General features: G+C 41.1%; 2 protein-coding genes across 11 annotated transcripts; one reads left to right on the top strand and one right to left on the bottom strand.

The window, feature by feature from the left end:
* Positions 1-14,017: 14,017 nt before the first annotated feature.
* MRAP2 (melanocortin 2 receptor accessory protein 2) lies at positions 14,018-37,480 on the top strand. 4 transcript variants are annotated; one of them, XM_087775748.1, is made up of 9 exons: positions 14,018-14,238; positions 14,934-14,965; positions 19,974-20,071; positions 20,746-20,908; positions 23,768-23,872; positions 25,114-25,263; positions 30,424-30,523; positions 36,493-36,904; positions 37,195-37,480. In XM_087775748.1, the coding sequence occupies exons 6-8, from the start codon at positions 25,137-25,139 to the stop codon at positions 36,884-36,886; spliced, it is 621 nt and encodes a 206-aa protein (XP_087631874.1). In that variant the 5' UTR covers positions 14,018-14,238; positions 14,934-14,965; positions 19,974-20,071; positions 20,746-20,908; positions 23,768-23,872; positions 25,114-25,136; the 3' UTR covers positions 36,887-36,904; positions 37,195-37,480. The 4 variants fall into 4 exon arrangements, with proteins under 4 accessions (XP_087631874.1, XP_087631876.1, XP_087631877.1 ...); XM_087775749.1 differs by lacking the exon at positions 14,018-14,238 and adding an exon at positions 14,619-14,678; XM_087775750.1 differs by lacking the exon at positions 23,768-23,872.
* Positions 37,481-41,154: 3,674 nt separating this feature from the next.
* CEP162 (centrosomal protein 162) lies at positions 41,155-94,734 on the bottom strand. Of its 7 annotated transcripts, XR_015708893.1 has the most exons (30): positions 94,567-94,734; positions 93,479-93,564; positions 92,545-92,648; positions 87,958-88,096; positions 78,725-78,877; positions 78,268-78,454; positions 77,243-77,292; positions 74,989-75,104; positions 73,977-74,007; positions 73,458-73,580; positions 72,599-72,790; positions 72,347-72,428; positions 69,681-69,945; positions 68,207-68,474; positions 66,325-66,467; positions 65,400-65,627; positions 64,578-64,715; positions 63,503-63,615; positions 62,607-62,712; positions 60,817-60,943; positions 59,821-59,984; positions 57,818-57,922; positions 56,528-56,752; positions 54,702-55,366; positions 53,693-53,834; positions 50,810-50,908; positions 46,461-46,595; positions 44,037-44,259; positions 41,811-41,876; positions 41,155-41,504 (listed from the first exon to the last, which is right to left on the bottom strand). XR_015708893.1 is itself a non-coding variant. In XM_087777109.1 (29 exons), exons 3-28 carry the CDS (start codon positions 92,602-92,604, stop codon positions 44,041-44,043), a joined length of 4,275 nt encoding a protein of 1,424 aa, XP_087633235.1. In that variant the 5' UTR covers positions 92,605-92,648; positions 93,479-93,564; positions 94,567-94,734; the 3' UTR covers positions 41,635-41,876; positions 44,037-44,040. The 7 variants fall into 7 exon arrangements, 6 of the variants coding, with proteins under 6 accessions (XP_087633235.1, XP_087633237.1, XP_087633234.1 ...); XM_087777109.1 differs by lacking the exon at positions 41,155-41,504 and having other exon boundaries at positions 41,635-41,876; XM_087777111.1 differs by lacking the exons at positions 41,155-41,504; positions 41,811-41,876 and adding an exon at positions 90,040-90,170 and having other exon boundaries at positions 41,929-44,259.
* Between the last annotated feature and the right edge of the window lie 31,657 nt (positions 94,735-126,391).

The raw sequence follows: 126,391 nt of genomic DNA, 5'->3' as shown, positions 1-126,391 counted from the left end.
TAAAGCGAAGATTTAACAGAACTGCAGCTTCTTATTCTTTACATTGAAACGTAAGAAAAATTTTCCTTCCCATTGGGATGGGAAAATTGTAAGCTATACAACATACCCCGCTCCTTTTTAAGTGTTATGACATCCCTAACAGCACGGGAAGAAAAAAAAAAAAGGGTCATCCAGAAGTGAATCTAATATTACTCTCCTGTTCTGGGAGGGTAAGATTTGAACTTTCTTCATCAGCACAGCAATGTAATCTGCTCGCTGTCACATGGTGTATGAGCCAGAGTTTTTAATTCATTTTCTGATTACGAGTGCCCCAAAACTGTGACAATCCTCATTGTTACGCATGTTGTAGGAAATGCAATTTCTCCCACCCCACGCATCTGTTTCTTTCAGTAATTGCCATTGTCGCTCTGTCTTCAAACAAAAACATCAATGAACGGAAAGGTATTCTATCTTTATATGTAGTTGGGGGTGACAGAAAGGTGAGAGGCATGATTCATCTTCCTTAACTATCCAGAAGCCAAGTCTAGGGTGTTCAGCTCACCGCTGCTTACAGCCAAGGGGAGAAGGATGGGACAGGGTGCCTACAGAGCATGGTTCACCTAATTGCAGACAGACACGTTTCCACTGGGCAGTAACTCCCATCTTTCCCTCCCCCTTTCCTGTAGGGCAAACCTAGATCAACTGTTCAACTAGTTGCCTAAATGTAGGATTTAGATTAACCCCTTCTAGAATACAGAAGTATTAGTGCTTGCTGAGATCATATCAGTTTTTTAGAAACTTAGATAACTCTAAATAAGTTTCAAAAAATAAGTTTTACATTTACTTCAGAATTTTGTTGTTGTCTTCTGTTCTTGTTAGGACACGATGGGGAAGCAGAGGTCAGAGGTACCCAGTACAGAGCATGGTGACCTAAACAGACCTGGCATAGGAGCTCTTCTGGGAGGCTAATGTTAAACAGCATGTTTCCAACATACACCCCTTAAAGTAACATTCATCTCGCATGGTGTACTGGGTCTGGCTGCAATGGACTTAATTTTCTCTATAGCCGCTCATATGGTGCTTTGTTTTGGATTTGTGACCACAACAGTGTTGATAACACACTAATGTTTTAGCTATTGCTAAACAGTGTTTGCACAGCGTCAAGGCCTTTTCTGTTTCTCACCCTGCATATCCCCCGCTGCCAGTGAACAGACAGGGGGTGTGCAAGGGTTTGGGAGGGGACACAACCAGGCAGATGACTCAAAGTAACCAAGGAGATATTCCACACCATAAAATGTCATGCTCAGCAACAAATGGACAAGAGGGGGGTTAGGGAGATGAGCCATCTTTTTATTGCTTGTGGCTGGGCATCGGTCCACCCATGGGAGGTGGTGAGTGATTGCCTTTTCATCACTTCTTTTGTTTTGTTTTGTTTGCTTTCTCTCTTCTTCCACTTCTCCTTTGCTTACTAAACAATTTTTACCTTGACCCACAAGTTTTCTTGCTTTTACTCTTCCTTTCCTCTTCCACTGGAGGTGGAGGGGGAAGCGAGCAAGCAGTTGCGTGGTGCTTAGCTGCCTGCCAGGGTTAACACACAACACAACATTACTGCATTCGAAAGACAGCTTCCACTTCAAATCAAGCTATGTGAGTTTCTGAAGCCCTGGCTGTACACACCTGTACAAGAATTGAAATAAGCAGAAAGAAAAAAGAAGCTAACAATGTTGATCCCGTGTTACAAGCCCTTCATCACTATGTCTCCGCTGCCCTTACTAAGCATATTTCAGCTAGCACCAGCTGAGATAGAAAGTACACGGAGCACTAGTTTATATCCCCAAAGCTGTGTCTGCACTGAGGTTGACTCATTAGCGTGTCTCTTACTAAGGCTCATTATTCCTAACACAGAGCCACACCAACATGGCTGCAATGTTTTCATCTCCCAGAGGTAATTCATTCCACACTTAACAGTATATGTTCTCCACAGCATCGGAAGGTATAGTAATCATTAGCATGTATATAGCAGATCTTTGAAGCCAAACAACTCTTATATGATGGACCCTACCAGTGCAAACACTAAGCAGCTGTCTTTGGCGAAAGTCATAGAGCTTCTGAATATAAACAGGCATAAGCATCTAGGCACATATGCATGGGTCTTGGTCCTATCCACAGCTGTAAACATTGACTTATAAAGCCCTGGTCTTCTTCTAGTGCTAGCTGCTTTGGGATGACCAGTCATCCAACATGCCAATATGTAGGCCAGAGTCATGCAGGAGTGAGAAAGAATGGTCTCAAGCACCAGCTGGTTTCAGCTCATGGTTTCTCAAGTACCAGCTGGTTTCTGCTCCTGGCTTAGCCATGGACTGCTTGGGCAAGACCCTTCAAATCTGTGCCTCAGCTCCACACCGTCTGCTCCAGTGTTGTGGCAGTGGGAGGGTACTACAGAAAAGCTTAGTATCAGGTTCAAAGAACCATACACATTGTGGCTACAAATAATTTTCTCCTGTGCTTTGAAGCTGACTTGTCCAAATTGCATGCTGAATGAAGGAGGATAGAGAGCTCTTTATCTCTTTTCCCCAGTCCAATGATAAATTTCCCCCCTATGGTTTCGTTTTTGAATTAAGGCAATTTTAGTCCATTGCTCTCTCTCTGCACCTTTATTTCATTTCCTACCTCTTGGCATTTTCCTTTCACTCTTTTCTTCTTCAAAATTTGTCATGATTTTTGCTGTCTGATTAAATTTATTTAGGGCTCCACCTATCACTTGTTTATTGTCTAACTCACTTGCTCCCTTCACTCTCCTATTATTTTAATACTTAGTACACATTGTACTTACCAGGTTTAGCAATCTTTCCTCCACCTTTCTTGGCTGTTGCCCAGTATTTTGCTTATGAATAATTTTCATGACATAAATTCTTTCCGGTGTTGTCCATCAGTGTTGGAAACCTTCGAGTCAGCTTCTCAGCCAAGGAACAGACTTTGTGCTGCCACTCCCCCAGTTTTCAGTACTAGCTGGTACTGTTGTGGCTAGTTCAGCCACCACATTTGTTTCTTTTCTGATACCAAATGCAAGGTTTGAAAAGACTGTTCCCAAAGATAGATATGTATCTCAAAAGATGCAAGTAAGGAAAGTAAGTTCAAATCAGGTCTCGGTGCAAGAGCATTTCAGTGGATTCTGTAACTGGCTGAACCCTTGCCGAATACAGACGATGTCTGGAGATGTCTTGAGAGCTGTGAAAAGTCTCTGCTCTTGCAAACCAACATATAGAGCTTCATCTATATCTTCTTACTGATAGATACATTATCCTGCAGACTGCATGTGAACTACTCACTTAAGCTACATCTACATAGCTCCTAAGGGATAGGAGCTAGTGCTCGTGTTCATTGATATACTATCATGGCCAAATAACTTCTGGGCGACTTAGTGAGCAGGCAGAATATGGTCTTTTTGCATGCAAAAAGCATGTGGACATGTGTTTAACTGGCCTAATCTTCTCCTCATGCGTACTCATTTTGGCTGGGATAGAGTTAATTTTCTTCATAGCGGCTTGTATGATTCTATGTTTTGGATTTGTGCTGAAAATAGTGTTGATAACTGGGATGTTTTAGCTATTGCTGAGCAATGCTTACACAGAGTCAAGGCCTTTTCTGCTTCTCACCCCCCCCCCCACCAGCGAGTGGGCTGGGGGTGCACAAGCAGTTGGGAGGGGACACGGCTGGGACAGCTGACCCTGACTGACCAGAGGGATGTTCCATCTCATATGATGTCATGCTCAGCAACAAAAAGCTGGGGAAAGAAGGAGGAAGGGGGAAACATTCAGACTTATGGTGTCTGTCTTCCCAAGTAGCTGTTGCATGAGATGAGCCCTGCTTTCCTGGAAACGGCTAAACATCTGCCTGCTGATGGGAAGTAGTGAATTAATTCCTTATCTTCCCTCACTTGCACACACAGCTTTTGCTTTACCTATGAAAATGCCTTTATCTCAGCCCATGCGTTTTCTCAAATTTACCCTTCTGATTCTCTCCCCCATCCCACTGTGGGGAAGTAAGCAAGTGGCTGGGTGGTGTTTAGCTGTCTACCGAGGCTAGCCCACAACATGTTGGCAGTGAAATTTCAAGTGAGCATTTGACAGGCTAGCCAAAGTTTTCATAGTCCAAAGAGACTGTAAAGTGAGCTTGAGGTTATGCTTCAGACTTGGAGCGTAAAGGTCGGTGATCTCAGGTTTGAGGTAGTCAGGCTTCCTGAAACATCAGGCTTGGCTTGCAGCAAAGGCACCTTCGTGTGTCACCATTTAGATGAGAGAAAGAAAGGATGCCCTGCCCGCCCCCAAAATCCGAGAGAGGTGTTCTTAACCATGGGGTTGTGCTGGTATCTCCAGGCTTATGTTCTTCCAACATATCTTGCATTTATGCCCTTGTTGCTTCTCTAAAGATGGTAAGAAAATGAAGTTTAAACATATTGTATTCTTATATTTGACTTTTCTCCTGGAAAGTCACAGAAATATTTGATACCAGCTGAAATCAATCAGTGTAGCACAGTGGCAGGACACATCCATCAGCAATTCACCAGAGTTTACTTTCTCACTGTTGATGATGGAGGATTTAATCTTACTCACAAGGTAAGATTTGGGAACAGACTTTCTAGCGCATTTTTATTCTTCCCCCTTGGGATTGATATCTGGCGTGTCTTTCCCTGGACACAAAGTGTGACTGTATTTTTCTACTTTGGGCTTCTCAATTCTCTCTTTGGGTATCTTGCTATAACATCCCCCCTCTCCCATTTAAGCCCTACATGCTTCAGGACAGAGCCTGCCCTGTCCCATGTAGGACTTGTACTATGCGTCCTACAACAAAACTTCAATATCTGGAGGTACCGCCAAGGTCTATGTTAATAAAAAAGCAAATGAAGAACTGAAGTTCTTCAACTTCATTTGGAGTTCCTTAGCTCTCTTTTCTTGTATGTCAACCTTTTTTTCTGGATGTTGTACTCTACAAGCTCAGAGGACATCGGTCACTTTTCATTATCATAATGGACATCGGTCACTTTTCATTATCATAATGGACTTACTAAAAGATGATAAGTTGCTTACCAGGAACTTGAGTTATAAAAAAGATGTAGGGATATTATCAGTATTGTTTTCATTCCCTCCCATGTAATCTAAAAACTAGTCTTCTTGAAGATTATAAAAGTGGCAAGAAGTTAATAATCAGCTCTTGCTGGAGAGAAGCACCTCAGCATTAATTATGTCTCTCATGAGGAGACTTCAGGCATATTGCTTCCACCCACACTAATCATAAAACCAGTACTGTGAATTGTTTCACAGTTATATCCCTGTCAAGCTGATGCCAATTTATGACTGTTACGTTCTTTTAAATACTAAAATCTTATTTTCTTTTGATGAATACAGATAAAGTCTGTTAGTTTTGTTATGAGGTGTATAGCATGATTCCATAAAGTTGCCTATTATTTATATTATGGAGCTGTTTGAACTTCATTGCCTTCTCAAAGACCAGCCTGGCACGAGAACTAGTGTATCAGGCCTATTGTCACTGGAGGGCCTTTTCGTATTTGACAGTTTAAATGTACCTGGTATTCAACTTCTGGCTTAGCTTTCTAAACCATATGCTTGACTATCGTATGTTCTTGTGGCAGTGGTTTTTGTTTTGCTCTTTCTTGGGAGCGGTCATGCACGTGTTTGTCTGGAGTACACAGAGGGCGGCATGGTGCCCGAACCTGGTGGCACCCACCTCTGGCCCTCGCTCTGCTGTCCCATTAAGTTCCATTTGAGAGCAAGTTGCCAGTGAGGATCTCGGGAACGGTGCTGACTTGGAAACACAGTGTCCCTTGTATTAGGTCCGGCAAAGTCAGTGGACTGAGTTGTTGACCTAAGTGAGCTGAAGAGAGGTGTTTTTTCCAAACCAAAGATCTTGAATGGATACAAAATCTCCTTATGGAGCACAGACTTATAAATTCCATACTTGTATAGCCTTTGACACAAGAGACTTTCAGTGAAGTAAGGCTGCATGCTACCTATTGAGGTTTTCAATGCTGCAGAGCAAAACTTTTTCATACTGTGAAATAATCTTGGAACTGTTGGATGATCCAAGTGCCAGACCCTCAGCTAAGAAAGGCCGGCAGGTTAGCAAGTTCAGCCTTTTCGATTTACTACCAAGCCCTCTATGATGGGGGCAACCTCATTCAAAGGAGCAGGAATGAATACTCCTCACTTAGTTCTGACCTCCTGTCCTTGTGGTGGCCAGCAGGATTCCTGTATCGATCATCCTTGTTCTCCAGGCTCTCCATCTGCTGAGATTGTTTGGCCTCTGCAGCACTTTAGTTCTCATCCTGCAGAAGATAAAACAGCGTGTGGTCTTCTCTCTGACACAGTAGGCAGCTTAAATGTACTCTGTTGAACTCAAGAGTCAGATTTGAAGCTGGCCAAAAGTCTGAGGCCTTCAGATGAAGGGTACTTTTTGCTATTCAAATAGCACTTACTTACTTAAATATTAATAGCTATTTCTGAGCCCTATCCTAGTCCAAGCAGAAAGTTTATTTCTTTGAAGAAACATGACTCACAAAGATTAGAGGCTAAAAAAAACAATTGCAGTGGAAGTATATGTAGTTTTATCAAAGGAAACTTTTCAAAGCTGAAGGTAGCTAAAAGCCAGTATGTTACATGCAGACTTCAGTGAGCTGTGGGTTTATATCAACTGAGGATCGAAAATGAATTTTTTAAAACAGCAAACCTGTTAAGGAGCAAAATTTTCATTGGAGGTTAAATGAGAGATGAGTTCATAAGCTATGTTTGGTATTTTAAAGTGCCTAACAGAAATGGAAACTGTTAAGATTTTAGGAGTCTCTACCGATCACCTTGAGGGATGGAGGCAATTCCTTCCCACCAACGATCTTTTCTTTCACTATAGATGGTGATTAACCCTTGATTGCATATTTCTTCCAGGTACCCACCAGTATTGGTGCTATGTGACAACCGTGCATGTATCATAAACAGGGTTTGCTTTTATGATATAGTAAGCTCTATTTAAGGGGCTCCCCAAAACTGTGATGTGTTATCCTAGAGGAACATCCTTCTTAAATGAAAGTTGCCATTACAGTGACTATTCAGTATCTGTACTGATTATGTTGGACGGTTGCTGTTTTTGTAGAAGTGCATGTGTTGGGCTATGAATTTTGAAGAAATCAAATTGCTGCTGTGCCATCAGCACAGAACAAACACCTCCTTACTATCATACTGTCAACATTTTCAGAGAAGTGCTCCTTTCACCTCTCTCATGACCCTCAAGATATTTACCTTAACCAGAAGAGTCTGGCAGGTACAGTTCATAACCGTACTGCATACTGAAAACCACAGACTGAAAAGAAAGCTGGTTTTGTAGTATATACTCCTTCTGCCTACTTCCCGCCCTCCGTTTACCCCTTACAGATCTACCCTGTGAGGAGTAAACTACTTCTCTCTCTTTTTTTGGAGCTACCAACCTTACAGCCTTACGTCTTTCTAGTATCCCCCTCTGCTTTACAGGTATCACCCACCTTTTCTTTCAAACCATTTAACAGATTAACATAAATCAAGTTAAAATCTCATTCAAATTGTACTTAGCTTTGAGGATGTAGCTTCTCCTTCAGACCAGAAGAAGGCCTGTGTGCATGTTAGTTTGCCTGTCCGATTATATTGGTTTATTTAACAAAAGAAATTGTCTCTTGCAGCAAATGATGCCTCCCAGAAAGTATTGTAATAATTTTTTATGGTGAGTTGCGTGGTGGTTCAGTGACACTATTTCTCAAGAGGTGCAGCCCTGGTTGTTCAAGATCCTCTCTCCAGCAGTGAACAAGTGACTGTGCATCTTCTAAGAGCAAACATTTCTGGCAGAGAGTGATACCCACTGTAGGTTATGTGCTCCCCTCTACTGAGGAGCCAACAGGAAGGAAAATACTACAAATTCTAGGCTAAACTGAAGCTTCACAACCTGCTCTAAGGGTTGAGCATAAGATGACAGCCTTTGTATAGGACCAGAGAATGAATATCTGAATGTCATCTCTCTCATGTCTAAGGGAATAAGGAATTATTTTCATGCCCTGCCTTTGCGGTCTCCACCTGTCTGAGCATATGCCCATTTATCCCCCGCAGGAGAGAATGCACCGCTCTCAGGCCCACCTGAGCTATGACTTGAGCTACAAGAGGGAGAACGTGGACTGAGCAGGGCAGTGGGTGAAGTAAAGCCTGTGACAATCCAAACTTCTATGTCAATACCTGCAAGGCATGCCAATATCAATATGCTAGGCAGGTCATCCCTGCCTAGGGAAGAAGCTGTGGAAAGAGAACAGAAGAGCTGCAGAGAGAGCTACCCTCACTAGGAAGGGGAAGCGTCTGGGGATACTTCCAGCAGAGAGATTTCCTCTTCTTCAGCCTCAGAGCAGCCAGTTCCTTACAGACAACTTCAGGGACACTTGAACTGCAGTGCAAGGGTCTGTGAGGACTTGTGAGGCTGATGTCTGAAGGCAGAACTAACTTCGGGTCCCTCCTTCCCTTTCAGTACAGAGTCACTGGAAAGACACACCTGCCTCGACTTCCACCGCAGAACTGCTCCTCTGCGCAGCACAGCAGAACCCGTACAGTAAAAGCAAATTAGGTTTACCTGTTTCTCAGTCTGTAAAATAAAGCATATGTAACCTGGAAGAGCTATTGCTTAGGGCAGTTAGGCATACTCGTGATTTCTACCAGTTGCCGTGGCTTATCAGATACAGAGGGTGAACACGGCTTCCTGGTAAGGCTTTGAACTACGTGCTGTAGCTGTTTAAAATTCAGTGACATGGAGCACATTTCTGTGTTGTTACTTACTAATGCTGGGCTTGGCAGGCACTGCTGATTATTTTGCTAAAGTATGACAGAATCGTAATCTGTAAAAGAAACTAGGATGTAATGCCTGTGACTCATGAGTAGTTTTGTTGGAATAAAGCTGCTTCATAGCCAACATAATATTTAGAAAACAATACCTGGAATTTATTGGAATGAAGTCTGCCTGTCCCTCTCTCCTTGCTTTGCATACAAGAATGAACTGGAAACCTTTGAGGGTTTTTTTTTCCCCTCTACTCCTCCCAGAAACAGGAGCTGTTCCAGGAACAAGAAAAGATGCTCCATAAATTAGGGTGAAACATGAGAGCCGAAAAGATTTTATTCTGTGAGCAAAATACCAAGAAAAAGGGATGCTGTGCTAACGCATTAACAAAAGGACTAGACGAGAGGATCTGTACAGGCAGAGCCTAGATAGTTTGCCACAGGTGGGCAAAAGAGCATAAAGACTGGCACAGGATTAATCTAATAAATTAAAGCAGAGACTACAAGTATTATGGGCAATTTATTCTTTCTTTTCAGAAGTTAAAATTGACTGAGAGGTAACTGCAAATGTTGGGGGGTGGGACAATTGTCCAAGAATCTGATTACTGTGATATTTGCTGGCTGTCAGAGTGCTGTTTGTTTTAACCACTGACAGTAAAAAGAGGCATTGGTTTATTCCAAGCCTAAGTATCACTTATTATTTTTAAGGGAGTTAGGGTATATCTAACAATTATAAATCAATTTTTAAATTAGATAGTTAGGCTCATAAAAATAACTGCAAGTTACATATAATATCTGCACTGTGTTCAGATACTAATCACATTAAAAATGCCAGTAAGCACATATCAGATGGGGTTAGAGCTGGTTCATGTTTTAAACAGCTATCAGTGGCAAGGTAGCACAGGCATGAGCTTACTTGATTTTTTTATTACTAAAAGGTAGTTCAGACCATTCAGTTCGTAGGGAGAGGAACACAGACTGAAGGTCACACATAAAGAAAAAAGGAGCATATGCTAGAAATTTGTGATTCTGAAGACGTTTTAAAGGACAAAACTGTCAGTAAAGGACATAACTGCTGTTATGAAGGAATTATGTCAGCTCTATGCCTTACTTCAAAGGGGAATACTCAGGATCAGTAGAGATGTGATATTTACCTCTCATGTGGCTGATACTGGAATATTGCCTAAGTTCTTGTCTACCTTCATTGAAAAATTGAAATGGGTTACCAAAAGGAAAAAAGGGATGCGGTGTTCAGGACTATGAACCTTATCCAAAGAATGTTAATTTTAATTACACAATTACCATAAGAATATATTGGGAACCAACTTGCTTTTTAACACAGAAATGGTACTAAGAGCTTCAAACTCCAACTGGAAACGAGACAGCGGTTTTCAGTAGCTGAGCGTAAGAGCACCAAAAGATGCTTGTCCTGGTTTTGGCTGGGATAGAGTTAATTTTCTTCCTAGTAGCTGGTTATAGTGCTGTGTTTTGGATTTAGGATGAGAATAATGTTGATAACACGCTGATTTTTTCAGTTTTTGCTAAGCAGTGCTTACACCAGTCAAGGACTGTTCAGCTTCCCATGCTCGGCCTAGTGCACAAGAAGCTGGGAGGGGGCACAGCCAGGACAGCTGACCCAGACTGGCCAAAGGGCTATCCCATACCATATGACATCATGCTCAGTATATAAACTGGGGGAGTTGGCCGGGGGGCAGCGATCGCTGCTCGGGGACGTGCTGGGCATCGGTCAGCGGGTGGTGAGCAATTATATAGTGTATCACTTGCTTTGTATATTATTATTGTATATGATGATTATTATTATTATTACTACTACTACTATTCTATTTCATTTTACTTCAATTATTAAACTGTTCTTATCTCAACCCATGAGTTTTCTGACTTTCACCCTTCCTTTTCTTCCATTTCTCTCCCGCATCCCACTGGGGTGGGGGGCGTGAGCGAGCGGCTGTGTGGTGCTTACTTGCCGGCCGGGGTTAAACCACGACAATGCTCTAATGGAGGAAGGTGGATTCTCCTGCTGCTGCTCTGGGCAAGACGAGTCTCTCAGAAGCTATTCCACTTGCACAGCAGGGAGTTTCCCCACAGTTTTTCTGCAACCTCAACTTAGTATTAATTCCATCTTAAAAATTATCACTTGTGAAAGTGATATGGCTACAAGATATGAACATAGTTCATTACTCCCCCACTTTTTATTAGTGTTACATATATCTGTAAATTTGCATCTGATTTCTACTAATGTGACTGAATTAAAACCTGCACGGGTGGCTTCTCTTAAAACTTCACTCTCCATTCATGGATGTTTTAGTTTTAGCTTTAAATTTAGTTTCATGTTGTAAGGTACATAAAATATGCTTTCCCCTATAATACTATTTCTTTCAAAACTTGACAAACAAAGGAACTCCAGAGAGTTTGACAGAACACCAAAATCAATTTTTGGCAACTTTGAACCCTGAATTTGTAACTCCATTTGCCTATAAACAGCACTGGGAAGCCAACTAGGGCAGGCTGTTTGTAGATCTGCAACCTTGAGAAGTTTCTTTGAGAGTGTAGTACAGAAAAATGGTAAATATGCTGAAGTTTGTTTCTTTATACCATTTTTATTAACATACAAATGCAAACAAACTATTCTTGTAACATAGTCCTACTTGTCATAAGCGGTGCAGGAAAGTCCCTCTGTTGCCTTCCGTTTAAACCACCACAGATCTGGAAGAATCGCAAAGCTCTTAACTCTGTAATAATGTTCCTTTTCAAGACTGCTTTTTTTCTGTGTCAATTCTAAGCAAGCTACAGTGAAGAAGGCTTTTTTTCACTTTGCTGTTGCTTTCTAGATGGCTGCTAAACCCCAGGCAGCTACTAAATACACATGAATCTAACGATTTGGCAAGTGAGAAGGACTGGTAGAATGAATTTCTGCAGAATTTGTGCTTTAATTGTAAATGTGATCTCTAGCTGTGTGTCACTAAACCCTGGGCTGATGTCGCAGCTGCTGAGCCGTAAGAAGGCAGCTGCTGCAGACGAGTCTCCATGCTCATTCTGGTCAGCCGCAGTGTGAATGCCTGTGCTGCCTCTCCTCTTCCCTCAGCTGAATTCCTTTGCCTCTTAAAAGTTCCCATTGCTGGCTTCATTAGGAGGAAGAGTCACTAATGATGTGCATGAAGAGGCAGAGAATGAAATGACAGAAGGAATGGAAAAAAGATTGTGCAGCACCCTTATCTACACTTGGAGTTTGTGCACCTGCAGTTCCACATCTCATCAGGAAAGAACACTACATTTTTTCCGCTGCAATCGCAGCCACGTTGCTATTACTGAATAGTCATTAATTCTGTGTTTTCACTAATAATGTGTTAGAAGCGAAATTAAGAATCTTGAGAAAATGCTACAATTCTGTTTCATTAGTCTAGCTGTGGTTTGTTTTTGTTTGGCCTCTTCTGCATTTGGTATGAAAGCTCTAAAATCTTTCCTTAAAGGACAAAGCACGGGAGATGTGGTGGAAGTGGGGTATTGGCCACATGAAGCTTCTTTCTTTTAGAGGGAATTTGAATGCTAATTTTTTTTTTAAGGCTAAGAAAAAGCGAACAAAAGCCTGAGTCATTCTGCCTTTTCAACAGCAGTGGAATTAGCAGGAGATGGGAGGCTCCCAGCTTCCCATTTTGCTTATTCACTTTTGTGATCATAATCATGGCGACGCATAAGCATCAGTTCTATATTTTTGAGATGAAGATCACAGTATTGACAGCTTTTATGACCATTGCTGGAGAGACACAGCGCTGTCCAAGATCACAGTCCTGCCTGGAAAGAAACATATGAAAAACAGTGGTTTCACAGATGCCCTTACTTGCATATGACCTGCATTCAAGTGCAAGAAGACAAATGGGTATGAACCACATAGCGAGGCTGATGCTAAACAGTAAGTGCCAGAGCACTAGCAAGGATCCACTATAACATTTGAGGGTGGGTATTGCGGCAGGCTGGTGGCTTCGTTTGATAGGTGTGTGAGACTTGTTTCCTAGTACTGGATTGAAAATTAAGTGATGTCATTCATTACAGCACTTGATTGCCACAAAGATGATTAAAAGCCACGAAGATAGTGAAGGGACTGGAGCATGTGACATATGAAAAGAAACTAAGGGAGCTGTGATTGCTTAGCCTAGAGAAGGCTCAGGGTGCTCTTACCAATGTGCATAAATAACTGATGGTGGGAGTAAAGAAGGTGGACTGAGATTCCTCTGAGTGGTGTCCAGTGACAGGACAAGAGGCAATGGGCGCAAATTGAAACAATGGGAACTTCCATTAAACATGAGAAAAATGTTTTTTTGCAGAAAGGGTGATCAAACACCAGGACAGGTTGCCCAGAGATGTTGTGGAGTCTCCATCCTCGGAGATACTGAAGACCTAACTCATGTCCTGAGCAACACGTTCTAGCTGACCCTGTTTCAGCAGGCCTAGATGATCTCCAGATGTGCTACCAACCCTCTGATTCTGTCACTTCCCGTGCTTTGGTAACTGCAAGCAGCAGAGTGAGCTACTGATTTCACATAAAGGTCTCTTCATTTTAAGAAGCTGCAGTTCGTAGGATGGAAGTAGTGTAAGACGCCATGAAATCCCTGTAGTTTTGAGGCACTGCCCTTCACCTCCTGGTGGCTGAGACAGCACCTCTCACAACCCTCACTGCCCCCCACTGGGAGCAGGCCTGGTGCCAGCAGGCCTGGCTGCCCAGGGCCAAGGGCCCCACTCGCAGTGGCTCCCCATGGGGGGCCTTGGGCCTACCCATGTGCAAACGAGCTGGCCCCTCCACTTCCAGCGGTGACAGGCCGTCCTTCTCGGCTCTCCTCACCCTTCAAAATTAACGTTCCTCCTTGAGATACATGTGCTCCTGCGAGGCAAGTGACACGCGGGGATTACCGCCAACTGCACTCTGCCCCTGTCGGAAGCCGTGCAACTCCCTGCTGCGCTGCACTCCCTTCCCCTCCCCTCCCCTCCCCTTCCCTCGACGGCCGCCCGCCAGGCCGCCTCACGCCGACGAGCGCGGCCCGCACCTGCGGCCGCCCGCGGGCCGCTCCCGCCCGCGCTGCCCATTGGCCCGGGCGCGTCACGTGGCCGTGCCATGCCGCCCGGGCGGGCTGGGGCGCCGCGGATGCTGCTGATTCATTGGCTGTGGCGGGGCGCGGTCCGGCTCGGCTGGGCTCGGCTGGCGCGCGGCGCGGCCGTTGCCGCCGCCCGGTCAGGTAGGAGGGCGGGCTTCATCCGCCCGCCTCCTCCTCCGCGCTGCCTCGTCCCGGGGCGGCGGGGCGAGGGCGTTCCTGGGCGGCTGCGCCTTTCGCCCGGGACGGAGCGGCGCTTCGGCGGTTGCAGCGCGCTCGGGGGCGCGGGCAGGACGTGCCCGGTGCGGGTAAGCGCGGCGAGGGGACGGCGCTGCGGCGGAGGGGTGAGGCGGCGGAGGGCGGGAGGGACGGGGCGGCGCTGCCCTGCCCTGCCCTGCCCTGCCCTGCCGTGCCGTGCCCGCTCCGCGCCGCCCCGCCACGCCCCGCGGTAGGGCCCGCCGCCGCGGCTGGCGGTGCGCGGGTGGGTGAGCGGGTGCTCCCGGCTGGGCGGCGTGGGAAACCCCGAGCGCGGCGTGGGGTGCCGCTGCCCCCAGTGCCTGTAGTTCAGCTTGCGCTAACGGGCGGCTGCAGGGTTTCAAAGCCGAGACTTTCCTAAGCCTTAAGGTCTGAAGTACTCCTCTAATTTTTATTTTATTTGAAATAACAAAAAAAGCTTGAGGTGGCACTTTTCGTTTGGGTGCCGTGGAAAACGCCACCTGCGGAAAGCTCATGCCACGTTTCTGAATTGGTAACGGAGTGATTCCTTCTGATGTTAAGAAGTCTGTGTATTCAGAGGCAGAACAGCTAGAAGGCACATAGATTGCTTGGAATACATGGAAATTATTTTCAGTCCCTCCAGATTGTATGTTGTGTTCTGCTCTGACTGCTGAGCATTTGAATAAGCTTTAAAATTTAATCTAAAATGTTTGCAAAAAAAAAAAAAAAAGGCAAGATGTGTTTGTTGTGGTTTTTTTGTTTATTTGTTTGTTTGTTTTTTTTCCAGATGACATCTTTCTTTGTGCTTTCAGGCTGAAGGTATGAATGTTTCTCCTCCATGCAGCCTTAGATTACTTCTCCTATTCTCAGTCTTGCCCTCTTCCCTTTCCCCCATGGGCTCTTCCCTAGTCTTCTGCTGATTCTCATACTCTTCCCCCCTCGCTTAACGGTCTCTTTCTTAACAGTTGTTGTCTTAGCAATCTCTTCCTCTGGTGAGCAGCCTCTGTTGACAGTGACTGGTATGGTGGGCAGTTCAGGTCCCTCTCCTGAGCTGTCTGCCCTTCTTTTTGCTGGAGATGACCACCTCAATGACAAGCCAGCAAAACTTCGCTCTGAACAGTCTCTGTTCCCTGATATTTGCCTTGCTCATCCTGGCGTATCAACCTTGTTCAGCACTTAATGCTGGACAGTGACTGGAAGTGTAAGCACAACATTAGTTTGCCGCTCCTCCTGCGACAGGCATAGCCGTTAGCAGGATGGGACAGCAGTTGCAATGCTGTCATAAACTGCCTCAGCAAGGCTGGTTGGGGTTTGTTGGCAAAAACATTGAGGCACTTCTATTTCCAGGTGTGTTTCACAGCCTACTTCTCTGTTTTGGAGCTGCTCCCTCTGTTCCTGTCTGTTACTCTCATTTGAGCTCCCCAGAGGCTGTGTACACAGGGATGCAGATTTACGTAACTACTGTGGAAATAAATAGATGTTTTGGTTTCTGCTTGGAGATAATCAGGTAATAGTCTCAAATACTGCTTGTTTTTTCTTGTCCATTTGTGGTTTCCTATTCAGGTTCCTAATCAGAGAGTCAAGACCATTTTTTTACCACAGGAGTAAGCGCCTGGAAAGATGCCAGGGGAACGACAACTCCCCATTGGCTGAGGACAGTCTGGCTCCATTCTTGCCAAAAATAATGAGACATTCTGGGTGTATCAATCGCAAGCAAGAATGTACAAGATAAATCAAGCTATTGCAAGAGAATACTGGGGTTTTTTAAGGAAAAAAAATATCCAGAATATTAAGAGCTGGACAGAGTTGTTTACTGCCTGTTCTTTTGCTGGTTGTCCGCATACACTTGGTGGTGGAAGAGGTTTTAAGGTGAAGCACAGATGACACTCTTGCAGCTTGTTCAACAGTTTAAATAAAATTTCCAGTCTTTGAACCAATAATACGAGCTATTACTGGGAAAATTTTAGTACACTTTTTACTACAAATAAATGAAGGCTTTATTCTGCATACTCACTGCAATGGGCCTTGGTTGTACTGTTTTAATGATGTTTCCTCGGTCTCTAGTTACGTGTTCATAGCCTGGTGTAGCACAGAGACATGGCAGGGATTAAGAATGGGAGAATTCAGATGTGTGCTTGTTAGTTGTGTACTGCTGTCTGATTTACCTGAAAAGAAATTTGTATTTGACGCACTACAGTAAATTGTTTGCTTCTTCAGCAGCACTGGAGGGACGAATTAGATCTAAAGACAGGAAAAAAAAAAAACAGTTCTGGTTTGGAAAATCCCCAAACCAGTCTGACTTTTAATAAAACAGCTGTATTTCAGTGACTGACTGAAATTCTCATTGGACCGATGAAGGCAAAATTTCTGCATCGTATTGTAGGCTAACTACAAAAGTTCAGAAAATGTTTGTCATTCAAGTGTGGAAGTTTTCAAGAAAAGCTGTATTTTTTTATTTTATTTTGTTAGTTCTTGAGGAAACGTAATGCATAACTGACTTTTCAAATTGAAAAGCTCAGGCATTACTTCACGTCTGAGAGATTATGGCTTTACAGACCCTGTGTGGGTGAGAACATAAACCGAACGTTTTTCTACCATAGCACAGTCAAACCACAGCTGTGAGACACCCAAGTGTGGGAGTAGCTCTGAACAAATGGTTTATCGTACCGGGGTTGTTTTTTTCATCTCTGCCAGCTTATCTTCCGCTGGCTTCAGCGTAGACTGGGAACAAAACCATTTCTGTGGGGAGAACCACTGAGAAGTGAAGAGGTGCTATGAGAGGTGTGCTGTGGCCTGTACTTCAGACCAGATGGACATTACGTGAAGATGAGAGTCTTATTTTGTAATGGGAGAGGGGCAATGTACTCGGCTTCCACTCTGCTTGTCAGCCTCAGCGCTTTCGTGTTTTTTTCACTGATGCAAAGCTAAAACAGAGCTACAAAATGAGGCCTGAATGCACCCATCCATTATCTTGGCTGTGCAACCCTATGAACATCTGCTCTGCGTTTAAATCCAGGGGCCGGCACGTTGCGATGGAGTGCCCTGCAGGTTTGGTAAGGGTGGCATCTACAGCAGCAGCACCTCCGCTGCGTGGCATAGGCCGTCTTCAGGCCCAGGTAACTGACACGAAGGGAGCCCGGGTAATTTCAGCTGTTGAGCTGCACCGAGTTTCCCAGAAGCAATCACACAAGAGTAGTTCCTTCCTTCAGCCTTGTCCCTGTTACAAATGGTCAATTTAGGTGTGGTTATTTGAAATACTTCCTGGTGCCTCTGTTCTTGGATTCAGTTGTCCTTTTGGCTATGCTGAGTACTATGCTTCCAGTGTTTCTTCATGACTTGTGGACTAGCCAATCTGAGTACATCTAGTCTGGTAACCCTACGCATAGGGTTACGTGCATTGATGTAAATCCTCTTCACAGAGAGATTTTTTTTTTTCCTTTTAAACGTAAAAAGTCTTCTTTTAGTTGAGGCTGCTTTTTAAAATAGGTTCCTACATTATAATACACATAGAAGGTATTTTAAAACAACTCTTGCAGCTAACTCATCTGATGGAGCCATTCCTGTTGACCTGCAGTGGGCTGATCAGTAAGAATGTGGAGGGGGGGAAGCTTTCCTTTCTCTCTACTCAGAATAAGGCATCGGATTGACAGACTTAAGGGTTAGTAAGAAAACCAAAACATCTCCATCTCAGTGCTGAGCTTTCTGTGGGAATAAAGCTAATAAAAAGAGACATTTAATAAAATAAATAAAAAAAAAAAGACTGCTTTGCCAAGCCAGGAAAATTCAGGAAGATAGTGTGGCCGAAAAGCAGAGGCATTCAGGCCAGGCCAGTTACAAACTTGCTCTGTGGTTTACTCTTACCTCATTAGTGGATATGCCAGAGCTCGTTCACTGGATGGTTTTCTATAAAAAATCAGTCTGGGGCCTCTGAAAGGTTGAAGGTTAAAAAATTTGTAGTGTGAAAGGTTAAAAATGGCAGTACTATAAACAGCTGAGGGAAAGACTTTCTTTTGGAAAGTGTAATATACTTACATGTACCACTGATGTTGGCATTTGTAATGTTATAGGACTGAAAGGTCTTGGTACTTTAGTGCTTACTGATAGGGCTGCTTCTGGTCTGGTTGGTCTTGAGGGAACTTGCGTTTTGAAGCTGCCATATGTGCGCATTTGAGAGCTGGGCGACTTTTAGTGGGGAGAGGAAGATGGGCTCAGCAATACCCGGAGCTCTCTTCTGACTGCAGCCTTGCTGTGTCTGCAACCATGTCTGTGAGCCTGCTGCCCTCCAGAAGTAGGTTGAGTGGAGGTTCAGCTGGGGCATGTCTGGGAAAAGACTGTTGAAAGGTTAATCTTCCCTCTTTAACAAACGCTTAGAAATTTAAACCTGTTATTCAGATGCAGTTTTATCTGTTTGTTTTCTCTTTAGAAAAATAGACTTTTCTTTGCTTAAAAGGAAGGTTTAGTCTTGTTTTCTGCTGTGACTATAATAACTGTCAAGTTGTTTGGTTGTTGGTTGTTTTTTTTTTTTTTGTGTGTGTAGAGATGTATTATTTGGGTGGAAGGATGAATTCTTGTAATATATCAGTTTTTGCCATCTTGAATGTCAAAATGAAATGTTTCCTGAGCTCAGCTGAAGCTCAACTGCATACAATGAAGCCAGATGATGGCTTGATTGTGTAAGTCTGCCCTAGCTGCAGGAAATAAATGGAATTATGGCTAACATATCTTTATTATTTGTAGATAATACTGTCTCTTAAGACTGTGTATTCTGGCTGTAATTTTTAAGGCTTTTGGTACTGGAGTTAAGCTAAGCTATTTGCTTCAGTGCGTTTTGGGAGCAAGTCGCAATAGCTCTGTACTAACTGTTCCACATACCTTTACTGTCAGTGCAGGGCTGAAACTTTTTAAGAGCAGAAGGAATACACAGCTTCTGTGATGCCGCGTTAGGTATAATTCAGCTGTCTTCTCAGACAAGGCTTATGAGTGAGCTTATATAATGTTTGCTCTATCTATTGTCAAATCCATATAGTTATCTTTGAACTCGTAGTACAGTATGCTTTCATATTAGTTTCTACTTTACTTCCAGGTGGCCCCTACTTGAGTGGGCATTAGTGCTTGCATATATCATTATTATCTCTTAGGAAAATACTTGGCAAACTGTTTTGGTCTTTTATTTGTTAAATTTTTCTTTAAGGTCATAAAGTCATCGCTTTGAAATTAAGTACTAACAGTAGCTATACAATTAGCATGCAAATTGTATATAATGGTTTGGAGACCTCCTTTTACACTGCAGTGCACACAGTGCAAGACATTAAGCATTAGTACATGGAAAATAAGACATTTTCATGAGAATTTGTGTGTGGTGTATAAGCAGTTTATTGTTGGAGTCTAGTTTACATTGCACAGTTATAAGGATAATAAAATGTATGTTAAATGATGTGTAATAGAGTGGTATGAGGCACAGATGTCTAACTTTGTCATTCCTCATCCGTAGTTCCCAGGATAAGCAGTGACTAAACCAGCATTTTTTTCTTACCATTGTTATAAAGTCCTTTTGTGATGAATGCAACGTCATTCTTGCTATTTTAGTGCAACAGCTCACGCATATGATGCTGTTGGTGAGCACCAATCACGAAGATAACAAACATTAATAGTGGTACTTTCTTTCCTCTCCAAGAAAAGTCCCAGGTGTTATGCACGCACAGTTAGCATGTATGATTGTTTTGGGTTTGGTTTTTTTAATTGTACAGTCAGTTTTCAGTTATCTTTCTATTTTTGTTGTGAAATTTCACTTGTTTAGTATAGCTTGCTTTCCTCTCTTTTGTTACAGGCAGGAAGATTTGGTATTCCCCTGGAAAGACCACAAGTTTGATCTCAAATCCTACACATCTACGATCTTGAGAATTAGCAAGAACCCAGGACCATTTGGTTAAGTATTTCCTGCAGACTCCTTTCTTGTCAGTGGTTGGGAGTCGCACAGCTTGTTTGAAGCAGTAGCCATGTAGTAGGGTTGTAGAAAGATGGGGTCTGTATTACCTTTCAGCTCAGGCAGTGCAGAGTAAATAAGTTTGTGCTTGCTTTCCTTGTTGACTTCTTTCCCTCTGACCTCACCTCTTAGTCCTTGGGATGGAGTAAAAAGGAATGTGGTGGTGGTGGTGAGTGATTCCCTTCTTCCCCCATGTGGAATGTTGTTGCTGGTATGAGGACTTACAGGGTATGGGAACAGCCTGAGTTGTTAACTTCTCATAGATAAACAACTTCTGGGTTAATTGTACTGCCTAGCTGATGGAGCTGATGCATCAGGGTGTAGTGCGAAGCTTTCTCAGGCTAGGACTTCTCACAGTTTTTTTTTTTTTTTCCTGCCTGGCTTTTGGGATCTTCACAGTTCGCAGGGGGCCAACAGTTTGTTCATTTATTTTATGAAGACTGTAAAGTGCTTAGACTCTATGGCAGTAAGCAGAATGGAAGTATGTGGAAAATAAATATAGTTTTTGATTGTAAATTTACCAAGTTGCTTGTTTCTACCGTATTGGTAGTTTCTTTTGCTCCAGAAATGAACAGTACACTGACCAGTCCACGTGGATTTATTCTTGTGCATGCAGGTCAGGTTCAGAGGTGGTTGTTGCTGGTTACATACAAGGCCAATTCCAGATGTACACAAAACCAGATTTGCCTTTGTGGCCCCAGTGGTGGTATAAGCCTTGAAGTTGTGCTTCAGATACAGTGTGTGTCCAGTTTTGCCTTTACAGTGACTCAGTTTGAAAGGTAAGTGGCTGTAAGCATTGTGCCATGTGCTGATGATGTCCAGATTAAAGCAAATAGTCTAACTGTAGCAGTGTTTGATGCCCCACTGTTGCATTTCAAAGATGTGGATTTTGTGCACATATAGCCCAAGGGTCAAACTGGCTTGCTCGGGTACCACTGGCAGGCAAGCTGTGACCTTACAAACTTTCACGAGTTCTCATGAAGGTATAATTCAACTCCAGGAGTTGCAGTCGTGTCTCTGTGGGGAGTGTCTGGGTACCTGTTGACATCCTTTATCTGCAGAGACCAACCCAATGCTCCAGAAGAAGTCCATGAGCACTTGCCCTTTTTAGTTTCCAGGAGACTGACCTGCCTGAATTTCCTGGCTGGCAGCGTTGAACACAGCCCTGCTACACATCAAAGTCAACAGAGGGGTTTTCATGTTTGCCTTAAACAACTCCTGTGCTCCCACAAAAAAACCCTCAGCAACGTCAATTAGAGCAGATCCCTGTTGTGCCTTAGAGCTGTGGGATGAATCACTGCTGTCCACTCCTGGCAGAAAGACTGCTTGAGTGCATCTCCTGGGGGAATTCCTTCCTAGAAGCCCTTATCTGGCACCCGCAGTCCTTCCATGACCTGCTGCAGCCTGGCAGATGCGTGTGACAGGCTGCTAGCATGCCAGCTCACCCTGCTTTGCTCTTCTTTGGGAGATGCAGGGTCTTAATGTTCGCTACTTTTGCTGTGCTGGTCCTTGTTCCACCATGCTAGGCTGGCTTTTTAAGTAGAAAAGGTTTGCTTTAACGTGTTTCAGGCTGAGGTTTTGGAGGCATTTGGACAGACAAAGCTTACAAGTGAGCTGCAAGCTAGTTTGGGACAATGTTTATGCTTAGCTCTACTGGATCATTTAGAGGCATATTTTGTATTTCCCACAAATCCTGAGGCAAAGGTTTAGCCTGGGAGCTGGTGACCCAGGTTTCAGTTAGCACCTCTCCCTCCGATAGTGGCTTGTCTACACTGGAAGTAAGCCTAGAAACGCTTGTAGTCAGGGGTAAGATGCTGGAGATTCTAGTCTTAACCTGAGACTAAAACAAGACAGATTTCTTTGTGTCCTAGAAGTGGCTATTCTCCCTGTAAATCATAAATGGACACTAGTGACTGGATCAGGAGAGATCTGCATGTGGCCCAATTGATCCAATCTATCTGCACTTGAGGTGGAAGAAGAAACATTTTTTGTACTGTTCATATACCTTACTCTGAAGTTTTCTGCCTGCAGATTACTGTTCAGCTCTTTTTGTAATACTAAAGGCAAGGAGGTGACAATGAACATTGGTGATGCCATATGAGGAATATTTAAATGAAAGGCTTCTCTAGAAGGCTATAAAAGAGAAAAGCAGTCCTTAAACAGGAATGTGCTAATAACATTGGGCAAGAGACACATAATCAACAAAACACTGAGGAGAAGGGGGAAAAAGATGGTGGGAACCCTGTGCAGAACCATGTAGTCTCTTAGGACTCAGTCACAATATGAAACGAAGTCTTGTAAGAGACAACTGACAGAGCTGAGATGGGAGCAAACTAGAACAAGAATCTTAGGTTATTCTCTGTGCTTAGGCTTGCTTCTCCCAGAAGGCAGCGGTTACCTTCGTTAATTAAAACCAAGAAAAACTCTGCCTAAAGCTTAATTAGACATTCTTGCTTTGATTCCAGGAAATAAGAAGGTTTTTCTAGTCACCAGGAAAGGAAAGGAGGAACTTTACTCTTAACACAGTCATTTAAAGTTACACTTACCTCTTTCTGTCATGTTCTTTAAGGGTTGGAAGTTGAGGGTGGGAAATACCCTCAGCCATGAACTGGAGTGTCCATTACAGCCATCTTTTTTTCTTCCTCCTCTATGCTTCGGGCTATTTATTCTTGCTGGTAGCTTTCTGAGTGGCTAAAGGAGAGTGAGGTTAATGTGAAGCTCCTTATCCTGACCCAAGCAAATGGGGTTGGTCACTTCTCTCCCTGCTTCCCCCCGCCCTCTTCCTGTTGGGAAGTTGCTCACTGTGAAAACCAAGTTGGTTTGAGTTGAGAAATAGATCCATTTCTTGTTTTAAAGGATTTATCACTTGCTGGTCAAGTTTTGGTATGTGTTTAAGGTTCTAAACATTGTAACTGGGTATGAAGTTTACTTTTTCAGGCATACTTCACTGTTTATTTAAAATTGTTTTGGGACATTCCTGCCAGCATTTACTCATGGTCAAATGGTTGCAGAAAGAACTTTTTTACAAATTTGAAAAGCTGTTCATATTCCCCGTGTGAATTTGTGTTCCTCATTTTGTGCCTGATTCCTGTTCTTTATGTATGGCTCCCTTAGCATTTGAATGATGTGCTTTACTCGCACAGCGTTAGTCAATCTAATTATCCTTAGGAAGGACTGAAGATTCAATTATTTTGGGTGGCATGGCTATTTAGGGCCCTTTTTGAGAAATTTTGTCTGGATTTGACTTTGTTCAGAGAAGTTTCATTGTCCACAGGACAACTAATTGCAACGGTTTTATGAACTGCTTGAAGTCTTCACCCTGCTGGGTTTTAATTGAATGCAAAATTACCCAAAGCTCAGTTTGCTTTTACAAAAAGTATTTTGTAATATGTTTCAAGTTGGATGTCCTGACTCCAGCTGCTGCAGCAGATGTTTTGCACAGAGATGTGCTCTCTTTTGGTATGTATAAAACTGTCTTAATATTATGAAAAAATTACTCTGCAAAATGCAAATCCCTAGTGCAGTGTTGTGGTAATGACAGAAATATCTATCAAGACAATTTAATGATGCTTAATGTTGCATTGCAGTTTTTGTTAATCTGTGGGGAAAAACACTCCTGCTTTATTTTCCTTCAATAGTGGCATATTGAAGCTGTTTATTAGAACAGAGAAATTTAGGTTGGAAGGGACCTCTGCTGGTCATCTGGCCCAACCTCCTGCTCAAAGCATGTTCAACTAGATCAGGTAAATTTTTCCTTGTATCTAATTTAAATTTTCCATTTCCCAGTTTGTGTCCATTGCTTCTTGTCCTCTTACTCTGCACCTCTGAAAAGAGCCTGGCTCTGTCATCTCTGCACCCTCTGACTGTAATTGTAACTGTAGACAGCACTAGGGTCTCGCAGGAGCCTTCTCTTCTCCAGGCTGAACAAGCCCAGTTCCCTTAGGCTCTTGTGCATCCTGTGCTTCAGCTCCTTGACCATCCTGATGGCCTTCCATTGGACTTGCCCCAGCATGTCCATGTCTTTCTGTTATTGGGGGATACCAAAACCGGATAACAGTACCCCAGTTACAGTCTTACCAGTGGTGAGTAGAGAAGAATAAACACTTCTCTTGACCTGCTGGCTACAGTCTTGTTAATTCAGCCCAGTACATACTTGGCCTTCTTTGTCACAAGGCGTATTGCTGACTCACTTTCAGCTGCTTGTCCATCGCTGGTCCTTCTCTGCAGAGCTGCTCCCCAGCGGTCAACCCCCAGCCTGTACTACTGCATGGGATTACTCCCTCCAAGATGCAGGACTTTGCATTTGCATTGGTGATCCTCATGAGGTTCCTGTCATTCTCTTTCTCCAGCTTGTCCAGGTCCCTCTGAGTAGCAGTCTGCTTGACTGTCCCCATATAATCCGGAACTTGCTACAAGTGCACTCCATTTAATTGTCCAGCTCTTTAAGGAAGATGTTAAATGCTATTAGCCCAGTATCAGTCTGAGGGGTACTGCTGGTAACCAGCTGCCAGCTGGACTTTATATGGATGATATAACCCTTTGAGCTGTTTCTCCATCCAGATTTTCATGGCAGCATTCACCCTAAGCTGCTGAGGCTGGTGGGCTTTGGTATTTACTATTTTTGACCTATAAAAGCTATATTCAATCTGAGGAGCCTGGGTTTGATACCTGTGTGCACTGACAGGCATCTGTGTGGAAGTGAACATAGATTCTCTTCTTTCCATTGAAGAGAAGCTCTTGTGTTGACCAGTGACTGGCCAGCAAAGACTGGGGAAGGAATGGGAGGGAATGTGATGGCCTTGTCTGATGGGGCAGTGATACTGGATTTTAAAGGAACAGGTGAGAGAGAGCCTTTGTAAGCATGAATGGCTCTTCTTGGGAACAGTGGCGAGGAAGAGATCCCATAAATAAGAAAGGATTCTGTATAAAATCAAAAGATGCACTAGAAGTATGTAGACTCTATTAACGCATTTCGTATCCACAGGTATATATTTATTGAGGTGCAAGATGTCTGCCCTGAGGCTGATTTCTAACAGAACCTCCCAGCAGGCCTTGTCTAACTCTGATTACACCTGGGAGTACGAGTACTATGAGTATGGACCAGTGTCTTTTGAAGGCCTGAAGGCTCATAAATGTAAGTTCAGCAGAGATACACTTTATTGCAGCTGAGCTTGCCCATCTAAATGTTCCTACTCTTCATTTGTAACTGGTTATAGTACAAAAAATATCTCTTCTCCTAATTTTTTGGATTCTCAGCAATTAGTTATTACTCTGTTTATTAGATTATTGTAATTGTTTATAATTCTATGTCTTTTCATTGGCTGCTTTTCTTGTGCATGAGAACCATGGATTTCTTGCCTGTGGTAGAAATTTGTCAATACTGAGGAGTATCAGAGGATCAGGAACAGTTTATAACAGCAGATACAGCTGCTTCTGGTGACTACTTGGTATGATGCGTTTTGCTCTGTTCTTGTTGCTGTTAATGCTTAAAGGGCAGTGGTGGGCAGCCTTACTGCTTTTGTTTTTCTTCATAGAAAATAAATTTAAGGCTATAAAAGATTTAAAAGAACAAATTTCTCTTTCTGAAGAAACTTTTTGTCATTGAGGCTTCATAGGAGGAGCATGCTAAATTCAGCATTCTGCTAATATGGAGCTGTTTTACAGTAGAAGTAACAAGCGGAGGACAGGGAGCAGAGAGGCAAAAACTATGGGTAGGAATTGAGAGGAAATTTAGCTAGGACAAGCTAGTACAGCTGGACCAACATTTATCTAAAGTCAAGGCCATGGCTTTGACTTTTATGAAATTTCTTTTTTTTGGGAGGGGGAAGGAGATGGGTGTGGGTTAAAAAAAAAGTAACAGAGACTAACTCAGAATTACTGGAGGTGTCTTGTAAGCACTTGAGCAAAGAGAAGCAAATCATTTCGTTTCTTTGTTTCTGAGCTGGATATACTGTGAGAGGGTTTGAGCGCCAGTCTTGAAAATCTTGGGGAAGTGTCTCCAGTGCTGGAGCACTGGGTGGGATACATACTTTCTGCCTCGTTCATCATGATGAGGATTCAGGCTGGGAAAGAGGAGTGCTTGCAGTGGCAATCAGTAGCCCAGAAAGGCTGATCTCCCTTGGCTCTGCACTGTCAGGAGGTTTTGGGGAGAGTCTGTAAGGGTCAGAAGAAACTCTTAATAACTTTTAAAAGAACTAGAGCAGAAGTTGCTTTTTAGCCTGAATTGTACTTCACCTTTTTTCTTTTTTCCAAAGTCTGCTGATTACTGACTGTATTTTTACAAATGGTAGGTACTTGAAAAATATAGGTTAGCTTTTATCATGTTTCTGATATATATTCCATTCTTCCACTTAATCAGAGGCCAAACCTGATTACAAAGATTACCGATTACTAAGATTAGCTGCAGTGTTATGTACATGCCTTCCTTTTAGCTCGGTGTGCCAAAGAGTGTGACAGAAGAAAAAAATATAAGTGATAGTTACCTCTGGATTGCAGAAGGTATAGTGGCAAAATGGATCTTGGATTGCTATTGAAGTGATTGCCATGCTAAGTGTGGCAGCTCAGCTTTGCTGTCTGGCTGTGCTGTTTGTAGAGCAGGAGGGTTCTGGACAGCTTTAATAAGAGAATGGGACAGAAGAAGCTACTTTTCAGGTGGAGCTTCATGTACTGATGAAAGAAAGAGATTAATAGCAGTATTGAATCAGTGACCTAAGAAGTCCCTTCTGGTTGGGGTTTGATTTGGTTTTTTTTTTTTTTTTTTTTAAACTGATAGATTGGAGTTCGTTCTGTTTACTCTGGTGTTACAGCATGCATTCTCAGAGGGCTAGGTTTAACCTAGTAAAGGAACAGTCTATGTCTGTGTTGTGTATGGTATGATATTTCTTGACATGGTATGTTCTTGATATGTTTCTTGTTCTAGCTGTTTCCAGCTGTGTTGAGACTGTTGAGGAATGTGCAGGCAATGTGGTCCGACATTTAACTTCACTGAAATCCTAACCTGAGGAGGAAGGAGGAGAGATTACACTGGGGTTGTGTTAGGAGGGAGACTTTGAATATTCGCAAATCCTCATTTTTTGATTTATTGGCTTTTTTTTGTGGCCATGTAAGAAATCTTAACTCTCATAGCCTTTGGCATAGCTGCAAGTAGGCTTAGTTTCAGCTTCTGCTAACAAAGATAAACTTTGTAGAGGCAGGTGTCACAAATGGTGGGGTTGGGGCTTTGTAGACATATTACCACTTGGAAATACTGTCTCCTTCAGGTGTGCTATTGTAACTTGTAGTAATGGTGGAATTCAAATCAGTAATATAAACTGAGGTGAAAGCAATGAGAGAGGCTGCTTCAGTGATCTGGCTTACAGTGTAAAGTTAAAATGGTGCTGTTGGCTCATAGGTATATTGTACAGTTGTACTGTGAGCTGTAACGAAGCCAAGGGGATAAATGGCCTGGCCAGTTGGTGGGGAGGTGTGTGGTGCAGGGAGAAAATGTCAGTGGTACCACTCCATTTAGGGAACATCAGCTCATCCAGTCCGAGTACTGAAAATTAGAAGTGGCTGAGTAGGACACTTGTACTGTACTGCTGTGAGAGCAGGAAGCACTTTTATGGTGGGATGGTCTTTGAATGCTGTTGGATATATGAATGTGAACACTACCAAAGTCCAGAAAAGAGTCTAAGAGAAAATAAAACAGCAAAAGTGGAGAAGGAGTGTTAATGAATACCTGTAACTTATGTTAGAGAACTTAAAAGGGGAGTGGATGCCGGTTTCAGTGATGCAGGCTGGCAGTGACAGTTGGCCAGCTGTAAAACACCACTGGCCCTTCTTAAAATTAGAGGTGTGTGATTTTTTTTTTTTATTATTTTTTAATTTATTTTTGATACACAAGGTATTTTACCCAACATGAGAGGGCACTGTTTAGAACCATAAGGTAAGATGAATTCCACAAGAGAAAGTTGGAGGCCACTTTTGGATTAATGTTGATTTAATTAATTGTAGGCAAGTGGAGGTTCCTAATAATTTAATGCATATACAAAGGAATTCAGAAGCCTGTTTTCTGAAAGCAGAGAAAAATTTATGCAAAGTGACCTGTGAAGAAAAAATATTCACAAAACAATCTAATATGAAAAAATACATTTATTAAAAAAAAAAAAAGGGCAGATGGGGAGAAGATGAGGTGTTCAGATGCCACAGTGACTTTTCAAATATATGACTGCAAAAAAAAAAAAAAACCCCACCTGTTTTACAGTCAAAAAGTATGTTCTGCCTGAGGAGAAGTGAAGGCAGGAACTAGAAATCAGAAAAATCCAGAAAAGCAGGCACCAGATGCTTTGTAAATTAAAATTTAGAAAGTAAATAGACAAAGATAGCCAGGAAATATCTTTGACTGGCAGAGATACGAACAAAATCCTTTTTTGTGCCTTTGGATCAGAAGAAACCTCAGTAACATTAGAGAGAGGTCAAATAGGTAGGAATGATCAGAACTGCTGCCAGAATGTTATGAGTCTGTGTTAGGAAGGAAAGGAAGGCTGATATGGTAACTTGGGAAAGTCATGGGATACTTTCCCAATCTATTTGTAGCTTGGGACAGTATTATAAATGTTGTCCTACATACCATATTTTTTGAATGAATGTTGTGTTATGTACTGTTTATTTTGAATAAATGTTTAGAAGTTAGTAGGTTTGGATAACTTGCACTTAAATGAGTGAGACCTAAATGAAATACTGAAGAGAACTCAGGCCACCTGCTTTAATTTTAAACAAATCCAAAGAATGTAATTGATAAAGCAGAGGGTTGGAAGTGTGTCAGGAGTCACAATAAAGCAAGGAAGATGTTGCCGTATGTTCAGTAAATTTAGGAATTCTGTTGGGGGGGGAAACACCAAACAAACCACAAGACAGGCTTGTTATTCATGAATTACAGGAGCACACAATGCTGTCAGGTGTGATTTTTGTGGGGAGTAGCAGTTTATCAGAATCTTGATTTATTTTTTCTTTAGTTTTTTTCCTTAGTTGATGAGTTAAGTTTTGCAGCTTGATCAATATAATCTATGTGCATGTTTTTAAGACATCTTACTTGATTAGACTTTACATTCTGGTTATCAATGCAGCTGCATATCATTGAAGTATATCTGACTAATTGGTAGGTAATAATAGCTGTAAATGGTTAAGTGGTGAATTTTTTAATGGGAGTATTTCTTTTTAGATTAAATTTTCAGGTACTGAAAAGTTTGGTAGGATGGTAGGTAATCATGAGCTATTGTGTATTAATAAGGCCAAACACAAGATGCATCTTGAACCACTGAATACAGGCTATACTTATAGAATGACACTGAAAATAATTTAGGGCTCATAATGCATGGAATTACAGAAATAAACTTACACCAGTGTGCTTTAAGCAAAAAGGAATATTACAAATTCCCCCCGCCCCCGCCATCATGGAAATCTATACTCAAACCACCATCTAGTTATTTTACAAAGGGTGTTGGGAGGGGGGGGGATGCGGCAGAGGAGAGATGGAATAAACCTTGCAGTGAGAGACTTGAAATTTAACCTCCTTAGCTTACCAGAAAAAGGGATTGAGGAGTGACTTGGTTGTGATAAAGTATTTTCACAGGGAGAAGATCTCAAGTTGCAGCAGGCACTTTGACTTTGCAGAGAAAGAGCAAATGGTTTGAATTGGTTTCCAGTTTCCAGATCTGCCTTTTAACGTGGAAGATATTTCACTGTGGGAGTGTGATTAACTGTTGCAGTTAAGCAACAGGCAGGATAGTTGATTCCTTGTTTTCTGGTGTTGTAAATGGGCATAGATTTATTTTAAGTAGGACTGACAATTTATCTACAGGTCCATTTGCTGTAAATGAGAACAGTAGGTACATTTAAAATAATTTAAAATAGCAGGAGTTAAGTTCTACAGGGATAGAGGTTTTTGCTGAAAATCAAATAATCCTCTCTCCTGAGTTCTAGCACTGAAGTTGTTTCCAAAGTAATGCTTGGACATGGGCCAGGCATCACAAAGGGAGCTGCTCCTCTTTTACTAACCAAGAGAATTCAGTGTCTTCCCTCTTTCAGCTTGTTTTTGGTTTGTCCAGACATCAGTAAAATTCAGGCTAGAGATGAGAGCTTCAGAGGCGACTTTCTGTTTAAAAATAGATAAAGATAAATCTGATTGTCCTCCTTCTTTGCCATCCAGGAATAAGATGCAAAGTCTTTTGGGTTTTGGAGTCATGCTGCATGTGGAAGGGAACTTTCTGCAAGTGCAGGTGAAATACTGATCATCTTGTTTTCTCTTTTTCACCAGATTCCATTGTGATTGGATTTTGGGTTGGTCTTGCAGTTTTTGTCATCTTCATGTTTTTTGTCCTGACCCTGCTGACGAAGACAGGAACACCACATCAAGAGTGAGTCTGAAAACTGGAATAACAAATCCAGCCTGCTAAATGGTGTGTCTGTTCTTTTGCAGCACCCAAACAAGCAGTGACAGCGCTGATGTTGCACTGACTTAGCACCATCTTGTTCCTCTCTGTTCTTATGAAAGGGTGCTGTCTGTCATTGTTTCAAATAATCTTTGTTCCAAGCACTTCTAGGAGAGCAGTTCTGCAGAATTGTTATTAATGCGTTCCCTATTTAGCAAATAGTCAGTTGGCATGCCGTAAGAAGCTGCATGTATGCGTTTTCATGCTAAAATGGAGTTGGTGGGTAGGCTGCCAAAGGTGGCTTTAGATTACTGTTCTGCAAATAAATGGGGTCATTCTAGGTAGGCTAACCTTATGATGGAGTGGAACAGAGCAATGTGCATATTGACAGAGTATATACAAATAAAATGCAGTGCAGGTGTTAAATTGAGGAAGTTTGAAGTCTGGAGGGTTTCCACATGTTTGTGTGTTCAAGTCCAGAAGGCAGATATTGGTAGTATTTACAAAATCTTCCCTTAACCATATAGCTCCCCTAGTGTCAGAGTGTCTTAGTTTTTGCTGAGAAATTCCAGTAGATGCTGAAGTACAGATCAGCCCACACGTGTTTAACACCAGGGTCCCCTGAAACTCACAAACAAATCTCTTTTTCTTGTTCTTTCCAGCTGATAAGTACGTGCAGACCATGCCTTGCCTCAATCATTTATCTGCATTTGCACAGCACACAAGTTGTCAGCGTCCTTTCCTCTGGGAAAAGTTTGAACCCACGTGTCTCAGGCTTGCATGCCATAAAGTAGAAATAAAGAGGCTCTCTGGAGAGTGAGATTGCTTGCAGGCAGGTAGTAATGATGAGAAACTGATTGTGAAAGGCAATTGTTAGTGCTTATGACTTCCTAAAGCAGCCTGCCTATCTCTGCCTACTCAAGGCCCTTTGCTATTTAGTCATATGTAGACTGGCTCGGAAACTTCATGTAATAGCACATCTCTAGAGGCAGAGCCCTATTAGGGAGGACATATGTTTATTGTGAACCTCTTCTGTGCTCCTAAATTTTTGCTTCTGTGAGAAGGAAATAGAGGCAGAAGAATTCAGCTTCCCAGAAGTGACTTGCTGAATTTCATGGGTGTTTTTTTTTTTTGCCTCCCTTACAGATTGTCATAAAGTAGCCAGACCCTGCTCCCAAATATATTTTTAAAGTCCTTGTAAGTGTTGGTGTGCTGCTGCTTTTCCCTGGAGATCTTGTTTCTTAGCTGAGCATCTGAGTCTGTATCCTACGTGAATAATGAGAGCGGAAGAAGTGAAGAAGTCAAATATACAACAAAGAGAATTTAATACCGATATTTGTCAAAAGTTTGTACACTTGTAAAAATGTACTTTCAGGTAGCAGAGGGCTGCTTGATATCTCCCACTGTGTTTCTGCTTTCTTCATCAATTTTCTTGGAACAGGCTGCCTGTTTCACAGTTTGTGAAACCTCCATCTTTGGTCAACTCTACATTCAGATAACCTGATCTGAGTTCTGAGTTGGCCTTGCCTTCATCAGGGCATTGGGCTAGAGACCTCCAGAGGTCCCTTCCAGCCTAAATCTTAATTTGATTTCTCTTCAGTTGCTGAAGAGAGCCCAGTCATTTCCTTTGTGTATTTGTTTTAAACTTCCTTGCAGCTTTGCGAGCTGTGTGCTTGAATGCTTGCCCACTTATTACGTATGCTGAGTTGGCACCTTTAACAAATTTGAGCACTATTTTTTTTGAGACTTGGTATGGTACTAGAAATAGAACATCCAGGAATATGCTAAGGGCAATAAATACTGTTGTTTCCTGTTTTGTTTTTTTGGTGTTTTTTTTTTTTACACATATATAAAAACTGGAGAACATAAATACCTACCTGTAAAACCAGTGCAGACTGTGGTTTTAATTTGCCTGCATCTTCTGTCTTTAAAGCTGACTGGGTTCTTCATGACTCATTGTTTCATTACTGGGCTGTCTTGCAGCCCTCCTTTAGAAATAGATGTTAATGGGATTCCTAGGTCTTGGGAGAAAGCCAGCCTGATTGATGGACATGTCTCTGACTTCAGTAAGTCAATTTGGCTGTTCTTTAAAGTACCATTAATGTGAGAGATAAGTGTAACTGGGTTCAGATGGATGGATCCAAAGTAGAATGCTCTGATTTTTCTAGTAGCATGCTTTTCTTGGCTCAGTATAAAGGGGTATGATAGCATGTACTTTTCAAAATTGTACAAGGTGTTCAGAGTTGGGTACATTCTCAGACCAGAAGAAAAGGGTCAGGATATGGATGGGGAGAGGTAGAAGTTTAGTTATAAAAATGATGCCTGTTGCACTTCTCTCTTGTTTCTTTGCATATTAGTATGTGTAGAACATTAGCTCGTGCAACAAAAAATTGTGTTGAGACAATCGCTCGGGAGAAGATAGTACACTATGTTTGTTTCTGCATTTAAAAATGTCCTTAAAAACACATTTGTGCAGCAAATGCACGTGTTCATGTAACCTATCTGTACAAAATCTTGGCTGATGTAATCTCAAAGCTTCATGCAGCTATTGAGGCAGGTTGTACAATTAGTTGCAGTAAAGGTGAAATGACTGATAATTTTTTTTTTTCTTTTTTTAAGAAATCAGTTGGTTTTGGCTAAGGATTCTGGGGTGAAATCCACTCAGAGAAATGCAGATCCACTGAAACAAAAACTTCTACAGATACATATATGTGTTTGCTGAAAACTTATTCAGGAAGGTTTCTCAGGTTCATGGTAGCGCTTCTGGATTGGTATTAAGGATCTGTTTAGATGCCCCAAGTTCCCTTTAGGATGCCAAACCCTGCTATTTTGGAGGATTGGCTACTTATTCCTTTCCATGGTTTGCCAAGTACCTCAGGTCAGTTCAGGGAGTGTTGAGAGAACGGGTGTTTAAGCTAGAGAGGAATGTCAAGTGTCAGTCCCAAACCAGTATGCCTCTGGTAGAAGGGTATACTGGGCAAAATGGTCTGTACCCTGACAGTGCACTCAAGTCCAGTGGGCAGAGTCCAGAACTTAACACTGAATCCAGCAGACCAGAACCCAGCATCGTAGGCTGGAAGATTCCCAGAAAAGGGAGCTTGGGTTAGTTCATTGGCAACTGCTTGTTTTGCATGGTTTTCAGGACGTGTGATGCTCAAGGTGTCTGGCATTCACCTTCCTGATCTCTTGTTGGCAGCTTCTGGGACTTTGAGAGTCCCACATATTGCAAAAGGGATTTTGATTGTCCAGGAGGCTGTGCTCCCTTCCACAGTAAAACTGGCACTTCTTATTTTGAGTGTTCTGAAAAGATACACACTGAGGTACACTTGCATACTGTAATGAACAAGACTATGCAAGTTTCTAGTCTACTTTAAAAAAAAAAAAAAAAATTCCTTCCCAAAATACAGGAGGATAGTGGTGTTGTGAATCTCAGAATCTGAAAATATGACTGCGTTTTAGATCATGTGTTCTCTCCTCATTTGATACCCTAGCTTAGGGTATCATGAAGTGCTCACAGACACTGCGTGCACCCACACATAGCGCACGCATGGGGCATGCATATGCAGGGCGTACCACGCAAACCGACATGCTGTTGTAAATAGTTTCTAAAGCTAAACAGAAACAGTAATTTTCCAATTAGCAAAACTACTAACCACTTGTGCCTTGGGAAGGGAATTTGGGAGGGAGCTAAAAGACATGAAAGTGGGTGTATAAGTAACAAACTGTAGCAAACTAACGGCTCTAGCCTTGAAGAAGAGCTAACAGACTGATAAAAGGGAACATCTTGGCACCAAAGACTGGACAGTGGCCAGAGAACCATGACGTTTGATAAAACTGCAGAAACTGGGTGAAAGGTTGAAAGGTAAATGCGGCAAGGGGAGATCGCGACCACTGACTCGATTCAGGACCAAAAAGATTTGCCCCCCCACACCTGAAAGGAGCATGCGTGCTAATTTACATAGCAAGCGAGGCTAATTTAAATACAGTAAACCAATAGTGTATGCAATGTTAATCACTAACCAATAAGTGTAAATTTAGGCAGGTTTATACTAATCATGTAACCTGATAAATATGCTGTAGTTTTGTACGACGGTATGCACGTTAGGCGGAGATATCCCCCATGCATCCAGCGCTGCAATAAAGAACGCCTACTTTCTAAATGCCAAATTCGTTAGAAAGTTTTTTGGACCGGTTTGCGGTAACACATTAGCACAGGATTGTTCTCTGTCGTATGTCCACAACATCCTGGTTCATTATAAAGTTTCTTTGCATCCTCTATTCTTCCATTTAGAGTAGGTTGCCATTGCCAGTTTTGTGAGCCCCTCTCTACAGTCAGCCTTTGCTCTTTCATAGCTCACTGGATTATAAAGCACTTTCCACACCGATGAACTGGTTTTACTTCTCTAATGGATGCATGTTAAGCTTTCTTACAAAGTTATTTCTTCCTAGGCTTATAATGCTTGTCTGTCTTTCTGTGCTGATTTGCCACCTCCATGGACTGTCTGTGCCACAATACTACATAGAAACTCTTGGCGACAGACTTGCAAAACTGTATGCAACTTAAATTCAGAGCGGTGATCTCTGTTGTATTATAAATACGTAAATGTCAGTTGTCAGTTCTGAAGGCTACCACAGTATTATTCCAGTCTGTTTGCCTCTTGGTGTGTATACACTAGATGATTACTTAGTTACTGGTCTGTCTTGCATCAATTTAAACGTTATGCTTCTACATGCTTCACTTCGAAATGCAGAATAAGCCAATACAGTTTTGATTAAACTATAGGACTGCTTTGATTTGAAGGCTAGTGTAACTGATTAGGACAGTTCTTGTATCATGTAAGGAAGTAAATTAGCATTTGAGAAGCAAGGATCTTTAAGTTAACTATCACTGAAAGGCTAATGGTAGGTATCCTGTGAACTGGAAGGTTTTAGGGGCAGATTTCTGAAGGTGCCTTCAGAGGCTTTCAGAAGCATGTAGGCACTTACCTCCTGCTGCAGGCTGGAGGGAATTAAATTACCGTGTTTCTCTGAAAAATCTCTTAAGTGCTGTGTGCATCCTTAGGGGTCCAACTATCTGGCTTCAGTGTAACACGCTACATGTTCACATGTAAAAAGTATGATTTATTAAGTCTTACTTAACAAAACTTATATTGTGAGAATGTTTAGGTTTTTTGCTACTCACCCTCTGAATGCCTCCGCTGCCTTTCAGATGCAAATAACTTGCATTTTGACAAAGAATGTATCTGTAAAACTTCTGTCTAGTTTGAGCTTTTCTCACTCTCAGCTGTTCATGGCTCCATACCATGCATGTCTATGCAGATTGAAGCTGGTTTGAGCTAACGCTTCTGGAAAACTCCCAAGACAGACGTTAAGATGTCCTTCCTGGGCTATGTGTCTGAATTAAGACTGCCAGTCTTTATAGCAGTCTCTAGTTCCAGCTCTCCTGATTTGGAAATCTGAATGTCATTGACTGAAGTCAGTGGAAAAGATGGTTTGATGTCTGGACAACCAACCACTCAAATTATGCCTTTAGTAACAGCAGTGCTGCCTGTATCTCGGAAAGATATTCTCTATCAAAGATTTTTCTCAAAGTGTTCTATAAGCCATTTTAAAAAACTTGTTCCTACTTGATACTACTTGATGTCAAGAGGAAATACTGAAGAGTATTTCTGAGCTCATTCAGTGAGCTGATTATTAAAGTATATTGACTAGAAGTCCTGTTTAAGAGTGCTGGCATTGATAACTTATTCCCATGGAAAATTATCATGACAAATCAAGACTTAAAATAGCTTCAGCGGAAAATAATAAATAGTGCTGGCTTTTAAAGTCTGTTGTTGATAAACTGTAGGGTTTCCTTTCTTCCTGATCATAATGGTTGCTGGAACCAAATTTGCTGTTAAGAACTCTGATAGTTCTACTTTCTCGCTTACTGTATTTTTCTTTTTCCTCCTTAGCAATGCAGAAACTTCTGAAAAAAGATTTCGCATGAATAGCTTTGTGGCAGATTTTGGAAGACCTCTAGAATCAGAGAGGGTCTTTTCTCGTCAAATAGCTGAAGAATCCCGGTCACTTTTCCATTTCAGTATTAATGAAGCGGAACATTTGGACAAAGCAAAACAAAGTCGGAAAGGTCCAGGTCGGGAAAGTAATATCCACTTCCAGGAAGTTCCCAGGAGCAGTGGAATGTTTGAGGAGGACCTAAATTGTCTTACAAAATTTAACATTCCTAACTTTGTGAACACTGAGCAGAACTCTTCACTAGGTGAGGATGACCTCCTCATCTCAGAGCCACCAATCATTTTAGAAAGCAAATCGGTCATGCAATCTTCCCATCGGATCCTTGACTGAAAAGTCTTTTACTTTAAGGTAAACATTCCCATTATTGTCCAGTTTGAAGCCTTTCTTGGCCTTCTGGTATTTTCATAGAGAAGGTATTTCAGACCTATGCTTTTTATTGTATGTAAGACTGGCTGTGCTGACAGAACTGTTCAGACAAGAAGTAAAACACTGAATACTTTATTCTGATGCCTTCTGTGGTCTGAACCTTTTGCCCAGCATTATTTTTGCTTCCTGATTATTTTTTTTGTTTGTTTTGTTCTTTGTTTTTAAATGACTGCTTATGTCCAGCTTCTGAAGGATACCATAATAATTTGCAGGGACTGTGAAGGCTGGAGCCTGGCATTGGGAGGTGTATGAAAACTCCTTGGCCAAGAAAAGTGTAAACCTCGAATTAAGACTGAAGCAAGGAATAAACAGGCAGCCCCTGGGGAGGTTCTGCAGCTTCTGCCGCTCCCAAAAAGGACACCTGAACCTGAGCGGCACAATGGATATCTGCTTGGCGTTAACTTCAATTTCTGATTCCTAACTGCTTTTTGGTGCAGGTTAAACCCAGTTTACAAAGCTTCCAGAGGGAATACCTTGCATATTAAATTGTTTGGTTACAGGGTTTACAAAATACTACCACCACCTGCTGCTGAGTAAAAGCAAATTGGTGTCTGTAATTATAGTACTTCAGAGTGACGTTCTGACAGCTGCCCAGTGATGACCTGGAATGAGTATTCTACACACAAACAGTAATTTGAGAGTGGGTTGTTTGGTGGTTTTCTTTTTTTTTTTTTTTTTTTTTTGTCTCTGTTTTTTTTAATTGCTGATGCAAACTTCCAGTTTGGTAAGTGCAGGATTCAGTAGCTAAATCACAGGAAATCAGATAAAAACTATTCTTCTTTTGCCAGTAGACTTACTATATGCAAATGATGGTGGCATGTTAAGCTGGTGTTATGCTTTGCTTACAGGCTGAACCTTCCCATGCTTTTTGACTCTCTAAATGGCCCTTTTTTTGACCAGTGGGCCAGTGAAGGGCTAGCAGGCTTTGAGTTGTTGAGAGGACCAGCTCCAAAAGCATGGCTGAGCTGCACTTCCTCCATCTTCTTTTTGTACTCAGTTGGGATAGTGTTGCAACCACAGCTGTTCTCCCAGGGAAAGGTCTGTTAAGGGATTGAATAGGTGTCATTTCAACCTTTATTTTTTTTTAGAGAAAGAATAAGATTCTGAACCTTAGCCAGTACTTAAATTACGTTTCAGCTTTCTTCAAAAGATGGTAACTAATGGGCAAGTGGTTTTAGAGCAAGCACGTGTGATGCAGAGGAACTGGGTTCAAATCCTTCGCTGCATTTGGAGTAAGAGTGCTCCGCAGGAGGTTCTTAACTAAAATGAAACTAGTGGATTCAAGATACTGTGCCTAACTGGGTTTGCTTGAAACTAGCCTGCTTTGTATACAACATGTTCGTGTCCGTGAAAATGTAGCAATGGCCTGCTGATACATTCTTCAGCCACTTAAATACTGATCAATTCCTTCTTCCTTCCCCTGGCAAATAGAAAAAATAGTGAATGGCTTGTGCATTTAAAGAATACAAAGAGTGGGGGAAGCCTCTTTTGGTTTTTTATCTCCTGTGCTCTTATAAACCACTTATACCTAAATTTCCTGTTTTCAGATGTAGTTCTTGCACTACTTCCTAGTGTTTAACATAATGGGGTTATACTTAAAGCAAAGCAGAGACTGTTTAAAACTAGCAGATATTGTTGAAAATAGTTCCCAAGAGAAGACTGAAGTGAACACTGTTCTAAATGAGCATAGCCGCATGGGTTGCAGCGCAGGCCTCCAGTGTGCTGCTTCAGGTGCAGTAAAAGGCCTCCCTTAACAGTAAGTACTTAACTGCCAGTATGAAGGCTGTAGGTGTGGACTTTGCTTTTCTCTTCCCAAATTAAGAAATTTGGGAGATCTGCCTTCTGAATGCGGCAACTGCTTCCTGCTGAGGCACCTCGAACAATTGTTAGCTATCTGATGGTTAAGCTTTGTCTGAACTGAAGCTCAATATTGTTCTTGCTAACAAGCTCTGGGACTTCTAAATGTGGCCTTTATAGCCTATTTCTGGATGAGTGAGCAGCCTTCAGTGATGTTTGATCTATTTTTTTGTTTTTTTCCTTTGCCATGCTTGAAAACAGAAATGCTGCTTAAATGAGGGGAAAAGCTGTGTAGAATCCATCTCCTCTGCAATCGAGAAATGGAGCTTAATTTTAAAGCATTTAAAACTAGGTTTCAAAATAATGCAGGTCTGGTTTTAGGAAAAAAAAAAAAAAAAAAAGCTTGCTCTTTCCAGTGGGCTAACCTGAGCTTTTCTTCTGCTACCTGAAATCTTTGTGGCTTTTGTTTGGGTGCATAACTGCTACTTTGGGGAGAAAGGAGAAGTATTCATGTGTATGGATGCTGGCAACACTGCCTAGGTGAAAGTTATTTAAGAAAATGATCAAGGGATAATACCAACTTAACTCACAACACATTTGAATTGCATTCGTAGTGTCCTTCTGAGGCACGTATTAATCCTGTAAAGGTATTTAAGCGTTTGGTTCCTGCTTCTGTTCTTCCCTGATGGTTCTTCTTTCCCTTCTATCTTTAAAAAGTCCTTCATGCTGCTTTTTACAGCAAAATGACGTGGCAGTCCCCACTGCACAGCTCCCACATGACTTCAGAAGCACTGTGGCAGCAATACAGTCTGATGCAGATTTTTGCTCTGCCTCTGCATTAAAGCAGAGTCAAAGGCAAACGCAGAAACTTTCTGCAGCCTTCAAAAGCAGTAGTTTTAAAGCTGTTCATTCTTTCTTCTTCCTTTTTAAAAACTGCTAGACACGATGTTTTGCCTCAGGGAAAAGGGGGTTGGTGTAATAACCAACTTTGTATACCATGTTTAAAAAAAATTGTCTTTTTCCAACCAACATGAGTTGGTTCTCTATGAAGTGAATAGAAGGTGTTTTGACTAGGGTCATCCTTCGAGTACTTGGAATTTAATGGTGTTTGAAAATGGAATTATTGTAAGTTTTCTTACTGCTTGGGCTATCTGCTTCAGAGCCTCTTCTCAAAACTCGCTATAAATCCATCACCTGTGGTAGATTTAACTTCATGGAGAGTTCCCCTAAGATAATTACATATGTTTGCTTGCACCAACGTGTGTTCTGTAAGAACTTACTAAGTCATGTTATGTATTCCATTTTTCAAAGGTGAATATTTGTGAAATGTTCTTCTGTGTAAACAACTTCTAGTTATGTACCTTTTAAAAAAAAAAAAACAAAACCACTACAATGTAAAATCAGAAAATGCTTGCTCATAGAGAAAAGGAAAGGTAAAACCATGAACTTCTCTACTAAAGTCTAGTGATACATGGTCTCTGAGACTAAAAGGTGAAGTAAATGATGTATATTTGTCATGCAATTTAGTATTTATGCACCTGAGCTGTAGATTTTGAATACTTTAATGCTGACAATGCATGCTCCCCTGTGATGAAAAGAACCCCACAGACCTCTTCACAAGCCACTGGCAAAGGAAGAATTCAGGTCTGCTCTTGCCTTCTACTCTGCCCTCTCCTCCTGGCAGTGAAAGATGACAAAGCTAAATAAACCGACTGGAGATACTGCAGAGCTGGACTGAACTTACCTGGTAGCCTGAGGTATCGACAGGCAGCAAGGGCAGCACAGAGCCAGAGAACCACGTGCTCTCCAACAGGAGCAAGAGGCCTGTGCTGTCTTAGTTTTGGACATGAGGTATGTAGTTAGCGGTACGAAAGGCTAAACATTATGGTTCAAAGTTATCAGAGGACTTTCTGTTCAAGAGTCAGGGCAGCCCCTGATGCATGGCCCCCTTCCCTGCAGAACTGGATTTGCACTGCTAGTGCTAGTATACAGATCGGTTTTCCTTCTTTTCTTCCAGAACAGGTTAAATGCTAGATATAGTGGCAGACTTCAAAATGTATTATGTACTATCAAATAAAGTCTTCATCTATGATAACCTATTTAATTTGTTACATGAACAATTTTGACATGTATTTTGGAGAACTTGAAGTAGAACACACTGCTGCTTGTCTCCGCCACAAGTGCCACGATGAGAGCTGTTGTTCTGCACACCCTGTTTTGCTCTCTTGAAGCAAGTGTCTTCTCTGTAATCTAGTCACCCAGCACTCATTTAGTTTCCCAAAAGCTTCAAACATGACAATTCTAATTATTGTACTCCACTGCTTTTCTGTAAACAAATGAATTCCAGCTAAACATAAGGCAATGATTCAAAGAAATGATGTTTAAGATTCTTTTAATCCATCTATTATAATGCCTCCTGGAAATGCACGATGAAAGAGTATGGCATAAGAAGGGGAAAAACGTACATGAGGAGTCTAGAATTCTGTTACTATCTGAAAGATCCCACTGGACTCCTCAGTGGAACACAGTAAAAGGAAATGCCCTGTTTTGTCAGCCTTTGCTCTGTTTCAGGGTATTTTCCCCTGCTGGAGAGTCTACAACTAATAACTTTAGCAGAGAAGTTAAAACTTGAACCTTAGTTCTCCAAAAAGAGCACCATTACTGCAGCCATTCAAGACCAGAGATAGTCTGGTAGCGTGTAGAGCGCCCACTTCATGGTAAATGCCTAAAAACAAAAGACCATGCTTCAGTGGGCATACAACAACATAAATACGTGTGAGAACGCAGTATGAACCATATTATAGCTCACAGTAATGGTAAATAATACTGTCCCTGCTCAGTAAGATAGGCTCAGAGAGAGAATTTAATTTGAAATTTAATTCAAACTATGTAAGACACCAGCATTAAGAATTTTAAAGGGTGTTTGAATGAACAGCAGGAACACTACGGCAACCCCCTCTTGCTGACCTAGGGATTATATGTTTGAGAGAGAGAGGTTCCAGCACCCAGAAATGCTTCCCCTAGGCCTTACCCCTCCTAGGCAGTGCCCCGGCATACCCACATCCAGGACCTGGCCTCTCCGGCAACACAAGGGTTGCTGTAATTTGAAAAAAAAAAAAAAATCTCACTTCAGGTCACACACTTTAATACAGTGTTACACATATAACAAATTGTACAGGAAATAAATGGTAAGTTGAAATTATTCAATTTTATCCTTTTCATGTGCAAAACAGTCTCAAGTCAAGAAAATACAGCACATTTACACATAGCTGATACTTCATATACAAAGCATTATTGTATTTACACATTTTTATGAATACAGATTAATACTTCATTATTGGGGGACAAAACATCCATACTAAAAATACTGAAAATACCTGAATATGAAACAATGAAGATTACTATATTAATTGCCAGCTGACTATCCTTTTTTTTTAATATCTCTATATATGTGCATACACTCACTCTCACTTTATGTTTGTGTATGTGCTGGCTTAAAAAAAAAAATCCTTGCACTTAATTACTGTCTGTGCCTCTATGGTATACGTTGTTACACGATTTTGTTCTTTATGCATGCTCAATCACATGCTTGTGTAAGACAAAAATGCATGTTTACTGCTGGTGGCTGAAGAAGCACGATACGTAAATGCATACACGCAGACCTGAACTCCTCTCACATTTGACTCAAATACTACAAGCCAACACTACAGGGACCTGAAGAGTACATTCGAGCTTTTATCTTCTCTTTGCCCTAAAGACGTATAGCTGATTGAGCCACAACTTCAATTTATGTGCCGTGGAATGCTTAAGGACTTGCCGTGCTGAGACTTCGAACTAGTAATTTCTCCTTCCAGCCACCGAACAGCTATCCATCTTGAATTTCCTCTGACTTACTGCTGCTCCTTCTTCTATCCTTTCGGCGGCAGGTTCTCCATAAGCGACACGTGTAATAGCCATCCTCATCCTCCCTCCCCAGTCTCCTCTCTGGAGCAGGGCAGCCCTGCTGGCTTCAGTGGTTCCTAAGGCTGCAATTTCTAGACTGCTGACTGCCCTTTCCCCTCCAGGCGGTCCATCTCTTTCTTGAAAGAAGGGACCAGAAGCTTAGCACTAAGTTACACATTAGTGATGCAGTAGGACTTGCTCCTATGCTATCTAGTACCTTACAGGCTCTACCCTTAAGCCTGTAACTCCAGCAGGGCATAAGAGGAGAGGGAGAAGGCAACGGTCTCTCTACCATTCAGCTTGTTACCTGCAGTGATGCCTGTCAGTTCAGCAAAGTTACATCCACAGTCGGTATTTGGGTAGTGGGTTATTCCTGCTTGAGCATGCTAGTCATCTTCGTCACTCCTGAAGATTATACTTGTTTGGGTACTTTTCTCTGGCCTCTTTTCCAGCTTGCCCAGTATTTTAACTCTAAATTTGCCCACCAACATATCCCGGCAGTCTGAGCTTTAGTACATTGCCTTCACATTTGACTGGCCTCTTTGTTCTGTCAAGATCATCTACAAAGATACTACTACGTCCGTTGTAAAAAATCTTAATACAGACTTCCCTTTTAAAAGGCATACCAATAACTGCTCTCCCACTGTGTTTTATAGGCTTTTTTCATACCTGCCCCATAACAATTCAGCTAAACCACCCTGCCATCCTTCTCACCAGCACAGCTGTATATCTCTGCAAACAGAGAGTAGTCTGAATTTGAGCATCACCAGAGAATGCCTGCTTTGCTCCAGCCCTCCCATCTGTCACTAAGTCGAAAGGGGTCTTAAGGGAAGGGATGTTTTATGAATTGGAGGGAGAGAAGCAAAATGTTGACAAAGGAGGATTTTCATGCCCTACCAAATGAAAAATAACAACTCTATACAGTAAAAACAGAAGCCAAACAGCATATTACTCAAAGTGTTCACAAAGGAATCGCTATAAGACAAGTTATAAACAAAAGCTTAAAATATTCAGACATGTTCTACAGTATCTGAAAAAGCATCACATGGAATTTCTCAATGGTAATTGAGTTTATGGAATAACCTCAATATTCCTGATGTTTTTTTAAAATTGCATGTAACTTTAGTCCTAACAAAATATAAGACATACAATATGACTGGGGTGTTGCTCAGTGCAAATCTACCTTTGGACAAGCAAGATTCCAGATAAGATCAGAATGTAATTCAATTTACGAGTGTTACATTAATGATTTTCAATAATATTCTCTACACATAACTTTGAATATTAAAATTCTGCTTCTCTAATCAACTCCTACCTAATCATGTCTTCCAACAGCTGTCCGTCATGCTGAATCCACTGGGATTAGGTGCAGGAATAACAACCCCTTGTTTCTGCAGTTCACGTAAAACATCTAACATGGAATCCAGTTCCACTCGGAATTTCTCCAGTTCTTGATTCTTCCGTTGTGCCAATCTTCGCCACTTCTCAACCTCATGGGTTTGCCTTGCTTCAGTAATATGTTGTGTTCGCTGGGCTGCCTGCAAATGAGAAGCAAGTCAGCACTGGGACTTCCTACTTAAATACTCAGCCAGCGCTGCCCCTTTGCAAAAACGTGCCACTTCCTTCCTTCCTTCCTTCCTTCCTTCCTTCCTTATATTTGATGCTCAAAGCCCAGTGCTCACATTAAGTGGAAACAGTTTGTTCTGAATATTACAAAAATCATTCTGATAGCAATAAACTCCTTTAAATAGCTGCGTTAATGACGGAAGGGTAGAATCCATTACTGAGTAATGAGCCTCAGGAGAATTTAACTTATCCTCTCCAAAGCAGCAATTAAAAGTTTGAATATTTAAGACAAAGCTGAGCATATAACATAAATCCCTCTATAATCAAAATGAACCTTTTGAATTGCCATTTAAGTGTGTTAATTAAAAGAACGCTCTGCAAGACAAACCAACCAAACCTGAATGGCATGTTCTGGGCTACTACTGTACTTTTAAGAGCCACAAGTTCTAGGAATTATCAGAAAATATCCTGTAGTCACAAAGGTCTGAACCTGCTGCAGATAAAAGTTTGATTAATTTTGACATGAATCCATGGCACAATCCTATTAAATTACCCCAAATAAAAAGTGTCACGAGGTATCGAAATCTCCACACCACTATGAATTGTAATAGATTCCTTAAGGAAAGCTCTACCACTTAAAGGCCATAATTATTGTATTTGTAGTTTGATGCTAAGGGTAACCTGGTATTTCCTTGGTCAGCAATTAGTTTTTGTACGTTGTTCAGTTCGTTAGCATTCAGTTGGGGGACTGTTTGGTGCCCCGCTGCAGGTGACTAAAGGTGCAAAACCAGGACGAACAAAACCCAAAGCTTAATACATAACAAGGCCAGCAGCACCAGGAAAGATGAAATACTTAGCGGTAATTGTTGCGTATGCTATTTATATATTTTTTAAATACATTGCAAAACATCTTAGTAAATACTATGGGTCAGGTAATGATTTCAGCGGAGACAGATCACAGAAACGGTAGAGAAATTCTCACATTATACAAAAGCAGAGTAGTATATATTTTTTTATACTATACAGAATAGTATAAAAAAGTAACAGTATTACAGTTGTCTTTAGCAGGACAGAATGCAAACCAAAATAATAAAATCATCAGTGGTGGCAGGGTTCATTCTCAATACACAGACTTGTTTTATGCACAGTTCTTTTTGGGAAGAAAATGAAATATCTGATGTAGAAATGCATGCGAATAAAACCTCGTATCACCAACAATTCTGTAAATCAAAGTGTATTCCTTGAGATCCGGTTCAAAACTCTAGAACAAACTCCACAAACTAAGAACAACTACAGGTTTGATTATCTTCCAGTCCAACTGCCCTTCTTTGACTTCATATATTTAAGTAAAACCTAAGTTAAAACACTAATAAAGACAATCACATATTTAAGTGATGAAAGTGTCGAGAAAAAAAAAAATAATCTGTATGAACCTGAAAACTGTTTCCAGATGACAAACTCCCCAGACAGATGAAAAATCAGGATGGAGGCCATGACGTAAAATAAGATGAAAGAATTGATGCAAAATTATTTTACCCATTCAAGGGACACAAACGTCTCATACAAGAAGCCGTATCACAAAGATCCAACAGTCAAAATCCAAAATTTTTAGTTTGTAGAGGATAAAGGCTTTTTTGTTGTTTCACATATTAAAAACGGTATGATGTGGCACACTGCCGCAAGATGGTTCTATACTTTTAATGCAGCTTTTTTGAATGGGACTTCTAGGACTAGAAAATAAAATTACAGTTCACTTGAGGAATATATCCTAGCTTAACAAACTCTGCATTACAAACTCTCGTCAATTTTTCAATAGCTAGCTTTCATTGTGTAACTGAAGTGAAATACCATAATGATACAAGGGACTACTAGAGGTCAGACGGTCCAGCCCTCTACCAAAGCAAGACCTCCTCACATCAGGTTGCGAGGAAGTTACGCACCTGACAGGCGAGTCATGCACAAGTAGTCTTAATTACCACAGCAAGGAGGCGCTGGCTGGCACTGCCTCTGCAGCCACTTGCATCAGCAGGCACCGAAGACAAAACCATGGCTGTATCAAAAAGTACCTGCCCCCCACCAGTGTGAGCTAAACGAGCCTGTGTAAATACCATAAAACTACAGTTAAACCAATAAACTGCTCTTGAGAAGTAAACGCAGATATACTCTGGTGTACCTTTTGAATTTCTTGCTCTCTTTCTGCGTGTCTGGTCTCTATATGCTTGATTTTCTTTTCCAGGCACAAGAAATGTTTCATTTCTGGACTCTGGCTCTCCTTAGCCTCTCTCAGTTCTTCCAACAGTTTTGTCACCTACAGTTTGAGAGAATTGATGAAAATTGTTGTCATTGTGTTAAGTAGTGTATAAAACAGATTCCTTTCAAAGTGTATTTGTGTTGCTTAATCATTCCATTCAAAAGCTGCAGAAAGGAAGACAAAAGAGAAATCTGGATTCAAAAGCTCAAACAGGGGCTCAGGGGCTCAGGGACTTAGATTAGGATCTTTCATTTGTAGGCAGTGGCCTGAGGATATGAAAATGTAGTCCTTTTTGATAAATCCGATCCTGGTCATAATATGTTATGAGGTGATTATTCACAGTCCATTTTTATACTTCTAAACATACTAAAAAATTAATAGAGAATATTATGATTAGACATTCTTACACAACCCCTTCTCACACCCTGGATAAAGATCAAATATAAAATGTACCAGTGTACTTCTAAGGAATAAAGTAAGAAAAGACACGCTGCTAACACGCAGGATTACAAACCCCCTTTGGTCTGATAATTGCCAGGTCAAATGAAATCTACCAGTGGCTTCCAACTGATTTCCTAATCCTCCAGAAATTCAGGTAAGTTTTCTTATAAATCCCTACTGGTTTATTCTCATTTTTTGCCTATTTTGAGTAACTTGATATTTCTTCATGTAACATCCTAAGCCTTTTTTGGTCACTTTCTTCGTGTGTATGAGTAAACTAAAGTGAAAGCTTTGCAGCTTTTATTCTTTTTATGACCTTTAGCTCCCCTTACCCAATATATCTACGAACTGCTAACCCTTTTCAAGCACTCAGCTGCCCTTGGCTCTCTGCTGCTGAATTCAAGTAGCTGGAAGCATTGTGTACTTCATAAGATGTTGCCACTCTTGCTCAGAAGTGTCTCCAAGATGGCTTACTATTCTTTCAATTTTTAATGTGGTTTTCTAAAATAAAAAGGCCTGTAACAACAAAATAACAACACCCGCTTAGTGGATGAGGGGAAGGCTGTGGATGTTGTGTACTTGGACTTTAGTAAGGCCTTTGACACAGTCTCCCACAGCATTCTCCTGGAGAAGCTGGCTGCTCACGGCTTGCATAAAAGTGCACTCTGCACTGGGTTAAAAACTGGCTGGACGGCCGAGCCCAGAGAGTGATGGTGAATGGAGTCAAATCCAGCTGGCAGCCGGTCACGAGTGGTGTTCCCCAGGGCTCAGTACTGGGGCCGGTCCTGTTCAGCATCTTCACTGATGATCTGGATGAGGGGATCAAGTGCACCCTCACTCAGTTTGCAGATGACACCAAGTTGGGTGGAAGTGTTGATCTGCTGGAGGGTAGGAAGGCCCTACAGAGAGACCTGGACAGGCTGGATCATTGGGCCGGGGCCAACTGCATGAGGTTCAACAAGGCTAAGTGTTGGGTCCTGCACTTGGGTCACAACAACCCCATGCAACGCTACAGGCTGGGGGAGGAGTGGCTGGAGAGCTGCCTGGCTGAAAAGGACCTGGGGGTGTTGGTTGACAGCCGCCTGAACATGAGCCAGCAGTGTGCTCAGGTGGACAAGAGGGCCAATGGCATCCTGGCCTGTATCAGGAATAGTGTGGCCAGCAGGACCAGCAAGGTTGATAGTGCCCCTGTACTCGGCACTGGTGAGGCCGCACCTCGAGTACTGTGTTCAGTTTTGGGCCCCTCACTACAAGAAGGACATCGAGGTGCTGGAGCGTGTCCAGAGGAGGGCAACAAAGCTGGTGAAGGGTCTAGAGCACAAGTCTTATGAGGAGCGGCTGAGGGAGCTGGGGTTGTTTAGTCTGGAGAAGAGGAGGCTGAGGGGAGACCTCACTGGTCTCTACAACTACCTGAAAGGAGGTTGTAGTGAGGTGGGGGGTCGGTCTCTTCTCCCTAGGAACAAGCAATAGGACGAGAGGAAATGGCCTCAAGCTGGGCCAGGGGAGCTTTACGTTGGATATTAGGAAAAACTTCTTCACTGAAAGGGTAGTCAGGCATTGGACCAGGCTGCCCAGGGAAGTGGTTGAGTCTCCATCCCTGAAGGTATTTAAAAGACGGGTAGATGTGGTGCTTAGGGACATGCTTTAGTGGTGGACTTGGCAGTGATAGGTTAACAGTTGGAAATGATGATCTTAAGGGTCTTTTCCAACCTTAACGATTCTATGATTCTATTACATTTTTCCTGTCCATTTCTCCAGCAGCTTTGAACCTGTGGGCCAATTTCAGCCACATTTGTCAGAGGAGCAGAAGTCTTAGTTTCATAAGTTCCGTGAAAGTGAGTGGCTACTGCTTGTTTGCTAAGTTGCCCCACTGAAGGAAAGTGCTGATGTGTGATCTCAAGCACGTAATTAAATTAAAGAAAAATTCATGCAGGGAAGATGTTATGAGGGGGAAGAAGCCCCAGGAGAAAATGGGTTCCATATATTTTGCCAGCAACAGAACTATGTTAAATACAAAGCTGTGCTACATGCAAGCTGTTATGCAAGAGAAATATATAGTTAATGGAAAACATTCCTGAACAGCATTTCTGAAATTAATACTCAAATAGCAATCTTTCAGTGAGCCTCAGGAAAAAAGCTTGCCTTTTTTGAGATACCACCATTTTAGACAAAGGACTCTCAACCCTATTACAAATGGCGGTGGTTTCCCCTGTCATGACTAATTAGATTTGCAGGTTTGGTTGCCTTTTTTCAGCTCAACTTATTTAACCATTTAATGCTTAAAATGTATTTTAAAAGCAGCACAGATTGTTATTGAAATATAGCAATCATAGTAGAGGGCAAAAGCAAGGCTTTACTTTGATATTTCTCTCTGTATAGTCCTGCAATGATTTTTGTAACAAAGGCACTCCATTACATTTTCTTAAATGCCAGCATCTCGAACTCAGTCTGTAACGTGTGGGTCAGATAGGATGACCATCCTCTTAACCATCACTGTCATTAATAACCTGTAAAGCAAACAGGCATAGAAGAAACAAATCTGTTGAATAACATTTGTCTCATTGTACTCTCGCCCTGTTTTCCCAGGAGGAAGTATTACATATACACTGAGGTCACTGGAGTGAAACGAGCTTTGTATGGAAAGGCGGCATCTATCATTAGATTCATAATATGAACCCAGCCTTTATTCTGCAAATACAGAGCTTGTTTAATAGGAGATCTTTTTTCTCCCCCTACAAACCTTCACTCTTCTATAAATACTTCACAACAGAGGTGGAATTTTTCATGGATAAGATAAATCCTGAATGAATTTAGTGAGTCTAAGATTAATTATATTAAGTATGTACTAAACACATACTGATAATTCTTTTATTTCTTTTAAGTAAGGGTAGCAAACAAGATTAAATGTCTGGAGTTCTCAGTCCCTTACAGAATAGGAGAATTATTTTTAATAACACTTGCAGGTTAATTACTGTATTATCAAAATGAAATTAAAATTAGCAATGTTCATGCATCAAGGAGATGGTGAAGTAAGCATAGGCACAATGCTAAGACAGGCTATATCCTCCTCCTGACCACGAGGTGATAAAAAAGATTGGCAGCATTTTAAGAACGACAAAAGCATAGCCAATAGTTCAAAAAGCTTGAGCTAAAAGACAGGCAGCTATTTTCCACAATATTAACCCCAAAATGAAAACATGAACAAGTGTAATTTTTAGATTATATGCTACTAATAGAAGTAGAAGATTAGGAAAAAACTAGCTACCTCTCTCACAAACCCAGTGAATTTCAGAACTATTACAACTAACCTCTTCTTAAGAGACCTCAAGTTTCATAGATATCAAAGAAGAAAACCAAGAATATAATTGCTTAAGTCAGTTTTATGGCAATGAAGGATGAAAAGTGGAAGGCTTTATCCGAACAAAGAATTTGAAAACAATAATAAAATATCCTTTTAATAGAGAAAAAGTACTGTGGTCTATTTACTACCCACCACAACTCTCAAAGAAGAGCCTATGAATGCTTGGATTAACCTGCTGATCAATTTTCATACAGATGTCAGACATTTCTAACATAATAACGATGACAATAATAATAATGACAACAATATCATCATCAAAGGTGGTCAAAGGTCCTCCTTCTGTGCTGTGTTGTTCTCTTGTTCACATTAGAAAAATATATTGCATTCTCAGGTACAACTGATGTAGAAGCAACTGACAAAGATACTGTTTCTAAGACTTATTTCCTATATATTATTTGAGGCTTTACAAGGATGAAAGTGAAAACTCTTTTATTAGTATAAGGTACCCCCAATCCAAATTTAAATATACCTCTTTTTGTAAGAGTTCCTCTCGCATTTGTGAAACTAGAAGGGCTTCCTGATGCCTCTGTTGTTCACTGATTTGTTCTTGGAGATGTTTTATTAATATCTACAAAAAGGTTAAAAATAGTCATCATTAACAATATGTGAAGACCTCTACAGGAAAAATACACCAAAAATACAATCAGTATTGTAGTACTGCAGGTATAAGCGATGCATATATTAACAATACTACCTCTAACACGTGTGCATGTGTGTTATTTAACAATCTTCTACGTGGATTGTTAAATGGTGCACACGTACGTACATCGTACATGAAAGCAAGTCTCAGTCTTCAAGTTACTTTCCTGAGTTAAAGAAAGTTCTGAAATAATCCGAATGCAATAGCTCTTTCTACCTTCATAACATTTGTAAAACTTCTCCCAAAATTTTAATGCACAAATATAATCAGAGGCCCAGGTCCTCATGGGGGACTTCAACCACCCTGATACCCGCTGGAGGAACAACACAGCATGGCATAAGCAATCCAGGAGGTTCCTGGAGAGTACTGACAACAACTTCCTGACCCAAGTGACAGAGGACCCAGTGAAGAGAGGTGCTTTGCTGGGCCTTAAACTCACAGACAAGGAAGGGTTTGTTGGGGATGTGAATGTCAAAGGCAACCTTGGCTGCAGTGACCATGAGCTGGTGGAGTTCAGGATCCTGAGAGGAGGGAGCAGGCCAAAAAGCATGATCACAACCCTGGACTTCAGGAGAGCAGACTTTGACCTCTTCAAAGATCTGCCTGAAAGAATCCCATGGGATGGGGCCCTGAGGGGGTGAAGAGGCACCCAAGAAAGCTGGCTGACATTCAAGGATCACCTCCTCCAAGCTCAAGAGTGGTCCATCCCAACAAGCAGAAAGTCAGGCAAAAACACCAAGAGGCCTGCATGGATGAACAAGAAACTCCTGGCAAAACTCAAACATAAAAAGGAAGCATACAGACGGTAGGAACAAGGACAGGTAACCCTGGAGGAATATAGAGACACTGTCTGAGCATGCAGAGATGGGGTTAGGAAAGCCCAAGCCCACCTGGAACTGAATCTGGTGAGACTGGCAAAGGCAACAAGAAGGACTTCTGTAAGTACCTAAGCGGCTAACAGAAGACTAGAGAAAACGTGGGCCTGCTGATGAACGGGGCAGGGGCCCTGGTGACCCAGGACATGGAAGAGGCTGAGGTACTGAATGCCTTCTTCACCTCAGTCTTTACTAGCAAGACTGGCCTTCAGGAATCCAAGGCCCCAGAGACTAGGGGGCAAGTCTGGGATGAGGAAGACACACCCTTGGTGGAAGATGATCTGGTCAGGGAATACTTATGCAAACTGCACATACATAAGTCCATGGCCCCGATGAGCTGCAACCATGTGTGCCGAGGGCAAATGTCACTCCTACCTTCAAAAAGGGCAAGGAGGAGGATGCAGGGAACTACAGGCTAGTCAGCCTCACCTCACCCTGGGAAAGTGATGGAACAACTAATCCTGGAAACCTGGCAGCCACATAAAGGACAAGAAGGTGATTATGAGTAGTAAGCATGGATTCACAGAGTGGAAATCATGCTTGACCAACCTCGTAACCCTCATGAAATGACTGGCTTTGCCTACCGGGATTTCAGTAGTAAGGCCTTCAACACTGTCTCCTGTAAGATCCTCACAGAGAAGCTGATGAAGTATGGGTTGGATGAGCAGACAGTGAGGTGGACTGCAAACTGACTTAAATGGCTGGGCCAGAGGGTGGCAATGAGTGTAATGAAGTCAAGCTGGAGGCCAGTAATTTGGGGGCGGGGGGGTACGTGGTGTGTAAGAATTGTCAGTCCTGGGTCCAATCCTGTTTAACATCTTCATTAATGATCTGGATGATGGGGCAGAGCACACCCTCAGCAAGTTTGCAGGTCACTTAAAACTGGGAGGAGTGGCTGATAACACCAGAGGGTTGTGCTGCCACCCAGGGGGTCCTTGACAGGCTGGAGAAATGGGCTGAAAGGGACCTCATGAAGTTCAACAAAGGGAAGTGCAAAGTGCTGCTCCTGGGGAGGAACAACCCCAGGCACCAGTATATGCTGGGGCCACCCAGCTGGAAACCAGCTTTGCAGAAAAGGACCTGGCTGTCCTGGTGGACACAGAGTTGAACAAAAGGCTAATGGTATCCTGGGCTGTATTAGTATGAATGTTGCCAGCTGGTCAAGGAAGGTGATCCTTCCCCTCTACTTAGCTCTGGTGAGGCCACACCTGGAGTACTGTGTCCAGTTCTGGGTTCCCCAGGGCCAGAGACATGGAGCTACTGGAGAGAGTCTGCAAAGGGCCATGAGATGATGAAGGGACCGGAGCATCTCTCATATAAGGAAAGGCTGAGAGAGCTGAGACTGTTTAGCCTGGAGGAGAGAAGGCTCAGGGAGATCTCATCAATGTTTATAAATATCTGAAGAGAGGGTGCAAAGCCAACAGAGCCAGGCTCTTTCCAGTGGTATCCAGTGACAGGAGAAGCGGCAAAGGCCACAAACTGAAATACAGGAGGTTCTGTTTGAACAGAAGGAAAACTTCTTTACTGTGAGGGCGACCAAGCACTTGTTTGGGTCTCTAAGCCTAGAGAGGTTGTGGAATCTCCCTTCTTGGAGATATTCAAAAGCCATCTGGACATGGTCCTGAGCAGCTGGCTCTAGATTACCCTGCTTGAGCAGGGGGGTTGGACAGGATGTCCTCCAGAGGTCTGTCCCTACCTCAGCCATTCCGTGATTCTCTGAATACAGCGGCACAGGCCCATTTTTGAAACAATAGATCCTACTTCAAAGAAAGATACAAGTTTATAGTAATCTAGAAATAAATATCTATATATGATGAATGTATCTACTGTATTCTACCTCTTGTGTTGAAATTCGGCTGTTTAGTTCAGCTACTTTAGAAGCAGAATGCTCCTTTGCGTGCTGGCAAAGAATCTTCTCCAGTTCCCTCTGATGGGAAGCTTTCAGAGATGCAATGTATTCTGCTGTGTCTTCCTGTATCCTGAACAGAGAGAGACGAAAATAAGATCTAGTAAAGCAGCTACAGACAGTTCTTCAAAAATGCGGCAAAGTTTCTCACTTGAACATATAAAATATCAAAAATGTTAAAGGCAGCATATCTTTGAAATTCCGTAACAAAACCTCGCAAGATAGCACCACCGTTACTTCTACTGCTCTGGAGGCATGACAGGATGGGAAGCCCACAATGTTGGATATGTGCCTCATTTAACCAGAGGCAGCTAGAATACAGAAAACTCAGCCAAATCACCTTTTTTGGCTCCTCTTATAAAAAAAAAAGGAGAGAAAATAAATGCTTTTAAATCATAATTCAGCTCTCCTATTTCAAGTATCTGTTTTAGAACAGAATGTGTTGCAATCTAAACAGGACAATTTCCTCTACTTTGACTATGAAGGGATCTAAGGGAGACTAGGTGAAGTGTAAAGTTTCTACAGTTGGTCAAATAAATCCCACTGAAAGCATACCCCAGTTTGAAGGAAGGTATGTGTACCAAATATTAATGCTATACAACGCAAATACAAAGCATCTAAAATACAATGATTTATACCGAGATCTTTTTAATCAAAACCATGATGAACTGTAGCATTAATAAGAAGGATTAATAGAGGTTTGCCTATAGAAAGAATCGTGACAGTGCACTGCTCTAAAAAAACAAACACAAAAAAACCAAAACAAACCAAAACCAAAAAAAACCCCAAACCAAAAACAAACAGTAAAAATGAAATTTACAGAGAACATTGGCCAAGTATAAGCTAGCTTCACACATGGCTGACATGTTAACCTGTCACTTCAATGCTGTATCAGCCAACACTTTAACAAGGTTTTTAAAGGAACATGTTGAGCATTTACCTTCGTATGTTATTTTCAGAATAAGCCAGTGTTGCTTGAGACTTCACCCTCTGCTGGTTCATTTCTAGAGACAATCTTTCTAGCTCCTCTTTCAGCTGTGCATTTTCTTGCAGAACTTCCGAGAGATTAGAATCGGAAAAGGTATGCGGTTGGTATATTTTGTCATTGTTGAAAATGCTTAGAAAGGCTTCACTGTTGCTGGAATTCCTTTTATCTGAGGTATTCTTTTTCAAGATCTCTGTAGAGTTTTCCTTATTACCAGTTTTATTTCTCAAATTATTATCAGACAACATCATCATCCTTTCTTTTTGAAGTTTCTCTACAGTTTTTGTAAGGTCTTGTATTTCTCTATTTTTGGTGACCAGTTCTTCATTTAGTTTTAGCAGTCTATCTTTTGTGTTACCTTGTTTCATGTGAGAGTCCAGGGACTCTAAGTCTTTATTATCCTTTTTACTTCTGAGCTTTAATTGGGAATTTTGACTTTTAAGGTTTTCAATTTCTGTCTGGAGGTTTTTAACGGTGATCTGATGGGTCTTCTTTAGATTCTGAAGCTCCTGTTCAAGTTCTGTAGAACTGGCTTTATCACCGTTCAGTTTTGGTGATTTGCTCATAAATTTGTAGGCAAGCAGTTGCTCAAGCTCTACAAGTCTTTGCTCATACTGTATCTAAGGGAGGGGAGTGGGAGGAGGGGAAGAAAAAGCAGTTTCCTCAAATGTACTTTTATTATTAGCTCTTCCTATTACTCTTTAAATTACTGCACATCTGAAGCAAGATTTCACAAGACAGGATACACATCAGTATTACTAACAACACTACTCAATCAGTTCAGAAATCAGTGAGTGAAAAAATTATGTGAAGCAAACTTAAGTCTGCTGTAGAACACAATTACTCAAAACATTTACTACAAAGTAATCCTCTACTCACAATGAATGCAGTAACTATGGGAAATAAAATTAGGTTGACAAGAAACTATTTCATTTTTATATAATTGAGTTCTCTTCAGATGTTATCAACTCGGACAGGCAAAGTAACATCTTATTTTAATACAGCAAGAAGTCTTTAATTTTTTAAAAATCTGTCATTACGTATTTTCCATGTGTCAGTTTGCAAACATAACTGTCACATGCCTCAAAATTGTACTTCACATTTTTAAAAACATCTTAAATTGTAACAGGACAGATTTTTATTTTTATTTATTTAGAAGTATGATATAGAAGTATGAATTCAGAGAGACACAGAATCTTTCTTCTTAATGACCTGAGGAAAACCTAACCCTTCTTAATAGCCTGGATAGCCTCCAAGGAAAGCATGATGAGGTATTCACATGGAGAAAAGGAGGAACAACTAGCCAATGCTTTCCCTTCCTGCTCATTAAGCACCTGCGCAGTTCACCTTTTCCTCGAAGTAAAATGCCAGACTTCCATGCTTCCTAACGTTTTTGGATAGAATGTTTAGTGTTCCCAGACGTTCCCTGCTGTCAGCAGACCCTTTGAAACAACAGTCTTTGGTGCAGCAAGGAATTAGGTGAGCAGCTAAACCTGCTTTCATCCTGACCCACAGGATGAAACCCACTTACCTTAATTGTAAGAATTAAATTATTATGCCTCAAGAACTTGCCCTCAGTTTCAATACCACTCTGACAATTTCAATGCTCTTTTTATCTTAGGTGTTGAAGCTACTGAAATTCTGGTTATAAATTCTTTCAATTTTTTTTCCCCTGAATGTGGTCTTTGCCTTCAGTTTTCACCACTACTCTTTGTTAGACCCCAGTAACCTTGTGACTGTTACCTGCAGAGTAGACTACTCAACAAGCCTCCAACTTTTACCTTTATTTTTTGAAATTGTTGTTCCATGGCACGGAGACTTTTTTTAGCTTCATCATCTTTACCTTCAAGTTCTGTTTCTAACTTTTTTATTCTTCTCTCCAAAAAATCAACTGTGTTTGTTTTAGCTGAAAGATCATTAGTTTTCTCAGCAGCAGCAGCAGCATAAATCAAAGCAGGCAAAGAATTTGGATACCTTCTTTTTAGAATTCCTTCCATTTCTCTGATCTATCAAAAAGAAAATTAAGTCGGAAGTCAAAAAGAATAAAGTTCTAATGAAAAGTGAACTAAGTGACAGAATGTTAAAAATGTTATCTACTTAAGCTGGGTGAAGAATAAAAACTAGAAATGCGTATGTTGAGATTTTTTTTACATTGTTTAAATTTATGTTACTGTTTACAGAAAAGCAAGACTCATCATCTCTTACTGATTGACTTATACATCATCTTAAACAAAATATTGCTGTGGACTTCAGATTGTCTTATGTCAAATGGACTTTTTATTTACTTTCTTAGCACTTAAGTCGTATATGGCTCTTAATGCTGTTAAAGTATTTGCCTTTTTTCTGGACTTACATTCATGTTCTACTTTTCCAACTGCTACAGAGATATTTCGTAACAGTATTGAAATTACTCTCCCAACAACAGATTATATGCCTTTTATTTTGGAGTCTGCAATAAAATAACACCTTCCATGCAAGACTAATAACAAGCCCCTCTGTTATCTATCACATTAGAATACCATAGAGGCTCTTTCCCATTTGTCCCACATCCCTACCAAATGCAGCTGCCATCTCCTAAAATTCAGAAAGGCCCACTTCCACCTGACTTTTCCTCAGTAGAAACATGGGTTTTAAGGTCTCTACTCCCCCAGTTTTCATGAAACTCGTAGGAATCCAATAAAACTTAACACCCTACTCTTGAATCAACATCGTTGAAATTGGTCATAACATTAAGGGATGACTGAACATAGTCAGAAGGAGTCTTAGAAGATAAACAGAAAGCTTATGAGTGCTTTTGCCCTCTTGGCCCTTTCCAGGAAACTCTAAACAGTATGTTAATGCTAAAGGATTTTAAAAGGGTTATCAGTAAATAGCTTATTAGAACATACTAGCAGAAGAGCCCTTTCTAAGTAAATAATTGTAGCTTTTTGCATTAAGAGTGTTCCATAGCACAAGTCACTTTATCATAGGGCTTCACTCAATGCTTTATCCTTATGAAAGGGCTGGTAAGTGTTGTAAGAGACCTTATCTGAAATAAAGGTTAAACGAAACACAGTTCTATTATTGCATACTTGTCGCTCAAGATCCTGAATTCTTTTAGCATCTGCTGCTCTATCTTGCAAACGTTTCTTCTGTTGCACACACTGATCTCCAGCTTCAGCTCTGAGCTTCTCAACCTATCCAATTTATGAGAAAATAAATTGAAATATATAGAGACATTGTCCTGTAGTACAAAAGTAAGCATTTCAAACACACACAATATAATGGAAGTATTCTGCAACTTAAAAACGGGTAACAGTAATTTCTGTACTAACTGATTCTTCAGGTTCTTAAACTAAGTTACAGCTTCTTCAAGCCACTTAAGATCAAAGGAGCTGAAACTAGCTACAGAAATCTAGAAGAGAACTTCAGCTCTGGGACATTCTTCTCTTCTGACCAGTAAACCTGCTTCTTTCTCCTATACTTGCAGTGTGCAGGCTTGGTTAACAACCTATAATACAAAGTACTACAGCGCATTACATGAATTCAGGGTGAGTTAAGGAAATAGTTTGTGATTTGCAAGGCTATGCTCCGTGATGAGATGTAGAAACAGCCAAAAAGCAATGTTATGTTGTGCCTAAATAAATGCTGACTTGCAGGATCAGTGGAAAGAACTGGATAGCTAATGCTCCTGCACTGCCATAAAGTCTGGCCACAAAGACTCAGAGCTTTAATCTAAAATTGAATTTCCTACCTTTATCAGCCACTATGATCATTGTACAGGGATATTACACCTTGTATACTTGGAAGTATTCCTATCTTGATTTCTCTCTCACATTGGCAATGTTAGCATAACTAATGCTTTTATGCCAGCATAGTTTGACTAATCTGATTGTTTCTATGAAGTCAAAGCTCTTTATTGTTTTTAAACACCAGTCCATCCTGGAGAAAATGAAAATAAAAATATTTTCTTTCACAGCAATGATACACTGATCAAAGTTTGATATGTTTAAGGGATCTCCTTCCCTGGCTGCTCCTTCGGAAGCACCTCCTTTCATCTTTGATCTCTCTAATAAAACACCATGAAAAAATTCCAAGATCAATTATATTTTATCACTGGTAAAATTCTTTATTTCTGTGAATCCTAAGTCAAATCTACTGACAAGCAGGCGATGCGAATCTCAGAACTATTCAAGATGCGTGTTTTAATTTTTTCTTGCTTTGTATTTCCAGTGTTTTGGCTTTTTCCTCCCTACTACAGCAACCAGAGAACTTTTCTAAGAACAAATTTAGAACCGGTACTTAAGAGAAAAAAAAAGTGTTGCCTAGGCTACCATGGAGTAAAAAGGAGGACAAGAGAATGACAAAAGGGATGTTCCAGGTTGTTAATGTAACCATGGACTTCCTTTTCATAGAATCATAGAATCACAGAATCGTCAAGGTTGGAAAAGACCCTTAAGATCATCGAGTCCAACCGTCAACCTATCACTGCCAAGTCCATCTATACCACGTCTTCAAGCACCGTATCTATCCGTTCTTTAAATACCTTCAGGGATGGAGACTCAACCACTTCCCTGGCAGCCTGGTCCAATGCTTGACCACCCTCTCGGTGAAGAAGTTTTTCCTAATATCCAACCTAAACCTCCCCTGGCCCAGCTTGAGGCCGTTTCCTCTCGTCCTATCACTCGTTACTTGTGAGAAGAGACCGACCCCCACCTCGCTACAACTTCCCTTCAGGTAGTTGTAGAGAGCAATAAGGTCTCCCCTCAGCCTCCTCTGCTCCAGGCTTTTCTTAGTCAAGAAATTCGCAAGTTTTAAGGAAACACAATACTTTTGTTTCCAGAAGCATTATCAAGACGTCCAATAGAAGCAAAACCAGGTTTAAAGCATTCTGCACTCTCACTCTCACTGCATATGGAGTAATATCAATTTTGCATACAAAGACTCCACGATTGATTTAAAGGTTATAAAGAGTTTACATGCTTTTTCTTGAAAAAAATGGGATTATTATGAAGGATAGAATTACATTATATTCATCACTGGAAAAGAAATAATTTTAAGTTCCAACTTCTTAGATAAAGCTAGATATTATCACCTCTAGTTTTAGTTTCTCAATTTCTTCTCTTGCATCTTTAAGACGGGCTGCATCTTTATCCAGAAGATCTTGATTTTCTGCATACCACTGAAGTCGTCTTTTTAAATGAGTAATTTCCTGTTTGTATGATTCTTCCATAACTTTTAATTCATAAGACTTCTCACCTACAAGAATAAAACATCCTTAGTATTGTTTTATTAGTAATTATGTATTGAAGTAGTTAGTCAACACTATCCTTCTCAGCACATTTCATACATTTACTCTTTTGACAATCCTGTTACTGCAGTAAGGTTTTAAAACCAGACCCTAATTAGGATTTTAAATGCAACAGTATTTGAAAAAACCATTTTCTCTCTCATACATAGTAGTACTCAATGGTTCACAGTTTAACATGATCGACAATATAGAATACATGCTTAGGTATGTATTGATCGTACTCCTCCCATTTAGGGGCTAAGTATTTTGAAGAGACATGGAGGTAAATACCACAGGTCTTAGCACTTTTGATGCCTGATATTGGAAGTGAAAGAGTCTGTTTTCTGTCCCTCTCTCATTAAGAAAGCTAAAGTCAAACTGGAAAGAGTTCTGATAAGAATGTTAGAAAAAAAAAAAGTCACAAGGCATAAGTTAGAGGTAAAAAACGGGCAAGATCTACATAGGAGACTAAGATGTAACACAGTTAATCTCTTAAGAACAGAGTTTTCATATAAATGGAATCGTCTGTTTTCCATGCCCAGCGGAAGATGGGCAAGAAATCAAACTTAGGCAACAACAAAGAGCTTTGCTGGATACAAGAAAAGGCTTTCTAACAGAGTGCCAAAGGTACTGTAGCATGTCCTTCACTGTATGCTTTTATTAGAAGTTTAGATGATATTTGGAAATGGTCTAGATGCATTTGACTAAGTAATATTTTAATAACAAAGAAGTTTTAGTTACGTATTTATTTAGTGAAGCACAGACTAGGCAAAATTATTCAACAAAATGAAGGTGCTTTACCTGATGTGGATTCAATCTGGACTTTTGCTAAATCTCTCTCCTTCTTCGCTTGTCCCAAGTCTACCTCAAGAGCTTGCTTATCTTGTTTGAGACATCTTATCTCTTCTTGTAATTTAGTTTCTTCCTTCTGAGTTTTAGAGAAAACAGTAAGACAAGAAAAAGTAAACACAAATTGTCATACAAAAAACCTGAACATGCTTTTTCACCATAAAAATTAAATCACAACAGTTGCGTCAGACCACAGCAGCAATGAGGTTTTCTAGTTTTGGTATTATTCTCAGGCCTTGCTATAGCAGAGCATGGGAAAACTTAAGCTAAACATAAAAAAAAAAATACCGTTTTTTTAAATAAGTCTTACATAACTGTCTTAGAAGTAGAAAACATCTGCCTTTTGAGATGGTCAGTAAAGAAAATGGCTTTACTTATTTCTAAGACTTAAGACTGTCGCTTAAATGGACAGATGTATTGTCCAACAGTTCATCTTACTACATTCTATTTCTCACCATTTTCTGCTGCATTCTGCTCTGTTTGTTTACGTGTGATCACTAGCAAACTTCAAGACTAAGTAGGATGAAAGGTCTCAGTGCCAGTCTCTGGAGACAGAGGCCCTTGGTCCTAGGGATCCATAGGTACAGGGAGCAGCAACGGCGGGGGCGGGGCTGAGATTCTGGGGCCGGCCAGTAAACAGACCAAGAGTCTAGGGCCAGCATGTGCATGTACGTGTGTCACTGCTACTGAACTCCTGTCCTTATCTCCTGAATAAGATCAATCTGTATGTGCTCCTTGTGTTTTGTCCAAGAGTACTGTTAGTATTTCCATGGTGCGAGCAAAGGCACTGCTCTCTCTGTTATCCGTGTGCCTGACTGTGTTAGTGTTGTCTGTGTGCGTCTCTTCATCTTTGGATCTCGTGTTCAGTCTCATTACAGGCTGGACCTAAGGGCAAGGAAGTGTGGCAGCAGCACCTATGAGGCTGGAACTGAGGGAGCGCCTGGAGTCTTAAGAACTCCAAGTCAGCTCTATCAGACCAGGAACGCCTCCGCTGGTCCTGAAGCTAACTGGATCCAGATCCTCTTATCACCTACCTAAACAGTTGTTGTTTGTTTGGGGTTTTTTTGTTGGTTTTTCTTTTCAAACAAACAAAAACAAAAAAAACCCAAAACCAACCAAACAAAAAACCCCAAACAAAAACAAACACACCCCACCCCCCCAACCCCCTCCCAGAAAAACAAACAGAAGAAGCAGCTTTTAATTTCTGGTCTAACTATCAGAAGAAGTATGTACCAGAACAGTCCTGACTTGCAGTAAGCAGAGCAACAGAAGTTCCTGAAAACTTTTAATTTTAACATGATGCTTACCAAACACCCTCCCTCAAAAACACAAGCATCTGTAGGACTACATAAAAAGTTACATGAGTGAATAACAAACAATTCTTTTCACTCTGATGTTCTTTTCTAGAACTTACTTGGGACAGAGCAAGGATAAACACTTTTCTGGATTTGTCTTATGTGGGAAAGCTATAGAGATACCCCTGCTTCCTGCAAGCTCTCACAAGATATTTCAGAATTGCCAGTAAACATGGCAACACTGCACTTCTTTCAGTGAATCTGTGTCTTAGGGGATTACTTCTGAAAGTTCATTTGATGAGACATTTGTGATATACAAGTGTGGCAAATAATTCATACTAGAAGAGTAGCATGCTCTACTACTTAACTTACGTTATTAGCCTACAATATGGATGGTTATGCATTTTTCGTAAGGACACATGACAAATAGGCTTGGTATACACCTACCTGTGCTGCTCGAAGCTCTGAAATCAGTTCTGTGAAACTCTGATTTCTGGCTGGTTCAGAATCCTGCACAATTCGTGAGTGGATATTAGTCTTCTCTATCTTTTCTCTAAACAGCAACAGCAAAACCAGTCATGCAATGTGGTGACTTGGCATACAAACAGTGGTGTACTAAAAAACAAACACCCCCCCCCCCCCCCAAATGGTACCACAAAGTCGATCCGCACAGGCTCAAAACAAAGAAAGAAGCAACTTGGTACTACATCTTTATACCAAAAAATTTCACCTGTAAGGTGAAATCACCTTGCACAAACTTGTTTGTTGGGACTACACAAGGGAGAGAAACAAAACCTACTCTGTATCAGTGGAACTCATCTACAGGCCTCTTCCAAGCAAAGATTTGTAAATTAGAAGTACATGCAACTTCTAGTTTTTTTCCTCATTGCTAGCACAGGATGCAAATCTTACAGAACCTACAGTGCAGTGAATCTAATGGTTCATCTGCTACCAGGATCTCTTGTGGCCCCTGATCTACTGTATCAACAGTACAACAGTATCAAACCATTTTGACACATGTGCAGAGCTGTAATACCAGAACATGTGTAGTACACATATTACACATTCTGATATGAATAAAAGTATTTGAATTTTAGCATTGAAATATTCACCAAATGGAAGACTCTAGTCTTCCCACAGGTCTTCAACACCAGCAAGATGACTAAGAATTAAGTGCCTATAATCAACATAAATCAATTCTCAAAAGACGAAACAAAACCACAAACCCAAGAAACACTGGAAAACCTGCACCTGACAGACTCTGCAATGATTCTTCATAAACAAATTAATAAACACAGCTGAAAACTCCAGAGATTTTAGGTCAGATGTTTAAATGAGCCTACCTTAGGGCTATTAATTCAGACATTAAACACTGATTCTCCTTAAACATTCGTTCCTCATTTTTTTTGTTTTGGATTTGTAGCTCTTTCATTTGTTTGTATAACCTCTCATTTTCCTAAGATGAGACAGACAAAGTTAAAGAATGTTCATAAATTACTGTTTTATCCAGTTCAAAAACAATTGTCTATGACTTGCATAGTTTGCCTACTGGAACAGTGGAAGCAAACACTAAATGTTTGATTACTAAGTTTCTAAAATGGATATCTACTTTCATTATCCTTATGCTAAAGTAGTATACAGTGACCTCTACAATCTCCTCCAAGTGTCTGTTCACTCTGGAGAACCTAGGCCAGTTCCTCTGCAAAGCTATCCCAAACTATATTCTAAAAGCACACACATGGATGGGTGGTGATAGATCAGAGCTCAGCCTGCTCATGCTCCAATCCCATGGACACAAACCGTCACCGATTCGGGATGCTCACAGCCATACCGGCAACACATTGTGCCTATACCAACAAATGGTGCTGAGCACCAGCTGGAAGCTGATTAAACTAACCTATTTGATTTTACAACTGCAAGTATTCGAAAGGATTATTAAGCTTGCATTATCCATTTCTACGCTTAGGACTAAGTAATAAAAATCAGGCACACTAATAGGGTTTCCTTGCAATCAGCTGCTCAGATCCTGTGAAAAACATCTTAAAAACAGAACCTTCCAAATTTCTAATTTTGCTTAAAAATACTAGTTTTCTGCTACATTTGGGGCAAAAAGTTTGTGGTTCTTTATTGGCCATAAAGTATTTTCCTAGTTCTCAACTGACAAGTCAGTATATTTTTACAGTTTAGAACAGTTACATGGAATCATGGAAAAACAGCCCAAACTAAACATGTCTGAAATACTTTTTAAACGTGCAAATGTATGTTTGTATGTACAAAACACGTATGTTTGCCCTTCACACCTAAATTTCATCCACTTTTCAGATAGCAAGATAACCGTTTTCAACAGAAAAGTAGTAACCATTAAACAATTTTGTTTCTGAAACTGGCTAGAACACAGCTCAATATGCTGTGGTATACCTGTTGATAACCTTGAATAATGACCTCTTGATCTTCAATTTCTTTTTGTATTTGTGCCAGTTTTTCTTCAGTGACGGGAACTGTTGCTGTATGATGGGTCCACCTCTTTTCTTGAGTCAGCTCTTCCATACTTCTTAACTTTCAGAAAGAAAAAGACACACAATTAAGAAGAAAGTTTTGTTAGCAATATGGAATTCTCTACAAGACTACACTTTTACAATATAAATAGGTCAATCTTTTAATTAAGATAGGAAAGCAAAGCCATGAGCCAGTCTTCTTATTGGAGTTTTACAGAACGATTACAAAACAGGAACAAAGTATAAAAAGTTTGGGAAAAGTTAGTTTTACCCTCCCTCTTCTATTCTTACGTATCTAGACAGGAAGGTATAGTGGAATAACCCTGGAAATATACCATATAGACAAAACACAATATTGAAAAATGCATCAAAAAATAAACAACATCTCAACATAGTCTTACAGGTTATCTATAACAAGTGGTATCTGTTAATCTCTTATTAATTTTTTTTTTTTTTACATAAAAGTAAGTTAAATCTTTGCAAAAAACCTGCTGCAGAACTCTCAAAATAGCAAACTAAAGGAACTCGGGATAACATAGTTTATCTCTGTAGAAAACAAAAAAAAGAAAAGATCACGTCTTATGGGCGATAAATGTAACAGCAGGTATGCATTTACAAACTAGCAGTGGGTGTGTAAATCTGGATTTTTTGCTCATTAACAACTCATGTAAAATAACATCAATTTAATTTTCAGAAGCAATGTTTCTCTTGTTCTGTAGTAATGGGATACAAGATGATAAAGTACCTTACTCTGAAGAACATAGTTTTCCTGACCCAACCGAGAAAGCTCTTTTTCATGCTGTGTTTTCAGTTCTACTATCTTTGTCTCTATTTCTTTCTCTTTTTCTGAAACCGTGCTGGTTAGCTGTTGAATCAAATCACGAGCTGTGTTCAGGTCCTCCTCTGCAACTTGTACTCGTTTTAGCAAATATAGTTCTCTATCACAACTTTTGATAGGAGAAAATGGTAAATCCTAGTGAAGAGAAAAAAATCAGGGAAACATTACACCGAGCTGAATGTTTACCAAAAATTCCGCTCATCAATTTTATTTAACTGGCTTGTCTGGCTCTTAGCAACCACTTAAGGCACTTGAAAAGAAAAAAACAAACAAACAACATAGCAAAACATCTTGCATTTACTTTAATGAGCTACTTTCTCATTTCCAAAATATGTATGAGGAAAACAAGCCAAAAAAACAACAAGAAATATACACTTCTCATATGAGAGCCAGTACACAGCTACTGGAATTCTTCTATTATGCATCTTACTTTTTGAAAAGCAGTAATGATTTAGGTATTCAATGAATAATTTTTTATACAGTTTATAAGGAAGAAGGAAAATCCATCATGGTGCTGCAAATTCAGTCATTTTGGAGATGTTAGAAGAGACTATTAAGTATTCAATGCAATGAAAATAGAAAAAAAACCCCAAACAGTAGTACTACTTAACATTCATAACAGAATACTTTTACTTAAAAGTTTTATTTAAAAATTTCCCCTTTTCTACCACAAAATAGTAATTTTTAGAAATTAATAAGCATTCCAACTTTAAGTAAATGGAATATTTCAGCATTTTCCAATTTTGTGATAATTATTAAAAGCCTTGACAAAATAGGCTTGCAAACCAAGCTGTACATACCATAATTAAGAGCATCACTGATTATTACTTACATGCTGATACTGCCTGCAATAATCCATAGCCTGGTGTCCAAGATTATTAACAACTGATTGGCCAGACATAACTCTGTTAATACTTCCCTTTGAAGCTGGTTCGTTTGTTGCAGATCTTATTATCCTAGTAGCAAATAAGACTTCTTCATTTAGGCAGAAAGTAAAATAGAACAAAATTAAATTCAGAATTTAATGTCATTTCAAAAAAATCTATTCACGTGATCCACCCCTTAGGCATATAAATAAAGTATTCTACAACCTGAATTTTGAATTAAATACAGAAACCTGAAAGCAATGAGACATCATGGAAAATGTAGGTTTGTGGGGGTTTTTTTTGGTTTTGTTTTTTTTTTTTAAAGTAAGGAACCGATGACAAGATAAAACAAAACCCCAAGGGAACAACCGAAACAAGTAGCTGGATAATAAATCCTTCATGAAACAAGGTTAACCTCAGTTCTCTGCTCGAGAAGTGGCCAGTTATCTAAGTATACAGAAATACAATATATTTCAAGCTATGGTGAAGGTAAGACACAGCAATTTTCAAAATGGACTTTGGAGTGCAGACAGCATACAAAGACATGCAACATTTATTTGTTGCATCAAGTAGCAACCTGTCTGGAAATTAAAAATGAGGGAAGTTTCCCCTAGAGAGTAACTAACATAGATGGAACTATTCACATCTTAAGTCTTCTGAAATACAGATAGTAACTACAACTGCCATTTCATTTCTGCCTATACCAATTTAAGCTAAGAGCTCCAGCTTAGGAATGTCATACCTGAAAACAAACAGGCAATGATCATTGTCCTTAATACTTTTTACATTTCTCACACTATCCCCTCACAAAGCTTCTCCCTTCGTACTGATGGTTGGGGGATTGTTTGATTCAATGCCATTCTCTTCCTAGCTTTAGAGGTCCCTGCAGAATGCATCCTGGTGAGATTAACTCCTCAAGTCACCTAAAATTGCTATGGAGAATGGCTATAGCTAGAGATGTAAGAACATGTTTGAATGAGGCTAGTGGCCTCATTTTTTTGGGACTCATCATTCACTTCGCCACCTCCATCTGCCTGTACACCCTCCTCTTCTCCAGGAAGCGCCACAGCAATGCACTGAGGAACTAAGGTCCCTTAGTTTGACAGCTGCCACTGAAGCATCTCCCCGAGACGGGCAACATAATCTGAAACTGCTTCCCAACACTACCTGCAGGTTTTTTAAAAGCATTACATGCTAGAAGTGTGCTAAAACCTCAGCATCCGTTGAATTATTTTCCCATGCCTCAGAGATAGCAAACATCGCCTGCAAAGATGCTAAGCTGAATTATCTTATGAAACTCTTCAGGCTTCACTCAAAAATAAAAAAGTTCAGTCCTTTACTTGCAACTCAGCTTTCACAGGACTACATTGGTATTCTCCTTTCCTTAGTGTTACAAGAGGCATAAACAGAAAATAGGACTTTCTTTTTATTGCTTTCTTTGTACTCTAGGAAAGCAAAGATAAAAAGAAGCTGAGAGTAGAAATTTGGCATCACACACAGAAGTGAATGTGTCAGCAAATCTTTGCATTTACTGTAATGAAAAATATAACTTGTATATACTTACTTTTGCACACCAGCTTTTTCTATTGTTATGGTCCGATTGGTAAACAATAGGTAAGTCTCAAACATAGTGGTGCTATATGTGAGTGGAAATGAAACAAGACTACAGTGCAAAGCTTTATTTAAAAGTCTCTCTTCCAGCAACTTCATGGTGATATAGAAAAAAATCAGGACTTAATTGCATTTGGGTTTAAATGTCTTCTACATTTTGATTTTTTTTTTTAATGTGAAGCACAAACAGCAAAGCTCTCTGGCTCTTAAAACTCAGGCTTCTTACAATAGAATTACCTTTAGATCTTGCTCTATCTGCAGGACTTTTGGCTTTCACACTGGTCTTTTTGAAAGTTTCTTTTGGTGTTTTCTTTTCATTAACTGGAAAAGACTGTTTTGAGAGTGAAGTGGGTTTCCCATACCCAGAACTTCTAACCACCCCATGAGGACCATATGAAGATTTCTTTTTATGTAAAGGTGCTGGACTTCTCATATTCTTGTATAACATTGGTTTAGTTGTCATTGATTCTGATCTTTCATTCTTCAAGGAACAAGACTGAAGAGCCTGTGATAGAGCACATTTGTTTAAAACAAGTTTTAGGCTCTAGTGTAATCTGAAGGTAGTTTTCACTGCTAAAAGAACACAGAACCAGTTAACAGAATTACACAGCTGTAAGACTCGGAGTGGAGGGAAGCATTATTTTTAACCAAATTAATAGTATGTCATTTTGCAGAATTTTACTACTGCAGAAGTATACGTAGTGCAAATATTTTGTACTGGCTCCGTTTAATTGTTCTGGGAAGTTGTATTACATTACAGGATCTTTAGCTTACCAAAGCAGGTAGCTGGTGACTAAAGGCTCAGTGAACACTGAAACCCAGGGATGAAGAAAGGAACAACGGCAGGCAGAAGAACCCTACTAAGCTTGATCATCAAAACCAGAGCACACAACTCTTAAGACCAGCAAATGAGAAAGCTTAGCCTGTTGGCCCTGGTGGGAAGTCCACCAGGATGAATCAGCCAAACAACCTCTCTCCCTGCAATGCCCTGCAGACAGAGGAGGTGCTTGCCTAAAGGAGTGTGGGGCTAATTTAGGGGATGAAAGGAGAAGAGAATTTGGGGATGCAGGGAGAAGACTTGGGATTATGTAAATCTTGTTATGGAATGTTTGAGAGGATTGTGAGAATGTGCAAAACCTACAGGATGTGTAGGGAAAGGACAAAAACTGGGTAAAGGGAGAGATTAAGGTGGATCAAGCAGGAACAAGTGTGGGAAACAGGGGGAACATAAGATTAAAGAAGCTGGTGACATGACCAGGTTGCTGGTCAGTACACTTGTCTGACTAGGCCCTACATTGATCATTTCAGTCTCTCTTATATTCTTATTGAACTGTATTTCGAACTGTCCTCTCTGTAGGTATGCTCTCTATTCTGAGCCTGTGTGTCTTTATATATGTCACCCCAACGGGAACACGTGCTCAGACTCGCTAATAGCTGCAGCTGGGGACATGGAACCACAGCAGGCTTGCACATATTGGGCTGGGACAGGAAGAATCCCGTGGGTCCCAAAGCCCACCGGATTTGGCTACCTCTAACAACAGCAATGGTAACATGAGAGTTTCAAGAGAGAGAGTTTCATGAGAGTTTCAAGAAAGTTTCAACAGTCTCTCAATTTCTAAACATCAGAGCATAATCAAATGACAGGCAGTCTAAAAATATACACATTTAAAATGTATTTCCATATAATAAAAAACTGGTTGATACTACTTACTTGTTTAGTTTTGCTGCCTTGTGAAAGCAGAGCGTCTTGTACTATTTTTTCTCTTAGTACATCAGGCTGTACTTCACTGGTCTGAATTTCTTTCTCAGTCACCCTCTGCAAGTTATCGTCATTCACAGCTGTCTGCAGGAAGATGGTCTCTTCTCTGTTAATTTTTTCAAATAAGTTTGTCTCCCAAACCATATTATTCTGGTGCTCCTTAAAGGGTGAGTGGCTGATGAGGTCATTTGCTGTGTTGCCTACCAGTTTCACAGGACTACAAGAGAGAAAGGAATAAAGTCATATATAATAAGACTTTTGCCCTTTGCTTTTCTACCACTCCAGAAAAAGTGGGCCATTTTTATCCAGCTGAGGGTGTTGAGAGGGCTGGCTGATGTCATTGCGGGGCCACTCTCTATAATCTTCAAGAAGTCGTGGAGACTGGGGGATGTCCCAGGGGACTGGAGGAAGGCAAATGTTACCCCTATCTACAAGAAGGGCTCAAGGGAGGATCTGGGTAATTATAGGCCCATCAGTCTTACTTCAATCCCCGGGAAAGTTATGGAACAGATCTTCCTGGGGGCCATCATGAGTCAAATGAAGCACGTGATTGGGAAATGCCAACACGGCTTCACCAAGGGCAGATCGTGCCTGACAAATCTGGTAGCTTTCTATGATAAAGTGACCTGCTCGGTTGACACGGGGCAAGCGGTCGACGTTGTCTACTTGGACTTCTCCAAGGCTTTCGATACAGTTCCGCATGGCCTCCTCCTAGAGAAACGGATGCGTTACGGCCTGGATAAGTGGTCTGTGCAGTGGGTGAGGAATTGGCTGACGGGCCGCACCCAAAGGGTGGTGGTAAATGGCTCTTTTTCAAACTGGCAACCCGTCACAAGTGGGGTCTCCCAGGGATCGATATTGGGCCCAACACTATTCAATATCTTCATAAGTGATCTGGATGATGGGATCAAGTGTACACTGATGAAGTTTGCTGATGACACCAAATTGAGTGGGGAAGTAGACACTCTGGAAGGGAAAGCCACCCTGCAGGAAGATCTGGATAGGCTGGAAAAGCGGGCTAACAACAACCTTATGAAGTTTAACAAAGACAAGTGTAAGGTCTTGCACCTGGGAAAACATAATCCAGGAGTGCAGCTCAGACTGGGATCCACCTGGCTAGAGAGCAGCTCCGTGAAGAGGGACCTGGGGGTCCTGGTGGACAGGAAGCTCAATATGAGCGAACTGTGTGCTGCTGCGGCCAAGAAGACCAATAGGATGCTCGGTTGCATCAAAAAGGACATCACCAGCAGAGATAAAGAAGTCATTATCCCTCTCTACTCGGCGCTTGTCAGACCACACCTGGAATACTGTGTACAGTTCTGGTCCCCGTTATACAAAAAAGATGTGGACAGGCTGGAAGGGGTCCAGAGAAGGGCCACCAAGATGACCAAGGGTCTGGGAAGCCTGCCGTATGAGGACAGGCTGAGAGAGCTGGGTTTGTTCAGCCTTGAGAAAAGGAGGCTTAGAGGTGATCTCATCACCATGTCCCAGTACTTAAAGGGGAGCTACAAAGAAGATGGAGACTCCCTTTTTACAAGGAGTCACATGGTGAGGACAAGGGGTAACGGGTACAAGTTACTCCCAGGGAGATTCCGACTGGACGCGAGAGGTAAATTTTTCACAATGAGAACAGTCAATCATTGGAATAATCTCCCCAGGGAAGTGGTTGACTCCGTTACACTGAACACGTTTAAGACTCAGCTGGACATGGTGCTGGGCCATTTCGTCTAGATCGTGCTTGAAAGGTTGGACCAGATGATCCTTGAGGTCCCTTCCAACCTGGTATTCTATGATTCTATGATTTTTCCTTTAGGTATCAGCTGTAAAGACTGCTTGAATTTGAAAGAGCCACTAGGCTCCTTTTAAGAACAACGTTGCAGATTTAGTTGTATAGATTCACTCCTACGCTGTGGAACAAGAGCTATTTCCCAGCAGTGACTGTTTTTGTGGGGGTACCAAACTGGGCTACAAGATGAACATCTGCAAGCATGAAATTAATGCTAATAAAACAATGAATGGTAATTTCTGCTGGGTGCTGCTATGCGATAAGCTCCTGAAACTCATTTGCTAAGCATAACCTATTTCTGATAGTTACAGGGCCTGTGCTTTCTGCTCTAGTCACAACAGTTGGAGCAAACCAGAAGGAGGTATGGAGCATAGGTTAGTAAGAATCACGAGAGCAAGCAGAGTAAGAGGATTTGATCTTAGATTATGGAGGTTGGAGAGCTAGGATAGGACGTGGGCTGAAATCCATGTACGAGGGGAAAGAGCAGAAGACTAAGAAAGCAGAGACCCTAGATGAGGGGAAAGAGCAGAAGACTGAGAAAGCAGAGACCCTAGCTGCGATAGCTGTGAGAGTGAGGAACACTCCTCCAAATGACTTGGCAAACTTTGCTCCTTATCACTCAAACAAAGTTTGGGAATCCCTGTTCTAAACCAATTAACCCTGTATATTCATTTTACAATTCACTGCAAATGCCATAACGCCAGTGCAAGACATGATGACATTTCACTGTTTAATTAGGGAAAGAGACAGATGAGTTATTTAGCAAGCTGTTTTTCCACAGTTAATGGACTTAAGTTATTACAATTCTTAAAATGCATTCTGAAATAAATACCTTTCAGGCTCCACATCAAAACTTCTGATATTACATGAATGTCCTTTAATTGGTTTCATCAATTCTTCCACAGTAGGTAAATCTAATAAGTGCAAAATAGAATAAAGAAATCAATGAATGAAAAACAACTTAGAAAAATATTTGTAAAAGGGGCAACATTTAAAAATGTTTCATAAATGAAGTATTAAAGATATTACTAGTTCATTCATTTTACATGCTTGTATAATACATGCCTTCCTTTGAGGTGTTTACCTGATTCAATAGTTGACATGTTTTTTGAATAGATGTCATTATTTTGTGAAACACCTTGCGCTAAGCATTCCAAGACTGCCATTGCAGAATCATGCAGTTTTTGCTCCTCAGTGTCTCCCAAAGACTGATCAATATGATGGTATGCTTGGTGTAATGCTTCGATGTCACTGGTGGTTTGCCCATAGGAAGTGCCTGTGAAAAATGCAGGCTTGTAAGAGAGACTACAGGATTTTCTGTTTTGGGAAACATCCCACTGGAGCCCATGTTTCAGTTACTAGCTTGGTCTATTATGCGGTGAGAACAGTGATTTCAGTTATGAAAAAAATAATTTAAAATCTCATTTTTACTATAAAAATAAACAGTTGCCAAGTTAATTAGTACATACTAAATAGTCTCATCTACAGTTTGCATGCCTCTCTACCCCCCTCCCCCACCTCAATATTTTATCAGTACTAAAACTAACAGCGTATGTGATATAACTATTTTCAACAGATACCATCAGAGCCATACTCCGGATATAAGTGGCATACACTGTTTACAAAGTTTGATAATAGAAAGTATTTTATAATTGTGTTCAATACTGTCAAAGAAGAATTTTAGCTACGATGAATGACCAAGTGTAAAAGCTGTCTTTTTAGCAGAAACATGACTTCTTCCTGAAATATTTCCTCCTCTTTTCAAGACTCGTTACTAAAAGCTAAGGGCTTCATGTTTACTGATAACCTAAGAACAAATGAAGACATCAGAGCCACCTATTCTACTAAAGTAAGATTTTGGGGGTTGGGTTTTGGTGTGTGTGGTGGGGTTTTTTTTGTCTTTTTTGTTTGTTTTTGTTTGTTTGTTTTAAAGCAACCCTTACCTGCTTCATTCATTTCAATTCCACTGACTTCTTCAGGCAGATAATGTTCTCCAGGAGCTACATCTGATGTTTCAATGGCCTTTTGAAGTTCTGTAGTTGAATCTTGTGAATCAAGTAATACAACTAAAACCAAGAAGATGAATGTTAAAGAAAACACAATTCTCTTATTTATACTCTGTCTACACTGGAATTAGAAGTATACCAAAGCTTATCTTGATGTACTAAACATACAAAAAATGCTGTATAGATTGTTCTAATGCCATTAATGGTAAACTGATTAACTCTTGATTGCAGGCATCAAAATCTAGGTACAGACTAGATGTAGTAAAATAAAAAATTACGTTGATGATCACTTGGAAGTGCTAGCATATAGATTAATTTTTAACCATTTCAGCCCAACAGACTTTCAGTAGAACACAATAAAATCAGGTGAAAAATATAAAAACAGTAAAAACCAGGTAAGAAAGTTTCAAAAAGTTATATTCAGTATTCTCCTACTGATCAAAGTTTATATTTTACCTTTAGCCAGCATGCCGGTGTTTGCTTCTTCCTAACAAAAATAAAGAAAAAAAATTACTTTTTGAATTTCAGGGGAAAAAAAAAAAAATCTTGACAAACTTTAAAAGTTGGTCCAAAACCTAAGAACAGTTCTTAGAACTTAGAACTAAGCAGTTCTTGGTGCTCCAAGAATATGCACTTCCCTAAAACTCTCCTTAGGATGCCAAAAGGTCCTCAGCATCCTGTACTCCAAACCTCTCACAAGTGACCAGGAACTAAATGCTACTTCGCATAAATGGAATAATGTTCTTGCACTTTCCTGGTTCTCTTATGTTGTAATTTGAGAAAAGAAAATAACGTAGCAGTAAGTGCGCTGCATTTCCATTCTATCTGTTCTTTTCAAACATTTATTAGAAATACTACTCTAATAAACTTACTTAAAAAGAATAAAAAAAAAACCATTTACCTATTACAGATGAACATGTCACACTCCATAGACTCCTTTCATAAAAAAAACCAAATCAGAACATGTGCTCCAGGAATGCACCCAATGTGCTCCAGCCACATGTGCTGCAAATCAAAAGACCTGACTAAGCTAGTTGACAGTAATAGCCCCAAAGCTCATACCCTGTAGATTTTGGGACCTCTGTCCAAACTGCTTCTCTGTACAGATCTACTTCCCTCACTCTGCGTCACTTGCTGGTGTAGACACCACCTGAATAGCTCCAAGAGAGAGATTAATCACTACCCATTCTGAGGCTGAGGCTCCAACCTGAGCTCATCATTTGTGCACTCCCATACACAGTTCTTAATTCAAAGGAGGAATAAGCAGGAAACCCTGTGAAGAATTTAATCCTTTCAGTGATTTATCACAGGAAAGTGTATGTCCTTAATAGAACAATATAGTCCCAGGACCACGATATTCTTTTCTTTCAGATAGTACATATTATATAAAGGTTTATTATTTTTACAGTTATACATTGCAGAGCTTTTACAATTCATGCAAGTAATACAAACATTTGGTAAGTTATACCTGTTCTTGAGGACTTAAATCAACTCCTGACACAGTATTTTGATTCATCTGACTTCCCTCAGTTTTAAAGACAGGATTATCATCTGTTTCTTCTTCAAAATCTTCACTGTAGCTGCCTGAAGAGTGAAATAAACATCAAATAGAATGAATATTCAAGGAAAATAAAGCAGTAAGGGAAAGCCATTTCCTCTTCCCCAATCTCTCGTCTAAGAACAGCTACTGCCACTATTACTCCTTTCACAAAGGCAACAGAAAGGTTTTGAGACTGGGTGTGGTACTAAAACTATGGTAAAAGTCACACATAATGTCTCTGAATTCAAATGAAGTTTGTCTTATGATATCCTTTACCTCTGTCTCCTCAAGGCATACTTGAATTGGCCCTTTTATCCAATCACTTTCTCTCACTTAGGGGTAAAACCATGTAATTCCCCCCCTAGTAGACAAAGGACTCTGTACATCCACCGTGACAACTCCAGCAGTTTTCAGGCTCAGAATCTGTTATTCTGCTTCCTCTGACCTGCTTTGGTGGCCCAACAGCCACTCTCAAGAGTAACCATTATTTAAAAACACAAGTATGTCAGAGAATGAATTTTACAAGCAAGCCAAATGCTTTTCCTTCAGTCACCTACATCCTTCCACAAGTTCCAATTCCCTGTTGCCGTATCTCTGCCACTCAGCTCCTGCGGTTACAGGCTTCAGCGTCTGCATTATCTGTAACGCCTAAATCTAGAAGCACTGCAAAACACTGCTTTATAATGTGTTCTTTCTGTGTTCTGTCACCAATACAACTGACACACAGTCTAACTATGTGTAAAACTATGTAAAAACTACTCTATGAAAAGTGACTCTTTCAGCATTCTCTCTGGTTTTGGACCATAAGAAGTCTGATCAGCTGAAAATAGTTTTCTCATACCGACTTAAGACATACACAGTGCTCATACTATTCCTGCACATGTATTATCCACTATTTCATTTGCTATTTCATGAAATAGCAGTTTGACAAAGACTAAACCAAACCACATGTAACACACAGATTGGTCATTAGAGGTATTCCATAGAAACTGTTTTCCTAAAAATCAGAAGTATCAATTTCATAAAACTGATGGTAACAATCAAGTAATTTCAACTGTTTTCCTCAGAAAAAGGCTACCAAATTGTTGTAGCATTTCTGCTACAACTATCATGATCTCTTGCAATCTACAGAGTAATCAAACTTGCAAGGAGAAAAGATTTCCTGCGCTTAATGTTTACAAATACAACCTCTTTATGTTTCAGAAATCCAAGCCTGACAACAGGACCTCTCAAAAGTTCAGCTAAATATATAAATTTGAAAATACAATCTGTTGATTAAATTACAGGAATACATTCTATCTTACGTTAGCAATGAAAAGTGCAATAAAGAGAGATGACAAGTGAAAGACAAATAAGCAAGATGGAGTGTAGCACAGAAATTTGGGGAAAAGATCAGGTAAGAGTAATACTGCAGATTACAGAGATTAAACTCAGGTATGAAAAGACAGCACAAAAATACAGGTAACAGTTAAGCCACTGGAGTAATTCAAACATTAAGATGTATTTCAACATCAGGGTCATTTTTAATTCAGTTCTTGATCGACAGTTGCTTGGGGGTTTTTTGTTGTTTTTCTTTTAGACATCGGTCACAATAGATTAAAAATCCACTTCAAAACAAAAAAGCACAGACCAAAAGCAAACCCCTGAAACCCTCTGTCTGAACACCAGCTGCACAGTCATAATGCAAAGGCAGACTAAAAGGCCGATGTGAGAACTACGGAGAAATTCAAATCATTAATATGAAAATTACATTAGCTTTCAGATAAATAAAAGTTTTACCCACAACGGTCAGAGTGATATGGCAACAGAAGTTTACATATTACTCAGAACAAAAAAGTTCAGTGAGGATGCTGGACGGTCTTGTGAATCTGAAACCTAGAAAGAGTCAAGTTTTCTGACTAGCTCCAAAGCCAACACAGAGTATAGAATAAGCTATGAGACTGTGGTACAATTTCCTTTTTCCAGATCTTTAAATTATATCCCTCTACAAACACGAAGATCCTACGCTATCCTCTGACACCCTGCTGTGAGATTTTCTGAAGACTTTGCATTTGAACTGGAGCACTAATCCACAGCTTTCATTTGATGTTCTGTTTAATGAGGTTCTCACAATTCTTAATGTACAAACAGTAAAAAAAAAAAAAAAAAAATTCAAATTAACGATTTAGAAAGATGGTATTACCAGATTTCTCTTCATGTCTGGATTCTTCTCCTTTTTCACTTTTTTCATTTCTGAGAAACAAAATGAAAATTTTACTCTCTTATTGGACAGCAAATAAATATAGGTTTTTTTTCTCCAGTTCCAAACTTTGATACCTCTTACAATGAGCAATAAAATTAAAAATGTGAATTTGTCCCTCATACCAAATCATCGGTAAGAAAGGTGGATAAATGTCAACAATTATTAAAATAAATATTTAAGTTTTTACAACTGTCCATAGTTAAAATTCTCAATCTAACTCTTAAAATCACTCCCTTTCTGCATTCCCTCCAACATCAACATTAGCTTCTCAAAGAAATTTTTATCATCAGGTTTGCTTCCTTTTCTGACCTTCTTGTTCTGCATTAACAACAAAAAAACCCTCTCCTTTCTTTCCCCTTTTCCTGTAAAGTTAAAATTTTGTCCTTATCTAAAACTCCCCAGAATTCTGACCCTCCAACTGTTTTCATATTGGAAGTTTCCTTTGCACTCAGCATTTTTAGCAACAGCAGCCTGAATCGCCCCTTCATCTGTTTCTCTCACATATGTTTGAGCTTATTTTCACATAATTGATTATAAATGGATTGCACTTGTCTATGAAGATTTTGTATCTTTCCTCTAGATTCATTTGTAACATCATGTCTAAGGGGACACAGACTCTTTCCTGATCTACTTCCTTGTTATTATCAGTTGTTAACTTTTCATTTAATTACACCTTACAATGTTAAATCAACTTTTAACTATTGAGTTATGTACAAGACTGTGAGCTATGTCCACTCATCACCAAGTCAGGCTCTCACCTTATTCCTTTCTTTTATTTATTAAGCTTACTTTGTCCTTGTCTTCAAAAACAAAAAACACACAAAACAAACAAACAAACAAACAAACAAAATGACTGAAATCAGACACGATCTTGTCCCACAAAATCTCAGAGGCCATGGTATTCAGATACCCAAGCCACATGTGCCCACTAATACAGTCCACAACTTTTGTTCCCTCTAAATTACCGTACAAATGGTGCTAGTAATACAGAATCATTGGAATCCAGCTCTTTGTTTAATCTTGAATAATCAATAGTAGAGGAAGCTTCTTGTTCAAGTTTGGCAAAGAAGATGTCTTTTTCGTCTTGTTCTTCCAAGGTATCCAATCCAACTCCCGCAATACTTTGATTAGGCCCAGAAGCTAAAACTGAATCTAAATTTCAACACAAAGAATAAACTAATTGTGTCTGTGCTGTATGTCCACATAGAATAGTCATACTAGTTAACAACAACTATAGACAGACTCACAAAATATTAACAGTATCAAATAGTCACAAGCTAGTACCAAGAGCCTTCAGTTCACAAGATGCAGCTGACAGAAGTGAAGAATCCTGACTTGCAATGAATTAAGGGAAACAGTTTATAATAATAGTTTATTTAGAGCTAGCCAACTTCATGAAATGGCTGCACTCTCAGTTCTCACCATTTGTCTCCAGGCTGTCTCTACTTAAGGAGACAGCAACCCCGTTACTTTTCTGAAGCTGTATCTTTTCCACATGCATATCCTCATCAGTTTCCCCCATGGGCTGTGAAGTGTTCTGTATCTTGACAAAGCTTCCATTGGCTCCAAGCATTCCTAGGAAAAAAGTTGCAATATTCTTGATTATCATCTAAAAGCTATTTGTATGACGCTTCAGTCTTTTAGTCATCTTCCAGAACCACCAATTTTAAGCCCATGTTGCCACTGCAAAGATACCCGGTCTCACAAATCACATTCATCTTCAGTTTCTATTATCAGATATGTAAATCTTGTTTAATTACAATTAATTACTTTATTATAGACATTTTCTTCCCATCCTTCATATTTGCACACAAACCTATAGCTCAGCATGGGGCAAATATAACATCTGTAAAAATTGACTTACTGTAACATTACTTATGGAAGACAATCACACACACAAACCCTGTACAGAAATTAACATTTCTTTGTTAAAAGCCTATTAATTTTATTTGATCTACTACCCACAGACTTTTGAAGACTGTAGCCATTGGCCCAGCACCTCCTTTTCATTTGTTACAAATTAAATGGTTTAAGGAAAAAAATAGTAACCAAAGTTACCTAAAGATCACTGATGAACACCCAGTTCTTCCATTCTGTATGTTTACGCGACTACAACACGCAGTTGCTCTCCTCACTGTAATTTCATCGTTGTAAGGGTTCATCATCACCTTACCAACCTTACATGTGAATTCTGCTCTCAGACAGAACGCTGCCTTATCTACTTCCTTATGGAAAACTAAAAGCCAAATATTTCAGGACATTACCAGTTAAAAAGCAGTACCAAGTCCCTTCTGCCTGCCCCTAAACACACACATCTATACTTAGATTCTTTAGAGGTTCTCTTAGGAGAAGGGCTAGGAGAAAAGCTGCTTATGCATTTTATCCAATGACATAGGAAATGTAGCTGTAGCTGTGTCCTTGTACTGAACATACCAGGAGGGGTGAAGACACTGACAACAGCTCATTTCCTGCTGTCAGGAGACTGCAGGAGAAGAGTACATCAATAGCCTTCAGATCAAGAACACTAAACCAGTCTTCCACATGCTGATCAAGTGCTTCACCTCTGGGCTGTTACGCTGTCCTCTATACAGGTTCAACCAAGTTCCTGTTAAGAAATGCCATATTTGCCTGTATTATGACAATGGAGAATCCTCTCCATTCAGTACTGAAAAAGTACCCAGGGTGAGGCGGGGTGAGGAAAGTAAGAGTCTGAACACCTTTTCCTTCCCTACTGGGCAGCCCTCAGCACGTGCACTCTGATTATAAGAGCCTCCTTGTTAAGAAGTAGAATAGGGTTTTTTTCTTGACTTGCAATGACAAAGTCCCCTCGCACATTTTCTTGAGAGGCTAAGTGCATAAGATTCTACATCTTGGAAAGGACTTCCACATTCCTGTATCTAACTTCAGCTCCGTCCCTGATACAGAGCTCTGACTGACTTGTCTTGCATGCAACAAATAAATGTCAGAGACATTGACTAAAGGTCAAGCTCCACATTGTGTACAAAGTTAATGTCTAAATAAATACATTTTTCTACTACATTGAAAAGTATAAAATGGAAAGCTCGAAGTGCTGAACAGAAGTGAAAAAGCACAAATAGTCCCTTTCTCTGGCAGCTAAATGCTGTAATTTAAAGTAATTTACCTAGATGGCGCTCTATTCTAGTTATCAAGACAGCTAACAGGAGCTTGCAGCTGGGTCATCAGGTCATTAAAGTTTTTTTGCAGAGCTTTAGATTAGCCACAATCCCACCAGACCTCCAGCACCCTGTTTTTCAATGAGAATATGTTAGTAGAATCAAAGATAAACTGTCACTGCCCTCCTGTGTAAGACTTACAAAAAAGGAGATGGGAACATACTTCAGTAAAAAGACAATTACAATGTTTAACAGAACAAAATTTTAGAGAAAAACATTTTCCTGAGTTGTTTTATTTAAGTAATCTCAAACTCAATGAACTTTCTGAACAGAGTTACATTGATCTTGAAGGCTTCATGAGATTTATGTAAGCTATCTAGTATTTCTGAAGTATTTTGCCCATTTAAATCAGACCAGAGCTTTTTTAGAAAAGCATCTCCCAGAATAATCTGAAAATCAAATGCTGTTTTGAAGCCATTCAGTTTTGCAACTCAGCCACTCCCAATTCCTAGACACCCCCCCGCCGATTACAGGAGATACTACCATTGCTAATGAAGGCAAAAATGTCTTTTTACTAGCCCTACACAATCTGAACTCTGAGAAACTTATCAAACTTTGAAAAAATATCAACTTGGATGGATTTCAAAGTCTCTTTTCACTGTGTTTTTTGGCTGTTTGAACAGACCTACTGATTTCTGCGGAGTTCGTAAGAGTGATTTGTTTTTTGGGGGGGTATTTGTTACTTTTCATAAAAACTTATTGAAGCAGCAGTTTTCTTGAACTTCAAAGATTTCACCACCCATATCTTCATATGAAATATTTTGTAAGGCTAATGATATACAGTATTCTTTTTTAAAGCCCTGCCACTTGTAATTCATTAAAATAAGAACCTGAGTTTCACTTAGAAATATTTTTTTAACCAGCACACTTGCAGAGAAAAATTTAAAAACATAAACACAAAGGACTCAAACCCACAGACAATGACAAACATCTATTTAAAAAGTAACTTCTTTTCTCCTTAATCTGACCAGGACTGTCAGAACTGAGTTTTTAAATATGATATAAAATACAATAAATTTGTTACCCTCAGAATTGTCTGGACTGTCAGAAGTGAGGCTTCCTTCTTCTTTGTTTAAGTATGAATCTTTCTTGTCCTTATGAATTTTTTCCAGCATTTTGAATTTAGACAAAGCCTTGCTGCGAGATGCACTGGAAGAAGGTTTAGGGGGAACTACTTTTAAGTGTACACAAACATATATCAGTTTTTATACATAATGGATAGGGAATAAAGAGAAAAGTAAGATGTGAGAATTCAAATTGCCACTTCTGAAAAAGTAATGCAGTTCAGTTTCTTGTAGATTGAACTATCTACAGTTTTCTAGCTATAACTAAAAATTAAAGTTAATATTTAGAGCTTGGAGAATAAAACTCTTTTTCCTCTTTTTTTATGTTTATAATAGACAAATTCCTTCTTGCTCCACATATAGCTTGCATTCAAATACACTCTTCTAGCTCAATATATTACCTGAAAACAAAGAAAACTAGAAAAACTACTTCAACAATAAAAGAAGTTTTGTACTACAAATTTTGAAAGAAAGCATCTAGATCCGTTCAAAGAAAAGTGGAAAAACATAGGTACATAAATGTGAATTACTACTGTCTTTATCACTGTCAGGTACAAGAACTGCATGTTGTTCGATCAAACCGTTGTGAGGACTTGCTTAGAAGCAAACACAACCAAATGCCTTCCATTCACATTAGTAGAATTAAGTTTTAGGTAACAGCACCTATGCTGAAAACTCTGCTCTCTCATGATACTTAGATGACAGTCACACTACATACTTTATATACCTTAGGGTAGCCATATGCACTGTATTAGACTTTTCCTTGTTCAAGTTGTCGGGTTGGAGGCAGCTTCTAAATTGGCTAATTCAGAGAAAACTCTTAGTTACGGGTTTTTTGAATTTACCTTGACACAAGAGAGAGCAAGAGTCATCTAGGGGATCAGGCCAAATACTTATGCTATCTAGAAACAGGACTATGGGGAGATGTGACTGGAAACTAACACAACTCAGAAACATCCAAAATGACTCAAGGAAGCTGGTGAGCATATGGCAGGTGCAATGCGAAAAGAAAAACACTATGAAATCCATGCTCATACAGTGCTCAGGTCCTTTATTCCCTCAACCAATGTCCAAGACCACTAGTGAGGTATCACTTCTCTAGATTTATATTCTCTCACATTTACTGGGAAACTAAAACTGTTGACAGCATGCCTTCTGCTGTAAATAATGCAAGCACCTGATGTCTTTTAAAACAGTAATTTGAAATAACTGCCAAACTCCTATGTTGCTCGTATTTCAAATATTAAGCCTAATTCGAGAAATAGATTCGGTTTTAGCATTTATCTCCCAGACCGAGATGCTTTATAGCTATTCTATGCAAATAAGGCTTATGAAGACAGGGCAGCACATACGCTCCAGAAAGCTCACATAGGGAAATGTTCTATAGGCTACATAGTAGATCACCAACACAATCTAAAGACCAAGTGCCAAATATTTCTTTGCCATGGCTGTCCAAAATATTATTGATCTGCTTGAATTTAACACCAAGGCCACATTAAAACTAGTACGTACAAGTTAATTGCTATTGTCATTCACACAAAACTATTTAATGGATCAATATTTATAACTCTATTATTCTTTGAAGCTTCTCTTCAGATAGCACAAAAACTGACTTCACATAAAAGGCTGAATCTGAAATTATGTTGACTAAAATAACACTGTAGAATAAACAACTTAGTTTGTCATTATTACACCAACTGTACTGCCTCTATTCCAGGGGCAGCACGCACAGAGCAGCCTGCTCGTCAGCAGAGGGAAAAGAATCACATCAATAGCAAATAAATAGAATGCTTCTCTGACTGGAGTCTTTGAAATTAAACAAGTAGAACAGTGAATATTAATATTTCTCGAGTATGAAATACAGAAAGTGTAAGACATCTTCTGTTTACTAAACATACTGACCTTTGTTTATATTTTCAAAGTTATTCTCCCCCCACATTGGCTTACATTCAATACTGTCTGTCCTCCTACATCACTATAGGTAGCGATGCATGATGTAATGATAACTGAGAAAAAGTTCACATAGTTATTACTTTCTTCTGGAAATGACAAATGAAGTAAGTGGCAGCTTGCTTTTAGCAAGAACACTATGGTCAAATGGACAATTTGCAAAGGATTTTCTATAGGAAACACACTAGTAATACAAGGCTGATATTGAATAAATTTAAGAAAACCTATTTAATCAAATACCAGACTGGGAATCTGAATGGGTACTCTTTTGTTCACTATTTTCCACTATTTCAGCATGGCTTTCCATCAGTTTCTTCTCTTTTCTCAGTTTAACAAATCTTGTTTGAAAATCTTGAAAAGTAAGACAAATAGCAAGAACAGACAGGCAAGCAAGACAGGACAGGAATTCTTATTATCCAATTTCTTTTTATCATTTAAACGACAAAAGCAAGTAGAAAGGACATTAGTTAGAGGTATGTCTTTAACCTGTCAAATATGGAAGACAGTATCTTGAATCATAATTTGCACATTTCAGTTTAAAGCTGAAGAACAAAGAGTTCAAACATGCCTAGAATAACAAGTTCAGTTATTTTAAAATGTACTTTATACTGCTTAGCCAAATGAACAGAAATAGTCTATGCTGTTTACCATCAATCTACAAAACCAAGTGAAAACAGGCTATTAGTTTAAATCTCTACCTGTTTCCTGGCACTTGTGCAACAAGGTGCTTTGGAAAAAACAATCAGACAACAAATAAATGTATAGCATATATTTTGTCTTCCAGTTATCCGTCTTGCATCTTTTAAGAAAGCATGATATAGATACTGAAGTAACTCAAAATGAAAACAATTTATCAGGTCAGTGCATTACTCAAGCTAATTAGCCAGTCTATTAATATAACAGCATCTCTATACAGTGCCACCCAAACACAGCAACTCATACATATGAAGCATATATTTGTAATGCAGTGCCACACTGGGGGTGGACGTAAGATTTATACATTTACATAAGTTTGATTCATGTTGACAAAATACTTAAAAACTAATTCTATTAGCTGACAGCCTGTCAATAAGAGTCCTATCTACAACCAGTGTGGAGGTTCAAGACTAGGAGAATAGACAGGAATCTCCAGAAAATTTCAAAGAATGCCAACCTTACCCTTTTGAGAAATAAATTCAGCTTATTACCATATTTGTTATCATCACAGCAATATTATTTTTTTTTAAGCAGGACAACTATTTTGCTATTTAGGCCACATTTAATAACCTTATGAAAAGTTAAAAATCTAAATCATCTCCTTCTCAGTCATCCTGTGCAGTAACTTATATTATTACTACTCTTGTGTTCTCAATTTTATTATGTCCAACTGCCAAGAAATATTGGACCTTTGATTCAAAAAGCATTACACACAGATTACTTTCAATTCTCTGCGAAAAAATCCAGCCCCTCATCATGAAGAGTATGAATACGAACAGGCTAGCTTCTTTTGCAAGTAAATGGATTCCATATTGGCAAAACTGGGTAGGCTCACCTTCTGAATGCTTTCCTGTTAAAGGAGAAGCTTTTTTTAAGAGAGACCTTAAAAAGTTTACCAGAACTCTTTTTTTTTTTATTTTATACGTGAATAAACTGCTGTATTGGGTTTGCGTGGCAAGGTTTTGGTAGCACAGGGGCTATAGGGGTGGCTTCTGTGAGAAACTGCTAAAAGCTTCCCCTGTGCCCGATAGAGCCAATGCCAGCCGGCTCCAAGACGGACCCACCACTGGCCAAGGCCGAGTCCATCAGCGACAGTGGTAGTGCCTCTGGGATAATACATTTAAGAAGGGGAAAAAAGTTTCTGCACAACAGCAATTACAGCCAGAGAGAGAATCATAGAATTGTCAAGGCTGGAAAAGACCCTTAAGATCATCAAGTCCAACCGTCAACCTATCACTGCCAAGTCCATCTATACCATGTCTTCAAGCACCGTATCTATCCGTTCTTTAAATACCTCCAGGGATGGAGACTCAACCACTTCCCTGGGCAGCCTGTTCCAATGCTTGACCAAAGTGAGAATATGTGAGAGGAACAGCTCTGACCAAAGTCAGTGAAGAAGGAAGGGGCAGGAGGTGCTCCAGGTGCCAGAGCAGAGATTCCTCTGCAGCCCCTGGTGAAGACCATGGTGAGGCAGGCTGTCCCCCTGCAGCCCACGGAGGTTAATGGTGCAGCAGATATCCACCTGCAGCCCATGGTGGACCCCACACTGAAGCAGGTGGATGCCCAAAGGGGGCTGTGACCCCATGGGAAGCCCATGCTGGAGCAGACTCCTGGCAGGACCTGTGGGCCCATGGAGAGAGGAGCCCACGCTGGAGCAGGGCTTGTGACCTTTGCTGGCAGGGCTTGTGACCCCACAGGGGACCCATGCTGGAGCAGTCTGTTCCTCAAGGACTGCAGCCCAAGGAAGGGACCCACGCTGGAGCAGTTTGTGAAGAACTGCAGTCTGTGGGAAGGACCCACAGTGGAAAAGTTCATGGAGGACTGTCTCCCGTGGGAGGGACCCCACGCTGGAGCAGGGGAAGAGCGTGAGGAGTCCTCCCCCTGAGGAGGAAGGAGCGGCAGAGATAATGTGTGATGAACTGACCGCAACCCCCATTCCCCGTCCCCCTGCATCTCTCAGGAGGAGGAGGTAGAGAAAATCAGGAGTAAAGTTAAGCCCAGGAAGCAGGGAGGGGTGGGGAGAAGGTGTTTTAAGATTTAGCTTTTATTTCTCATTATCCTACTCTGATTTGATTGGTAATAAATTAAACTAATTTGCCCAAGTCGAGTCTGTTTTACCTGTGACAGTAATTGGTGAATGATCTCTCCCTGCCCTTATCTCAAACCATGAGCCTTTCCTCATATTTTCTCTCCCCTGTCCAGCTCAGGAGGTGAAGTGATAGGGTGGCTTTGGTGGGCACCTGGCATCCAGCCAGGGCCAACCCACCACAACTGCAGATCAAGCATGTTTCAGTTCTAATAGCTTTACCTCTAGTTAAACTGCAAAGCTGGCAAGATATTCTTAATTTAACAAAATAAAAGTGGTAGAATTGGTTTGAATGGGAACAACTTTCTGCGATTACATTATTTCTTCTGATTCTGCTTTGCATTGCACTTGACCCATACAAGCACTGTTCTCTAACACTTGAAATCACCCTGCCCTTTAAGTACCTATTCCAGGGTTTTTTGATTGAAGTAACATGAGAAGCATCAAAGTGCTTTATGGGTTGTCTCAAGCACCTCAGAAAAAACATGGAAGAATGCTGAACTTCTAAAGTCCCCTGAAAATTTTCTTTGATAGTATGTTGAAAAATGAGGTCATGCTAACCGCTTAATTCTCACACTTTGCCCAGCAAGAACACTCTGTCCTTCTGTTTTTTTGTAAGGACATCATAATGTCTCATAATTACCCGATATGTAGTTGCACTGCCTGATAGGAACTCTCTCATATCCATCTGAGTTTTCCAGCAACATCTTAAAAGGCCAGAAACAGATAAGCAGTCCAGACAACACCTGTTAGGGTTATGCCTAAATGGCACCACTGCTGACTAAAATTTGGCTCCTAACTATGACAACACTGACAGGACAGTGCTATGCTTAAAACTGGAGACTACCAGCAGTATCTTAACTCTGTCATATGAAAAACTGATTTCTGGAACTTTCTGTTAAGCTCCAGTTATAAGTTATATAAATCATGAAAATAAGAAGCCACCAATTACTACAAGAACAAGAGGCAATCACCCTGTGGAAACTTAACTACTCATATGCTTTACTACCCAATAAGAAAACAATGAAGAAATGGAAAACTAGAGGTGGAAAGCTTGCAAACAATAATATGTTTTCTTCCAGAAGTATGTGACCAAGTCATCCTGAACTAGCAATCATGTCATCACAGCCCTTTTCCCCCTGAGCCATGGTTCTTGGTAAGTGAAATATTGAGAATACTGACAGACATATGGCTTTGAATCAGCTGCTGTTGAAAAGTTTTTCTGTGCTTCCCCAACCTATTACAAATGTTGCGATTAGCATAAGATTATACAAATTGGTCTTTTTCCTCTCCAGTTTTAAAAACAGAAATCTACAAAACATCAGTACAAGGAACAGGTTGGTTACAATACAAAATATTTCAGCAGAATTCGTAAGTTACATTTTCTAATTATCTTACTATTTATAATGTATTTACTCTTTTTAATAAGTTTTAATAACTTGACAGCTACAGAAAAAACAGCAGAAAGCTTGCTTACAGCTTGAATATGATCTCTTTTAAAAAAAATACAATTACATTTGAGTTTTATACTTCACAAACTTGCATTGTAATGTTATAAAGCACTTGAGTGGCATCAACTTAATCTGAAACAAGGCCTATATGAAGCATGACAAAGAACTAGCCTGACCCCCTGTGGCCAAAAAATTGCAAAACTACATTACTTACCACCATCATCCGAATCTTCCTCAGATATCCACCATGGCACTGAATCCTTTTTCTTCGTTTCTTTTTTCCTGGGCTGTCCCAATGTCTCAAGAATACTGGATTTTTTCTTTGAATTTCCAAGTGAATCATCTGAAAGAGACTGAGTCAATTGGACACAAGATTAAAGACAGCTTTTATATTTTCACATTAACTGTCTTTCAGCCACTCAATTCTGGACTTCTGAGTTCAGATGCCTCTCCTTACTCCCCACTGTCTGCTTTTTTTGTATATGCATAACAAAGTTGAGTAAGAAACAATATCTATATTCATGTGGCATAATACTGCATATCATAATAACCCTGCTGCCAGAATTTGGATATGTTAAAAGTTAACTGCTTAGTAGAGTACATGTTCAAACGAACAGCATAATCAGCTCTCTTTCAATTACTTAGAACATGTAAGAAACAAAATCCTGACTACATCCCTGAAGATAATGAAGTAGAGCAGAAACAGTTTTGCCTTGGCCTTGCTTTGTACATGAACAACATTATTAATATTCTAAAAATAAACCTTCACAAGCAACATTCCAGCTCCCAGCAAATCAGATTTCAGAAATTAATTTTATACTTTGTATTCATGGAAATTAATAGAAATGACAGAGCCATTCCTGCCCAACTCCTTGTATTAAGCTTTCATCATCCATGCTGATTTTGACTGATGGCTTAAATCAATGGAGAAAAACAGTCTGAGTATGAACATCCTATGAATTTAAATTACTGAAGAGTAACAGGGAGGAAAAGACCTACGGACACTTCATAAGACAACAGCACTCTTTTGAAGTGATGCAGCTTTTTTTAAAGAAACTAATCTCTGCTTTTTTTCTTTAACAGAGCTCTTTGGGGCTTACAGCAGGCTCAGAGCCACAATTAGCTGTCCAGACCTTGAATAGGGAAACATATTCATTAAGCTAATGCACTGCAACCTTACGTGTTATGTATTCTTTGTGCTTAAACTCAGTAAACATGGGGCTAAGGGGAGTGGCATACTTTTTATTTTTATCTAATTTTTTAGCCATAATTGTTGAACCCAATTGTCCTAAAGTCTCTTAAAGAACACGGTGAATAGAGTTAGCAAAAGCCATGAAGTGTAAGAAAAAGAATTCACATATGAAATGAATCATACGGGAAAATTTCAAAAGCTTCACTTCTGTAATAGTCACAAATAAGAAAATGTGACAATATAAACAGAATACTAGAGGCAGCAGGATTGTGGGTACTTAGTATGTAAAACACAAGAGGATGTTTTATTAAAACAAGCCTCTGCAGTCCACTGCCTGATTCCTGTTGCATAAAAAGCACTACCATAAAAACCTACCTTTATTATATACTCAATATATACTTCAATTTATATGGGCCTAACAAGAACATCCATAAATCAAATGCCAATTATCCAAAACTACCATTTAAGAAAAAATAATTAGAAGAAAATAATATTCTTATGAATATCTCTGACCAATAACATCTTCAGAGCTTGCAGTTTCACTTGAGAAAACTAAATGCCTGTCATACAGTCTCAGAAAGAAAATTTAAGCGCTCTGAGCCTTGCACTTTAATAAACCACAATTTTAATAAATTATGAAACTGCTAGACAACAGGGTGTATTGCAATTTCTTTAAGTTGCCTCAGTGACGTAGAACAAAACAGTTTTATGTTCTTAATAAATGTCCTATAAATAACAACTTCCTTACACTAGTCACAACACAAGTACTAGCGCCATTGTCCCCAAAGCTCGGACTGCCTCCTGCTAGCTAGAAGTACTGACAGGTGCGTAATGCAAGCTCTGTTATCACTTGCTGTTTCTTTTATGACTAACAGTATCCTCTACTCTGCAAGCAGAACTTCAATGATGCTCATATTCCTTAGAGCACCGTAACTAAAGAAACTGAAACTCCCACAGGTTGTTCTCAAGTTCTGGAAACTTTCTATGTCCAGCCATCTTGTCAACTGCAGACAGTAAAGTTGCAGCAGCTGGGAAAGAAATGCTGACACAAAAATACTAGTGCATTTTCCCCAACATGTCAGTTGTCTCAACAGCAAAACTTACAGGTTTTTTCCTTCCTTTGAAAAGAAGTAAATCAATCAAACAATCAACTTTTTGGACCAGTAATGGCTTTTCAGTGCCAGTAAGTGGCACCGATTTCTTCCTTCCTCTCCTCTATAACACATCCTGTTAGCCTTTCAGGAACACAGATACACAAACAAAAAGAAAAGTAAAAGAAGAAGTGTCAGTTGTTTAATCTCAACTTAAACAAAAGCCAAAGAGTCAGTTTTAAGAACTGGAACAACTACGTGGCACATAATCAGCTTACCACCTCCTATACACATGGAAGAACTTAAGAAAGTAGATAGGTAATACAGGATTGGATCTAAAACACTCAGACTTTCACGACCAGTTGTCCTAATTATTTCATGAAACAAGTCTTTTTCAGTAAAACAAGTCCACTCCAAATTATATTTTTAGTAGAAAATAGTATTTTAATATATATGATCTTTTAATAAAAAATGTTTTTCAAACATGGTTTAATGTGTAGTGTTACTCTTCCAGGTACTATTCTACAGATTTTCTAATAATGATGGTATAGCCTTTCCTTCTGAAAGTCTTCCTTCTCAGCTGTCCATGAATATCAAGTAGAACAAAAGTCAACCTAGAAGACTAGAAGCAGGCAATGGCTTTTTCCTAACTTTGCTTTGCTTGAAGTGTCATCAAAAAAAGCAATTAATTGAAGCACAGTGTATTAGAAAGAGTTCCTCACACTGCACGTCCCAAGGGAACGTCACAGCCAACACTCAGAAAACTCTGTCGTGCCAATATGACAGACAATACGTAAATTAAAGTGACAATAGGGGAAGTACGCTAAAGCAAGATACTGGTAGTGGGGAGTGGAAAGATCACAGGCACACAGACAATGGAGGAGGAAGAGAAGAATTATGGATGACAACAGGCCGTTCTGGCACAGGGTTGGGAATAAGTGTGACCAGGCAGACATTTGTGTTTCCTTTTGTATAATGATAAAAGCCTAGAAATCCTCTTCACTCATAGTGCATACGCCACAAGACTTCAGTTTAATCCTCATATTAGACCTGCATCATCCAACTGCATCTACAGTCTTTCTTTAACTTTATATGTTTTAATTGCAAACATACATACAGTCTTCTCCCCAAACAAAGGCAGTTTCACTAACTACGAGTTATTTAAAAGGGAAAAAACATCCTGCTCCATTTCTTCTCTGAAAGATTTGCTTAAACAACATTAAGTCTTCCTCAAACTACTAAGAAACAGTTTTTGCTGTTCCTGCCCCCCCCCCCCCCGCCATTATACGCTCAACACAAACATCACCTACACAGCAATTTCAAACCATGGAGCACACCAGTTTCTCATGCTTCTAACATTAAAAGGCTGCACATTTTTTATAAAAAACAAAAGCAAAGGGAGGGACATAACAGAAGATGCGTACATATAAAGTAACAGAGAGTAGATAATGTCATTGTTATTTGGGTCTGTATCTAGCTGGCAAAACATAAAATAATGCATGTTTTTAATGACTGGATTGGCAGCGTATGTGTTTACGCAAGTTTAAACACTTTACAAACAGTTTTAGTTTGAAACGATAAAAAACAATTAAGACATGAGTTATTAAAAGTTACATTCTCTGAAACATGCCAAATACTGCTTAGAATAATTCAATACAGCTATTTTGATTTTTTTTTTCCTAACTTGAGCATTCTCAACGTGGGCAATAGCTGAGGAGCAAGAAGAGCATGTCAAACAAGGAAGAAAATACTAGAAGCAATCATATGCAGAGTTTTGTCAGATGGGCAAAATAAATAAAAGAAAACATCTTTCTCTTCCCCAGAGCAACTCCTTCATAACAACAGTAAGTAAAGAACTTTGACAGAAACGCAGAGCCTAATTTTCTATTTTTACTAACATTAATAATTTCAGTGAATTCAAGAATGTTAATTCAATTACATCATCAAATTAAAGGCCAAAATCTACCTTTAAGTTATTTGTGAATCTTAATTTTCAGATGGCATTTTGGTTTTCTATTCTCTCAATTTAGTATTGCTCAGTGAGGTTACGCTTACTCCGGATCTGTAAAAACACCTCACAAGCTGCATGGTCAAAGCAGAGTTACAGACCTACCTGGGAAAGCTAAAATCTTCTTGAAAAAGAAGCCTCTGGTTACTACAGATCTTTACTACATAGTACAAAGTGCAATTTTTATTGGAGCTTCCTGCTACTACATCTGCTACACACAATTAAACTGAAACAAAAATCAAGAAGCAAGGGCTCTTTCTGAAGATAAAATGTAGCAGGAACAAAATATTTATTTAATCACAAAACTGTTCTCTTGATTTCAATACAGCAAATCAGTATGAATTAAGTTTAGCAGTGAAGCGAAGACCTTGCAAAGACCCACACATAAGACAGCTATGTGAATTATGTGATAAAAGCACAGCTGCATCTTCCATTTCATATTCTTCCACACTCAATTTTCCTCCTGTATTTTAACAGGGAAAAGGGATGTGACCTTTCCCTGAAACATACCTCTTTCAGAAACTCTTCAAACTGCTCATCTAATTCTTCTTTTGAAAATCGATGAGCCATAATCTGCAACTGGATGTCACGTTCCAAACAACCGAGTTTAAAAACTAAGATTTAAAATAAAAATAAAATTAATTAAAAGCGTTCTGAAATTAGAGGTAGCCTAGTGATTTGCTGCTTTCATTGAGAGCTATAAGCAAAAAAAAAAAAAAAATCTCAAGAGATGCCAAATTTCATTCCTCCTACTCCTAATCTAAATCATTTATTGAACAAGACAATCAATGCAAACATGTCTGGATTACCCAAATTCCTTATAATCAAAATACTAATTTCCAAAACAACAGTTTCAGCATTTAAACTTTGAGAGGTAAATAAATCACCATCTTTACATTTTTCTTCAAAGGACAGCTCTCTTAGCTACCCACAACTAAGCATTTTGTCAATGATCAAACAAGAATCCACTGCAGTAATACTTCCCATCCATTTTAAGGGCTTTTAATTCCTTTCTACATTTCTTCTCCAAAACTGGAGACATATGGAATTATAAGTTTTGTTTCATCATCCCTGCTGTGCTTAGGACTCAGTAAACAATAAATGCACGAAAGATTAGAGGACGACATTTGGTTTGATCTGCCCTGACACAGAAAGCCAAAGGCACTTGCCCCCATCCCATTCGCAAAAGTCTGTGTTGACTTCTCAGGTATAAAATATGCCCCACACTCAAAACGCTACAAAGCTTTTGTATATCACACTGCTCAACACATATGGCTGCCTTCAAAACTGCATATGTATAGCAGCATTAAACTACCCTAGCATCTTCCCGGCTGAGAAGTGCTATGTAAACATAAAAGGGCTAAACATTTGCAGAAATGCTTTTACCACTAAATAAAACTTCCCCCAATATGGAGCCTTCTCAGTTCACAGGACTGTTACCTACCCAGTAAATTGATCTTGACAGGCGAGTTGTGACAACTGCTTCCTGCTTTCACTCCTTATTCGTCCATAGACCACCCGACACTTTGGCTTTGGCAGTCGGGGGGGAAAAAAAAAAAAAGTTAGAGCAGACTGCCCAGACTTTGAATCAAGTAAGATATTCTTCTGTAAGCACTTGGACAATATCTCTGAAAACATGGTAAGAAGATTTAGAATGTTACCTCTCATGACACACATAATCCAGTATCCTTTTATACTTTTACATCAAAGAACTCTAGATGCCAAACACTAGATGCTTTAACAGTTTACTAGCTGTGCCAACTACTTCATCAAGTGGAGAATACTTAATTCCAGCCTTGCCAGAAAAAGATTCTTCTGACATTATCTGTACTTCTGTCTACCATATAATTACAGCTTTTATAAAAACTAACAATATAAAGCTTTGTTTTCCAAAAGGACAACAAATATGTCAGATAATTTTCAGAACAGAAAATTACAGACAAACATTAACCTTAGCAAATATACCTTACAGCCACACCTTTACAACTGGAGGCTCACAAATGACTTTGCAAGTTGTAAAACAAAGAAGTGACCTGTTGGGATATATGCTGTAACACAGGGCAGAAAGCAGAAGTTTTGGGAAGGCATGGCTAACCCACAGGGAGGAGGGAAAGCTTACACAGCCTAACGCATTTCATGTAATCTTTTAATCACCCCAGGGCTCGGGCCAGCCGTGACCTGATCCTTCTCCTCCTCCGGCTTCCCCGACAGCCCACGCAGAGCCGGCACCCCGGGCAGCAGCCCTGGGGCCGGCGGGCCGTGCCGCCCCCAGCCCCGCGGGAGGCTCTCCTCCAGCCCCGTCCTCTCCCGCCCCGGGCCTAGCGACTGCTGGCGAAAGGCTGCGACGGCCCCCGGCAGCGCGGGGGCTCGGAGACGGGCGGGAGGAGAGAGAAGAGCAGCCCCCGACGAAGAACCGAGCCGGCGGGCAGGGCTCGGCTCCGCGGCCCGAGGAGCCACTCCAGAGAGCGGCGGGGGGACGGGAGAGGAAGCGGCTCAGAGCCGAGCGCTGCCCCGAGGGCGCCGGGAGCGTACCTGGGCCGCGCCGGGCCCCTCTCGGCCGCCGCCGCCGCCTCCCTGGCTGGCGGCGCGGTTGCCTGGGAAACCCCGCCGGCCACCGTACCGCCCGCCAAAACGGACCGCGCGGCGGCGTGCCACGTGACTCCGCCCAACCCGCCGGCCTTCCTCTCGCCCCACCCCTCCGCCGCCGTGCGCGCGTGGAAGACACGTGACGGGAGGGCGCAGCCCCCCGCCGCCATTCCTACCGGGGCAACGCTGGAGGCGGAAGTCGCTGCGCGGTCACGTGTGGCGGCGGCGGCGCGCGTGGGGAGCGGCGCCGCCTGTCGGGCGGCGGGAGGGCAGCGCCGGCGGAGCCCGCGGCGGGGGACAGGGGCCGGGCGCCGCCGCCGCCGCCGCTCGCCGCGTCCGCCGTGAGAGGTCACGGCAGGATAACGCAGCAGCCGGGGCCTGCCCGCGCACCTGCCTCCGGCGAGCGGCGGCTGTCAGCGGGAGGGGGTCTGGCGGCAGGAGGCCGGTGCCGGCCCCGGCGGCCGCTCCGTCCCCCCCGCAGGGACGGGCTGGGGGCCCTCTGGCCACCCGCCCCCGGGCCGCCGGCAGCGGGGAGGCGGGGCGCGGCTGCGGCTGCCCCCCCCCCCCGCGCCGCCCCTTCGGCCGGGGTTGCCGGTGGCGCCGCGGCGTTCCTCTGCCTCCCGGGGCTGGGCGGGAGCCGGCGGGGGAAGCGGGGGAAGGCAACCCAGAGCAGGCTGTTTCTCCGTCTGGTGGCGGCGCCGTGCCGGGCCGGCGCGGAGGGCCAGCCGTGCTCACGTGCGCGAAGCCCGTGGGGCCAGCGCTGGGGCCACCTGCAGCCAAAGCTTCTTCGCCGGCGTCCCGAGGGGGCGCGGTGCCTCTGGAGCCGCTCGGCTCCTCTTCCGCAGAGGCACGACGGGGAGAGCTCAAAGCGCGTTGCGTTCCCTGCCGCCAAGGTCGAAGCCCAACCATCCCTTCTCGCCCTTACGCAGAAACCCCCTTCTAAAGCTTTTCTAACGTTTACAGCCTCAGATGTCGGCTGCTCCGCTTCTAGTGCGTTTGCGCACATCTCTGGAAACGTTTATAATACGCAGAGAAATTAATGGCCCCTGTTGCCCTGACCACTGCCTTTCAAATAACCGCAGAGCAGTTGCAGCCTGTGCTTGCGTGTGCCTTCCAGCGAGGGGCTGTCAGTCGTGTCTGTTGCGAGGATCGCGTTGCTTTAGGGGTTTTTACACCGGCGTTTAGTAAATGGCAAAATAAAACAAGCTCACTTAAGAATACAAATGAACATTGTTCGCACGCGCGCATTTTGATTCTCTGCTGAGCGGCCTTGGAATGAAAAGATTCTGAAAGGCAGTTTTCTTCGGCGAGTGTTGGATGCTCATCGCAAGTGAGAAACTAGTTCAAATCCTATTACTGTCTCTCATTTCCTGTGAGCTCGAGAGATAAAGACCGTGCTTCCAATATGGTCTTTATATATCCCAGATTTTTTAAATGCAAGTATAAATTATAGTTTAAATTCAAAGAAGCAAAGAAATATGGGCTCTGTATTTTCCACCCAAGTCCATAGGAATTACTTTGCTAAAGGTGCTGCAGCACTTCTTTCAGTTCAGGCCTTTTGTCTGCAGATGGAGTATTATATTTCCATTTGCGAAGTATGGGTCATTTATTTCGTCTTTGTGTGCAACTTCTGCTGCTGTCTATGGGAAATGTGGGAGCTGATCAAGGACAGGATGCCCACGTAAACTAATATACTGGAACAATTTGTTAAGCGTGACAGCCTGCTGCTGGTGAAAACATAAGTTTCCAGCGTTTGCTCTTTTCTCTCATCTCATGAAAAATCATGGAGTGAGGCATGAGCATTTAAAGAGGAATATGGAAATTAATTAAGGGATGTCAGTCTGATGCTGCATGCCTTGATCCTGCTCAGATTTAAGCCAATGCAAATTTTGCTGTTAACTTCAAAGTGATAGCTGTGACATCATTCATTGATCATGAGAGTTACTTCATGTATAATCAAATAATCACATCAAGGACTCGGTCCTGCAAGCTGCTAAAAAACTGTTGCACATTGAAGACTTTCTGTTTGTAGAAATAGGTTCAAAGAAAGAGGCTTGTACAAAGTATAGGAAAATGTGCAGAGGGATCAATGCTGGAAACCTCAGTGCCCATATGGGAAGGAAAAAAAAAAACCCAAACCACTCCTGATGACTGTGGTGGAGAGGAGGCATTGCCTGGTGTTGAAATGTCATCCAGTGCATTCAAATGACATGCACAATAGCCACTTAAAAGATTTTCATTTCCTTCTAATGCCAACCAGTTGGAGCAGTTTTCTCAAGAGCTCTTAACGGTGGAGCTTAAAAAACAGAGAGCAGGGCTAGCCCTGAATTTCAGCCAGGAACGTGGCAATTTGGGTGGCGATACTAATAAAGCAGAAGGGTGGTCACAAATTCCGAAATAGATCCTGCTGGACAGAGCCCCAGATTATAAGGTAAAGTTTTGGCTCTGCTGACATGGGTGGGAAGCCTTTGTTGACTCCTATGAAACCAGATTTTGCCACTGTAGTCACTGGCTTCTCATTTAAATGTGTGGCATGTGTACACTCAACACTTTTTTTTTTTTCCTTCAGATTCCTAAAATATAAGGCTTCAGTATTAGTATAATAATTTTAAACAATTAATGGTAAAATTAAAAGGGATAAAGTATCCATACTTTTGTTTTTGCATGTGTAATTTCAGATTCATATCATCCATAAATGTCAATGGGGAAAAAGACATCAAATAAAAAAGAAACAAAACGTCTGCCACATCCACTTTGGCTGAGGCATTGCGTTAGATAGTATTTCAGTACTGAACTTGCAAATATGTGAAATATGAGATTATGATAATAAATAGTTAGCCATATTCTTGGTTATGTTTTTTTAAAGGTTAACAGTTTCATACTGAATGAAAAGCAAACAAACAGTGGTGAATTAAGAAGTTAAAACTGCGTTCTCTGTGCATGCCCACTGTGATAATACTTCCTTGCATGACTATGCAATAAAAATCCTTTCCAGTATATGCATCAGAAAAAGATAAAGCCTTCCATAAAAGTACAAGTTGCACAGAAAATGGAAAAATTATGTGGAACTGTATTTCGTGCAAGAGAAAACAGTAGTCTGGCATTGTTAAATCAGGATTAGTTATAAAATAGTTCACCTAACTATAAGTTCAGTTTAAAAGATCGTTTTATTTCGTTCCACCACTGATTAACCATGGTCCTCAGATCCCAAGGGCCAGATTTATGGTTGACTGTGTTATGGTAGCTAGCCTGAACTCAGCTCAGCATCTCACCTGCCGGGTCCTTTCCACCATGCATTTTCTCCATGAACTGAGAACTGAATTGTGTCGTGTTTCAAATTTTTCCAGAGGCTTAGATGGATCACTAATCTTATTTCTGCTTCAAGCTTGCATCCCTTGAACAGAGCTGCAAGTTTGGAAACTGGGCTGTTACGTTGCTGGCCATTTCTGAGTTCCTGGAAGTTAGAATCATAAAATCACAGAACGCTTTGGGATGGAAGGGACCTTTAAAGGTCGTCTAGTCCAACCCCCCTGCAATGGGCAGGGACATCTCCAACTAGATCAGGTTGCTCAGAGCCCCATCCAGCCTGGCCTTGAATGTTTCCAAGGATGGGGCATCTACCACCTCTCTGGGCAACCCCTTCCAGTGTTTCACCACCCTCATCGTGAAAAATTTTTTTACCAGACATGCAGTGTTTCTCAGACTTTTTGAAAATGGATCCTCCCTTTGACTCCTTTGTGTAAATGCTGTGCCCTGTGCTGCCAACTTTTCAGTTCCTCTGGAAGAGGGAGAGCGCAAAGTTGCTGTACTTACTGTGCTACCGCCAGCAAATGTAAGCAGTTAAAAATTCCTTCAAGACAGTGGATGTTTGCAGTCAGTAATTATAGCTGCTTCTCATTCTCTCAACTTAAAAAGAAGTGTATCTGCCAACGTTTAACACTCCTTTTTCTTCCATTTTGCAATTCTCCATAAACTTGTTGGGAAACATTGCTCTACTGCGTAATCCAGCCAGTGGAGCAGGATCCCTCCTATTAAGAGCTTTCACTTTTGACAAATCCTGGGAAAATTACTGTGCAAAGATAGATACAAACGTGGCTGGTGTGACCAACCGTAGCACATTTGAACTGGCCTAACGATCCTGCCCTATGCCTACTGCAGGTCCGTCTTTGCCAGTAGAAATTCTCAGTACTTGGCATCAGGCAGCACACCTACACACTCCTACTCTCCACGGGGACTGGGGAAACAACTTGAGTCACTTTGACCCCAAAGTCATTTGAACTGCAAGCCCTCATCTGTCATGAATATCTCTTTTGTGTACAGAAACTTTTATAGTAAATTTTTCTCTTTGCGTGAAGACACACCACATATCTTCCAATCAGAAAAAAATAAGGTAAATATTTTTATAAAAAATTCTTAGTGGCTTAGGAAAGATTAAACTCAGAAAACTTAGCAAAGAAAAATTAAGTGTTCTGATTTATTCAAATTTTTCAGATCTGTAAAATCTCTCATTAAGCCTGACAACATATCTGCTTAACGCTGGCAAGAATATTAGCTTTGCATTTCAGATTTTCACTTGGTTATTTTTAGTCCTTCTGAAGCCTGGGAAATAAGAAATATAACCGCTTTGAACAGTCTGAAAGAGCCAACTCTACCAGGGACTCTGAATCTGATTAGATAAAACAACAAAGAGGTTCTGTTAGGGCAGAGGCAGGAAGAACTAAGGTGGGTGGCAATATCTGTCATAACTCAGGGGAAATGTAGCCTCAAAGCACTCAAAAGTGGGTGAAAAAATAACATAAGCAATAGACAACTTTCCCACATCTTAGGTCACTCTCCAAATGCAGTTTGAAGAATTTTCTCTGTGCTCAACTTTTTTTTTTTTTGTATTTTTAAAGTACAATAAACAGCACATGCATGTGTGTTTATCTTAAAAAGCTAATTTAGGGGAACATCATTTCTCTGCAGATAAGTATCTGAAAAAGTGCAGTATGGCAAGTGTGATTACATTTGTCAGTACAGAAACAGCGTAAGATCTTAAGTGATAAATCTGCAATTTTCAGCATTTTCCTCTGAAAGTAAGGTAGATTTAGGGTTGCCGCAGGAGATTTCTCCCTAAAATATAGGTAGTCGTAACATCACATTTTATGCTACTGGTCGAAAAAGGATCAAACCGTTGTGTTTAGTGCAACTGGGAGGTTTTCAGGCTTTTGGGGGGTTGATTTAAAAATGGTCTGTTACTGGAGTGGTGGGAACCCACAACACCCACTTGGCCAAGGATCGTGCTTCCCCACTTCCAGTGCAGGATGGGTTGGAGTCTCTGCTGAAGTGAAGAGGGAGAAAGAAAGATATGCTCATCTTCTCAGGAAAATCAGTCAAAATGTTTTCAAAGTTCCTATGCATCCACAATGTTGAGATTTGTCTCTGTTAGAGGCCAGGAGCGTTACCTGTTTGAAGCCTGGTGGTAAGCGTGCCCCACGCCAGTGATGGCTGCAGCTGAGGACCATGGTGCTTGTTCCTCATATGGAGGCATATGAGAACAGTCCCTCCAACCTGTTCTTTACCGGCGTGTAACTGCTGGCATTTTTCCGGTCACTCTAGGTCTGTCTTTCCTGGGACAGACATGGGGCATAGCAGCAGGTGCATACATGTATGATAACTAACGCTAATCCAATACCAGTTTGAATTGCTCCAGCCCCCATGCCAGGCTGAGGGCATTCAGCAGGCTTGCATGGCTCTTTGCACTGAAGAGCTGTAAGCACCAGAGTCCAAGCCTGATGGGCAGGGTCTACCTGACTCTTTGTGGCTTCTGGGAAAAGGCTTGTTGTAATTATGCTGCTGAGGTAATAATTTCATTAAGCAGTTAGGTACTGGACAAGGTTGTCTTCTGGCTCGGAAGGTCATTACTTTGTTAATGGATCCCTTGCTTTGCCATATACTAGCCTTTTAGAAAGAAAATTTGGAATGACCATTAATTTATTTCCCAGGAGTTTGATTTAACTTTTTAACCAATAATGTATTCCACAGTTTCCCTGACTTTATGTCTGCTATAAACAGTATCCCTGTGAACCAAGCGGCTTGTTAGTGGTATTTCTATGGCATTTTCATCATGCTAAAGGTAGTTACAGTGTACATTTGGATGGGAGAGCTGGAGTGTGAAATTTATCCCAATTACCTTTTTCCTCAAACTTTTTTCTCATTATAATTTCATCCTAAGTTAATCTGCTCCACATTATTTTCTTTGAAACTGTGCTGTGAGGTTCAGTCTTAACATTCCGGAACAGGGAACTGAGCATCAGATCTTAAAAGCTAGGGGGACAAAATGAAATCCTTGCCAGGAATCGTTGCCCGTACAAGTTCTGCTCCCCCGGCTGATCCATGGACTGCCCAGGTGAATGTGTTTCTGTTTCCCAATGAATGGAAAAAAGGTAGATGGGTGCATATGGATAACCTTTTTTGTCTTTGACCAATGAAGGAATAAACCCCCAAGAACTCAGGTTCACACATAATAACAAAAACCCTGGGATGTGTTAACCTGTATCAGTGGGGAGGACAGGGTGACCATTCACAAGTCTGTTCTCTGTGCGAAGCCAGTTCACGTGTTTGTCGATGAGTAAGCTTCTCACTCGTCATCCTCCCACTCGTGGAGGCACAGGCCCTGGTCCCACGCTGTTTGTCCAGATGCTGTTAGCACAGAGCTGGGGGAGGGGGAAGTCAGAGAAATCTGAGGTCTCCTTCTCTACTGCCACATCCCCGGCACTGCTTGGGGCCATTTCGGCTAGGCGCAGATCCCTCACCTACAACACGTTTATAGCACGCCGCCTTTGTTGCCCTGTGCTGGCAGCGTTCGATGGAGAGGTCTCATTCTCCACCAGGTGAAGCAACCTTTCTGGAGTCAGCACTTGTCCTCCTTTTTGGTTTATTTTTTCATACCTGGAAAGAAAGATGATCTAAAATGATTTTCTGTGTACAGAAAACAAAAGCCAGCCAGATAGGTACTATGGAAAGGAAAACCTCACCACTCTGAAACTCTTGTATGTGGACAGGCAGAAGATTTTTTTTTTCCTCGTAAACAGTGCTTTAGGTAGGGATACGACCTGTCATTACTTAAAGATTTCCAGCAGCTGAACATTTGGTGTCTGTCTGCCACCCACCTAGTACCAAAAATGCCACCAAGAGATCAGCTTGTCGAAGGACTAAAATGGTCCTTAAAGCTTAGCCTCAAAGGACTATGACACCTGCTTTCCCGTGTCTTTTCTTTCTCTCCGTATCTACCCCACTAATCGCCTATTAGCTCCTAAGGTACCAGATACAAACACCAGCAGCCCCAGGGTTCAGACAGTGTATTTTAAGACCTGTGAAAACTGCCTTTTGCAAGCATTTGTCTGGAAAATAATACCTAGCTTAAGGATTTAAAACCTAGTGAGGTTCCTTGTTGTTTCAGGCTTCTGGGAAGTGGTCATTTTCTTAATGTGATAAGAAACTGAAACTTTTTCAAAGAAAAGACACTTAGATGTGTGGCCCGCGTGGATTAGTGAGACTGGAAGCTGCTGTTCCATGAATCCCTTAATTACGACAAACCTTCCCTGGCGAGCTGCTATATTTACTTAATAGAACATTAAGCTACAATTTTAACATGTATACTAAAGGTATTTAGGTGTCACTGTATTCTTGCAGTGTAATAATATTTGATTTGATTTAATTTAAGTTTGGATAAGCTTGGGCTTTTTGTTAATTTCCTCCACTCTGAAGGATAAAATAGCCTGGTGCAAAACCCTTTCAAGATTCAACAATGTTGTTTAAGCATGGCATCTGCAACTAATAATAAAGACTATGCAACTTCGAATGAAAAAAAATGTCTAATTATAATGGCAACGGGAAGATGGTTGACTCATCTTCAGTAGTTTGGATTACATGTGTGGGATTGTGTTTTGGATGGAGCACTCCAGAATAGCAACACTCCATCAAAAACACAGTCATGCACCTGTACTCCAAATGGCTGAATAAGGCAAAACACATGTCATCCGAACACTGTGAATCAAATTAAAAAAAGAAAAGAAAAGAAAAGAAAGCTGGAAGAGAAATAAAGACAAGTACCATAACATTGGTGTGTGTGAAGACTTGTTTCTCTAAGGCTTCCTGAGTGATTTATTTATCGCTAAACCTCTGTTCGCAAGCCATGTTTGATTTTGCTTGATGCTGATGTAGACACTGCAACCGGATCTTATGGAAAGGGCTGCCAGCAACTGTTTGATCCTGATAAATTACAATAACAGGCACAATTTACAATGAGAAGCCATTGCTGCTTCTGGTCCTAATGTGTGGTGAGGTTTAAAACGTGGTGGGCCAAAATTCTCCTTACCTGGTGGCCCCCTCAGACCACTTACAGAAGAGTGTAAGAGAGCCATTGAGCAGAAGAAAATTACATTCGCAGCACGAGCCAGGCCCAATTTTATATCAAAGGTGAGCATGTGTGTGTATGTGTATCTGCCTGCATTTGGAGTGAAAGAGATGTTGTGGGGAAAAGAGGTACAAGAAGAGTGTATAATCCACATGTTTGGAAACTTGTGTGTTAACTGAGCAGCCCATTCCCCTGGTTCCTTCTACATGTGTGCACACACACACCCCAACACCCACCACCACCACCATTTAGGCCTGCAACGCATATGTGTTGTGAATATTGAAGTATTTGCTTTGGAAAGTTAATTGATGACTGGCTGCTTATTTGATCTTCACAGTGTCGAGTTCAAAACGTAATAAATGGTAAAAAACACCCAATAGTTGGCCATGGAAAGAGGTGCAAATCCAGAAGGGGATGTGAAGTGATATGAATTAGACCCCCCTGTGTATTTTCTTTGCAGTAGCATTCCCAGACACCTGCCCCTGATTTCAGAAATGTATACAAGACACAGTCCACACCCAGGAGAGTAAAGCCAGATTTCTTCATGTATTTCATTGCCTAGAAGCTTTTGACAATCCCCTCAGATGCTTTTTTGCCTTTATAGGGGACCTGGAGTCTAATCAGATTAACATATGCATTCTTACTCATGTGCCAGGAGTTAGCTGTCTTGGAGACCAATGTTAATAATCCAAAAAAAGATACGTATTAAAGAATGAAGTGGAGTGAAAGGGATGTTGCAGGAAAAAGAGGAACAAGAAAAAGGTATCAACTACGTGTTTAGAAACCTGTGCGTTCTCTGAGCAGCTCATATTGCTGGTGCCTCCTGTAGGGAAGTGTGCAAGGGCAGAAGAGACGATTTCACACACTTTTGTCAATGAAATGTTGAGAGAGGCTTCAGAAACTCTCTAGGAGTAGTGGTGACATTCAATGGATCTGACGGATTGTTTACTAGACTTCTGAAGGACTGTAATGCACCTCTCCCAACACTGGGTTCCTGCCTTCCAGAAGTGTTCAATGAACCAAGACTGTACCATAGCTCTTGCCTGACCTCTCCTTCTGTCAGTTGTCTCATCCAGCTGCTGTCAGGCTCACATGGGATGTGTCCAGAGAGGACCAGGAGAAGTTTTCCTCTACTCACAGCATGATTTTCCCTCGCCCCAACATGTATGCACTCTGGCACATAAACAGCAGAAGCTGTCCCCAGTTCTCCTATATCCACAAACCCAATTTGTCCTCTGCCTTCTGTAGTCTTTGACAAATAAGCTATGCCATTCCTTTGCTTCTCCCCCCTCGTTTCCCATTTAAACACACATATATATTCTACTAACCATTCCTCTTCTCCTTTGAAGAAATGTATGTATACAAGTACCTGCCACCTCCTCTCCCTGCCTCTGCTCCCCCAGCTTTTAGATAGTATCAGTATTTCCCATGTCATCTGCTGGAGAGAGGCAGGCAGAGCTACTGCACGTATTTAAAAAGTGAGTGCATGTGCGTGAACACACATATGTGCACACACACGCTCTTGTGTGTAGGTACGCCCCTGTCTCAAGGAGCGAATGGTTGCCTGGCTCATGGAGAACAAACTGGGAGAGGTGAGCGTGGACTTGTACCTCTATAGAACGGAGCACGGGCTGGGTGCAAGCCTTAGAGAAGGACCAAGTATGAAATATAGGTCTTGAATGCAAAGGGGACAGGGTTTGAGGACAAAAGAGATACATGAAGGGGCAAACTTCTGAGAAAAAGAATCTAAAAATCATTGCTTAACAGGTACCCATTTGTATTAACTATTCTGCAGGAAACTTGGGTATGAAAAATTAGGTTGGATACTTCCAGGACAGGTTCCAAGATTATACGCCTACCAAGGAAGCATATATTAGAAATTGTAATTAGACATGGCAAGTTGATCATAGGAGAAAAAAGAGTTGAAGTCAAAGTATTTTGAAAAAGGGATCGGCCTGAAATTAGATTAATGGTTGCAAAAAGTGGCCTGAATATTCAAAATGAGGGCACTCTATGGGAAATGCCTTAAATGAGTCTGTTTTTTCTGAGCATGGCTGCTCAAATTGCCAAAAATCAGCAGAATTTAAAGGTTTTTTTTTTTTTTTTCTCAGTTCATCCCATAGTGGATGAAGAAGCGTGACTGTCTTTTCCCTTCACTTTTGGGGATTGTAAGTGATGTATCCACAGCTCAGTGGGTTCCTGGAGTATACAGGGTGAAGGTGACTGCACATTGTGTAGTCTGATCTCCTGTCCATCAGAAGTATTGTGATACTGGGATTGGTAACTTCTTTGATGGTGACCTGCCTTCTAGGAAAGCAGCCATAAAGACATTGCTTCCCCTAGTAACTGGTTCTGGTCAGTAATAATGATTACTCCTTTTGTTAAAAACCCATCAAATTCATGACTTAAATGTGTTTGGCTTGAGCCTTCCACTTGTGAGACCATCATCTGCTAGATTAAAGAGCCCTGGAGTGCACTCTATTTCATCTCTGTGAAAGTACTAATACATCGAAGCCAAACCACTTCTTAATCTTCTTCTTGTCCAGTTGTGACTTGAGGCAGGTAGACTCACTTCATACAACCGTGGGAAGCTACCCGTTTCATTTTAAACCAGCCTCTATGATAATATAACAGTGGGACGTGCAAGCCACCGGAGTTTACCCTTCCACCTGCTTGCGCGGACTCCAGCCAGCAAACACAGGCGATAAGAAAGCTAAGGACCAGAGACAGCAGAGCTGGCCACATGCGGTCCCCCCCGTGTGTCAGCTTTGCGTCAGCTGAGCTGACATTGCCACAGGCGGTGTTGTAGGTTTTAAGAGAGAGGTTTCTGCGTGTCCCTTCTGCCTTCTTTAGGCAGCAAAGTACCTTGCATAGTTCAAATTTCACCGTGAGCCGTGTTGTCAGAGATAAGCCTGGCTCCAGAGGCAAATGTTAGCATGGGGAACAGAAATGCCAGCAGTGAGCACATATGGCACTGTTTGTACTCTTAAGTTTGAAAGAACTAAACAAGTTAACAAATACAGATGTTTAAAATCAGTAAGAGTGTTTAATGAAAACAAACAAAATACCGTAGTCTGTAAAGCAAAACCTGTTTTTCTTTTGCTCCTTTTGACCAGCTGGGATTAGTGTTTTTCTGAGCCTGTACCCTCCTTTGACATGTGGGACGTTTTTGAGGGACATTAGTCCCAGCAGATGCTGGGTGGCACTTGGGTGGATGCCTCTGATTTTTAGTTAGTTAATAAATCAGCTTTTACAACCATGTGTATCCTATGATTTAATACATGCGTAACAATAATACTGGATTAGGAAGAACAAACTGTTTCACTGCAAAGGATATTTTATTTCTTAGCAATATTGGATACAATACGAGCTTTTCTGTACCATAAACAAAGGATTCATGCTATTTTTTCATTTAGCCAGTTCTCTTCATCCCCATGGGTCAAATTGTACTCAGAATTGCATTAATACAAATGCAGAGCACCTCTGCTGAGCTCAGTAAAACTATTTCCATTCACTTCAAAGGGTGCTGTTTCAAACCTCATGCAGCCTGCTTTTCACAGGCATCAGCAGCCGCTTTCTGCCTAGCAAACTGCTTAAGTGACGTTCCCTCAATTAAAAAGACTCATGTAATGCTTTACCTAATCAGGAGGTTAAATAGTGTCAGGGTGCTTTCCTACAAAGATCTTTTTCCAGTGTGTCCTGCTCTTGTTTTCACAAGGAAAACTTTCTTTTTAATCTTCAAGCTCCTACTTCAGATATGCGCTAAGCTACTAGCACACATGACATCATCCTTGGCTTCAGCCTTTGAAAGTGAAATGGTATTTAAAAATATGAAATTCTGGTAGCAATGTCACACCCAAAGTTGAAGTTTAAAACAAAACTGACAATAAAATCAACTGCCAGGAAACGGACTATTTTTTAAATTAGACATCTATCATGTCAGCTTTGGGTTAATCTCTGGAGCCAGCTCAAGGATGGATGAGGTAATATTTGCACATGTTATGGATAAGATAGAATGAAAACGGATTTTTTTTTTTTTTTGGCTAATGTGCTACAAAGATTATGAGCCTGATGGTTGGAATCAGCTGTGATTGAGGGGTTATGTGTGAAGAAGCAGATTAGAATTGTTTTAATATGTTGCATGATGATCTCTGGAAGTCCCAAGCTGTGTACAAAGTCTTGTGAATAGGGGCACTTGCAGGAGGTAGGAAGATAAGTGATAAGTGGAGGGTTGACATAATTCTGGAAAAAGCTCTCAGAGCCAACACGTTTGGTGGATAAGTTTAAGGGCTTGCTTTAGTTATGAGTGCCAGAGATTGGAGCTTAACAGAGAGTCAGGACTTGGTGACAGAGCCAGCTAAAAGATGGCTGGACGTAAGTTATAATGCATAAAAGAAAATGAAACATTGAATCATAACCTGTTATAATAGCAACTGCTTTTGCTATTACAGAAACTATCTGAGAATTTGTTTTTCTCTGTGTTAATAGTATTTAAAACACACATGAATTACAGCTGGGGAAGGGATTCCATTAATTCCTGTTTTCTGTGCTTTTTGTGAAAGCTTTTCTTAGCCTTTGTCCACGCTGTTCTCTAAAGCATACTCCTGGCAAAGGCCAACATTTGCTCAGCGTTTGCACCAAACTGCCTGTGAAAGGTTGACACATCTCAAAACTCTCAGAGACCCCAGAAACTGTGGGTCTCAGGTGGCTTCAATTTATCTTGTTCTCCTTTTTCAGTGGCCTCAGTGGTCTTCTGCATAATCTTGGCAGTTCTGGAGACCCAGTTACGTTAAATCAGTCCTTTCCAAGAACCTGCCCAGAGGTCCATGCTGCAGCCTTGTCTGTAGTGAACAGCTATGAATTGCTGGTACTTTGATCTGTTTGTCCACACCACTGGAGCTGCTTTGCACCTCCTAGAAGTGTGCAGGAGTAGAGGCAGGAGAGGACTCCAGGGTAAGGCTCCACCCACCCACAAGCAGTGAAATGAGTTTTGTTGCACCTTTTGTGCCTGTTTCCCTCGTGTCCTCCACTGGAAGAGGACTGAAGGACATACAAGCGGCAGGGAGAAAAAATGTACATTTCCTCAGGAATGTGAGGGCCAGGAAAATAAGTGAGATGTTGCATTGGTCTTTGAATTAGAGAAGGGAAGGTCTGTCCTGCAGCCATCTCAGTTCCTCTTGAGAGATATGCAGACAAGAGGTAGGTTTCAGTCGGTAATATCAGGTTTACGAGTGTAAGAGCTGAACTTTCTCCCAGGTGTTTTTGCCGTGGGCAGCTGTGGGTTTGTTACAATCTTCTGGAAACTCTACAGTCAGGGAAGCTGATGTCTTTATGCACAAGTGACCATTACATACTCAAACATAGTATTTATATGGGTAGTGTTGTGTGCTTGTTGATGAAAGATGTATCTGATGCTGCAATATACTGCTCAAAACATATCAGAACAGTGGAAACATTGACTTTCTTGCACATCCCACCCTACTACCTTTATTTCCACCTGACAACTCTAAATAAATTAGAAGAGTCTGCTTTTAGAGCTATACTTGTAAGGTTATCATCATCGTCACAAGAGATTGCCAAAAATCCCCAAACAAACCATCAAGGAACCGCAAGAGTTAGCCCTGACAACAGCGTGACTGAAGCTCACATTTCAATGTCAAGAATATTAATTCTAAAATTTATATATCTGCTCTCCATCTGAGCAACGGGTCTGAAAACTAATCAGTTTTGTTTAGGGCAAGGACACTGTGCTGCCTAAAAATGCCAGAGGATGCTCAGGTGAGAACCAGCAAAAGGTGAAAGGACTTAATGCCAGCCTTGGCTGTGGACATGACTCAACTGAGGAGCTCAGCTTTCCCCAGCAAGGACCACATTGAAACTTCTTATAGGATCACACAGAACAGGACACAACATAGAGCATTTTCACAGCCAGCCGCTACTCTGCAAATGGGGAGAGAAGTAAAATCATAAATAAAATGCATCAGTGGTTGTGAAGGCTTTGGATTTTTCGATAGAATATAAAATAAGTACACAATATTCACTACTTCCAAAAGAGAGTCGCTGGAGAAAATGAGAAGTAACCATGACTGGGAAGTGAAAACATTTTAAAAAAGCTGCACTCCTCTATGTTTTATTTCCCTAAGGGTCTCAGGTTTTTTCTACATTCATTTTGACTTGTGGAAAGCTGTTTACATGTTATTTATGCTGTATACCTCTTTGTGAAGAAAGTTATACAACATATATGTTAGTCTATGCAGGTGTTTATAACTGTAAATGTTACTTTTGTAGGTTGCCAAATGGAAAATACACCCAATGGCATCTTCTTGAACCTGTAAATAAACTGTTTTCCAGAGCAGCCATCAAGCACATCATGAAAGGAAATGACAGAGCAATTCCACTGACAATAGCATGAGAATTATTATGAACCAGATGTGAAACAATAAAAATATTACTGAAAAGAATACTTTCTGTCTACCCGAGCATGACAGAGCTTCAGAAAACATGTTGATACTGATTAGATGTGCAGTGAAAATAAGTGTGTGATGCTCTGACTGGAGCTGCAGGCTGAAATTCTTCTGGATGAGGTTGCAGGCCACATGTCCTTGATGTGAACACCAACCAAATGCCGCTCATCCCTTCCACCGGGGCCGAGCTTTTCCTAGAACTCCAGCACACTCCCCATGGGGAACAGGTGATGGCATCTCTCCTGGGAGGAAGAGGGCATCAAACCCACAGCTCTTTTCTGCTCCACGGCCACCGCTCTGTTACGAGTGCCTGTAGAGCCTGATCCCGAGGTAGCTTAACAGGTTTATTCCGCAGACACAGGGGACTCCATTTGGTGCTTTGACCTTTGGTGTCTGGCGCTGTTTGCGATGCCACAGGGTGCCCCCCTGGAGCAGCTGGCTGCCACTCGGGAAGGATGCCGATGTACGGAGACGCAGGGACGTGGGGTGTGGTGGGTTGTGCACTGCATCTGCCAGCCCCTCAGGGATGCCTCAGACACATCAGGGCATTTTGAAGGGCACCGGGACCTATTTTTGTGCAGCTGAATTATACCCTAGGTGTTTTATGCAGCAGTAAGATGCCGCCAGCTTGGATGTGAATATGAATAGCAGCACTGCACTATGGCTGAAGGTTGAAAATAGTGCAACCCTGGCATTTCAGAAACAGAAGATAAGGTTTCACTCTGGAATTTACCAGAGTACTGGTGCTAACATGTAAATTATGCAGAATAATCACATTTTATCTCTTTAACTAGGGTTAGAGCTCTTCCTTATCAGCAAATGAAGTATTTACCAACTGACCAGGTTTCTGTTGAGACTGGGTGAGGGCAAACTGATATGATTATAATCTGACACTTTTTTTTTTTCACCAGTGATGCTTCATGTGAGAACTTCAACAGCCCATCTGGCCTCAGTTGGTGGTTTTCTAACTTGCCAGCTTTACTTCAGCGTATTGTGATAATATTATTTCAAAATAGCCACATCATCGAGTATCTTTCAAAATGTGAAATGTTTATAAAAATATATATCCCTGTTTCTGCTTATACAAGCCCTGCCATCCTTTACCTACCAGAACTGTGTCATGCGAGCTTTTATTCTGTTATTAAAAGAGAGATATAAAGTCATGTGGCCATCCTATCACAAGCTTCTGCCAGCTGTAAACCTCATCACAGTTCCTGTAAAGTACATTTCCACAGATCAAGTTACTGCCAGGGAAGACTTTAACAATCTTCTACCCTACTTTCAACCAGCAACAATTAGTATTAGCAAATGGTCCAGGCCACTGCCTGGAATCACATATGATTTCTATTCAAGAAAGACAAACTTTTATTCAAACCAGACCCATAAGCTAAACACATGAGTTTCCCTGCTTAAAATAATGAATCTGAAGTAGTTTCTATCATTCATTTTAAAAATCACTCTCACATTTGAAATCAAGTTGGCTATTTTCCCTTGTCTGTATTAGCCATCTGGTAAGGGTGACTTTTCTAACACTGGTGTCTAGGGCTAGGATTTATTCTTTAAAAAAAAAAAAAAACCTTCCCCTTCCCACCTTATTTTTTTCATTTTTGGATCTTGTCCTTGTAATACGGGCAAAACTCATCCTATCTTTGAAAACAGAGAAAAAAACCCACACATGGCATAACTTCCTCTATAAGATTCTTAATATATTTTACAGTCAAAATGTAGTTTTGTATGTGATGATTTAAGAAGGCACACACATGCTTTCAGGTCATTAAAGTGCATTGTAAAAATAATAGAGACACAAAGGGCTTATTCTCGAGAAATGATGCACACCCTCTTCTCCATGGAATATTGAAGATCTGTTTCATTTTTCAGTATAAGGCAAGTTCAAGATGCTATTTCCTTACCACATACCTCAGTGGTGCATGACCCCAGAAATAAAAAGTGAGGGGATTTATACGCAAAAGAAAAATCTTGGCACTTCTTAACATTTTGCTCCTCTTCCTAAATAAAAGACCTTCAGAACAAATCCTCTTACTGCTGTTGCAAGGGGGTTGTTCTGTCGGACAGCATGCGCCTTGTTCTTTGTGGATGCTGGGCTGAGAGAGCCAGGGAGTTTGTTAGATGCTGCTTTGTAACAAGCACTAATGAAACAATGTGTAGTTAAAACTGCCCTTTATCCATACCCGATGACGGACTGTCCACAATGAGGGTGAATATCAAGCACACACGTAACAGCAAACTGTTCCTGATCGAAAACCTGGTGAAAATACAGAGGATGAGCCTCTGAGGTAGGAGGCACCTAGAAGACAAAACTGAACCCTATATGTGGTGGAAAAACATGGCATCTCCGAGGAAGAAACACCTGGTTTCCAGTGAAAAGAACTCCCTCTGGTTCTTCTCAAGGATTGCTGTGGCCCAAGGCTGTGTTAAAAGCAACCAAGTAAAAGAACAGGCTGGAAGACACTGTGTGCAGATGTCTGCAGCTGGGTGACGTTCAAGATGCCCAAGATTGCTACTGACAATCTTTTCTCTGTTGTTGTCACATGGAAGTGAGAGTCTGATGAAAACCTCAAAGGCTCAGCGTTTTCACAGGAGCATGGTCCACCCTGTGACATTACAGCCACCAGCTTAAGGCTGGTACTTTGCAGAGCCAAGCTTCAGTCCACACCATGAATGACTATCTGGAGGAAATTCCTCCTCCCTATTGAACAGAAGAGAATCATATAGATATGAAAAGGAGAAGCGACAAAAGGAGGTCACTGAGAGGAAACTGAAATGCTTACATAGCTGTGGAAGAGGGATGGTACGTGTGTTATTGATGCACTAACTCTAACAGAATTGGAAGTAAAATCCAAAAGCCAGTTCAATCAGAACATTTTTCCAATTAAATATAGCCCAAGACCTCTTACCAGGTATGTTTTGGCAGAAGGAGGCTGTCTGTATTTTACCACCACCTTTAAAAATATAAAATATCTTGATACACAGAAACAGGGCTTAATAAATTGCCTCTCCATGACAGTATAACATGCACAGTATTTCTGATAGCAGTTGGTCTTGGTTTACTGTCTGTCCTTGCAACGGTTCAGGTCTGCCCTCTGTGAAGGTGTTAGTTCCCCCTGGGTGAATGAATGGGAGAGAATTCAGCTTTTACCACAAAATCACCTCTGCCTGTATTCCTGCCCTGTTAACAGCAGATCAGCAAGACAAATTCTATGTCGTGTGATAACCCAAGAAAGCAGAGCATAATGAAATTTGGTAACAGCAGTCCCTGAAGGCATTCCTGGAGGTGCAGCAGCCTGTGAAGACAGGTAGCCCTTAGCTCAGGTGAGGACCCGTGCTGTGCGTGTAAGGGAGTCTATGACAGTCCTCTGCCTGAGTAGTGCAGCTTCCCCGTGTCGCACCGCTTGTCCAGGCTGCTCGGTGACGCCTCCCACTATGCATCAACCAGCAGCAACCCCGGCATAAGGACAGTGGGAAAGGGCAGTCTGGGGCTCACAGGCACCAGTGCAGGGGGAGGAATAGCCCAGCTGGCACATTTGGTGCATGGTGAGAGGACACTGAAGCCTCAGCTGGGGCAGGGGGAAGGATGTGATGGCTATCTCCATCCTGCCATGAAGGGTGCCCAGCGCAGAGCCTCGAACAGCCGTTCCTGTTTCCCGCTTGTGCAAAAATGGGCTCCTGTGCCACAGACTGGAGATAAGCAGCCAAAAGGTTCAGGCAGGAGGATGTCAGTTTGGTTTCTAGCTAAATGAGGAAATCCTTCTACCATAGGTCTTTAAACCTGCCCTTCTAATCTGAATAATAAAGCAGTGCTGGAAATAACATTCACAACATTTTCATCAGTCAACGAGGCAAGGTTTGTAAGGGGAGGCAATATCTTTTATTACACTAGTCTGAAAAAGCAGACAATCTTTCAGCAGACAAACTCTTCCTCAGGTCAGTAAAGGTACGCCTAGAGAGCCATGAACATTTTGGTTTTGTAATCACTTTTCCGGTAAAAAAATGACCTAAGACGTAAGCAAAATTGAAAGCAAGCTGAAATTGCACAGTGCCCTGGAAGGCTTTTCTGTAACATTTATACCACTTACTGCATTTTGGGAATCTGAAGTTAATCGTAATTTTAAAATCTCTCAAGGATTCCTGATGATGTGAAGAACCATTAGCTCACCAATTAGCAAATACTCAAAAAGTGTTTAGAAACACTTAAAAATATTTCAAAAAAGTGAACGAGTAAATAGACTTACTGTTCATAGAGACAGATGTGGTAAGAGCAGGAAGGACAAGCACTTGCCACCAGCACTCTTGAGCTACACAATGGTTCTTTATTGAGCAGGCATTGCTAGCTATGCCAGATTGTTTATTTATGATGGTCTAGTCCACATGTCCCTGCAGGAAGATGCTGTTCGACTGTTCTCCCCATTGTTACTGGCATTTCCAGCTCCAGAGCTGTCACGGATGGGAAGGGAGTTGAAGAAGATCCACCCAGTGCACACTCCTAGGGAGGACCCTTCTTCTCAGGCTGCAACTGCTGGTCCAGAGCATCAGTCCCACCTGCAGAGAGTTATCTTTGACACAGCAAATATATCTGCCCACATCCTCTCCTGTGCTCTGCTCAGACCTGGGGTGATTTAGGAGTATGGGACAAACACCATCACACACAACAGCCTGTTTTCAGGTGTAGCTGTCTAGACCATTTCCTTGTGGCTTTGGCTCAAGAGAAGCTTTTTCAGTGTGATTGCTGGAGCATGCACTCAGAAAAAACACTAGGCTTTCTGAAAGCGATGCTTTGGAAGTTGAGGGTGCATTGCATGGGGTTCCTGAGAATTGTGCATCAGGGTGTTTCCACTAGAGTCCCCTTCATCTGTGCTTCGCTGGGACATTAAGCCTTGCTGTTTGCTGCAGAGCAAGGAGTTTAACAGTCACCACCACGTCGGAGAAGTTGAGATGCAGTGCCCCTGCAGCCAGGGGCTGGCCCCGAGCAGGCCCCCCGCGGCGGCCATCACCCCACCTCAGGGCTGCCGCCCCACGCATGAGTCAGCAGAGGGTGCTCCTGCAGCAAGGCAGCCCACTCCCTCTGCCGTACACCCCTATGTTAAACAATATGCCCAATAGGAAGTATTGGTTTATAAATTATAACCGCAGTCCTCCGACACACTAGCAGGCTCACATCTGTGGACATTTTATGTAAAAGACAAGTAATGGGAGAAGGTGAGATCTTCAAAGTGTCTTGTAACCCAAGAAGGTCTGTACTGTATAAGCACAGGAGGCAGCAAGGGATTACAATAAGTTGTGTTTGGGCTACAGCAAGAGCCCCTGCTCTTCGGGCCGGTGTTTGATTCCTGGGGCCAGCAGTGCCTTTGTAAGCAGCAAGTTTCCTGATGGCGATGCTGAAGGGAAACCCTGGTGGGAATATTTCAATTGCTTCCTCTCCTTTTGGGTGGGCAGGCCGCAGCCAGGCGCTGAGTATTTGCCAGCACGGCCAGCCGCCGAAGGATGTATGGGGATGTACAGGGATGTATTGGGATGTAAGGGGGATGGGAGGAGGGCTGCGGCAGAAGAGTAGCACGGCTAAGGGTCGAACGCAGAAAGGGGTGCTGCCAGGAGGAGAGGGAGGATAAAAGCAGAAGGAGAAAGCAAAAGAATAAAGGGAGGAAATACTTCAGTGTCCCCAGACACCTGCTGGCTTTGCCACATTTTTCATTTCATACTGCGATTGTTTTTCTGGGCGTTTTAAAAACTACGTGCATGCGTTGTGTGTATGTGGAAAGAGGAGGTTGTAGGGACACTTCGCGATGGGGATCTCTGAGCCTGCCATATGGATACTAGACTAGTTTGATGACTTGGAAGTAACCCCACCTTTGCTGTAGGTGTAGTAACCCCAGATTTGCTGTAGACAGCTGGGTTCTAGGTACTTTGTCATCTTGTTAAAGCCAGTTAATGCACCAGCTGGGTCACAAATACTTCCTTCTGGGTGACATTTTTCTACTTGGTTATTTGCTGGTGTCCAGGAGGTTGGGAGTTGAGGGAAACAAGATTTTTTGTTTCTTAAATAATTTTTGCTATTAAAATTCTCACTCAGCATGTCCTCTTCTTGTCATGTTGAGAAAACCTAGCACAATTACCAAGCATTTGGGTGTAGGCAATAAAATAAAATAAAATAAAAGCATTTTTGTACTATCTCACACTGTTAGCTCCTGAGGGATACTCTCATAACAATGAGGATGGAAACGGACATAAATTAGGCTGTAACTACAGCTGACTAAATAATAGCCAGAGATTTTTGTCAAGTAAGTTGTTCAATTAATATTTTTGCCGTCTTCAGCAGGAAGAAATTACTTGACCAACATAGTTATGTTTTTTTCTGCTATTAAAACAACATTGATAAATATGGTCTGCTTTTCCTGGAGTGACTGGCTGGCCCTGCCTTCATATTCTTTTCTTTTAACCACTTCCTTGAAATACACTTTTCCTAAATGGCTTATATGTCCTCTTTTCAATGAGGTGTTTACAGGTCAGAAGAAAAAAATTACCCAAACCAGATTCCAGACCCTTATAATGAGCAAGGCTTATTCCAGGGCACTTTTATTTCCCCTTCTCTTGACCCATCTCTCCTATCAGGGGTGTATCTGCACCTTTTCTCTGTTTCTCCCTACAGATAGACCTGTCTGCTCCTCCTGGAGCCCCCTGACTTGAGGGGGATGCAGGGTGTGTGTGAGAAGATGCATCTGCCCCTGCAGACAGGGCCTGTAGTTGGAAAGCTATTTCAGTAGTGACCTTTTCTTCTGCTCCACGGTAGAGCCTCCAGCCGGCTATCAGTGCTCTGGGAACAGCAATAGCCACATGCACCGAAATTGAGGTAGGTCAGCACTGACGTGTAGCAGCATATATCAGAAAAGGAGCTGCAAGTCAAAGAATATGTGATAGTTGGGTAAGAATAGGATTATCTGGTGGCTATGAGGAGGCTCAAGTTCGCTATATCCATTGCTGTTGACAGTCTTTTTAAGTGCAGACTTTGAAAAAAAAATAACAAGGTGTAACATCAGTTATCCATTAAATCAGGGACATTTCAGCCCCTTTTTATCTCTTAAATTCCTCGGATTATCTTCACCAGTGACACTATTAACTTGCCCTGCCTTCAAACAACTGCAAATCAGAGCATTTCCCCACACCTAATTCCTCTGGATAGTTCATTATCCAAATGAACCAGACTGTGTGAAGTGGCTTTTTGTTCCCCGGATTCACAGGATTAGCCAGGAGGACGTGTGTTGTGCAGAGTTAGGAGAAAAAGGCCTTTTAAGCTTTTGCAAACATGCGACACCCTCAACTCGAGTAATTTCAGTTTTACCCCCCTTTCAGAGTGGATCCAAGCAGACACTTGCAACTACTGTAATTGTAACATTACAAAGTGAAAATGCAGATTTTGCATGCAGAAAACTTTTTTGTAGCAGAACAACAATGCTGGGATAACCACACATGACACATAAAAGTGTTTTTTCCTCCACGTTATTAGGGTCAACCTGATCCTGGAGTATCCCCCCCGCACCGGTGGAATTCAATGGCAAAATCCCCACGTACTCACCAGGATGGGGCCCTTGAAACCAAAACCTCTCAGTCGCTGCAGTATTCCCACTGAATCTGAGGACTGCTCACATGCATCAAGGTTTGTTTAATGGACTACATTAAAGGACTACTATGTGCGCTCAACAAATTGCAGGATCAACCTGCCTGCCAAATGACTAATGTAGGATTGCAGCTGCTTGACTTGGCGAAATTCAGAGTGTACTGAGAAAGGTTGCTATGAAATGGTGATTCTGCCCTGGGGAGTCTTTGGGCTCTGACTCACACATGGCAGCGGATTAATATCGGGTGGCTGAAGGAGTTTCTGCCCCTGACCATGCACTCCGGCTGGCCGAGGGGGCTGCCTCCCCGCGGGAGCGGGACTGGACCACCACCAGCCCACGGCCAGCTCCCGCCCTGCCACGGCTTTAGGCTTGCGGCGTTGAGGGGGACTGAAATTTGGGCTAATTTCAGACTGAAGTTTATGGCTGTTTTGTCTTTCTGTTGAGCTCTTCCAGGATGGCTGATTTGTTTGCAGTTCAGGGGGTGGAAAAATCAAGTTAACCCAAACCTAAAGCATTCAGAGATTTTTGGTGGGTAGCACAGGTAAAATCCTAAAACATCAGGGACACCTATAGGTCTGAGGACTTTTAAAACTTTTTTTAAAAAAACAAAATGGAAGGGTATTTTGGAATGAAATCTCCTATTTTAATTAGGGAAAATAAAAATATTTTTTATAAAATGTCACTGTGAACAGTTAGGGTTTGGGTTCTTTTTTTTTAACATTTCCCAGTCTATAAGCAATTTGTTAAAAGCAAAATGTGTTCATAAACTATGCGCTCTCTCATAAACCTGGTGTGTTCATAAACCTGGTGTTGCCAGGTCCACATTTATGCGAAAGAAAAAGGATCAACCAGCTAAATGAAATAAAAACCCCTTTTATTCTTTATTCTAAAGTAAAAAGAATGCTAAGGAGCATTTTGATGTTCCTCCTATGACAAGTCCCTGATCCAGCCATAAGCTTAACTACTTAACCTCTAGCATTAGGTGTATGTGTAAACAGAATGACATTATGTAGTTAAATTTCAGCATGGAAACACAAAGTTAGGTCTTTGTCAACTGAAATCTTAGCTCAAGTCTTGGATGGATTTTGCTTGATACTTGCTGTGAATACTGTGTATCCAGTCTGTAACCTGAAAATGAAATTACATGAAATTAAAGAAATAAGCAGTCAAATTACAGCTTGTTCATAGAATATTTGCAAATAGAAAAACAGCTCAAATCAATAACTAGGCCATTAGCTATGGCTACACCAAGGACTTTTTGTTCGCATGTTTCTCTGCAGGGCTGGAAGAGGCAGGCTAACTTGAAAAGCATAGAAGCCTGCATCAGAGGTTCATAAAAAATGCAAAGCCTTGAGTTTTATGGATTTCTGCATTGGATTCATACCTATGGATCAATGGCAAAAAATTATTTTGGTGTCACAACCTATTTTTTGTAAAATTTTGTTTCATGCTTATCTAGTCTAGAAGACAGAAACTGAAATGTTTTTGAGTTTAATTCCATTCGGCTGTTGGTGAATTTTGTCTCCTGGCAGTTGCAATTCTGAATGTTTGCATGCTCAACATGAAATTGGCCATTTTACAAAAGACTTATACAAGTCCTAGAATTCCTGGCTTGCAAATGGATTGGAATGAATTATGACCTTTTCCATAATAGCGTGTCATCGTAGTTGTTGTGTATAAAATTAACTAAAACCCTGAGTACAGGAAAATGCCTTCAGCCAACCCTTTACTGCTATTAGGGTCTTTCTAAGAGATCATGTCGAATTAACCGTTTCAGCTCTTTGAACTGCCAAGAAATGTAGTGGCTGGCAAAGATCAGCAGATTCTCAGATTAATACAAAAGTTTTGGCTTTATGAAACTGGGATCCTTTTGTTTTAGGAAAACAGTATGAAGGCTTCCATTTTTTTTTTGCGTTTTTAATGGAAAGATTCTTCTGGGCTAAGCATCTGGTGCCTATGCAGTTACATCATGGTCAGCAGAGCCCAACAAAGTGAAAGGAGTTGGCTCTATCCCGAATATATTTATTCCTGGGGTGGTTATATGGAGTCTCCACACATAGGAGAAGTGAGGGATCACCATGGAGCCTATGTGACACAAATGAAAATTTGGATTCTTGAGTCAAATCTCAGAAGAAAATCCCATATTTGCAGACAGATCAGAACTAAACAGGATGTTTCATAACTGAACAGCATTAGATGCAGCGAATAGATGAAATCTGTATTCTGGGGAATAGTCCTTACCACAACAAGAGATTCTGTCTTTATTCCTTAGAGACTGAAGGGAAGAACTGGGGATTATGTATCACTTAAATGTGCCACACACATTGTCTCTGAACACTCTGGTAAAGAGAAAAGCGCTTTCTAAGGTCATGGCTTCCCCTTGCTTAGTTGGATAGCTTTCAAGTGAAAAAAAGAAAGAATGAAAAATTAATAAAGGAGGGGAATTTTTACATGTTTCACATTACCTTTGTTTGTTAAGCTGGAGTATGATGTGTGGAAAAATTTTAAATCTTTAAGGCATCTTTTAATATTTTAGTTACCTGAAATATTAACTGATTTATTAGGTTCTATGATATTGGATCCAGGTCACTACAGGAAATACTCAGCTGCAGTGAGTCTCTACAAAAAAATAGGTCAGACTATCCATATATCTTCTTATATTATTGGGAAATTGCTTCCCAGATAGCACTGTAAGTAGAAATGTGAGTTTTTTGCATCTCACCATATTCCCAGTGGTCACACTGTGACTTCCTGCACATGCTGTTCCAATGCTCCTCTGTCCTAGTCCATAAAAGAGCTCACTTCGTATTCCCCAGAATATCATGAAATATGGAGACAGCAATATTTTCCAATTTAGGAGCAGAGCATGTTGTGACATTCTAGAAAAGACCAATGGCCAAACCTCTTGGTTACACATTTGTGGAGCCTTATCATCTCAAAGGCAGAAGAGCTTCAAAAGCTAGGGTTAGGGTTTGTAATCTTTTCATGGAAAAATACAAATATTTTTGAAAACACTGTGTACTTATTGCACTAACAGAATCCAACTTAAATTCTGCTACAACTTTATGGGTTTATCAGAATTATTATAGTAAACCAAACTATTTGCTATACTATTTGCTTACTATTTGCTATACTATGCTCCAGACCCTCCTTCCATTTTGTAGTATACATGCACACATATAAAAAGATCAAGAGGATAAGTCAAGAATCTGCAATGCCAGAGATAAAATGCTGTGAAGGTACAGGCAAAACTTGCTGTTTCAGGTACTGGATTTTTGGACTCTGTTTATTTACCTTAGCCTTTCTCACAACATCTGACAAAAATATCTCTGGATGCTCCTCTCGCTGTACTCAGCAGAGGCTGTGGCTTTCTGCCCCTGTGTTGCAGCCACAATTGAAGACCAGCAGCTGGATTCAGAGTCCTAGAGTTGAAAGCCCTATTGAAAGTCAGGTATTTTAGCTCAGGCTATTTGCAGCAGGTTGTCATGTAATTTGCTCTCAACCAGGACACTTCCTACCTGTCTTGGCCATACAGTAGAACAAAACATGGGGAAAAAAAAAACACCTCTAGGAGTGAAAACCTACAGGCCTAGGTTCAGTCAGCCTCACTTCCCTCTAAAACCCCTTTTGTAGTGTTTTGTATGCCCAAAGGTCTACAGCCAGCCACAGGAAACACTAAGCACAGGGATTTATGTGGAATTAGGCTGTGCAAAATCTGGACCATGGAGCTCTAGGCAGCTCTTCCCTCTTAAGGATGTGTGGGAAAACTGTTTTTCCCCTGAATTATGAATCAAGTTCAAGGTCTTGATGCTTGTTTCCAAAAAAACCCAGGACTTGAGCTCAGGTTTTCCAGAGGACTGGCTAAGAGGGCTGGGAGGGAAGACTGTGGATGGCTGCCTGGCTTCACGTTGAAGGCCTTGGCAGTGACAGGGACCGCCTGTGTTCATGGAATAACCTATTATGAGAAAGGAGGACCATCTGCACCCGACTGAAGAGCAGGGTGTGAATCCATGACCTGTTCTCTCCAACACACCTATCCTCTCTGTGTATCTGAAAAGCAAAACACAAAAGGAAAAGCCCAAGCAAAACAAACCAGTGCCATATACAGGACTCTTGTCCAGGCAACCAGAGGTATATAACAGATACCATGCTAAGGAAAGAGGTTTCCATACTTGCACACTCTTGTGATGACCAAAGTTATGTGGAGTACAACAGATAAAGCAATTTTTCTGGCCTCCAAGTCCAGAGCCCCTGCATATTTGGGGAGTTGCTTTGCTCACACCCTCACTGTGGCCCAGGAAATTTTGCGTTCCTGTTATATTTGCACACTGGGATGACCTGGCGTGTTGTTTACACATTGCTATCTGAAACACTTGTTTATACTGTTTTAGTCACCATATCACAGGAAGAGGATATAATTTGTCTACTTCTAAAAGCACAGCAAGGAGTAATCTGAAGAACAGTAGGTCTCAAGGAGGCCTGGTGATAAGGAAACGTTATAGACGCTACATTTTTTTTGTCAAAGGAAAAGAAAATCTTTGAAGTGGCCTTGTCTAATAACTCAAAATGATAAAAAAAAAATGAAAACACAGGTGACCTGGTCTATTGCATTAAGCCCAAGTGTAGCTCCATAAAAAGAAGTAGGCATTGTAATGCCCAAGTTTTAGGCGTTATCTAATAAAGATATCAGGATTGGTTCTTGTGCAGTGGGGTGCATGCGTCAAGTGCCTAAGAATGGAAACCACAAAATCCAATAGGCTGAACTGGAGTCATAGAAGCTAAGAAATGGTGAAGAGAGAGGTATATCTTAAAGACCCATCCTACTGTGGGACTTAGATTATTAACTCTGGACTCATTGAGACTTGTAGCTTTGAATTTCCTTTTGAACTTAGGTACTTTGTCACCCTTTTTATGCAACATGTCCAGTTTAGTTATCCACACCTTTGTGGATTGGCCAAAGTAGTTTTTGATAACTTTGGAAACATTTCTATTTGCCCCATTATAGTTAATGTCTTCTAGGTGAGAAGGTGATTCTGTGCTGTGGTAGATTGGTGAGATTTGGAGGATACAGGGATGACTGCATGTGTAACGTTCTCTTTTGATCCCATAATTTACTGGATTAACTCAGCATGTGAAACTACGTTGTCAAGGTGCTCAGTCCTTTGTCTTTACACCTTTCCTGTTTAAGGGTATGCTCTTTCAGTGGAAAAAGGCCTATGGTGTCCTTTATCTTGGTGCTCTATTAGATGCCTTTTTTTCTCTAAAAGCTCAAATGGGGGGACCAATATCCGTCCTTGAAGATCTTGCCTGGCTCATTTCAGCTGAACCTTTATTATTATACCTCAACCAATAGAGCAGTGGTTACCTCATTTGGGCAGGACAGAGTGGTGCTGCTTTGTACTGCGGCTAAGGAAAAATGCAGGCAAAATTGCCCACTTTTATTTAAGGCAATGGAAAGTTTGCCCATTTGGCAAATGCAGTTAGCCACTGGTTGAGTTGCCATTACTTGGTGGTGCTCTGCACGGCACAGCTGGAACATCTCCAGTGACGGGACGTGTCTTCAGCACAGTGTCCAAGTCTCACACCTGCAAAGCAGCAACAACCTTGCTTACCTTTCGTCTGGTGGAGAAGTGGATTCCAGCCTGGCTCCACGCTCTCTGAGTGAGCCTGCCAGAGGCCATACAGGCCTTCTGGATGCGAGAGACTACCTCTCTGTCAATGCTGGCACGACCATTTGCGACACTTCCAAGCTGAGCGAGAACCTATGGCTGTTAATAAGGACCCTGTCCCTACAGACTAGTTCTCCAGCATCAGGCAGCTTTCTTTTCCAACCCATATATCTCCTTTAAAACAGTTGCCTCTGAATCAGTCACCGAGAACATAAAAAGGTTATTTCTATCTCTGGATGGACATGTAATGAATTTTTATAGAAGAAAAGCCTCTTTTTTCTCTCTTTCACATTGCCAGTCTTCCTGCTGTTTTATTCCTCATGGAACAGAGCAGCTGTCAGGAACGTGCATGTGTTTCGCTGCAGTTGCATCCACAGTGACAACCAAAAATAATACAGGAGGGAGATAATTAACATATTGCTACTTTTCTCTTTGTACTGTGCTGCTTACACATGTATTTACTAACATGCTGCTCTATCATGGCTCCCATTAGAGTTATAAAGTTTTCCTACATATGGGCTTTAAGCTTTTCTAAGCACAAATTTGACTTTTATTAGAGAAACTTGATATAAGACAGTAATTTCAAAACTGACTTATTGCACACTTATTGGCTCAATTTGTGAAGTTTTATAAGATGCCATTATTTAATTCCCAGAGCCTGCTTACAGCTGCTGCTGCTCTTCTTGGAACACCTTTTTGCCTTGGCAAAATTGCGTGCTACAACCCCCTCCAGTTGGTAAACACACAAACAGACCATTGAGCGCTGAAACAAAGTACTCTGTATCCTTCTGTAAGTGATCCTAATGCCTGCTTGAAGGGTTGAGTCAACACTTTTGAAAACCAGAGTTTTCTGTGCACGACCACGCAGGCAATGGGTTATCTCCGGAGCCAAGATTGTTTGTGGTGTGGTTGGGACGGCGAGTGCGGCTGGAAGCACGATGCAGTGCAGACATACTTAAGTTAGTTTTAAACAAAGTGGCTGAGGTACTGGGAGAAGGCCAGTGGCTGGGGCAGCGAAACCCAGCTGAGAGGCTGGCTAAGCTCACGGGCAGTCAGACACCTTGCTCTCTGCACCACCACAGCCGCTTGTGCACGTCGCACCGCCTCCGAGCTTCTCAGCAGTACGAGTCGGTGCTGCTGCTGCACAGAAGAGGAGGAGGAGGAGGACCAGGGGTGTGCTGCAGAAAGGCTCTGGCCAGCTGTCTCAGCAAGAGGCATTGCCTCACACGTCTTCACCTCAGGGATGGCAGCAGCTGAGCAGGGCAGATGTCAGAGCTGTGGGTCTTTTCTGCACCCCATGCAGCTCTCTGCAGCCATTACTGTGCCTATGCCGATCCCTAGCCACAGGTCCACAGGCTGGTGAGATTAAAACTCGTTCAAGCATGTCCATGTTGTCTCTGCTGAGGCTCCCAGGCAGACAGGGGTGAGGAACATGATGACATTTAGTAAGGATGGGGTGTAGTGGAGGTCACTGTGCTAGGTTGTAAACCAGGAGTAAGCAGATCCTCACTAGCACTTCCATTCTACGTCCAAGTTTTCCCTTAGTATGGAGAGATTTTAAAACTTTGTCCTGTGATTTTTGTCCTGTGTAACATCTCGAAGACTGGACTGCTTGTAAGAGGTCAGTTTAACCTCCCTAAGTGTTTGGTGAAGAAACCCACACTGGGCTGTGAAGAGGCTTAAATTTCTTTTAATTGCTATAATCTTGCAACATTCACAACAGGATCTTTAATTACTGACTGTCATCATAGGATTTTTTCTGGAGTTGCTTCCTTTGAAGAACCGAGCAAGCATGGCCCAGCATTACACTGTTTTGGGCTGAGGGAGTTGATAGAAAAGAGGAAATGCTAGCAGTTCTCTGAATAATTCTGGCAGTTGGTTGATGTTGTCTTTAATCTTATTCACCTATCCCTGAGGAACCTGCAACAACGAATGGTAGCTCGCTCTTGCTGTAGCTGATTTTCTTTTCCATATGTCTCAGCATTCCTACATCTGGTGCAAGAAACCATAACAAAGCAAGCAAAACCATTACATTGCAAAAACCAAATGTGAAATGTTCTCGTGTGAGCTGTGTATATGTGTATTTTAAAATGTGGCCATTTAGAGAGGCGTAAGAAGGCAGAAAACAGCCAGATTCATTTCAGCAGACATGAAGGGTCTGTGGAAGGATGCCTTAGTTGGGAGGCTGGTCCAAGGCACTCCCTCGCTCTCTAACCAAGAGCTCCAGGCTCCTCCAGAGGGGAGAGCAGGAGCCTGGAGCATGAAGTCAGGAGCTCTGAGTGTAGCTGCACCCTCTGGAGCTGCCTCTCTAGAACCATCCTCAGCACAGGGGTTTTTTTCACTTGATGAAACTTGTGTCCAAAATACACTTTTGAAACTGACCTGCTGAGATGCAATTTCAGAACAAAGGTGCTGATATAACTTTAATTACATTTGTATTAATGCTAGTGATTCAGTTTTGTTGAAGCATTCAAACTTATTTCATTAAATATACCCATTTATAAAGTGTACAGTCAAGGTAACCTGAATCTTTTGCTGCCCTAAGGGGAACATACCTTATTTTCTGAAGCTCAGGGTAATTTCCTCTGTAGACTTGCCACCCTTCCACCAGCTAATAAGTAAAGTATGCTGGAGATTAAAAACACTATTCAAGATACCAGGTGATAATTTGGCAATCCTGTGATGGGAACATGAGTTTTCGCTGCTTATTCATTTGTTTGCTTTGTAGTGTTTCAGTCTGTAACTTCAATGTTTGAATTCAATACCTGACAAGATGTCCTGTGAGTTGTTAAACTCTCTGGAGAACATAAACATGTTCTTGTCATGGTGAAAATCTGAAGATCACTCAAACCCAGTATCTTGTTTCTAACAGTGGTTGGTGGCAGGCATGAAGTGATGGAATACCAACGCAAGGCATGTACAGCTTCACCCATCTTCCCAGCCTTTAGAAATCAGTGGCTTAGTGATGCCCTACACTGACATCCACTATGATTAATAACCTGAGACAGACCTACCTCCCATAAATCTGGCTGATTCCTTTTGGCTTCCATAACTTAACTGCATGCAGTGTTAAAAACTACTTCTGTACAGGTATTTTAAGCGTCCGAAAATTTCACAAGTTGCACAAGGCAAAGGGTATGTCCAAAGACAGTGCACCTACCTCCAAACAGTAAATAATGATTTCTTATTCATCTTTGCCACTTACAGTACTATTGGTCACTCTGTAATGTCACGTTTCTTCTGTCACTTTTTGAAACTAAGGACATCTAACCTAAATATTCTCCTCTTGAATGGCAAGTGCTGTGTAAGCTGAGTGGTGTAGCTGACATACCTGAGGGACGGGATGCCATTCAGAGGGATCTGGACAAGATTGAGAAGTGGGCCCATGTGAACCTCATGAGGTTCAACAAGGCCAAGTGCAAGGTCCTGCACCTGGGTCGGGACAACCCCCAGTATCAGTACAGGCTGGTGGATGAAGGGATTGAGAGCAGCCCTGTGGAAAAGGGCTTGGGGGTACTGGAGGATGAAAAGCCAGACACGAGCCAGCAACATGAGCTCATGGCCCAGAAAGCCAACCGCATCCTGGGCTGTATCAAAAGAAGCGTGGCCAGC

Source organism: Nipponia nippon, unplaced genomic scaffold, assembly GCF_047370975.1.
Source record: "Nipponia nippon isolate SJK-2023a ecotype South Korea unplaced genomic scaffold, ASM4737097v1 scaffold_4, whole genome shotgun sequence".
NCBI lineage: Eukaryota > Metazoa > Chordata > Aves > Pelecaniformes > Threskiornithidae > Nipponia > Nipponia nippon.
Note: the sequence above shows the minus strand (reverse complement) of the source record. Positions and strands in the feature narration are given on the sequence as shown.

Bases quoted from the DNA above. Each gene is read 5' to 3' on its own strand.
- MRAP2 (XM_087775750.1), top strand. From the start codon at position 25,137: ATGTCTGCCCTGAGGCTGATTTCTAACAGAACCTCCCAGCAGGCCTTG. The intron at 25,264-30,423 runs GTAAGTTCAGCA...CTTTTTCACCAG, and splicing joins AGGCCTGAAGGCTCATAAAT to ATTCCATTGTGATTGGATTT. The intron at 30,524-36,492 runs GTGAGTCTGAAA...TTTCCTCCTTAG, and splicing joins ACAGGAACACCACATCAAGA to CAATGCAGAAACTTCTGAAA.
- CEP162 (XM_087777109.1), bottom strand. From the start codon at position 92,604: ATGGCTCATCGATTTTCAAAAGAAGAATTAGATGAGCAGTTTGAAGAG. The intron at 63,616-64,577 runs GTATACCACAGC...GTCTCATCTTAG, and splicing joins TTATTCAAGGTTATCAACAG to GAAAATGAGAGGTTATACAA. The intron at 46,596-50,809 runs GTATATTTAAAT...CTCAAACTGTAG, and splicing joins AGGAACTCTTACAAAAAGAG to GTGACAAAACTGTTGGAAGA.